Source organism: Ochotona princeps, chromosome 8 (assembly GCF_030435755.1).
Source record: "Ochotona princeps isolate mOchPri1 chromosome 8, mOchPri1.hap1, whole genome shotgun sequence".
In the NCBI taxonomy this organism is placed as follows: domain Eukaryota; kingdom Metazoa; phylum Chordata; class Mammalia; order Lagomorpha; family Ochotonidae; genus Ochotona; species Ochotona princeps.
In genome coordinates, this window is record NC_080839.1 from 82,611,604 (window position 1) to 82,755,782 (window position 144,179).

Here is a 144,179-nt window from a genome sequence, read left to right on the forward strand (position 1 = left end):
GTTGACACACAGACCTTTCCCGCCTTCAGCAGAAGAAACTTCTGGTGACACTGGACCACACGCAGGCTCAGCACCCTGCCTCATGACTCAGTCTGTGCCAGCCTCCACCTCAGAAGCAGTGAGGCCTGCAGACAAAAGCTGCCAATCCCCTTCAGTCTTGCGGATTTCATTTTCATTGTGCTGAATGATTCCGTTTCGAGAGGGCAATTCTTCCAGAAGTTGCAGTGCGTGGAAGGACACATGAGGCTCAGGGCCACGACAAGCAGGGAAGGGCTCAAGAGCACCAGGCTGGCTCTCCACTCAGGAGGGTGCAGCGTCTGCAGACTGAAAAGCCAGTGCTTGCAAGTCATTCCTGGCTTGCCCAACAGGCCTCAAAGTCTGCTCAGACTCGGGGAGGCTGTCAGCTGACAATCGCCTTAGTGGGGAGCAATTGCACTTAGCAGGAAATGATCATTCCAGTGGAAATGTGAGCCCTGAAGTTCAGACTGCATTCACAACGCTTTTCAAACCAGTCAGCACTCACCGATGTGCCCCACTGGAGTCGGGTGCCAGGATTCAGCTTTCACAAAAACAGGACCAGAAAGGGCAGAGGAATCAAAGCTGCAGCGAACCTGCCCACGCTCTGCAGGCACGCAGCGCCCTGCGAGGCTGGGGTCCAGGCCAGTTTTGACTCCCTTTGGGATAAAGTCGGCTTCAGGGGAACCCTGAAGCTGAATAAGGACAGAAGAGGACTCACACTTCCTGGGCCTTGGCTGGGCTGCGTGCTGACACCGTGGCCACTGGCTGCCCCACCCTACCTAGCAGCAGCCTGGGAGCTGACACAGGTCCCACCTATGGCCATGGGCTGCGTGATGACAAAGGGTCCTCCCCAACACCATGGCCAAGGGCTGTGCACTGACTCAGGGTCCCCTGCACCCTCCTCCTCAAGGCAGGGCTACGAACTGACTGACTCAGGGTTCCCCAGCACGGTTGCAGCCCCAGTCCAGCCCAGCCCTCTGCTCCCAGCAGCTGTGGCGCGGGTGCGTGTGGAATCAAACAAGGGCAAGTTCTTCCTGCTACACTGTTTGCAAATCCTCGGAGCAGCCAGGACCAGGGGCGAGCATCCACTGCAGGATGCAGCCTTCCCTGGAAGATGCCACATACCTGGCTGGCACCCCGTGACCCTGGGACAAAAGCCTGGGCTCTGCTGTTCCCGGCTCTGCTGTTCCTCCCATGCTTGGTCGGTGCCCCAGCTGTCACACCCACCAGCCCACTGAGCAGGCTCCTGCTGCGACTCAGGCGGGGCCTGGGAGGCCCTAGCAGCGGGGCCCCTATCCTCCCAGGACCAAGAAGGACTCTGGCCAGGAAACCTCTTGGAGGACTCGCCTGGCACGAGCCTCTCTCCCTTTGCATTCCTTAAAAATTCCAGAATTAAGGGGGGCCAATCAAGCAAGTGATCCGTATTTGTCTGAACTTCTCATCTAGATTCCATTTACAAATCAAAACACAAGCAGACAATGCAGTTCTGTTTGTGCTGAATTAATATGCGTCTCATTATTCCTTATCCCCAAAAACCATGCCAGGTAGATATGTTAACCCTTGCTTTACAAGGGTAGGAGCTCAGAGTTTGCAAGAGAACAAAAGGGAAACAGGACACAGAAACTGGAGCTGCACTGAACCCTCCGGCCTCCTGGGGGAGCAGCATGGAGACCACTGACCCCTTGGGCCTCCCTGGGGCCTCCTGGGGGAGCAGCATGGAGACCCTGTGTATGCTTCAGCCTGTACATGCAAACTTCTCCAAGACGACAGGGAAGCAGGTGGAGACAGGGGCTGGGATGACAGGATCCCATATGGTTCCGGTTCCTGTCCTGGCTGCTACACTTCCCTTCCAGCTCTTGCCTGTGGCCTGGGAAAGCAGTAGAGGCCCAAAGCCTTGGGATCCTGTATCCGCATAGGAGATCCAAAAAAAAGCTCTTGGCTCCTGGCTTCAGATCAGCTCAGCTCCAGCTGTTGGAGCCACTTAAGGAGTGAACCAGAGAATGTCAGAAGATCTTTCTCTCTGTATCTCCTTCACTCTATAAATCTGCCCTTCCAATAAAAATAAATAAATCTTTTTTTTTTTTTTAAGATTTTATTGTTATTGGAAAGCCGGACATACAGAGAGGAGGAGAGACAGAGAGGAAGATCTTCCATCCGATGTTTCACTCCCCAAGTGAGCCGCAACGGGCCGGTGCGCACCGATCCAATGCCGGGAACCAGGAACCTCTTCCAGGTCTCCCACGAGGGTGCAGGGTCCCAAAGCTTTGGGCCGTCCTCGTCTGCTTTCCCAGGCCACAAGCAGGGAGCTGGATGGGAAGTGGAGCTGCTGGGATTAGAACCGGGGCCCATATGGGATCCCGGGGCGTTCAAGGCGAGGACTTTAGCCGCTAGGCCACGCCGCCGGGCCCAAATAAATCTTTTTTAAAAGATCATACTCAGAGCTGACCCGAGGTGGATGCTGGACATGCACCATAGCAGCTAACTAGAGTCCAGGTGTCACTGCAGTGCCCACCTTTTGCTCAGTGACCTCTGCAAGGGGCATGCTGAGCTCCTGTCACACTGGTACTGATGCCTGGCCCTGAGTGTTGGCCAACAGCCTCTGCCTTTTGGCTGGACAGCTCCTCATTGTATCCACCATTCAGACACAGCTCCATTTCTTGCCTTGCCTGTGGAATTTCATCCACATGATCACCAGCAGTGACGTGTAGCATCTCCCTGTGGTTTTTGTGGTGTCAGAGCTTGATTGCCAACCACTGGTCCGTGCCAAGCCAGTCCTTGTGTACAAAAGGAGCCAAGGCCATACAGAGGACCAGCAAGGTGGCTTGCCCCATCCCCCTCAGCCCACTTGCCCCTGCCAGATGCCGTGAGGTGCATTGCCTCCCTGAGATCAGCTGCATCCCACGATACAGGCAAGACCCCAGTCCAAGCCTGCTGCGGGCACAGAGTGTGCTCCACTACATTTCTTGGACATGGAAAAGGCAGTGACAAAACTGGGGTGTGGGTGGCTGCAGCAAAGGCCAGGGACACGTGTGGCTGAGACCAGGAAGGCATCCAGCTCTTCTGCTCTGGCCATCTGTCCCATAACAAGGCCACCTGTCGCGGTGGACAGTGACCACCCAAATGTCAGTAGGCAGCCAAGCTGAGGACCCTCTCTGTGACTCCTGCACTGATATCTCCAGACGGTCGACATGAGCAAGGTCATGGACAGCATTGCCCAGGAACCAATTGCAAGACCAGTAGTGCTTTACAAGAGATGTCAGCAATGGGATGACATAGGGTACTTCTAACATTACTCTCCCCATAAAGGATCCCACCCCTCCCAGAACCAGCCACACAAGAGCACCTGAGCAAAACCCATAGAGGCTGTGGAGAAGGCCCAGCACTGTGGGGGGTGTGTGTGGGGGGGTCAGGGCCAGGCACTGTGGGGTGTAGGGGGGTCAGGACCCGGCACTGTGAGGTGTGTGTGGGGGGGTGGTCAGGGCCCAGCACTGTGGGGTATGTTCTGGGTCAGGAATTGGCTCCCTGGGGTTGTGTGGAGTAAGGGCCTGGGTTCCTGGGATGTTTGTTGGGTCAGGGACCAGCTGTCTGGGGTGTATGCGGGGTGAGGACCTGGCTCTCTGGGGTGATACGGGGTGAGGGCCTGGCTCCCTCCCATGAATAGCATCAGGATACACTCCAAACACATCAGAACATATGCAACCAGAGGCGTGTGTCTACTGTCTTTTTCAACCACATCAACATAAGATTAAAAATCAGTAATAGGAGGAAGACTTGAAAATCCACAAATATGTGAACGAACCACATCCCTACGCAACCAATGGGTCAAGAAATCAAAACAGAAATTAGAGAATGCTTCAAGGGAAACAAAATGGAGACAGTATGCCAAAATGTGCAGAATATGTGAAAGCTATTCCAATGGGGCATTGGTGATAGGCATCTCTCTGAAGAAAACTCATGACCAAATAATCTAACCCCACACCTCAAGAAAAAAGAGCGACAACAAACCCAAAGTTAACGAAAGGAATGGAACAGCAAAATTCAGGAAGAAATCAATGAAAGGGACACCAGGAGAAAAAGCAAAAATGTCAGCTGGGCAGGGTTTGGGGAAGATAAACAAAGTCCACCAACTTTCTGAAAAAAAGAAACATGGAAAAGAGACAACTGCACACAACAAAATGTGGGGTTTTTTTCCCTGTTTCAAAATATACACCTGACATTGCCTCTGGTATCATAAAGCATAAAGTGTCTTGAATAGAGTGTGAAGAACAATTGCAATCGAGTAAGCTAGGGCACCTGCAGAAACACACAGCCCAGATGTTGAGTCACAAAGGGATAGAACAGCTGGACTGACCAAGGACAAGCAGCAGTCAGCTCATTCATGAAAAACATCCCATCCAAGCGAGGACCTGAGAGCTCTGCAGGGGACTCTACAGACACAACAGGGGAACTGTGCGGCTCCTCTAAGAGTAAGGCAGAGCTTAAGACTTTCAGGGCATAGACTGACCTGATCCCAAGGCCAGATCAGGACACTTCCAGGTAGATGATGGCAAGCCAGTGTCTGAGCAGATCTCAGGGAATGGCCCCAGCAGAAGGTAGGAGGTGGACAACTGGAGTGTCTCTTCTCACAGAGCCGAAGAATCAAGTGTCAGAGGTTGCAACCATCCCAAATGACCAGCAGCTGTCCCAGGCTCAGACACACCAAACTCTTCTAAGTAGCCTGTGGAGCACACCAGGGGAGAATGGGACGAGGGTTACACAGAGAAGGTGTAGACAGGAGGAGAAAGTGTAGACAGCAAAAGAAAAGCTGTAGACAAGGAGAAAGTGTAGACAGAGCAGGAGGTGTAGACAGAGGAGGAGATGTAGACAAGGAGGAGGTGTAGACAGGAGGAGATGTAGACAAGGATGAGGAGGTGTACACAGAGGAGAAGGAGGTGTAGACAGAGGAGGAGATGTAGACAAGGAGGAGGTGTAGACAGAGGAGAAAGTGTAGCCAAGGAGGAGGAAGTATGGACAGGAGCAGGAGGTATGGACGGGAGCAGGGAGTGTAGACTGTGGGTTAGCAGGCAAGGAGGAAGAAGTGTAGACTGTAGATTAATAGGCATGGATAGAGGAGGAGGATGTGTAGACAAAGGATGAAGTGCAGATGGAGGAGACAGAGTTATAGATAGAGGAGGTACAGATAAGTGGCAGGAGGTAAAGACAGGAGGTATTGACAAGGTGGAGGTGTTGACAGATGAACACTTGCAGATAAGGAAGGCAGTGTGGACAGAGCATGAGGTGTAGACAGAGGAGGTGTTTTTAATGATAGACATTTTTCTGTAAGCTTTGCGTGTAGACACATGCGTGTACACACACCAAAACATATAGCAGGTATACATCAAGTGTGCATGCCTGTATATGCATATACACATAGCATATGTGTTCACACTACATGCTCACAGGTGTGCATGCCTGTGTATGCGTACACACAAAGCATGTGTGTCCACAGTACGTGTGCACAGGTGTGCATGCCTGTGTGTGTACATGCACAGCATGTGTGTTCACAGTATGTGCTCACAGGTGTGCATGCCTGTGTGTGTACATGCACAGCCTGTGTGTTCACAGCACATGTGCACAGGTGTGCATGCCTGTGTGTGTGTACATGCATAGCCTGTGTGTCCACAGTACATGTGCATAGGTGTGCATGCCTGTGTGTGTACATGCACAGCCTGTGTGTTCACAGCACATGTGCACAGGTGTGCATGTCTGTGTGTGTACATGCATAGCCTGTATGTTCACAGTACATGTGCACAGGTGTGCATGCCTGTGTGTGTACATGCACAGCATGTGTGTTCACAGCACATGTGCACAGGTGTGCATGCCTGTGCATGCATATACACAGTGGGCACGTACATTTGCATATACCAGTGTACACACAGTGCATAGATGAATATAAATGCAGCAAGTGCAAGCATGTGCATATGTCTATATATGGGTATGCTTGTATATGCATGTACATGTATACATGCATAGCAGGTGAGCTCATGTGTATGTAAACAAATTCATACAGTGGTATAGATGTATATAGACATGGATGTACACTATGTATATGTCTGTTCATCCACATATATGCATATACAACAGAAAGATCTTTATACACACATGTGCACACAGTGCATGAACTATATACACATAAGCATTCTCTGGTTAATGATCTGTTCATGGAGAAACAGGATGTAAAATTCCAACAGAGTACACCCTGGAGTCAAAGCTGTTGTGAGCCTGGATACCAAGCTACTGACCAACAAACCGATGTCCGTGTGTACACAATTCAGCCAGCCTGCAGTATGAAGTCCCACTACGGGGGTTAGGATTTAATGGACGCATACTAGGAGGGGTGCATTGAAGTCCACTGGTCGGGTTACATAGAAGCCACAGACAGGCAGGGCCACACCTGCTGAAGAGCTGGGCAGTATGAAATCCACTGCTGGGGGTTAGCGCTAATGGATACATACAAGGAGGGCTGTGCCTGCTGGGGAAGCTGCCAACCTGCACAAAGCAACCCTTTGCACTGAGAACCAGGCAACTGCACCCCAGCGCCTGTCTGCTGACCCCAGCTGTGCTTCCAGTAGAATCACGCAGACTGTGTGTAGACCAAACACCCCACAGTGACTGATGGCCTGTGGCAATGGGGCAGCCGACAACCCAAACCAGGCGTGTGAGCTGCAGCTGTGCATTGTGCTGGATTTACACCTGAGACGTGTGCACAGCTGTGGTCCATGTGACAAGATGCAAACCAGGATCCAAAGGGAGGAGACAGGCTTGATGAAGTTTTCATAAAAACATGAATTCAGCATTGGGGAACACACTGGCACAAACACAGTAAGACACACATGTGGCTGCCCTTCAGGAGCTGGGAAAGTGGCCCAGGGTAGGGGGCATGAACAGGGGATGCATGTCCTTCACAGGAAACAACCAGGGTGCTGTGACTGGCAGGTGCGCAGTGTCTGAGACATTTGGGCGGATTGAGGCAAGGGGCTTTAAGGCCCTCGTGGTGATGGCTTGGGGAAGGTGCAGGAGTGGGACAGATGCCCCTAGGCCTGGGTCCCACCCCCAGCTGTAGGAGGTAGGGGTCTGAGCCACACTGGGCCTGAACCCTTGCCAGATGAGAAGCTCCGAAGCAATCCAGCTGCAATGGCAACAGCCCAACCTCTGCAAATGGATTTCTCACGAATGGGACTGAGTGGTGTGGGAGGAGAGAGCTGGGGGCCGAGACCCCAGTACAGAGTCCCACAGCAGCAGGAATGTGGTCCTGGAGGCAGATGAGAAGATGGGGCCAGAAATCAGAAATGGCAGTGGAAACCCCTGGCCAGCTACTAAGCAGCTAGGAACATGGAGTACAAGTGCTGGTGTGGGAGGGTTGAGAGGGGCACCTGAGCATGAGTGAGGCACCAGCTACCCAAGAGGCAGCAGGAGGTGGCTGCCACACAGGAGCATTCATGTGGCCAGAGTAAGGGACATGTGGCCCAGGGTCGGGCTTGGATGGATATGTCCAGAGGCCTTGGGGGTCTGACAGAGGCAGCCCCTCAGACGTGCCCCAACTCCCTGTAGTGGATGGGTGTTGTGGAAATTTAGGAAATGAACCAGAAGATGGAGCTCACTCATTCTCTCTCTGTCTCTCTCACTCTCTCTCTTTCTGTCTCCCCCTCTTTCTCTCTTTCTCTTTCTCCCCCTCTTTCTCTTTCTCCCCTCCCCCTTTGTGTGTGTCTCCTGCTGCTGTACCTTCCTCATGGATGAAGAAGCACATGGCTGTGGGCTGCTTGCCCTGACCCCCATCTCTGCATCACAGGGAGACCCCCCCAACAATTGTCCACTGGTGTCTCTCGACCCCCATGGCCATCAGAGTCACTGCCATCTTTGCCCCTTTTCCTCAGAATAGGAGGTCAGGGACCTGGGTTTTCCCTGGTGTTGAAGGTCACATATTCCCTTAGGGACTGCATGTGCCTGCCCTGCCCTGCCCTGCCCTGCCGTTGCAGTGCCCTGGTCTGGCCATTCAGGGGCAGCACAGAACATGTGGGTGTCCAGGCCGCCATTGTGCCCTCCCCATGCTGGCCCAGAATTTGGGTTGGTGGCTCTGTGGCAGAATCTCATGCGGGCAAGTCCCAGTAGGCCGCTGTCATCTCATGCAGGCGTTGTCCCATGCACGCACAGCCCATGTTCCCTACAGATGGCTTCGGTGCTGCTTTGCAGCTGGCAAAGGGGACCCCAGGTGCTGCAGGCTGCCGCAAACTACATCAAATCATGTCAGAAACAACAAACGGAGACAAGCACACTCCGGGGAAGTAGGCTTGAGTGAGCTGGCTCTGCAGTACATCCTGGGCCGGGGAGACAAGATTGTAAGTATGGAGCCACGAGACAAAGAAAGAGACCTGAGTGCCTGCCTTTAACAGCCACGCATGTGCGTGCATCTGCACACACATGTACATTTTCTCTGCCGAAACATTTGGTTCCAGGAAGGCAGCCTGGAAGGCTCTGTGCTTCCATGGGTGGGAAGAGCCGGTCTGAGATGACATGGGCTAGGCTTCTGGACAGGGCAGAGGACGGCCCAGGTGGAGAGCCAGGACAAAGAGATCCAAGCCCAGCCCAGACCTTCTGGGCCCTGACGCCAAGGGCTGGGCAGTTCAGAAACCTCTGGAGCCGTTGGGACAATCTCAGGGAACTCAGGACTGGGTTATGGCTGCTCGGCTGAGCCTGGAGCATTTCCCAGCCCTGGAGCAGCAGCTTCAGCCAGCTCAGGAACCAGCTACTCCACCTGGGGAGTCAAGGCTTTGTGAGGCAGGACCCCAGGGTGCTGCAGTCCCCACAGGGGCACACTCAGGGTTCCCTGCTGGTACCCACCCTTCAAGGGGCCCAACAGTCAGGGTGGGCTCTGGCCCCACTTGATCAGCCCTTAGAGTTCCTGCTGCTAACCACCAGAGACCCCACAGCCCCTTTATTGCAGTACAGGGAAAGTTTCATTTGTTCTTGAAACACACACGTGAGCTGTCTGTGGGTCCGGAGGCAGGAAATGCCCTTAGGGATGAGGTGGACATGCACACATGTACATACATACACACACGTACAGATGTATATATGTGTGTAACACATGCACACACAACTTCAGGTACATGCACTGGCAAAAACATGCACACCCACCCCCTGACACATGCACAGGTGCCCAACCCCAACCCAAGTGTGGGTGCTCTTCCAGAGACACACACACACCCAGGAGTGAGCAAAGTTCCCCCTCTCCTCCCCTTGCTCCCCCCTCCCACCCACCCCCCATTCTCGGCAGGTGTGTGGATCTCCCTGGAGCTCTGGTCCTAGGGGATTTGGCCCCAGAGTGGCAGAGCTGCAGGCCTGGCTAGTGGTGGGAAAGCAGAGCTGCAGAAATGCTTCCTGGAGCTACCATTAGCTCTGCAATTACCTCCACTCAGAGCCAGCACTTCCCTGCGTCCTGGAACTGCTGCCGGATCCCGGTGTAGGCGTTTTCCACCGAGCCCCAAGGTGGCCCACGCTCTGCCCGTGGGACCCCTATCTCTTCCTTCCCACCCAGTGGGGGAGGGTATCTCACTCCAGCACCCCTGAAACCTGTGTGGTGCTGGGCTGCCTTGTGAGATCTCTTGAGAGGTGAGACTCACCCCATGGGCAGCCAGCCACCTTGGGGCAGAACTGGACACTCTGGGTGCTGGCTGCTGGGAGCAGCAGGGATCCTGCACCTCTGAGAAGCAGCCATGGCTCGCTGGGGTGACTCCCCGGAGCCCGTGGCTCCTCCAGGTCTCTGACCAGCAACCCTGTCACAGCGATAAACCTCTGTGTCCACCAGAGCTGGCAGGAAAATTCTCCAGGTTCCTCAGTGACATGACTACAGCAGGCATCTTAGAAGCCTGAGAACCAGAGCACCCATGACTGTGGCCGTGCTGCATGAACACTCGGGCATGAGCGTGTCACCTGTGCTGTAGACCGCTCTGCCTGGATATCACAAGCAGGCTGGGCTGAGGGATCACCCTGCCACCACTGTGCTCACCTGCTTCACAGCGCTTGGGAGCACAGCTCAGTCCAGCCCCACAACCTGCGCAGACCCTGTGTCTGCTGGGGAGGGCCTACCACCCTCACCCCCAGGGCTAAGTGACAGCGCCTCAGTTGACTGCAAGAAACAGGTCAGTGGTATCAACAGATGCTTGCCAACAGGCTGAGTCAAGGAGACTCAGGCAGAGCCAGGCAGCATCAGGGGACAGCTTAGGAGATAGTGCCTCACTCTGGCAGTGACAGAGACTGAACTCCTAGGCTGTCGAGGTGAACCCCTAGGCCCGAGGTATGAGCTCCCATGCCCCAGGGGCGTGCTGTGCTCAAGGGTTTTCACTCACTCACTTCAAAAGGCTGTTTTCCTTCACAGTTACACAGGCCTGAGACGTGACCACCTGGAAGAACAGTCAGTATCCAAGGCTCTTGCGACTCCCATCTCACCACTCGCTGTCTCACAGCCTGACATTTTTCCCTCCCGTGCAGGCGCTTCAGAATGCTCATGGTCGAAATAGGTTTGGGAGGGGTGAACTTCTGGACAAACATTCTGAAGCACATGTCTTTGAGCCATTTGTATATTTACTTATTTATGGAGCGTCAGCTCTATTTTGTTGTTGTTGTTTTGGATTTTGTTTTTGTTTTTTTTACAATTGTATTGTGACTTCATTAACAGAGTCAATGTGGTCACCTGACAAGGGTGCAGGTAGTGATGTGATTCCCACAGCCTGGTCCTTTCCCACAGCTGCACTTCCCACTGTGGACATGCTCTGACACCAAGTGTCCTTCATTACACGGCTGTTTCCAGCACTTACTCCTCCTGAGTATCCAGAACTTTCCATCTCCCACTTCTTGCCCTCAGTCCCTGGAAGCCCATTTTCTACTGTGTGTGGCTGGCGGGCTTTATTAGATGCTACTCCAGGTGGCATTTGCATGTGTGGATCTGGACTGCTTCATCAGGAACCATGTTCACACAGGGCCCACGAGGGCTGCAGTGGCCTGTCTTCATCCCTGAAGTACACGTGATCTTGCTTGCTTCCAGGCTGCAGTGAACGCGGGAGGCAGACATTCCTGGGTCTCCCGCACAGAGCGAGTTTTCACTCCTTTGGGGTCACGGACCCCACAGTCGGTCTACATTCAATCTGGGGACAACCACACCCTGTTTTCCACAATGGTTGTGTCAATTTTTGCTCCAAGCTGCGGCACCCAAGTTTCTGTCTGCTGCTTCCTCATCCATAGCAGCCGTTGTGTGTCCTTTGCGGACAGCCACGCTGGCAGATGTGGGCCACACAACTTTAGTCAGTCACTACCCGAGGGTCAGGGCTGTGGAGTGCGTCCCCAGGCACTGGCTGGCCACCTGCATGTCTTCTGGTGAGAAATGCTGTTTTCAACTTGGATTCCTCACTGTCTTCTGACGGACCTGTCTGGTATCCTGAGGACACATTGTTTGTGCGTGTTGGTGCCTACTCATGGGCTTCCTTCCTGTGGTGGTCAGCCTGGCGCCACTGCTCGGTGCCCAGGCCACCCCCACCAGACAGCGGAGAGCACGCTCTCCTGTCCTCCCCCAGGACCTTTGCTGCCCCAGTCTCAGTCGGCTCTGAGCTGACTTCTAGATCTGGTGGCAGGTTACAGCTCACTTCGCATCTTGCATGTGGACACCCCATTTTGCAGCTATATTGCCTGGAGGAGACTGCGCTCTGTCCAGCGTGTGCTCCCAGCCCTTCACTGAAGGTCCTTCGCCTGTGGACTGCTGGTCCCACTGCCCTGTACCTCTGCTCTAATGGCAGCACCACATTGCTCTCACTGCTTTGGCTTGTAAAGAGTTTGTTGTTGTTCAATTGGAAAGTATGACATCTTAAGTTTTGTTCTTCTTGATTGAGATTTTTGTCTCTGTTGGGGTGTTTGTGTTTATGGTTGTGAGGATTACTTTTCTTACTGTGAAAAATGCTATTGGGATTTAGAATGGGTTGCCCTGAAACTGTGGGTGACTTTGAGTGGTGTGCACATGTTAACGGCGCTAGTTCTATTCCATGAACAAGAGGCATATTTCCATTTGTTTCTGTCACTTTCAGTTTAATTCATTGATGTTTGATAGGGTAGCTAACTGTGAAGTTACAGAAATGCAGGTGGGTCTTATATGTTGTTTTTATGTCCTGTAGCCTTTCTGAACTCATGAATCATTCCTCAGAGTCCTTCTCCAGAGTCTTCAGGATTTTCTTGGCATATGCAGACAATTTTGCCTCCTTTCCAGTTCGGAATTTTTCCTTTCCTGCCACTTTGCTCGGCTCCGGTCTTCCCAGGACCTGCGGAGAAGCAACAAGGGTGGACAGCCTTAGGTGTTCCTGAGCTGAAGGGAGCCTTACCCTCTTCACCACTGAGTGGGTCGATTGTGGAGCCACTGCCTAAAACTGTGTTGTGTTTAGTGTAATTCCCTTAATACTTACATTGTTGAGCTTTAACAATGAAAGAGTGCTTGTCAATGTTGCCAACACTCTTTGGCACCGCTCGAGAGGCCCTGAGGACTGATTCTTTGTTTTGTAGCTGTGCTGCAGCCTGTTTGTGTTAAAGCATCATTGTGTGCTAGGAGAAAGTCCCACCTGCCAGTGGCAGGTGCCTCCTCTGGAGTGCTGTCGACCGGGGTGGTCGTCTCATGCTGAATGTTTTACGTCTGTTCTGCCGGGCTAAACATTTGTCACTCGATTTTCTCACAGTGTCCTTGTCTGACTTCAGTTCAGCATCATGCTCACTCCATAAAAGGAGTTTGGACATTTTCCCTCCGCTTGCGTTTTTGGAAGTGCCGGAGAATAATTGATAGTAATTCCTGTTTAGACGTTTGATAGAATTCCTCAGTGAAGTCAGTAAATTCTGGACTTTGCTTTAACCGAATTTTTTCATTAACTATTCAGTCTATGTACTTGTTCAGACCTGTTCAGATTTCCACTTTCTTTGTTACTCTGGGTCAATTGCACATTTATTAACTTCTTCTAGATTGCTTTATTTATTGGCAAATCATTTTCCCTGTTGCTTACTACCCTTAACATTCCCATGAATTAGTTGAAATGTCTCCTCTTTGATTATTTAGCTTGTTACTCTTCAGTTTTCTTAGTCTAGCCATTTCTAAATTTTGCTTATCTTTTAAAAAAATTTGTAGTCATGGATCATTTCTGCTTGTTTTTCTAGCCTTGCTTCATATATCTTTGCCTCAATCATTATTTCCTTTTTATGCTAATTTTTCACTGCCCTGAGCTTTTTGGGATCACCCTTTCTCTCTTCAGGCAGAAACTGATTGCTTGAAAGTTTCCCTTACATCTTTATTTCTATGTCCCCTAAGTTTGAGTGTGCTGTTTGTTTTTATTTTCATGGGATTTCTTTTGGACTCACTCATTGTTCAGGAGCGTGTGGTTTAATTTCTGCATTCTGGAAAATTCTCCAGTTTTGCTTCTGTCACAGGGTTATAGCCTCACATCACTGCGGCACTCATCTTGGTCCTCTCAGCTTTCCTAGAAGTTGTGTGAACATCCTGAGGGAAGGGCCCACGGAACTGTGTGTGCTGCCTCTGCCTGTTAGGCCCATTTAGTGTAAAGTGAAATTCAAGTCCAAACTTCCCATTGATTTTCTGTCAGGATGATGAATGCATTGTTGAAAGTGGGGCATTGACGTCCCCTAATATTATTGTATTGCTGCTTCTCCTTTTGGTTCTGTTAATATTTGGTTTATATATTTAAGTGCTCTGATGTTAGATGCATAAATATTTGCAATCACCGTGTCTTCTTGATGGATTATCAATATCTAATGGCCTTCTTCGCCACTCATTACAGCTTTTGACTGACATATCGAAACACAGTCCTTTGCTTTCCTTTGGCTCCCACTTCACAGACTGTTTTTTCCACTTCTGTGCATCTTTAAAGCACAAGTCTCTTGCAGACAGCATGTAGTTACATCTTGCTTTTGTATCCATTCTGCCACTCCGAGTCTTTTGCTTGGAGACACAGCTCTTTGGATTTAAAATAATTCCTCATAGATAAAGACTTGCTCTTGCCATGTTGTTCCTTGGTGTCTGGTTGTCTGTTAGTTTGCTGCATTCCTTTGTGAAATGATATGTTCTGGTCATGTGCTTTGCTTTCTCTTGACCATTTGTGTCTAACGCTACTTAGAAGTTGCACTGTATGTGGTATGAAACACAGAGTCATTTCAATGCTCTGTGTTTGTCGGTAACTTTTCCGAATTTGATTATGAGTCTTGGCTCTTAGCGCTTTACTAGTGTTTCTTCGGCCTTCGCAGATCTGGTTGCTTATCCTCCTCTCTGGATTTGGAGTTTTCTGCCATTATTTTTTTAAAGATTTATTTATTTTTATTGGAAAATCAGATATACAGAGAGAGGGAGAGACAGAGAGGAAGATCTTCCACCCACTGATTCAGTCTCTAAGTGGCTGTAGTGGCTGGAGCTGAGCCAATCCAAAACCAGGAGCCAGGAGCCTCTTCTAGGTCTCCCGCACAGGTGCAGGGTCCCAAAGCTTTGGGCCGTCCTCGACTGCTTTCCCAGGACATAAGCAGGGAGCTGGATGGGAAGTAGGGCCACCAGGATTAGAACCGGCACTCATATGGGCTCTCGGTGTGTGCAAGGCAAGGACTTTAGTTACTAGGCTATCACACCAGGCCTTCCTATCTATTTCTTTAACTAGCTTTCTCCTCTCTCTTTCTGGGTCTACTCCCTCTGGAACCATTGTGCCTGCAACAGTTACACTTTGCTTCTGTAGCTTTTACTCTTCTTTCTGTTCTGCTAAGGGTGACCTCCATTCTTATTTTGCTTTGAAGAATCTCATATGGACAGGGACACTGAGCAGGGAAACTTTCTTGAAAGTGAGACACCTCCACTGCAGCCATCAGCAGGCAAAAGGAGTTCCCTGGAGAAGTTTGCCAGCTCTGCCTCTCATACACAAGTGGCTCCCTCGGGTTGGCCTCTTCTGAAAAGTGAGTGCAGGGTTAGTTAGGGAGGGACAGAATAACAACCCATCAGGGAACTGACAGTGTGCACCAGCCAGGGAAGTGCTTCTGGAGTAGCCTGCTGTGCACATGCAGATTCTTTTCATGGCTTCTATCTTTGTTAAATTCTTTTCTGTTAAATTTCATTTTGTCCTTTACATTGAGTGTCCGGGTGTGCTGGACCCCTTGAAGCTGATTATGTTGCAGGTGTTGTATAATTCCCATTTCTTTAGAACTGGCTAGTAGTGCTACATTCTCTTCCTCATGTAGTGACATGGTTCCTTGGGTATTTATTGTCTTTGCGGCCTGTATTGCTGAAGTAAGCTCAGCATCCAATCTCCACAGGTGATGCTGATGGACTGGCTGGAGGGATTTGTGGGTGGGTTTGTCACTTCAAAATGGTAGGTTTTATATTAGGTCATGGATTCCAGAGAGGATCGTGAACCCTTCGAGGTCAGCCTGGCACAGTACCCTGGGACTTGACATGGTGACAGAACCAGCCTTGAGCCTTAAAAATACAAAATCCAGTCTGAGACATGGCAGGAACCTTCAAGGTCCACTTGTGTCACTGTCCCACAGTGATGGACTTGGTGCACGGAGCCAATAATAACGCACATGGACTCTGACTGATGGTCAAAGCCAAAGTTTATTAGTGGCATCAGACTTTATACACTGAGGGTCATATGGGATAAGGGAGGAAGTATTGAGATTATCAACAAAACCCATCAACTATTTCTATACCCTTGTTTGGAACTCCTTTTGTTTTGTATGTTTCACCAAGTGTTCTCATACACATGCTGTCCACTCAACTGTTCTTATACAAATGATATCCAATCAAGTAAGCTAAAGGTAGCCATTCAGTTGTTCTCATGCAAACATTATCCAATCAACTATAATCCTGAGCTCGCTGACCTTCTAGGGTCACAATGTTCTCCTACACACTTGTGTCCACTTGGGTTGACCCTTGGACTATGGGTCCAGCACCTGGGCCCCAGGGGCCGGCCCATGGTCAGAACCCCTCACAGCAGGGTACAAGGGGAGCATCATTTGTCCTGCACTATGCAGAGTGATGCAGGCCAACTGAACCAACCCATCCCATTTCCCACCTCTGGCTACTTGGGCCGCCATGCATTGCCTCTGTATCCCCTGGCTCTTATGAAAGTATGTCACACAGATCATCATCTCAACATGGATTCTTGTCCAAGTTAACTTTTGTGAGGGAAAGAAACCCCTACTCCATGTGTTGCTGAAGCCCCTCTTTCTGTGGCTCTACTTTAAAACCCTGCATTTTCAGAATAATTTAAATTTGTTGAATAATGTACACATATTCATATATAACCAATTTTATAAAATTATATTAGCCTGAATCAAATACTTGCAGTAACATTACTGGTTAGAGTGATTCAGAAAATTTGCATTTGGGGTCAGGCATGTGGAGTGGAACTCTGCTTCATCAGCCAATCTTGGCTGATGAGTGGAGGAAGAAGTCCACCCTCGCCTCCCCCCGGCTGCTTTTTAAGCAGCCAGCACCATCTTTTTTTTTTTTAATATTTTTTTTTTATTACAAAGTCAGATATACAGAGAGGAGGAGAGACAGAGAGGAAGATCTTCCATCCGATGATTCACTCCCCAAGTTAGCACAACGGCTGGTGCTGTGCCAATCCAAAGCCAGAAACCAGGAACCTCTTCTGGGTCTCCCACACTGGTGCAGGGTCCCAAAGCTTTGGGCCATCCTGAACTGCTTTCCCAGGCCACAAGCAGGGAGCTGGATGGGAAGTGGAGCTGCCGGGATTAGAACCGGCACCCATATGGGATTCCGGCATTTTCAAGGCGAGGACTTTAGCTGCTAGGCCATGCCGCTGGGCCCCAGCACCATCTTTATTCCACAGGCATCCGGTGCGTCCATTGGGCACCAGGCTTTGCCCGATGGCCACCTGCCAATGAGCTCTGGGAACTTGGGAGTGACAAAATATTGCCTAGGGACATCCATGGAAATGGACACCATATGTGTAAGTGAGAAATAAATCCTGAGGGATACCTAAGAGCGCCACTGTATTGGCTGGTAAGTGAGGGGACTGAGACCCGGTGGTATGGAGGGGAGAGACTGGAAGATCTGTATAGGTCAGACTGATTCATCAGCCCACATGGGAATGCTGAGATGGGCTTGTTAGTGCAGAGCGTCACTGACCACCACACACCATACCACACAAAAGCTATAGCTGGGGGCCTGTCGAGCAGAGCTAGATCCAAACACCTGATTGAGTGTTGGAACAGGGGACAGGTCACACTAAACAGGGCCATGACACTAAGCAGCAAGCAAGAGAACCAGGCCTGGGGGTAGATTCTGTGGGGGATCAGTGGGCCCAACCCTATGGAAATACAAGTCCCACTGGTTAGCTCAAGAATTGGGGTGGTGACTGGCTAAACTAGGAGTGAACATGAAACCCACCAACACTCATGAGTACTGGAGCTGAGAAAAGGCTGGGCAGGTCCAAGCTGCAGCATCTGCATGTACATCCTAAAACAGGGTGTAGGGCGGGCTGGCCCACAACATCCACCAGCTCATACAAAAACCAAGATGGAGGTGCCACTTTGCTGGGCAAGGGCCTAACACCCATTAGAGCATGTCAGATCAGTGAGCTGAGTGGGGAAACTGAGAGACACCCCTACTGGGCCATAGCTCCCACTGGTGAGCATGTGTTCCAGACCTAGCGGTTAGGAAAGCTGGGCAAGGTAGCCCCACCCATTGGCAAGTATGTAGGTTGGTTTTGGAAGGGGGTGGACCAGGCAGGGCCAAGCAGATCTTAGCCCACTGGCGAGTGCAGAAACCAGGCTGGAGTGCAGGTCATGCCAGCCTAAGGTATCATACCTACTAGTTCACATGAGCCAAAGATGGGAGCAGACTGAACAGGGCCAGGTTGCAGTACCAGCCAGCGAGAGTTAAGACTGGGGCTGGCTAGGTCAGGCCAGCCTACACCATCTGAAGGCAAAGGCTAAGATGGATGGGGGCTATGCCAGGCTGGGTCAGAGCAACCTGTGGAGATCTGTGGAGGGGATCAGGCCTGGCTGGGGAGCAAAGGGGACACCCTAACCAGGTTGTGACCCCCATTGGAGAGTGTGAGGCCAGGGTGAGGGCTGCAGTCTGGTCTGGATATAGATGCAGAATCCCTTGGCATGTGTGTGGGCTGGATATGGGATGTGCCAGACTGGGCTAGAATCCAGCACTCACTGGTACTCGTGAGAACCAAGGTAGGTATAGGATGGGTTGGGCCCGGTCTCTGCCCCTGCTGAGCCATGTGTGAGCTGTGACTGGGTATGGATCAGGCTTGGCTGGGCTGTAACACCCAAGAAGAACCAGAATGGGTGAGGGTCAGTGAGGAAAGGTCACTGTTCCTGCTAGGACAGGATGTGGACTAAGTAGGGCTTGGTCCATGGACCTTCCAGTGTGCGTGAGATCTGGCATTGGGAGAGATCCGGATGGAAGAACCTGGAAGACTCCTCTGTCAGAAGACACTCCCTGCAGGTGAGTACAAGAACCAAGACAGGGAGCAGCCCAGACCAGGCTGCCCACATCATACATTTGGTGCAGATCTGGGGCAGGCCAGGCTGGGTCAGTCCATATCACCAACTGGTGAACCCTAGTGCCAGAATGGAGTGTGGATCAGGCCTGGTCAGTGCACAATGCCAGCCAGTCCACATGATGGCCGGAATTGGGGGTTGGCAGGGCTGGGCTAAGCTGTAGCCCCCACCAACGTGAGTTGGAATTGGGGGTGGGCCTGGCCTGGCCAGGCTACAGTACCCACTGGCAAATACCTAGGTGAGGGGCTGTGCCAGACTGGGCCGCAGCACCCAACCAGCACATGTGAAACAGGGGGGAGGGGTGGGGATGGCCACAGTGAGAGGACTGCGAAGACCCCCCTACTGGGCCACGACTCCCACTGGTGAGCATGAGAGCTGGGATTGGGGCAGACCAGGCTGGGCAGGGCCACGTCCGATGGCCTACATGTGAGCTGGATCAGGGAAAAGCCAGGCTGAGCTGACTATACCTTCTGGTACATGCATAAGCCAGTTTTGGTGTGGATTGATTGGGCTTTGCCACAGCATCAGCTGTCAGATGCCGGCACAGTGGCCAAATTCTGTCAGGAGCAGGCATGGCTTAGACAGATGGTGGCACCTGCTGGCACCAGTGTGGACTAGATAGTAGGACTGGTTGGGATGAACTGGGCTTCAGTACTCATCAACATGTACGAGAGCTGAATGGGATGTGGGACAGACGGGACTAATCTGCTGTACATACTGTCAAGCACAGGAACCAGGGCAAAGGCAGGCCTGGTAGGGGGTTTTGGGGGTGCTCTGACTGCACTGCAGCTCCCACTGGTTTACGTGAAGGCCAAGTATGTGGTGGGCAGGATCGGGCTGGACTCCAACACCCATTGGGTTTTGTAAAACACTAGGCTGGGAAAAAAAAAAAATGACCCAGCAATTGCAACTACCAGAGTGTGCATAGGCTGATTTGGGTGACAGATAGTGCTGGACCCTATATTGGCAAACACACACAAGAATCAGGTCTGGGATGGCCTCAGATGAGGTTTCTTGGGTGATTCCCTACCAACTGAACCGCTGGATTCAGAATCCTAATCATGGAGAGAATTGCAGGTTCCATGGGCTGACCTTGGGAGTGGATGTGCCAGAGCTGGGCCTCCTCAGTGGCTCAGATGGAGCAGAGGACAGCACATCCAAACGTACATGGAGGATACGGCAGTACATCAGAGCCTCCAGAGGACACCTGGTATCATGGCAGAGGATGGAGAACAGAACAATCATTGGCAGTGAATTTCTGGGCTGACGAAGACACTAAGTTGGACTATAGCAGTCAGTGGATTTGGGAGAGATTTCATCGTGATTGGAGTAGCGGGATTGCCAGCAATCCAGGACTGTTGAACTATTAAAACCTCTTGAGAAATTCATGGTGTTGTAAATTTCTATTTTTCTTCCTGTGGCTGATTTTGTATTGTGGCTTTTCATTTAAGAGGGATGTGTGGTAACTGTGTAATGGAGACCATCATGTCCAGATGTGAGGATGCAGTGTAGTGTGCATCTCTATTTTCAGATCAAAGATGGACTACTAATGAAACTATTAGCTGTATCTTGACAATGGGAAGCTGGACTCTCTGCCACTGTCCACGCCCTCAATGATGAACATGTGACTTTGATGAACAGCTATGCTATAGTAATAATATAGGGGAATTCGGAGGACGGGAGGGGATTTGCAGAGGTGGCATGGGAAATAAAAATTAATTCATTTTTTAAAAAGAAAATTTGCATTTATGGTTCCAGTTCAGCTATAACAAAAATCTATTATGTTTTCCATAAGAGTAGAAAAAAATGGGACACAGTAATTATTGTTCAGACTATTTCTTCATGCTTTATACCTTCTGTATATATTTTTATAATAAAAAATTTACAAGTAGAATACTTAAAATCAAATATCAATGGGTATTTCATATCTACATCAGAAATATATCATGTAGAAAAATACATGTCTGAGGATGCGTATTAAGAACAATAACAGATCAAATATTTGACTAAAAATAATTTTTAAGAGCTAAATGACAAGCAGATTGAAGACAATAAGTAATCCCAATTATAAACTTTATTTCTCCAACAGAATCATGCACGTTTGGTTTTTTTTAAAGATTTATTTATTTTTATTGAAAAGTCAGATATACATAGAGGAGGAGAGACAGAGAGGAAGATCTTCCATCCGATGATTCACTCCCCAAGTGAGCGCAATGGCCAGTGCTGTGCCGATCCGAAGCCAGGAGCCAGGAACTTCTTCTAGGTCTCCCATACAGGTGCAGGGTCCCAAGGCTTTGGGCCGTCCTCAACTGCTTTCCCAGGCCAGAAGCAGGGAGCTGGATGGGAAGTGGAGCTGCCAGGATTAGAACCGGCGCCCATATGGGATCCTGGCATGTTCAAGGCGAGGACTTTATTAATTTCATGTTGTACCACTCTACAAGTACATTTCAAGATGGGTTGAAAAACAGTAATGATAATAATTTTAAAACCCAAGTTTTCACTTTATTTTTGGTTGTCTAAACATAGCCTTCTGCCCTCTGGCTGGCCCCAGGAGCTTGAAAACTAGCCAGGCTCTTGAGAAAAAGGCTCTTTTCCTCAGGGAGTTGATGACTCAGGAGATCCGTAACAGGATATGGAGATGCTCTGTGCCTGGCGCTGAAGCCCTGAAGATACTCAAGTTTAAAACCTAAAAGAAACGGGTTGTAAATTGAATGTGAGAAGTCAGTTACGTGTACTTGGAGCCGTAACACTCAACTCAGCTGTTGCCATTTGGCCAGGACTCAGGGATGTATGTGAGTGAGAGAAGAAGGCAACTGCTGAATGTGTGGGATCTGGCCAGCAATGGCGTCCGAGTTGCTCAGCTGTGACTGGTGAGTGCTACATGAAGATGGTTGCTGTGGGCACACATGTGACGCTGAGTCTACAGGAAGACAGGGCACTGTGGGCACCATGTGACAGTGAGTGCTACAGGAAGATAGGTTGCTGTGGGCACATGTATGACTGTCAGTTCCGAGGAAAACAAGTTGCTGTAGGCACATGTGTGACTGTGAGTTCTGCATGAAGACCAGTTGCTGTGGGTACACATGTCACTTCCACAGTCGTAGCTTCATGAGTCTTGCAATGCACAAAGTGACAGCATCAAGGAAGGAGGGGACCATACAGAATTGGGTCGCACAAAGTCCTGAAAGTCAGACCCTTGAATCTTTTTGGAAAATGAGAAACAGGCAAAATCTCAAAGCACCAAATTGGGTCAAATATAAATTCTAGAGATTCCACATAGATTCACATATATGCATATGTAAATATATATATATATATATATATCCTGGTGTGGTTTCCCACACTCCCCAAGCCATATATATATGTGTGTGTGTGTGTGTGTGTGTGTGTATATGAAAACATATGTATAGGAAAAACATGTATATGTATTTTCCGTTTTCTGAGAAAAGCGTAAAACTTCTCCCTGCTGCACTCACCCAGTACGGCCCTCATACATCTGACCTCATTGCTCAAGCTGGGCTCTTGGCAGCAGAACCAGCTCTCTGGCTCAAAGCCATGGTCATGGCCCCTCTCAGCAGCAGTAGTGTGTGGTCCTCCCCAGGGCAACTTGTTGGTCCCTCAATTAAATCAAATCTTGAAGTAAGCCAGACAGAATAGGTAACCGTGTGAACATTTAATTGCTGCTAAGACAGCAAGCGCTGGAGGGGCTGCTTTTTCAAACTATTCGAATCAGCTTACATTGAGTAATCCCATGTTACACACAATGCCCTTAATCTCCCTGTAGCCACTCTGTGTTCCCATTGTGGTTGCTGTCACCAACTACCTCTGACAGCCACCTGTAAGGAATCCGTGAAGCTATCAGCCCTGAGAGAGCGGAGCCAAAATGAGAGCGCTGTCAGATGACCAATCAGAAGAAGGCATGTTGATTCTGCTCCAAGGCTTCCGGCCAAGGCAAATGTCTGCAGGTAACACTAGGTACGTTACAGGTAACAGCTGTTTTCCAGGGAGTGATGGGGCCAGGGGAGAACATTCTACAGAGCTTGGCGTTCTGGTTACACAAGCATGGACATGCACAGCTGGATGCGCCCAGGAGAAAGCAAGAGCCTGCACTGCTGGGGGAGGTGCCACAGGCTATGACTGGGGGAGTATGGGTTACCACACCAGAAATGTGGGGACTGGAAACGCAGCACAAGTCTGTGTCCAGTGAACAGTGTCACTGGAGGGTGACCGTTTGCTTGCCCAGGACATGAGGTTGCTCAGACAAGGCTGTCCCTGGGATGTGATATCATTGGTGTTCCAGCCTACCAGCTTTCTTGTACAAAGTTGTCAGTTCACTCACTTCTGCTCCTCTGAGATTGTTCTGTCATTTATTTGTTTATACAAAGAGAACAGATTCAGACCTAGCACAATAGCCTAGTGGCTAAAATCCTTGTCTTGCATGCACCGAGATTCCATATGGGAACCGGTTTGTAACCCGGTTGCTGCACTTGCCACCCTGCTCCCTGCTTGTGATCTGAGAAAGCAGTAGCAGACAGTCCAAAGCCTTGGGATCCTGCACCTGCATGGGAGATTCGGGACAAGCTTTTGGCCTCAGATCAGCTGAGCTCTGGCTGTTGCGGCCACTTGGGAACTAAATCAGCAGATGGAAGATCTTTCTCTTTGTCTTTCCTCTGTAAATTTGCCTTTCCAATAAAAATAAATAACTTTTCTTTAAAAAAAAGATTCCATGTATTTCTCATATACAATTTTAAGCACATAGTGATACTTCCTACCCTCTTCCTTCCTTCTTTTCTCTTTTTTTCTTTTTGTTTTTGCATTAACATACTTTCAATTTACTTTATAGTCACATACTTAGTTCCACACCAAATACCTAGTTAGTTCAACAAGCAGAAAGATCCCTGTCCCACAAGACTAAAACATGGGCCCAAGGTGTCCTTATTTTTTGTTTTGTTTCGTTCCAGGGTCACGTTTTGCGGCCAATGATAGCATTTCAACATTATGTCCTTTTCTGAGATTACAGAAAAATCAAGCCAGAAGTTTTAAAGCAGATATCATCCGTTGGCTTATTATATCTTTATTCGTCTGATTCTAAATCATTATCTGTGCTTTGCTAGCTACAATTGTCATGCCTCCAAAGTAGCTGATGAAATTTCCACAGTATGGATGTTGAGCAGGTTTGAATTAGTAGCAATGTAATACAAGGGAAGCCCTGTGATTGAATGGATAAGCACTGCATTGTATAAATTAATTTCAACTGCAGCTTCATCTGTTAAATTGGAATCATTTAAATTCTTCATCTGTTTGTTGACTACAAAAACTGTGACTTTTACTGAGAAGTGAAGATACAGTGCAGGATGCATCTCTGCTCCTGAGCAGAAGAGGAAACTGTTAAACACACCTTGACATAGGATGCTGAACTACCGTTGGCTATACCTGCAGTGTCAGGATACACTTAAATGGCAAAATGTGGACTTATGACTGTTGTTGAAGAACTATACTATTGTAATTACATAGGCAAAATAAGTGGGGGAGAGGAGTGTGGGGAGGGTGGAAGGAGAAATCCCTGAGCCTATGTTATTGTATCATGAAAAATTAAAATTAAAAAAGAGAAGATTTAACAATAAAAAATAATGATTTGTCACCAGATGAGTCAATAATGCAAAAATGAATATCACCTGATTGTCAAGATTTTTGACAGTTAGCTTACTTATTACTCAGTTGAGTACTAAAGTACTAAGCGCTAAGCAGGCGTTGTCAGAACAGGTACTTTAGCACCAGCTAGCTGATGGAGAACTCAGGGACAGGAGGTACCTTCAGAGGTGCCTGTTGCCCAGGAATTCACCAAGAAAGACAGATCAAGACATTCATGCAAACTACTCGATTGCCTCAAACCCATCTTAAATGTCAGCTAAGATAAAAATCAGTCCTGATGGTCCTTCAGCTTTCCTTCTCCAGTAAATGTCACTAGTACCTACCCTATTATCCCTAAGAGATTCAGCTCAAGTCATTCTAAAGAAATTGTATTTTCATCAGATTGAGCAGACAGCTGAGGTGCGCTGCACACTGCAGCATCTTGCAGCTCAGAACAGCACATGAGGCTGTGACTCCATGTGTGCACCTCCACAAGGACAGGTGCAGCTCCACTGACATGCCCCAGAGCACTAGAGATGGACATTGCCTGGAAGGAACCCAAATACTTACCCTAAAGAAGCTTATAAGGCTATAGGAGAACATAGATAAGTGACAATTTAATGAAATCAGCAACAATAGAAAAATGAAAACAAGAAGCTCAATAAATACATAAACAACATAGAAAGTAGGGGTATGGTGTGATTGGGATATCTGCATCCTATATGTCTGGGTTGAAGTACCGTCTCTACTTCTGATATGGGTCCCTGTTGCTGCACCTGGGAGGCAGCAGACAATGCCTGGATCCCTGGCACTCAAGTTACCTGTTCCTGCTTTATCCTGGTCCATCCTGGCCATTGTGAACATGTGGAGAGTGAACCAGAAGATAGGAAATTGTGCTCTCTTGCTCACTCACTCTGTCTTTCAAGCAAGTTAATAAATAAAACTTTAAAAAACAATTTTTTAGAGCTGAGCTGGGTATATAAGCTAAAAACTGTAACAGAACGAGCATTTTAATAACAAACTAGCTGAAGTAGGACAAAGAAAAATCAAATTTGAAGATAAGGTCTGTGGAATTATAGTCTGTCATCAATAAAGCTAACAAACACGAGGGCACAGAGAAAAGGGGCAAACTGTCCATTAAAAGAAATCATGGGGAGTATCATTAGCCAGGGTGAAAGAGAGGGCAGATTCCAGGATATAGGAAATGACAGGCCAATGGCATAGGGGTACCTGGAGACCTGTGGACACAGAGAAGCAGCAAAGACAATGGGGCAGTGTTGCAATGACCAGATATCCCAGGAGCAGTCAACAAGCAGTGACCCAAGCTCCACCAGCAGCAGCCAAATGGGAAAGGGAGTTCCCCGGGGCTCAGGAGGTGAACACAGGCAAAGAACTGTCTATCCTGCCAATTAATTTGATGTAACCACTATTAGAGACAGAAAAGCAGACCCCAAGTGGGCAATGCAGGAACAGGCTTTATTTCACAGCCCAGACCAGGTAGCAAACTCATTTCCATCTTGGCTCATTACACTGATCACACAAGGAACTCAGTACCAATGTATCCTACAGGTTCTACCCAAAATAGGTCTGGGTGGCCCCAGACCTAACAGCCAACAGACCCAGAACTCTACCAGTACCACATCATGCACCATTTTGTATACTGTGGCAAAGGCGGTGGGATCAGAGATACAACACTGAGCTGTGCATGCACTAACCTGGGAGTGAACTCACTTCTGGCTCAGTGCAATGCACTGGTCCCACAGGGAATTCAGTATGAATGTGGTATCCTACAGGTTCCACCTGAAAGAAATCTGGGCGGTCCTCAGGCCTAATGGCAAGCAGGTCCCAGCAAGAAGAGCTGGGGCTATGGAGAATATGATGGAAACCTAGCACGAGAGTCCAGGATTGAAACTCGCTTTAGGAAGTGGCACAAGTGATTGCAAACAAAGAGCCAGCTATGAAACACAATCAGTAAAATCCACCCGTAGACCAGTGGGCAGCACAGGTTAGAAACCTGTTCTAAGGAGAAGAATCTGCTAACCGGAAGTGCAAGAACCAAAAGCAAAAAAAAAAAAAAAAAAAAAAAAAGAGGCAGAGGCACAATGAATATTACTGATGCCTCTTCTGGGTTTAAAGATGTATTCATTGAAATAATAAAGGAAAACTCCCCTAATATCTAGAAAGAATTGGAAAACAAAATACAGGAGGGGAACAAAACTCCCAAGAGTTGATCGAAAGTGATCTTTGCCACAACGCTTGATAATCAACTTCTCTTCAGTTGAACATAGAGAAAAGAGTCTCAAAAGTGCACGTGAAACAAACCAATTAACATATACAGGAATGACAATCAGACTCACTGCTGACCTCTCAGAGGAAACTCTACAGGCCAGAAGAAAATGAAGTGACATATTGCAGATTCTTGGTAAAAATGAAAAAATTATCAGTCCAGAATAACTTACACAGTATAGCTTTCCTTTGTCTTTGAAAATGAAAGAAAATTCTTCTACAGTAAAGAAAAGCTCAAAGAATACACCTCTTTCAGACCTGCCCTACAAATGATACTAAGATGTTCTCATGATAGAGAAAAGGACTATCACCTACCAAAATCAGAGACAAATGTAGAGAGCATCCCAGTAAAATAACAACAGAAAACTAATTTTAAAAATGAGCAACCCATTGCTAAATGATAGGATGAAATTACTACCTATCTATAATGACCCTGCATGTAAGTGGATTAAACTCATTAGTCAAACATCAGAGATTAGCAGACTGGATCAAAAAAAACCCCATCTATCTGTTCCCTACAGAAGATGCATCTCACCAACAAAGATATGCAGAAACAGAAAGTAAAAGGTTGAAAAAAGATATTCCAGGTTATTGGAAATGAAAAATGATCTGGCATAGCCATTCTTAAATCAGATAATAGACTTTGATGTGAAAAACACTAAAAGAGATAAAGAAGGACATCACATATTGATTAAAGGATCCATCCAGCAAGAAGAGATCACCATAATAAATATATACACACCAAATGGCAGGGCTCCTAGCTATATGAAACAAATATTAATGGATTTAAAAGGAGAAATAGATGCCAAACAACAGTAGTGGGGGACCTTAATATATCATTAACATCAATGGGCAGATCAACAAGACTGAAACTCAGCAAGGAAACAACAGAGCTCACCCAGACACTAGAGCAAATGCAAATAACTGATACCTACAGAATCTGTCATCCTATAGACAGAGAATACATTTTTTCATCAGCACATGATACTTTCTCCAGGAATGACCATGTTATAAGCCACAAAGCAACCCTCAATGAATTTTAAAAATTTGAAATTATACCATGCATCTTCTGAGACCATCATAGAGTGAAGCTGGACACAAATAAGCCAAAATATCCCCAGAAGATATGCAACTATCTGGACAGTAAATAATATGCTGCTAAATGAACAAAGGGTTAGAGAGGAAATTTTAAAAAAATTTTTTTAATTGTTTGAAACAAATTAAGGTATCAACATAACATATCAAAGTAGCTATATGTGAACAAATCAGAAGACCTAGAAGAAGTGGTTAGCTTTTTGGATACATATGATCTATCAAAATGGAATCATGAGGAAATTAATAATCTAAATAAACCTATTACAAGGACTGAGATAGAATCAATAATTAAATCCCTCCCAACCAAGAAAAACCCGGGACCAGTGGCTCCACTGCTGAATTCTACCAAATGCTTCAAGAAGAACTTATTCCAATTCTCCACAAGGTTTCCAAACAATAGAAAGGGAAGTAATCCTTCCAAACTCTTTCTATTCAGCCAATATCACCTTAATACCAAACCAGATAGAGACACAACAGAAAAAGAGAATTACAGACTGATATCCCTGATAAACATAGATGCAAAGAGCCTCAACAAAATACTAGCCAACAATACCTCAGACAGATCATTCATTTATCCCTAGCATGCAGGGATGGCTGAACATTCACAAATCAATAAATGTGATACACCACATCAACACATTGAAAAATAAGAACCATATGATCATCTCCATAGATACAGAGAAGGCATTTGATAAAACCCAGTACCACTTCATACTAAAAACCTCAAACAAGACAGGCATAGAAAGAACATTCTACAACACAAAGCAATATTTGAAAAATCATTGCAAGCATGATTCTAAATGGGGAAAGACTGGAAGCTTTTCCAATAAGATCTAGAACTAGACTAGGATGTCCACTTTCACCATTGCTATTCAATATGCTATTTGTAGTCCTTGTCAGAGCTATTAGGCAAGAAAAATAAATGAAAAGAATTAAAATCAGAAATGAGGAATTAAAATTATCCCTGTTTACAGATGACATGATTCTCTACATAAGAGAAACATAAGATTTAATCAAGACACTGCTGGAACTCATAAGAGACTTTGGCAGAGTAGCAGAATACAAAATTAATGAACACAAATTGATGGAACTAGTATGCACAAATAATTCCATGGCTGAGGAAGAAATTGTATGTACAGTCCCCTTTAAAATAGTGGAGAAGCCACACCCTGCGGTCACGTGCGTGTTGGGGATGCACTGAGAGTGTGCCTTTAATCCGCTGGGCCTTGGAGGTGGTGCCCTGCGGTCCTGTGCACTGGGGACACAACAAGAGTGCCTTGAACACTCCTGCGCCCCGCTACTCCACACCTGCAGGCTCTGAGGTGATGTGGCACTGGTGGCATGTGTTAGCCCACAATCTCTGCAGGATAGCGCTTGGAAACCCATTAGCGCACTGGCGCCTGGGTTTCGCATCAGGACAGGGCCACGCTGTTCCAGACCTCCAGGCTCCTAAGTTGTACTGACACCTGAAGTCCCCATCAGCATAGGGGACAGGCAGATCATGCCAGGAAACCCCTTGGCAACACCAGCATACACAACGTGTGGGCGTCCAGGGCCCTGGCAATCACAGGGGCTGGGCAGAGTACGCCCTGAAATTGCAACTGTGCTAGCATCAGCAACGAGCAGGCACCCAGGGCCCCAGTGAGCATAGGGGCCAGGAGGAGTGTGCCTTAATCTATCATGACAGTGGGGGCACCAGGGAAAAGAATCGCCAGGAGAGACTGTAGAGAAAAACAGTAGTGGGGGGGGGGGGGTGGAGGTCTTATCAGGTGGTGGTCCCAACACCCATACCTAGAGCCCCTGGCGGCCTGATGCATACTCCTTCACAGGCCTGAGGGGCACTGGGGGTCTCCCAAATCTGCTCAGATGAGAAACATGGAGTCCTGAAGCTACAAAGTGCTGCTACTACTCCCTACCCCTGAAGACGCACACGGGACGACGCCATAGCCAACAGACCTTAGAGAAACCCAGCTACAGAGGGTTATATACATACAGGGGTTAACAAAGTTACCCAACCCCCAACCCTCACCAAACGTCCACAATAGAACTCAGAGGAATTCTCTTCCGCATGCAAACCAAAAAGCAGTAGCAGACTCACAACTACTCCAGACCTTTGCACTGAGACCAGAAACTGTGGATAAACAAATCAGAGAGTAAATCCCCCAAATCAACAAGAAACAATAATGCAATAGCAAGAGATATCAGAAAAAGTAAAAAGGCAACCCACAGAATGGGAGAAGATCTTCGCACACGACATAGGTGATAGAGGGCTAATATCCAGAATATACAAAGAGCTACAAAACAACCAAAATGTCAAAACAAACAACCCACTCAAGAAATGGGCACGGGAAATGGGCAGACACTTCACAAAGGAACAAACCCAAATGGCAAATAAACATATGAAAAAATGCTCAAGTTCCCTGGCAATAAGGGAAATCCAAATTAAAACATCAATGAGGTACCACCTAACGCCAGTAAGACTGGCCCACATGAATAAAAGCACCAACGACACTTGTTGGCGAGGTTGCGGATGTGGGGAAAAGGGAACCCTACTCCACTGCTGGTGGGGCTGCAGGCTGGTACAGCCTCTATGGAAATCAGTATGGAGAATATTCAAACAACTCAAATTCAACATACCGTATGATCCAGCAATAGCACTCCTAGGAATATATCCAGAACACTTGTTCTATGAGAAACCAACATGTACTCCTATGTTCATAGCAGCACAATCAGTAATTGCAAAAACATGGAAACAACCAAAATGCCCATCAAAAGAGGATTGGATAAGAAAGCTATGGTTCATCTACTCCATGGAATACTACTCAGCTATTAAAAAAAACAAAATGCAGTTCTTTGTGGCCAAATGGGCCAAACTGGAAACCATAATGCTAAGGGAAATGAGCCAATCCCAAAAGGTTAAATACCACATGTTTGCCTTAATTTAAGATGATATGATGTTATGTATAACATGTTATGTTTTGAATGTTATATGTTGTGTATAAACTAAAATTGAAGTATAGGTGAGGTGGTCACAGAAGGTGGCTGGGAACCCGCATTAACTTTTAACATATTGGTTACTCATTACTATGTCAATTAATTCCATAATGATGTAAATTTTTGCTGATGGTATGTTGGAGCTTTCAATTGACTGGGATGATACTCTGCTGGCTCTGTCATCAGACCAGAGAGGGTATACCTAAGAAGCCGTTGAACTTGACGGGACAATAAGATGCTGGACTCTAAGTTTGGTATACGCTTGCAATGGGGAAATCTCAACTGAACTTGAGCTGTGGTTATGCAATAAGGTGGAGGAATCCACCATGGTGGGAGGGTTTGGGGAGGGGTGGGGAGAACCCAAGTATCTATGTAACTGTGTCACATAATACAATGTAATTACTGAAGTTAAATAATAAATAATTAAAAAAAATTGCAATAAAAAAAAAAAAAAGTAATGATCCAGACGAAACAGCCAGCACCCCACCAAAAAAAGACCAAAAGCCAATATCTATTTCGAAGATGAGAGATGAAGACATGGAAGTTCTAGCAGTCAAGGAATTTAAAAAATAATGATAAAATTCATCAGAGACAATGAGAAGAACTGGGAAGACTTCAAGGAATTCAAGAACCACATAGTCACAGAAATACAACAAGTCAAAAGCAAAATCCTTGACTTAGAGCACAAAGTTGAAAGTCTAACCAACAGAATAAACAGAGCACAAGAGAGGATCTCTGAAACTGAAGACACACAGAATGAAGGTACCCAGCTCATTAAACAGCTGAAGACAAGTCTGAACAAAGTCAACAAGACCATACACGAAATGAAAGACAACCTCAGAAAATCAAATATCAGGATTATAGGCCTTCCAGAAGCAGTGGAAAGAGTCATGAATGCAAACAGTGCTTGAAGAAAGTATACAGGAAAACTTCCAAAACACTTGGAACATGAACCCAGTCCAAATCCAGGACTGACAAAGAACTCCCAACAGATATGATACAAAAAGATCCTCACATAGACATATGGTGCTCAAGTTCCACTCCAACGAAGACAAAGAAAGAAGCCTGAGACAAGCACAAAGCAGAGAAAAGATCACATATAGGGGAAAACCAATCAGAATCACTGCTGACTTCTCTGTAGAGACCCTACAAGCAAGGAGAGAATGGACAAAGATCTTCCAAATCCTGTAACAGAACAACTGTCAACCAAAAATAATGTACCCAGGAAAGATCTCATTTGTATTTGAGAACGAAATCAGATACTTCCATAGCAAAGAGAAACTAGAAGAATATGCCAGCACAAACCCAGCTCTACAAAATCTCCTTAGAAATGCGCTAAATCCAGAAAAAAAAGAGGCAAACCATAAGCAAAGATGGCATACAGGAAGGTCTCCCCACTAAAGTCCACACAAAGAGGGGCAATTAAACAGATACAAACACACACAAAAACACACACAAACACACACGCATGGCAGGGCAAGATCGCAACCTCTCAATATTATTAACTCTTAACACAAATGGCCTAAACTCACCAATCAAAAGACATAGATTAACAGAATGGATCATCAAAAAGGACCCAATTATCTGTTGCCTGCAAGAGACACACCTAACCAGAAAGACGCTAAGAAACTGAAAGTGAATGGATGGAAAACGATATTTCATGCCAATGGACGAGAAAAAAGGCTGTGGTAGCTGTCCTAATTTCAGACGATATAGACTTCAATGTGACAAACATCAAAAGGGACAGGGAAGGACATTTTATATTGGTGAAAGGAATGATCCATCAGGAAATAATTACCATCATAAACATCTATACACCAAATTCAAACGCACCTAGCTACGTGAAGCGATTACGTACAGACTTAAGGGGAGACATAGACACACATACAATAATTGCGGGTGACCTCAACACCACATTAACACCAATAGACAGATCAACGAAACAAAAACTCAACAAAGAAACAACAGAGCTCACACAAACTATAGAAAAACTGGACTTGGTAGACATTTATAGAACTTTTAACCTAAGGCCACAGAATATACATTTTTTTCAGCAGTGCATGGCACCTTCTCCAGGATCGACCACATGATAGGACACAAAGCAAATCTAAATAACTTCAAAAAGATTGGAATCATACCATGTACCCTCTCAAACCACCATGGAATGGAACTGGAAATCAACAATTCAAAATGCCCCAGGAAATGTAGAAACTCTTGGAGGTTGAACAATATACTATTAAACGAACAATAGATCAGAGAAGAAATTGACGACGAGATCAAAAAATTTATGGAAACCAATGAAAATTCTGATAAAACATTCCAAAACGTATGGGACACTGTCAAAACAGTGCTACAAGGTAAGCTCATTGCAATTGGAGCTCATGTCAAGGCCCAAGCAATGTGCCAAATACAGGAATTAAGCACACACCTCTAGGAATTGTAAAAGCAGCAGCAGAAGGGCCCCACACAATAGGAAACAAGAAATCACCAAAACAAGGGAGGAGATAAACCAAAGAGAAATAAAAAGCTATACACAAAATCAATGAATCAAAAAGCTGATTTCTTGAGAAGATAAACAAAATGGACACCCCACTGGCCCGTTTGACAAAGAAAAAAAAAAGAGAAAGTGAGAATTAACAGCACCAAAGATGAAAAAGGCAACATAACAACAGACACTGCAACCATTAAGAAAATAATTAGAAATCACTACAAAGCACTGTACTCCAACAAGTCAGAAGACCACCAAGTAATGGAAAAGTTCTTAAACTCCCACCACTTACCAAAACTTAGCCCAGAGCCATAAAAGATCTGAACAAACCCATAACCAAAGCAGAGATTCAATCAGTGATTAAATATCTCCCAGCAAAGAAAAGCCCAGGCCCAGACGGTTTCACTACAGAATTCAACAAAACATTCCGAGCAGAACTAACCCCAAACCTCTACAAACTCTTTAAAACAATAGAAAAGGAAGCAATCCTTCCAAACTCATTCTATGAAGCCAACATCACCTTAATCCAAAAACCGGATAGAGAAGGAAAACTACAGACCTATCTCTCTGATGAACATTGATGCTAAGATTCTCAACAAAATCCTAGCCAATAGAATTCAAAAAATCATCCGACAGATCAGTCATCCAGATCAAGTAGGATTCATCCCTGGAATGCAGAGATAGTTCAACATTTGGAAATCCATAAATGTGATACACCACATTCAAAAACTGAAAAACAAGAATTGCATAATAGTATCAATAAACACAGAAAAAGCTTTCCACAAAATCCAACACCACTTCATGCTAAAAACCCTAACCAAGGTAGGCATAGAAGGAACAATCCACAACATAATCAAAGCAATATATGAAAAACCCAACGCCAGCATCATAGTGAATGGAGAAAAACTGGATCCCTTCCCACTGAGATCTGGAACAAGACAAGGATGTCCACTATCTCCACTGCTATTCAGCATAGTCCTAGAGGTACTCGCTGAGGCCATAAGACAAGAAAAAGAACTCAAAGGAATTCAAATGGGAAATGAAGAAGTCAAGCTTTCACTAAACGTAAATGACAAAATCCTTTACATAGACGAACCAAGAGACTCAATACAGAGACTGCTAGAACTTATATGAGAGTTTGGTAGAGTGGCAGGATACAAAATCAATGAACAAAAATCAACAGCCATAGTATATGCAAACAGCCCCAAGATGGAAAAAGATTTAACCAGCAAGATACCATTCAAAATAACAGAGGAAAGTATGAAGTATCTTGGCATAAATCTAACCAAAAATGTAGGAGACCTTTTGGAGAAAACTACAAAATACTTAAAAAAGAAATTGAACAAGACCTCAAAAGATGGAGTAACATCCCATGCTCCTGGATAGGTAAAGTCAATATCATTAAAATGTCTATGCTACCAAAAGCAATATATACATTCAGCACAATCCCAATCAAGTTGCCCAGAACATTCTTCATGGAACTGGAAACAATGATACAAAGGTTCATCTGGAAACACAAAAAAAGCACGAATAGCTAGAACCATCCTGAAGAACAGGAAGTTAACAGGGGGAATCACAGTTCTGGACCTCTGGACATACTATAGGGTGGTGGTTATCAAAACAGCCTGGTACTGGCACAAAGATAGAGAGGAGGATCAATGGAGCAGAATAGAAACACCAGAAGGGAACCCACACAGATACAGCCAAATAATCTTTGACAAAAAGACAAATGACAATCCAAGCAAATCGGAAGTTCTCTTCAATAAATGCTGTTGGGACAACTGGTTGATAGCCTGCAGAAACAAAAAGATAGACCCACATCTCTAACCATACACTAAGATCAAATCTAAATGCATAAAAAACCTAAGCCTATATCCAGAAACCTTCAAACTTTTGGAAGAAAATGTTGGAAATACCCTGCAAGATCTAGGGGTCGGCCCTGACTTCCTAAAAAGGACACCAAAAGCACTAGCAATCAAGACCAAAATAAACAAATAGAACTTTATCAAACTAAGAAGCTTCTGTACAGCAAGGGAAACAATCAACAAAATAAAAAAGCAACCCACAGAATGGAAGAAGATCTTTGCACAATACATAGGTGATAGGGGGCTAATCTCCAGAATATACAAAGAACTCCAAAACAACCAAATTACCAAAACAAACAAACCACTCAAGAAATGAGCATGAGAAATGGGCAAACACTTCACAAAGGAACTAACCCAAATTTGAAAAAGTGCTCAAGTTCCCTGACAATAAGGGAAATCCAAACTAAGACATTAATGAGGAACCACCTAACACCAGTAAGATTGGCTCACATACAAAAAACCACCAGCACTTGCTGGTGAGGATGTGGGGAAAAGGGAACCCTACTCCACTGCTGGTGGGGCTGCAGGTTGGTACAGCCTCTATGGAAATCAGCATGGAGAACACTCAACTCAAAATCTGCATACCATATGATCCAGCAATAGCACTCCTAGGAATATATCCAAAACACCTGTAACACCAGAAACCAACATACACCCCTATGTTCATAGCAACACAATCAGTAACTGCAAAAACATGGAAGCAACCAAAATGCCCATCAGCAGAAGACTGGATAAGAAAGCTATGGTTCATCTACTCCAGGGAATACTACTCAGCTATTAAAAAAAACCAAAATGCAGTTCTTCGTGGTCAAATGGGCCCAACTGGAAACCATAATGCTAAGGGAAATGAGCCAATCCCAAAAGGTTAGATACCACATGTTTGCCTTAATTTAAGCTGAAATGATGTCAATTTGAAAAATAGTACCTATGAATTGTAATATTATCTCAACCTCAAACAGCCTATCTCACATGCAATAAGATATTGTGATGAAACCAATGAACCAACAATCAATGTGAATCAGACTGCTTATGATCTACATCAAAGAACTGTAAAACTTAACATACTTTTAATACCCTATGTTATTCCATAATGGGGCGGGAGAGCAATCTCCCTAGAATGTGTGAGGAAGACATGAAATATAACCTACCAGGATCATAACTGGTAACTCATAGACAACAGACTCGAATCAGCATTAGACAATAGTTAAACTACAAAGACATATAGTGGGAATCAAGAGTGATCCTGACAGTCTCTTAACAGGAGGTCATATGCACGGAGCAGCTGGGGGAACCCCAGAGCGGAGCAGCGGGACAGGAGGAGGCTTGTATCCCAACCCTGAAGACTCCTGGATCCTCTCTAAGGACTATCAGTATGAGCACCAAGGACTACATCCCAACTGCCAAGGAGACCACGGGGAACTGGAGTGCCTTCAGAGGCCTAGAACTCTGAGGTCATCCACTCCCGCTTGGATCTCCCACATGGGATGGAAGAAGTCCAAATCCTTCCTCGCAGGATCCAAGGGCATCAGAACAACAGCCAGGAGCCCTGAGCAGTCTGCAGAAGCAGAAGAACAGTAAACTTCCTTCGGGACTTGGGAGGGGAGCTTTCTCTGGTCCTTGCTTGGTTCCAACTTTGGGTCCCCACCTTCTCTTGCAATGACCATCCGGATCGCTCTGGAAACACCTCAAAACAAACAAACAAACAAAAAATCTAGAACAGACACACAAAGAACAACAAGGAAAGCTTAGAATCAGACAGAAAATGGTCAGCGTGGATTCACTTATACCTTACTAGGTGGGACACAAAGATTAGTTACTCCTCACTAGGGTATTGAAGATTTCTCTGCACACCCCTCCTAAAACTGTTCTCTGCACCTAAACTGTTGACATATGTCTTGTTAGAGTTAAAGCTCGTCTAGACTACCCCCTCCAAAAAAAGCCAGGTTCAGCAAAATTATGCTAAATACTGTAATGAAAATAGACACGAGACAGCTGAATAGTAATCTATAGCCATTTTAAGGTGTATAGAACCCGGTTGTTTTTATAAACTAAAATTGAAATGTCAATGAAGAAGTCACAGGATGTGGTTAAGAACTTGCATTTTTTTTTTAACATATTGGTTACTCAATACTATGTCAATTAACTCCATAACGTTGTAAATTGTTGCTGATGTTACGTTGGGGCTTTTTTTGATTGGGATGATACTCTGCCAGCTCTACCTTCAGACCAGAGATGATCTCCCCAACAAGCCATTGAACTTATCTGGACAATAAGATGCTGGACACTATGCTTGGCATATGCTTGCAATAAAAGAATCTCAACTGAACTTGAACTGTGGTAATGCAACAAGGTAGAGGAATCCACCATGGGGGGAGGGTTTGGGGAGGGGTGGGGGGAATCCCAGTGCCTATAAAATTGTGTCACATAATTCAATGTAATTAATAATAAAAAAGAAAATAAATAAATAAAATAATTGAGAGGAATATTAAATACCTAGGAATTAAACTAAATAAATATGTGAAAAACCTCTATGATGAAGACTATAAAACATTAACAAAAGAAATAGAAGAAGACATTGAAATGGAGAAACCTAACATGTTCCTGGATCAACAGTATCAGCAGCATCAAAATGTCCATACTACAAAAAGTAATACACAGATTCAACACAATCCCAATCAAAATCCCCACAATATTCCCAGAAATAGAAGATACTAAAGTTCATCTAGAAACACAAAAAACCATGAATAGCCAAAGCTATCCTGAAGAATAAAAATTAAGCTGGAAGAATCACAATTCCAGACCTCAAGACATACTACAGAGCAGTGGTCATCAAAACAGTCTGGTACTCATACAGAAACAGAGAAGATCAATGGAACAGAACAGAAACATCAGAAGGGAACCCACACATGTATAGCCAACTAATCTTAGACAACAAAACTGAAAAAATCCAGGCAAAAATCCTGGTTTATTCAACAAATGTTGTTGGGACAATTGGATAGCAACCTACAGATGTAAGAAGCAAGACCCCCGCCTGTCACCTTATGCAAAACTCAGTTCTAAATGGGTCAAGGACCTAAATCTACATCCAGAAACCATCAAACTATTAAAGGAAAACATAGGAAGCACTCTCCAAGATACAGGAACAGGGAAAGACTTCTTAGAAAAGACATCAAAAGTAAAGGCAATCAAAGCCAAAATGAACAAATGGGACATCAAACTAAAAAGCTTCTGTACAGCAAAGGAAACAGTCAACAAAATGAAGAAGCAACCAACAGAATGGGAGAAAATCTTTGCACAAGCCAATAGGGAACTAATATCCAGGATTTACAAAGAGCTTCAGAAACTCAGAGACAGCAAAACAAATAACCCTGTGAAAAAATGGGTGAAGGAAATGAACAGACATTTTTCAAATGAACAAATTCAGATGGCTAATAGACAGATAAAAAAAATACTCAGGCTTCCTAGCTGTCTGGAAAATACAAATGAAAGCCACATTGAGGTTGCACGTAATTCCAGTGAGACTGGCCTACAATCAGAACTCTACTAACAACACCCAGTGGCATGGGTGTGGGAAGGAAAGTACCATCCTTCACTGTTGATGGGAATTTAGGCTAGTACAACTACTATGGAAGTCAGTATGAAGAGTGCTAAGAGAACTAAAAATTGACCTGCCGTTTGACACAGCTATCCCATTTCTGGGAATACATCCAAAGGAAATGAATCTGCATATGAGAAAGGGATCTCTAATCCTACATTTACAACATCATAATCTACATCAAAACAACCCAGATGCCTATCAAAAGAAGAGTAGATAAAGAAACAATAGTACATCTTACTCCATGGAATACTACTCAGTCATTTAAAAAGAATAAAATTCTACCATTTGCAACCAAACGGTCCCAACTAGAGACCATTATGTTCAGTGAAATATGCCAATTCCAAAAGGACAAATACCATACATTCTTTCTGATATAAGGTAACCTTCATACAAAATATAAGAACAATAACCCTTTCAATACTGTTTTTGCTGCAACCCATGGGTTTGATGTTTTTTATTTTATTTTAATTTCTTCAAAACAGTTTTTTTCTCTTATTAAATTCTCCACTGACATAGGTCATACAGTAGCATTATTTTCTTCAAGAAGGTTTTTGATTTTCCTTTTCATTTCTTCAGCAACACATTGGTCATTCAGTAGCAGGCTATTTAACGTCATGGTGTTGTAAATTCTCTATTTTTCTTCCTATTGTTGATTTTGTTTTATGGCTTCTCATTTAAAGGGATGTACAGTAACCACAATTGAGACTATCATACACAGATGTGAAGCTACAATGCAATAAGCATCTCTGCTTCCAAATCAAGGATGGACTCCTAGTGAAACCGTTCAGCATCTTGACAATAGGATGCTGGACTCCCTGTCATTGTCCAAACTCATAATGTCAGGATACACTTAAATAGCAGAATGATGAAATTTATGACCGTTTATGAAGGACTATACCATCGTAATAATATAGGGGAAAGCAGTGAGGGGTAGGATTTGGAGAGTGGGTAAGGGGAAATCCGAGAGCCTATGGAACTGTATCATAAAATAAATAAATAAGTAAATAAATAAATAAATAAATAAATAAATTTTTAAAAGAAATCATGGTTAAAAATCTAAGACACATGAGAATCTCTTACATTAAAGACATGGGAGGATTTTGAAGGAAAAAGTAGCAAAAAGTCTCATCACATGACCCCCATAAGAGTATCAGCAGACTTCACAGAGAAAGCCGCTTTTATGGGCAGAGTGGGAGGATACGTTTGAACGCTAATACATATTTTTAAAAAGCAGCCAACAAATTTGTTTTGAACAGAAAAGCTGCTATTTGTAAATTAAGGAAAAACAGACGTCCCCAAGCAAAATTTGAAGCACTCCATGAGCACTAGCACCTGCCTTACAAGTAACGCTAAGTGAGTCAAGCTGAAACAAGCAGCGATAGGAACATGAAACAAAACTCACTGGTAGCAGTGATGAACACTCAAACTCAAACTACTCTAGCACTGAAATTTTTTCTTGTAAATTATTTATAACTTTAGTGTAAAGTCTAAAGTATAAAATATTGAAAATGAGTATGGTCAAATTGATTTAAATGGTGCACAATATCAAACATGCAACTATAATGATGCAGGTTTGGTGACTAGAAGTGTGTTTGTATGTGAGTCTGTCATCAGCTGAAAATAAACTGGTATAACTACAGGATATTTAAATAAGCATCACTGTAACAAAAAGTGTCTCCAGAAGACACACACAGAAGATAAGATGAAGGGACCCGAAGTGCATCACACGGCAAAGAGGGGAGAAGATCAGTACCTACAGAACAATGAGCAAACATCAGTGGTAAATCTTCACCATGACTATCAATGGATCGAATTTTCCAATCAAAAGTATAGACTGGCCAAATGGATTAAACAAAATAAGACCAAATTACAGGCTCACTACGAAAGATTCATTCCCATGTTAAGAACACAGAGACTGAATGTAAAGGGAATGAAAACGATATTCTGTGCAAACAGAAACCAAAGAAGAGTACAGATAGCCACAGCTACATCATAGCAAATACCAAGTAAAGAGCAAACAAACAAAGAAGTAAAAACTATTGCAGGCAACGGAGTTCAGTGTGCAATGTGACATCGGGTTCACTTTATCAAAAGAGTTTAACAGCTGTAACTGCACGTACACAAACCAGAGCACTTAACCATGAAGGCAACAGCAACAACATGTTTCAGGGGGTTTCAAGCCTTCTCTTTCAACAATAGCTCATCAAGATGGAAAACCAAAAGGAGACGCTAGATTCTGGCCTGAGTGAGCTTCAAGTCATGCATAGCACACAGTGCCCAGCTGCTCAGGACTGTGTTCTTGCCAGGCACACTTGGCGCACCCTCCACAAATGGCCGCAGGTCAGGACACAGAACAAGCCTAGAAACACCGAAGCATTGTAAAGTACCTTTCCCATCACCGTAATCACAACATCAGAAATCACCCACAGTGGGAAAAGTGGGAGTTAAACAACATATTTCTAAACAACCAATGGATCAAAGAAATCAGTAACAAAATTAAAATGTACCTTAAAATGAACAGAACTGTGATAACAATTTACAAAAACTTAGAGGATGCAGCCAGAGGTGTACTTGCCGACCCTGATAATGACAGATGCCTACGTCTAGAGAAAGGTGAGACCTGGCTACCCTAACATTATGCCTCATGGAACTACAAGGGCAAACTCTGGGAGCAAGGAAATAGCAAACAACCGAGTAGAAATGGGTGAGAGAGATTAGAAGAAGCACTGCAAGTCAAAATTGGATCTTGAAAATATTAACAAAATTGGCAAAACTTTCGAAAGTTAAACTAACCAAGGGGAAAAAAATGAACACTCACACAAATGCAATCAAAAAAGAAAGTAAACATTACCATCGACACTACAGCAATGCAAACAGATGCAAACGATCCTTACAACAGTTAAATCACAACAAGCTGAGCAACACAAGACAAGCATGAGTGTCCACAGCAGGGGCTGTGTCAAGCCACCGCTGTATGCCCACCGGAGTCCTGGCTGTACCCCTTCCTAGTCTTCCTATTCCCTTGCCTCTTAATACACCTGGGAAGGCAGCGGAAGATAACCCAGGTCACTGAGGCCCTTTCACCCAAAAGGAAGCGCTAGAAGACGGCATTTCCAGTTCCTGGCTGCTGCCCCAGTCACTACAGCCGTGTGGGGAGTGAACCAGCAAATGGAAGATACTTGTCCCTATTTTTATCATCCCTCTCTGTATCTCTATTTCTACCTCTATAAATCTGCCTTTCAAATAAAAATAAATGTTTTTTAAAATAGTAAAGCATATAGCCTACTAAGACTTAATCATTAAGAAACAAAATCTGAACTGAACATTAATGTGTAAGTAGATGGAATTAGTAATAAAAGTCTTCCAGCAAATAAAATCTCAGGACCAGATGGCTTCATGGTTAAATTCTAACAAACATTCAAAGAATTGTACCAGCCCTTAAACTTTTCCAAAAATAAATCTAGAGGGAACACTTCCAAGCTCGTTTTATGAGCTCAGCACTACCCTGACACCAAAGCCAGACAAAAACAAAGGGAGAGAGGAAACCACCACCGATATCTTCAAGGAATACACATGTACAATTTTCAATAAATTACAACACACCAAACTCCGCAGCACATTAAAAAGATTATACATAATGATTTTCTGAGATTTATCTTTGGGAAGCAAGATTGGCTTGACATATACAAATCAATTTGATACCCTACATTAACAGAATGAAAGATAAAATCTCTTTTCTGATTTCAGTAGATGCAAAAAAAAAAAAAAAAAGCATTTAACAAAGCCCAACATGCTTCCATGATTAAAAACTCCCAACAAATTAGGTTTAAGAAGAAATTTCCTCAGTAGAACCAAGGTCATTTATGAAAATCACCCAGTTAATCCAATCAATGAGAGAAGCTGAAAGTGTTGCTTCTCTCCCTCCCATTCACTCACACAGTGAGGGAGAGCACACAGACCATATTACAAGAAGAAACAATCAGAGGCAAAAGAGCAGGACTGTCCCCACTGCTAATGACACAACCAGCTACAAAAAGAAAGCCTGGATTATTTCACACTCCAAAGAAAAATAGCAAAACTAATAAGTTAGTTCAGTAAGTGTGCAGGATACAAAATCAACATCCAAAAGCCAGATGCTTTCTTAAAGAAAAAATTGATGTACCTGAAAGCAAATTTAAGAGAACAAGCCAATTTTTGATGCTCAAAAGAGTAAAATGCAAAAATATAAATTTAACCAAGGGCATGAAAAACATGCTCATGGAAAAACACCAAACAACAAGATGGAAGAAGACACACAAACAGAACATTTCATATCCGTGGATGGAAAGAATAAACAGTGTTAGACTCTCCAAAGAAATTCACAAATTCAACAGAATCCTTACCAAGATTTTAACATTACTTTTTACAGTTACAGAAAAAGCAATCCTGAAATCTACATGAGCCCATAGGACTGCAAATGACCAGAACAACATAAGAAAGAAAAGTGAGGCCCAAGTGATCGTGAAGAATTACATTTTCTTTTTCACACGACAAACCTCCATGAGAAAAGGGAAAATCAGAATCAGGGACACTGCCATGAAGTAGTGCACACTGCAAGTGCAGAGGGGTTTGAGCTGGGCTATGGTTAAAGCCATGGTCCTGGGACCAGCTCCATCAGCCTTTCAGCACCGCGACACAGAAAGGTCAACCATCCTACCTGGGAGTGTCCAGGGACCACTGAGTCCCACTCAGTCCACTGCCAGTATCCCTATGCGCACCAGGCTCTGAGCCGTACCTGCTACCTCGATGATTTCAAGCCTTGTCCACTGCACAGTCCCTGAGGCAGCAGGTGAGGATGGAGCCTCAAAAGGGAAGCCCAGGAGGACACAGGTTGGCGGGTCTGCAGCTGTGTCCCAGGATGCGCCATGCACGTTCCATTTGCACCTCCCCTATGGAATTCACTCTACGTCCTGTCGGACTTGTCGCGAGCAGTTACTCATGGTTTTGAAGTATTTTAAAAATACATTTTTGGCCTAGAGTCTTCCATTTTTAGCTATGCTGTATTAGTTTTACTGTCTTCTCTGCTTGGACAAGTGGGTGATTTTCCATGCTCTGAACTCTAGAAAAGTTTGTAGCTGTGTGAGCTCACAGCTCTGAGGGCTTCTACCAACTTAGAATGCATGTCTAAAAATGGAATTCCTAGTTCAAAAGGCATAATATTGAAGACGAAGACATGTACTTAGTCACCACCTAAGGCACAGATATCTTTGCATCCCCACTGGCAAAACAGGAGAGCTACTATCTGCATCTTCCAGCACAATCTGTAGTTAACTTCACAAATGCACACAGCAGCCAGAGCTGCTCAAGAAGCCAGGCTCCTGGAACTCCATGTGGGGGCAGGGACCCAAGGACTTGAGTCAACATGGGCTGGAAACTGGATCAGAGGTGGGTACAGAGATCAAGCCAGGCATGCCCTTCCATGGTACAGGTGTCCTAAGCAGCAGCTTGAGCAGGTGCACTGCACCTCTTCAATCATCCCCTATGTAACAGCAGTGGTCACTACGTAGAACCATTGGCTGCACCATGCCACTTCAATCATCCATATAGAAGATAGAGAATCATCACTATGTAGAATCAAGCCCTAAAATACATACTTTCCAAACACTGAAGACTTTGGGTCCTTCTTTCAATTGCTGTAATTTCCAAGACCTTTGCATCTCACATTTAAATCTTCTCTGTCTCATGGCCTGGGAAAACAGAGAAGGATGGCCACCTGCACCCATGTGGGAGACACGGAAGAATTTCCTGGATCCTGGTTCCTGGCTCCTGGCTCCTGCTTTTGGATTGGCTCAGCTTCAGCCATGAACCAGCAGACGGAAGATTCATTCTCTCTCTCTTCAGTAAAAATAAATACTACTGTTTTCAGTGTCAGCTGAATTTTACAGCTCTGGGTCTTAGATTTGGGTCTCTCTTGAGCTCTGAGCTGGTTCCATGTGAGAGTGAGAGGGTGCCAGGCTCCTCCCCAGCCTGTGCCACCTGCTTTCCCAGCATCACTCGCTGAGGACACTGTCTTGTCCACAGGGTGCTCCCGGCACCATTATCAGAAACTGCATAGGGTAGATTTCTACATGTTTCTGTCTTGAAAACATGATAAGAACATGAGATGACAGAAATGTCAGTTACCTGGATTTAACCATTCCACGATATCAAACTGACATCATTTTAAAACACTATGTCATATACTGTAAATATATGTAATTCTTATTTTTCAATTTATTTTGTTGGTTAATTTAAATTTTATACCCAATGGTTAAATAACTAAAATATTGACCAGACCATAAAGGTGGTCTTGTGGTCAGGAAAACAGTCAAAATTACTTACCCTGGTTTTGACATTCTTTAACTGCTACTTCTAGCATCACATGGCTGGTGTATAATTTTGTTAGAAAGGCCAATTTTAAACAAGAGAACACTGGGACTTCAGGTGAGACCGATTTCCAGGGCTGTGTTACAGTTGCTTTTCTCTGAAGCATAATGTGACCCAAAAGCTGGGGTCTGCAGTGCTCCAAGTTCCCAGAGAAGGGCAGAGGCTTAGACTGTGGCTCACAGTGCTTGGATGCCGCGTCTCAGACAGGATCCGGGATGTGCTGGCGGGCACCCTCGGCGCCTCACTCCGTCCCCAGCCGTCAGAAGTCAAATCAAGTACGTTTTTCCCAAGGAATTGCTGTTGTGCTCTTGATTATCAGTTCGCTGCTCAGTCAGGGCTGGATAAGGAAACATTCCTCTAATTTAGATACGAGTTCTGGAGCCTGGATAGTTACAAACACTGCCAAAAACACAGCTCCCATTGTCCAGCATGCATTTTCATAAAAGAATTTAAGTCTGTTTCAAAAGACATGTGGGTGGCGTGGTCTTTACGGCTTTGGTAAATTGCACCTGACAAAATAATGAGGATATTAAGCCTGAGTCCTTGGAGACAGGGATTGGGATGGGGGAAGGAGGCGGTTGGCTGAGTGTGGCCACGGACGTCTCCAGCTCCCAGTCTGACCTCTGGCCTTGGAGGCTTGGCCTTGTCTTCTCTGGTGAATTCTTTGTTCTGAGAACAACTTGAGAAAAATGAGAAATCTCTCCAAGGCACTGAGTTGCTCTTGAAGGTCAAAGGCATATGGCTCAAATTTGCATCAGCCAGGAAGTGTTTTGGTGACTGGGGCAAGCATCCAGGATAAAATCTGCTGCTGCTGCCGCCGTGTGCAGCTCACTCTGGAGAAGCTGTGTAATTGCTGACCTAAACTCTGTTCCAGGGGCTCTCCTCCTCCAAGTGCACACTTGGGTTACTCTGCCACCTTCCACCACCAATCCCACCAGAGCAGCTGTCAAAACAAGAAGAGTGATGGACTGTCAAGCACCCTCATTGTTACAAATTAAGATCATCAAAACTCACTGAGTTCTCTTTTATATCCCTTTCCTCTGTGAGACAATCTGTGGGAAGTGTTAGGGTTAGGGGTCGGGTTCAGGTTAGGGTTCAGTTTAGGGTTAGGGTATTTGTTAAGGTTAGGACTAGGGCTAGGGTTAGAGTGAGGGTTAGGGTTAAGGTTTAGGTTAGGGTTAGGGTTAGGGTTAGGGTTACGGTTAAGGTTAAGATTAGGGCTCGGGTTAAGGTTGGGGCTAGGGTTAGTGCTAGGAGTTAGGGTTAAGTTAGGGCTCAGTTTAGGGTTAGGGTTTGGATTTAGGTTACTGCTAGGGTTATTGTTAGGGTTAAGGTTAAGGCTGGGGCTTGGGTTAGGGTTAGAGTTAGGTTTAGGATTAAGTTTATAACTAGGGCTAGGGTTTGTGTAAGTGTTAATGTTTGGGTTAGGGTTATAGTTAATTTCTTTGTCCAATGTTGCTGTACCTGAGGCTTTAAAACTTAACCCACCTGGCAAACAAATGCCTTAGTATTTCATACATGGTCATTTGGGTCACAGGAAGGTAATTCGATTTATAATTACTACACCTGTCTTTGAAATTTTCTATTCAATCGCTATATACCAAAAATGATGGAAAACAACAGGAGATATTAATGAAACGATGAATAAATCATGACCAAGGGAAGCAGACACAGACAAGAGGAGAAAGAAGTCCAAGAAGGAGGATTGGACAGAAGAGGCCATGAAGCAGGTGGGAAGGAGGGCAGACAGAGACAGGGAGCGAGATGCCCTTTGCAAACCCCTGCATATGTTTAATTATGCAAATAATTTAATAGTAGTTCATACAATGTGACAAATCAACATTTTCAAATAATTGTCTAAAGCGAAAGGAAATTTAAAATCTTCTTTGATTTTTATCTTTTAAGAGATACCCGTTTAAGATATGAAATAAGAGTTGTATCCTTTAATATTGTTAAGAGTTTGTGAGGAGAAAAGAGACATGAATTTAAAAGAAAATGGATATAAATCCACAAGCATGCACCACAATTTTTAAAAGACTGTCTTGGAAAATTTCGTTGTTTCAAGAAAAACACGATTTTTAAGAAAACATCATCTTTTTTTTTTTTTTTAAGATTTTTTATTATTATTGGAAAGCCGGATATACAGAGAGGAAGATCTTCCATCCAATGTTTCACTCCCCATGTGAGCCGCAACGGGCCGGTACGCGCCAATCCGATGCTGGGACCAGGAACCTCTTCCGGGTCTCCCACGCGGGTGCAGGGTCCCAAAGCTTTGGGCCGTCCTTGACTGCTTTCCCAGGCCACAAGCAGGGAGCTGGATGGGAAGTGGAGCTGCCGGGATTAGAACTGGCGCCCATATGGGATCCCGGGGCTTTCAAGGTGAGGACTTTAGCCGCTAGGCCACGCCTCCGGGCCCAGAAAACATCATCTTACAAACAAAGCACCTAGTTGGAGGAAGCCATTGCTGTAATAGGTCAAGCAACAGATTCACAACAAAGAGGAAACTCCATAAGTGCATGTGACTGAGAAAAAGTCAGCGAGCGCCTTGGCCTTAGTGCACAGCAAACAAAACCACGCGAAAATCACACCTTAGAAGTGCTTCACCAGAAAACAACTTGAACCCTAACCTGATTACAGTTATCATCACAGACCCCCAAAGCAGCATCGAGCTCACACTAAGCTGGTGTTTCACATGTGTGTGCAATCTGTGAAGGAGGTTAGGTGGCAATGACAAGTGTTTTTGCTGTCCTTATCTTCTAACAAGCCTACAAACTTGTGGGCATTCGTTACAGCATGTCAGACTTGCAGACTTTCACTTATGAACTGAAAGCACTCAGAAACATACACCCATTTTTTTTTTTTTACCAATGCCTATTTTATTTAGTAGGGTTAATTTCTACTTCCATGGAATCCCAGACAAGCAAGTCTATAACCAGTGCCAACCCAAGCCACTGTAGCTTTGGTTTTTGACCAGGGCTTATTCGATAAAACTCAACCTACGTGATACAACATAAACCATAACATTTTAAAATTCATAGCCCCTCTTAGCACACTGAATCCCACAACACACTGAAAGTTTTATGTAACATGGAAAAATAGACAAAATGAAATTTATCCCAGGCAAGCAAGGATAGTCCAACATAAAACAATGAACCACCATAACATGCCACTCATACATACACAACCATTTCAACAGTCACAGAATTAGCATTTGACAAAATCCTGGCCTATTACAACAAAACACTGAACAAACAGGAATAGAGGGGAACTTCTTGAACATAATGAAGGATAACTGAAAACACACAGCCAAGTGTTTAATGGTGAAAGACTGACTGAAAGCTATTCCCCTAAGATGGGTGTGGAGCCTGTTTTTCTGCCAAAGGCCATTTGATTTTTTTTATAACATCATTCAGAGCCTACACAAAGCTATCAACTTAAAAATTAACCTGCTATGGATTTATTGGATTCTGAGTCCCTCCAGCAGCTGCCTTGGCAAGGCCTAAGCAAATGGCCTGTGAGGAAAAAACAGATGGGGTAGCATAACAGTCTAGTCCTCCACCTGCAGTGCTGGCAACCCTATGGGCACTAAATCAAGTCACACTGTTCCATTTGCAGTTTAGCCCTTATGCTAAGGAGTTTCTTGACTCTCGAGCTTACCTTCAAAAGGCAAATGTTAAGTTGAAGTTGTGCTTTTCTGTGCAGTTCTGCCTAAAGAGAGCCATAACGCCTGTGGTATTTCCTAGCCAATTGACTATTCCTACCTCTTCTCATTCTCTAGGAAATCAACACTGGCAGGAAAACCCCTCCACCATTAGAGGGCAAGAGCAGATCTTGCTGTATCCTGTGAAGTCACTGTAAGAAACCCACCTGTTGCTTGGAAAAGCATAGCCCAAACTACTGTCCAGGTTTCACAGCAACCACACAGTAGTCACGGACATGGGCCATGACAGCATCTGCACCCAGAATACCTGCTGGCAGGACTGGAGAGCACCTGTACAGCAAAAGGGGAAGCCACTGCACTCTGATTGATATCAGGGCTCCAGGAGAGCACAGTGAGGGGCCCAACGACCTGGGAAGCAGAAAGCAGCAGCACACTACCTTCCCTAATATGGTTCCTGCCATTGTTCCTGCCTAACATTTACATCTTTGCATCAAATGTGTCTCCAGAATTCAACCATTTCTTACAAAAGTTATGGTCATGCAGGGATTTCAGCCTTTGGTGGCAAACCTCTAGCTCTTCAAACAGAATTCCCAGATCAGTCACCAAGAGACTGTCATTACCTGGCTAGGCAGGGTGATGTCCTGGCTCAGCACGAAGAAGACATAGAAAGCTGGCCTTCCTGCTGCAAGTGTCCACAAAACTGGGGGATGAAACCTTGTGAAGGAGGAGATGATGTGAGCCGGCAGAAAGTAGCTGCCAGTCCCACACCACATGCTCTTGACCTCCCTCCACACCAGTCCAACAAGTCTGCAGGCTTGGCACATCTACCCTCCACCGTGTACCTGGACCCCACTTCACACTATGCCTGAGACACAATGACCCCTTGCCTGGAGAGACCACATGTATGCTGCAAACCCACAGGGAAACATTACAGCATCCCTGAGATTAAAAAGAAGAAGAAGAAGAAAAGCAGGAGCGGTGGGACACAGAAGCAAACTCCACCTGCGTCTGCATGTTCAGCTAGGGCGCCACTCCCAGGTCCATGAAAGGCTGCCCACACTCACAGCTGAGTGTGCTCCATCCCATCAATGAATCTGCACACAGGATTCACACTTCCACAGCATGCCCTGCTATTGCCACACAGAACTAGAAGTCTCAACAGCAACTGGACAAGAAAAGGAAATGAAAGGTATCACATCGAACTGGAAAAAAAGAAAAATGTATCTAGCAGCAGGTAACATGATTCTATACAGATAAAAGTCCACAGAACACGCACACAAACAAATAGAAATCTACTAGTACAAACAAACTCAACAAATATTCACAGTACAAGGTCAACACTCAAAAATTAGTTGTGCTAGGGCCTGGTGGCGTGGCCTAGTGGCTAAGGTCCTCGCCAGGATCCCATATGGTCACCGGTTCTAATCCCGGCAACTCCACTTCCTCTCTGTCTCTCCTCCTCTCTGTATATCTGACTTTGTAATAAATGTAAAATGAGAATCTATAAAAAATAAATAAATAAATAAAATAAATCTTTAAAAAAAATTAGTTGTGTTATCTATGCCTGCCATAAATCTAAAAATGAAAGTTAAAAAGCAATTCCACCTATAATATCATCTGAGAGCATTGAAATAAAGCGAAAGACATGTGCACTGAAACTGCATGAAGAAATTAAGGAGATAAATAATTGGGAAAATATCCCGTGTTTATGGACTGGAGGGTTTAATCTTGTTAATACTGAAACACTCCCCAAAGGAATTGACAAAGGAACTTCAAAAAGTCTATGGAAAAGTGCAATTAAAAGGTAAGTTTGTTTTTGATGCAAAAAAAAATGTAAAATCCATGCATAGTTTTTCCATAATGTGTATTTCCCATGAAATTTCAAAGACACCCTCAAACATTTTCCAGCACTGTCTCAAATTTTCAAGGCTTTTTTTACAGAAATGGAAAATATGATCCTCAAATTCATATATAACTGCAAGGAGTCCATGACAGCCAGAATAAAGTAAAAGCACTTGTACTTCCCATTTTCAAAGCTAGCTGCCAATCCACAGTGGTCAGAACAGTGTGGTGCCAGCATTGAGAGACACACAGCCCTAAGTGGGTGGCCAAATGCACACATTCAGTGCCAATGAAGACCATGCCACATTACTGCCTCTTCTACCAGTTGTGGAGGACAACTGAACAGCTAAGTCCCCACCTCACTCCACATGCAGAGGCTCACCTAGACAGTGCAAGAACCTGCAGATAATAACTCAAACTGGAACTTCTAAGAGAAAGTGTACAGGGAAAACTTCTTCTTGTATTTTCCTAAGAAATTCTTAGCTTTGACACAAACAGAAGAAACACTAAAAGCAAGATAAATGTGGCTTCATAAAATTTTAACCAAATATCAATTACATCATGAATAAAGTGAAGAGATCTACAGAACAAGTGAACATATTTACAAAATTATTTATTTGATAAAGATTTAATACTCAGAGCAAACAAGGAACTCTTAAACCTCAGCAGCAAAAAAAAAAAAAAAAAAAAAAAAAGAACAAACCAATTTACAATGAGCAAAGGTTCTAACAGACATTCCTCCCAAGAAGATACACCAATGGCAAACAAGCATCACTAAGGAAATGCAAATCAAACCTTGCAAGATGCTGCTTCCTGCCTACTGCGAGACTTTGGTCAAGAAAAATGTTCAGGGGCTGACATTGTGGCTTAAATAGCACATGGACACGGGTTCTTATCTCAGCGGCTCCACTTCCCATCCAGCCCCCTGATAATATTCTGAGAAAATCAGTGGAAGGTGGCCCCTGCCACACACGTGGAGGGGGGGGTTCAGATGAAGCCGTGGCACATGACTTTGGCCTGTCCTAGCCCCGGCCATTACAGCCATCCAGGGAGTGAACCAGTGGATAGAAGACCTCTCCCTAACTCCTTCTCTGTAAGTAACTATGTCAAATAAATACATCTTTATAAGAAAGGGGGAGGGCCTGGCACAATAACATAGTGGTTAAAGTCCTCGCCTTGAATGCATGGGGATCCCATATGGGCGCCAATTCTAACCGCAGTGGCCCCGCTTCCCATCCAGCTTCCTGCTTGTGGTCTGGGAAAGCAGTAAAGGGTGGTCCAAAGCCTTGGGACCCTGCACCCACCTGGGAAACCTGGAAGAAGCTCCTGGCTCCCTGCTTCAGATCAGCTCAGCTCTGGCCGTTGTGGCCGCTTGGGGAGTGAACCATCAGATAGAAGATCTTCCTCTCTGTCTCTCTTCCTCTCTGTATATCTGCATTTCCAATAAAAATAAATAAATCTTTATTAAAAAAAAAGAAAGAGGGAAAATATAAAGGAAGCTGTGGAGAAGTAGGAATCCACACAGCTGAGAATGTTGCATGTGGTTGTAGAGAACATTCTAGAGCACCTCAGAAGCCTCAGCATGAAGCATCATGTGACTCACTAGTGCCTGTCCAGCCACCTGCCCAAGAGCAATGAGAAAATGCATCCATGGGACGTAAGTGTGTCCAGTCGACACACTCAGGGCAGCCAGAAGGCAGAACTGACACCAACATCCACCAAGAGATGGACAGAAAAGAATGAGTTGTAGTGTCAGCTTGCCATGACATTTGTGCAGCCATGAAAAGAGTGACACACTAATGAGTGCTGCACTCGGTGGCCCTGACAGCACAGGGTGCAGGTGCCCTCCTGCCTGGGATGTGTGCCCTCGGAGACAGTGAGTGGGAGTGGAAAGTGGGCAGTGAGTGGGAAGGCTCATCCTCATCTCTTCACCTTTAGCTCTAGCTTCCCAGAGATGCCTTCAGTGTTTTCCAATTCTTTTATGGCGCTTCCACTTTTGTCACATGCTGCTGACTCCAAGAGTTTGCCTCTGTCACCTGCACTTCCTGAGACTTTGCTTCCCTTCATGGTTGGTACCACTTGCAGTTTCCTGCAGAACATTAATAATCTTGCTAGTTTCCTTATGCTTGTGAAGTTTTAAAATTTATATATTTTCAAGTTGTTTACTTCATTCTCTCTTTCCTGCTGGAAAGTTTTCTACTGCATCCAGTGTCCTCTTCGAATTAGAAGAGGGACGAGGCCCCTACAGTCATATACCAGGTAAGCCCCAGCCACTCACACACTCAAGATTGCTGCAACACCACGAGGGTCTGTTTCTTGGGACCTCACACACTGCCAGTGACACCACCCCATGGTCCCAACCTCACCCTGCTACAACCAGTGCCTCAAAGGTGGCACTAGTGAGGGCTCAGTCTGATCAGCCTCCCTGCCCCTCTTGGGCCATCTCCAGGCCAGATGGGGTAAGCACAGCCTGCTCCTCCTCCTTGGAAACTGGTGACCTGCACAGCAGCATCAGCAGACACTCCCTCTCTCCCTAGCCTTGGTCTTGCCCCAACACACCCAACAGGAGCCTAGGATCTCTGTCCCAGGTAGCTGAGCTGCAGCTGACAGTGTCTCCTGCTAAAGGAGAAAATACACATTTAATCTCTCAAAAGTGGTTGGGATGGCAGAGAGCTGGAAGGGTGAACAGCAACGGTGTTCGCTGTGCCAAGTCATTGGCTCAGGGTCAGCCAAGCCCTTCCCATGCTCTCTCTCCAACCCCTTCTAAGAACAATCTGGCAATGTCCAAATCCCAGGCAAGCACCTGCAATGAGAAACAGCATAAGGAAATGTCTAATCGTGTGTAAAACGTAAAATGCATAAAAGTAGCTTTAGAGTCCGGGTGCAACATCCCACAGAAGTAATTCTGTGGGTTCACATCGGTACTCCCACTTCACACAGTGTCCAGTGAAGGCTGGACTGAGGACACGTCACCCTCTGCCCTGTGTTCCCAGTTCCAGTAAATGGGGGAGGGGGCCTCAGCCCCAGTGCAGAGAACGGGTACAGCAGAGCTCCTGAGAGCGACAGATTGTGTATCCAAAGCAATTATATTTTTAAATATGTGCAACGTTATTTTTAACCTTTTATAGTCCTCTTCAATTTTTCCTCTGCACAGGCTATTTTAAATCTTTCCCTTCTTAATGAAATTTGGAGAACCAGGCAAGGAAGTCCATGGCAGATTGTGAATGAGAGTCACGGCCCTGACCAAGCAGGGCAGGTCTGCCTGAACCAGCAGGGTATCTCCTCCAGGCAGACACAGGATCCAGGGAGAAAAAGGAACAAGTCCTCCTAACAAGCCCCATGTCCACCACTGGCCCTCTAAGGCCCTCCAAGGGCCGCTGCGCCCACCTCTCCTGCCAGGGCTCCCACTGTGTGCTGGCCTCGCTATTGTCTGTCCACAGTAAGGGTCCCTGTGACAGGGGCCAACAGGCTGTGCGCCTTGGAGTCCCCAACTCTTCAGGCCCTTTGCAATGTGGATACTTGGCTTCTGAAGGGGCCTCTCAGGCATCCTGTGCCAGGCAAAGCAATGCTGTGTCCCCTTCCTGCGATGACAGCTGTGGACAAGCATCCCCCACACAGACAAGCCTCTTCTACACAGACAGGTATCCCGCACACAGACAACATCCCCCCACATAGACAAGCCTCTCCCACACAGTGCGCTCTATATGGACAGGCCTCTCCAAATAGAGAGGTGTCCCCCTAGCAGACACCTTCCCCAAAAGTCCATGGTCCTCCTGGGTCTCTTGTCCCTCTGCTGTCTTTCCATGTTTGGACCTTGGTTGCTGTCTCAAACCCTCTCCCCTGAAGAAGCCACTTCTTCCAGCTCCTACCAGCCCACTCTGGCACCCATTGCTCTCCACAGCTGAGCGCCAAGGACCTGAATGTCACAGTAGCACAGAACAGCCAGCGGTGAGGCCGCATGGATGCCCAGCTACACAGGCACAGGAGATGTGGAGAGGGCCATGAGTACCCCAAGGGGAACTCCTCTATCCTTGAGACTAAGCACCCCAAGATTTCCCCAGGTCCATGGACCTTGCCAAGACCAGGAACCAAAGAGGCATGGGAGTAGCTGAGTACCCTCGGAAGGGGCGCATCATGGTGCAGGAGCGTGTGCAAGCCAGTGCATGCGTGTAGATGTGTGTGCCAGTGGGCAAGCATGTGCACGTGTGTTCCCTTGTTTGTGTTCACATGTGTATGTGTGTTCCTCTCTGCCCTCGGTGCTGAGCCAGGATCCATTTCCTTTTAGTTCCTGGGTTGTGTGAGTGACTTAAATTTTCACTGTGCCAACCTAAGTGGTATCTGGTATTTTCGCAGTCTACCACTGCACACAACCATCACCCCACACGTCATGGGCTTCTCCACTTAGCGGGATGTCTCCGTGGGCCCGCTCTGCTACTGGGCACTGTCCTACCCAGCCAAGGCCACACAGCCTTTCCTATAGGTGCCGCGGTGTCCCAACCTCTGTCCCTCAGGGCTGGGCTGGTCTGAAGCTAGGAACCTCCTCTGGGTCTCCCATGTAGGTGCAGGGGCCAAGGCACTTAGCCATCCTCCACTGCTTTCCCAGGCCATTAGCAGGGAGCTGGATGGGAAGTGGAACAGCCAGACTCAAACTGGCTCCTGCATGGGGCAACGTAATCGCAGTGGGCAGGTCAGACCAAAGGCCACTCCTGTGGGCTTCCCCTGCATGTGTCCACAATCCTCCATCACTGGGCCCGGGGCAGCTCTGAGACCAATGGGCTCTTCCTGTCTTCATCTTCCCCATTGATTGCATCTGGGTCTTTCCCATTTTCACATAAGTTTTAAAATCATCTTGTAATTGTCTACAACAGCAGCCAGCTGAGGTCTTCGTTAGAACTTGTTCAGAATTCAAACACCCACCAGTGGATACTTGAACTTGGAACAAGCCAAGTCTCCAATAAAATCTCTCCAGTGGCTTTGGTGGTGAACATCACTGTGCAACTAGCTGTTTCTGTGAAAGATGCTCCTAATTGTTTCAGATATTTTGCTATATTATCAAGTTTTAGTTCATTTTGTACTTGATGGATGCTGGTATATAGAAGCACAGTTAATTTGCAATTTACCTTTTTCTCATGGCCTTGCTAGCTCCTGTGGGTCTGTGTGTATTCCTCAGCATTTCCTGCTCTCCCAGTCTCTGCTCCTTCCTTCTCCCATTGCCTCACTGCTCAGGCTCAGTGCCAGGGAGGCACAGCCTGGAGCCCACAGCAGGATCCCTCACCCTCTCCCTGTCCCCAGGGTATGTATTCTATCATCCAGGGATGCCACCCCCAGGAAGAGCTTCTTATCCCCACACTCCTGGAGTATGGTTGGGGACGTCTGACGTGACATTCTCGGGGGCACCAGGCTGCACGGCTTCTCTGCTGGGGTTTGGTAACAGGGCCATGTGTTCCCCAGGACATATTGGACATTTGTGCTGTGCCCCCAAGCACTGTGAGGGTCTGGATTTCTGTGACCTCCCCATCATCATTTTGATCCTTCCCAGCTCACAGCATCGCTGTGGAGAGGTCTTTAAGAAACTTCTACGTCCTTCAGTAAAAGGTCCAAGATCTGAATCAGACACACAATCTCTAAACTGCTTCATTTCTCGAATTTCTCCACTTCCTCTGACTCATCAAATCTGTTGTAGCTTTGTTCCTAATAATCTTCACAATTCTCTAAACTAGGCAGAAATTATTGGTAACCTTTCAGTTCTGATTTTAGCAATTTGTATTCTCTTTTTTATTAATTTGTGGAGGTGCGTATATTTTATTGTCCTTTTTTAAATTACCAAGTTAAAGTACTTTAAATTGTTTTTACCATTTACCATCTTCTGCTTACTTTTTTTTATCTTTTCCTTCATTCTCTTTGAGTTGAATCTACATCAGATGTCCAGTTTCTTAGGTAAAAACAAAACACGTTTGTTCTTCTTTTATGATATCACACAAAGCTACAGGTTTCCCTCCAAACATGCTACTGCTGTCTGCTTTCCTAGAGTTAAAATATTTTCTAATTTTCATGCTGCTTCATTCTTGTAAGTAATATACTGTTTAATTTCCAATGGTTTGGATGTTTTCTACACTTTCTTGGTTCTTCAGTTGTTGAGAAAAGGGTGTTCAAAATCCACTAAGTTTCATAGTTCTCTATTTTCCCTTTCCTTCAGCTCTATCAAAGGTTTTCTTTTTCATTTTTCCTGTGCTCCATATTAAAATTGTTTTCATTGTCAATGATATTGTATCTTTCAGAAACTTTGGTACTTTTCTAAAAAGATTTATTTATTTTTATTGGAAAGGCAGATATACAGAGAGGAGGAGAGACAGAGAGGAAGATTCACTCCCCAGGTGGCCACAACGGCCAGAGCTGCACCCATCCGAAATCAGGAGCCAGGAGCTTCTTCCAGGTCTCCCATGCAGGTGCAGGGTCCCAGGATTTTGGGCCGTCCTTGACTGCTTTCCCAGGCCACCAGAAGGAAGCTGGATAGGAGGTGGGGAAACCGGGATTAGAATCAATGCCCATATGGGATCCTGGTGTGTGCAAGGCGAGGACTTTAGCCACTAGCCTACCACGCTGGGCCCAGACTTTAGTACTTTTATTGTTAAGTTCCCACTCTATCTTTCATAACAACTCTGTCGTTAAAACAGAGTTGTTTGGCAAGAATGCAGTTGTAACCACTTTATCACACTGACTGCCTGGTGCATTTTCCCGTATTTTACTTTCAACTTGTAGGTTTTTTTTTTTTTTTTTTTTTTGGAAGAGTTTCTATAGGTAGCATATAGTTGAACTTTAGTTTATATTCGCCTTGGAATCTCACATCCTTCACACGCCACATGGTCACCATAGGCAAGATTTCCTTCTGGGTAAATCCCAAAGCCTGCATACAGATGATGCCAAGGTATCTTGACAAGTGAAACCGAAAAACCTCAGCTGTCAATCATCTAGACCTGGCCGCCAGTAGACTTCCAACTGCCTATGCGTCCTCTAACCCATAGAAATGCTCCCTAAGCAAAGTGACTATTGTCTTCACTGCAGACCCTTAGTGGAACTTGTTACACAGGCACAATTAGCATATTATCTCACTGACTGTTGCTCTTTTTAAATTTTTAACTGCCCACAATGATCAGGGATAAGCCAGGGCCATGTAGGTCTCCCCAGTGGGTGACTGGAACCTAATGCTTAAGCTATCACTGCGACCTTCCAGGGTCCACACTAACAGAAAGCTAGAGTCAAACCCAGGCAATGTGGGGGTGGTATGTTGCCTCCCATGACTACTGTTGAGTGCATCTATTCCTTTAAGCACACTCCCTCCAAGAGCTCCACTTGCAAGTCAGTCCCAATCCTTCCCCTGAAGCTTTTGCCACCTAGGGGTGTGTTAGCTCTCCAGTAAGGCCGCTTCTCACTAACGACAGCCCTTGCTGAAGGTCCTTTGGTGCATAGCCTTGAAGCCCTCTTGACTTCTAAGGGCTCCATCCATGTTCCAAAGACTGTCCAGAGCCAGTGACATCTTCCTGTTTGCTTTTGGCTCTATTGACTCATTCTTGACCTTTCCATTCTTCCAAAAACACAAAGATCTTCAAATTTCGGTCAATCACAGCATCTTTAGTGGGTAACCAAAACCTTCACCCGTGTCCTCTCTTCACTCCGTGAGTAGAGGCTGGGATGCCTGAAAAGTTACTGGTGCTCAGGTCAGAATATCTGGAACTTGTATTGGTTCTGGACGTACTGCAGGATGAGAACAGTTCCCATGAGAAGCATGGCTGACCAGCAGCCCACAGGTATGTCCTGATTGCAGTCTGTGGACGAACCTCATGGATCCACCATCAGCAGGCTGTGAGTGGCCAGTGGTCAGGGCCCAGGCTTGTGATCCAGTGCCCATGGTGCCAGCAGCAGGCCCCATGACTGTGCTGATTGCATCACAGACAAGACCTGAACAGAAATATCTGCAACGTTTCATGGTAAATATAGCAGTCCAGGACCCTGAGCAGTAAAAACCCTGGAGTCTAGAGTATTAGGTACTGCCATTAGCTGACGGGTATTTGTTTTTGTGCCCTCACATTCTCAAAACACAACGTTTTATTTATGGGAACTCTATATAAAACTTGGAAAATTAAACAAAAACAAACAGAGATGGTTTGCATTTGAGCTGTGAGAGTTGAGAAGTTCCCAGCTCAGCCTTGTGTCTTTGGGATCCCCACAACTCACCTTCAACAACACCAATTAAACCAGAGAACCCTCTGCATCATCACACCTCCTCAGACACATGGTGTTTTCTGTGGACACAGACTAGCGCTTTCCCAGCTCAGCAGGCGTCCCTGGGATGTGGCAGGGAGCTGGCTTCTGATCCTGACGCACAAGCCACGCCGCATGCTGCGTGTGGAAGATGTGAGTCTCGTGTTGCTTCACAAAGCCCTCCACCACCTCCACTCCTAGCAGCTGCCACACCAGGATTGAAGCCCAGGTTGATGACCAGAGAGCTCTGGGCGCCAAAGTGCTCAGCACGTGCTGTTAGAGTATTTCCATCACCCCATAAAGCCTTGAGAGAGTACAAAAAGGACCCAAGGCCACCCACCCACTTCCCCTGGGGGGCTGAGACTGGCTCCAGGGAGTGCAGGAACCATGCTCAGCCACATGGGAACCACACTCAGCCACACAAACACCCACACCTTCTGAAGGAAATGCTGCCAATATGGCAAGCACTGCTGCTCCAGGAGTGACCAGCCCCCAAGGCAAGCGTGTGTTCCCCTCCACACACACACACACACACAAATGCACAAACATATACATGCACAAGAAATGCTCAAACACAAGCTACACAAACATGTATATACAGACGCATGCAAGCACACACAAGCATGCAAATACAAACATACACATGCATGTAAATACACACAGAGATGTGTACATGCATGTACAAGCACATATACCCACAGATGTGTACATACACATACATGCACACATTTACATACATAAACACACACTCAAACACACAAACACATGAACATATGCATATGCCCATGCTCTAAAACCAAGCAGTGAGTGATTTTGGTTGTTTCTGCTCAGCTGTTAATAATGCGTTCTTGCAGATTGTCCTGCCTGGGGACTAGGGCAAAGCACCTGGCTGGGGTCATGAGGTGTGATGGCTCTCTCAGCACACACAGTCAGTGCAGTCTAACGGACACTGTCACTGTCCCACAGATGGTCATGGAAAACGCACAGAGGCCAGAAGGCAGCTGTGGGAAAGGGCAAAATTCTAACTGGAAATTGGGGCCTCAGACTTCAAACACTGGGTCTATGAGGTAAACTGAGTCCCACTAGGGATGGAAAGGATCTCTGCAGCACTGGACTCCAGAGATAACAGCACAGATCCTGCTAGGATGGCGGTCAGGCATGGTCTGCATGGAAGTTTCTAGAAGTTTCTAGATCAGGAGCATACAATGTCCTCTACACTAACACCCAGCACACACCATCCTCCTCAGACACACTCACACCCAGCATACACCATCCTCCTCAGACACAATCACACCAGCACATACCATCCTCCACTCACACACTCACACCAGCACACACCATCCTCCTCAAACACAATCACACCCAGCACACACCATCCTCCTCAGACACACTCACACCAGCACACACCATCCTCCACTCACACACTCACACCAGCACACACCATCCTCCACTCACACACTCACACTAGCACACACCATCCTCCTCAGACACACTCACACCCAGCACACACCATCCTCCTCAGACACACTCACACCCAGCACACACCATCCTCCACTCACACACTCACACTAGCACACACCATCCTCCTCAGACACAATCACACCCAGCACACACCATCCTCCTCAGACACACTCACACCCAGCACACACCATCCTCCACTCACACACTCACACTAGCACACACCATCCTCCTCAGACACAATCACACCCAGCACACACCATCCTCCTCAGACACACTCACACCCAGCACACACCATCCTCCACTCACACACTCACACCAGCACACACCATCCTCCACTCACACACTCACACTAGCACACACCATCCTCCTCAGACACACTCACACCCAGCACACACCATCCTCCTCAGACACACTCACACCAGCACACACCATCCTCCACTCACGCACTCACACCCAGCACACACCATCCTCCTCAAACACAATCACACCCAGCACACACCATCCTCCTCAGACACACTCACACCCAGCACACACCATCCTCCACTCACACACTCACACTAGCACACACCATCCTCCTCAGACACACTCACACCCAGCACACACCATCCTCCTCAGACACACTCACACCAGCACACACCATCCTCCTCAGACACACTCACACCCAGCACACACCATCCTCCACTCACACACTCACACTAGCACACACCATCCTCCTCAGACACAATCACACCAGCACACACCATCCTCCTCAGACACACTCACACCCAGCACACACCATCCTCCTCAGACACACTCACACCCAGCACACACCATCCTCCACTCACACACTCACACTAGCACACACCATCCTCCTCAGACACAATCACACCCAGCACACACCATCCTCCTCAGACACACTCACACCCAGCACACACCATCCTCCTCAGACACAATCACACCAGCACACACCATCCTCCACTCACACACTCACACCCAGCACACACCATCCTCCTCAGACACACTCACACTAGCACACACCATCCTCCACAGACACACATCAAATCACACCACCTTCCATACTCACTCCTCATGGCAGAAAACAGAAAATGGAAGTGACTGATTCTTATTTGCACAGACACTCTGTATCCATGTGGGAGCTGTGCACACTTTTTTCACATTGATAAAAATACCACACGTGTTCAAAGCTGCAGATAACACAGAGAATCTTATGTGTGGAAGCCTAGGTCTTCACACAGCTCAGCTTCTCACACTGCCCCCTCCAAGGACCCATCCTGACCAGGAGAACCATCTGTTCCCTGGGGCTTGCCAAGTTTCCCTGGTTCACTCACACACACAGTGTCACCACGTCCACCTTATGGGCCCTCAACATTCTAGCACATGTCTGCTCTGCCTTTTCCCAGTGTGGTCAGTGGGGTGTGGGGTGCTGGCCAAGCCCAGGCCGGGCTGGCTGCCCTCCAAGTTCCCTGCATGCCTGGCTCCACTGTTTATATCTTGCTGCTTTTCCTGTCACTTCCTAAGCCACCACGGGGAGGATGAAAAATGGTAGCCCTAGTGCTGCCTAAGTCGTTGGCTGGAGGCCAGGCGTGTGGCCAGAGTGTGCAGAGCGCATGGCAGGCATTGCCTTTATTTGGCAGCCGGAGGAAGGCAGGGAGCTCTTAAGAGGGGTCAAGAGGTGTCCTTGGTCATTGGAAGCCAAGTGTAACTAGGTTGGGGTGACTGGGGTTCGTGCTTGTCCATGGGTGCTGGAACATACCTGTGGCTCCTGTTCCCACACAGGGTAGCGAGCCCATTGCTATAACCGGGCTACCGAATCACCATTCCCTGAACAGGGACATATAAGGGAGTCAGCACCAGGCGCTCATACACTTGGCTTGGCCGGGGTCATGCAGGATGAGGGTGTCCCCATTGCCCTGTCGCTGGTCACTCTCAGGGGAAGGGAGCATGCATCATAGTTCTGCTGTTGGGAGCCAGCTGGCTGTGTGGCTAACACCAGTGTCTACAGGCATCTGGTTGTTATTCCATTCTGAAAACAATTTGGAAATTAGGTTTGTTTGTCTTACATTCTCCTCATGTTGCCACAATGGCAACCACAATTTGGATTTTAAGCTCATGCTTTTCTGAACTTCAGGGTCTTTCTCTCGTCAAACAAAGCCAATGCATTGCAAGGCAGCTGGAAATTTGAGTCCTAGAGCATTGTAAGCCAAAAATAAATAAATAAACAAATAATGTGGGTTTGAGTGGTTTTTTTTTTTTTTTTTTTTTTTTTTTTTTTTGGTTTCTTTTGTTTTTGTTTTTGTTTTTTCTTTTCACAAAGATGGGAAAAACTTTCGCCAGAATGAGAGGCAGTCTCCCGGAACTGACAAGGGTTTAGGTGCCAGTCTGATGCAACTTCCTGTCTCTGACTCGTCAACCATTCCGATGAAATTCTCCCATTGGAAAGAAAACACGAGGAGGCAATGCAAAGGTGATGATGAAAAACTGGGGGCTGAGAAACCAGCAGTGGTTGCAGGGGGTGGGCGGTTCTGCCAGGCATCCCAGAAGCTGTGGCCATTGCAAGGTGTCAGTCCAGCCAGCTCCACACAGGCCATTGGCCCCCAGTCAGGCCAGGCCGAGAATGGGACATTGCAGAGATCAGCTCCATTCAGGCTCCCAGCCCTACAACAGCATCTCATGGTTGAGGAACCTGCCCCACACAGCCAGGGCTGACTTCTCTTCCATCCCTACAAGACATTCATTAAACCCTGGGTAGGTGGACAACTCTGACCACACAACCCAAGGAAACACTGCTCCAATGAGTTAGCCCAGCCACCGCATGTGTGTGCAGGAGCTCATGTGCTAAGGCAGGGCCCAGGAGACAAGTGGTTGCCCAAGGTCAGGAGCTGTGGGTGCATAGCTAAAGTGAGGACCCTACTCTGCCCACCTCCCAGCACTCTGCACCCCATGTGGCTCTGAAGTTCTGAACTCACTGGGCTCAATCTTCTTGCTATTTGGTAACTTAAACTAAAGCATCTTTCAGTGATATCAGGCCAACCAACAGCAAGAATTCTACATGGTCCCACTGTGGTGGGCAGGGCACTGAGTCAACCCCTTGAGCAGCCTCTGCCACTTTCTTCTGTTCCCAAGAGGCCAGGGACCTCCGGAGCTGTCAAACAACCTCCAGAACACAGATGGACACTGTGGCCTGCAGTGTTGGGCCTGGTAGAACATTCTGGAACATCAGAGTGTCAGCAGACGTGATGGGGTGCCACTGGGTGTGCAGAAGCAGCTGCACAGCCCGTGCACTTTCTGCCACATGCAGGTGTTGTGTTCCTCAACCAATGGGCTATGAGCAATGGCAAGTTTGTTGCAGCAAGCATCAGGCATGCTCCATGGTGTGTGCACAGAACAAAATGCATTTTCTGTCCACAGTTCAGAGACACCTTTTTCAGTAACCCTGGGGGAGGGGGTGAGGAAGCCAGCAAAATGTTACAGCAGTGTCCCGAGGAGCTGACAGCTCCAGTTCCACACAGCAGCAGCTCCCGTGGTCCATGGTGCAGGTGAGTTGGCCAGAGGGCAGGGGGAAGTAGCAGTCCAGCCATGGATGGCCCTGGCCTAGGAAACAGAGCTGCCCTCAAGCCTGTGAATGCAGAGGCCACCCTACCCACTCAGCAGGAAGATCCTGGACAGCAGCCACTGCTCTGGGCCTCTCTGGGAAGGCCCAGGTGAGCAAGGCAGACCTGGGCAGGAGAGGAGAAAGGAGTGGCCCCCCTGCTTGGCTGCTGCCCCAGGGGACACGGGGCATCTTCATCTTGCCTTCAGAGGCCCCGGAACCTGGAACGGCACCTTGCATTCCTCCTGTTTTCTTTGGCCTCCCTGAAGAGCAGGGTTGCTGTGTGGTTTTGAGCTGCTGCTAAATGCTACTTCTCCCAGTAACAACCCTCCCAGGATTAACAGATGCAGGGAAAGCCAAATGGCTGACAAGCTCCCAAATTAAAACGGACCTGCATGCGTGCTCCCCTCCCCCACTGTCTCTGCTCTTCCCCCTGAATTAAACTCCAGATGTTTACAAGCACAAAGGACCTTCTTGGTGCTCTTGTCGGAAACACTGTGCTGTTTGTGTCAGAGCCCAGATACGAGCCAGACATTTACAGGCTAGCTTGACCCAGACACAGAAATCCAAAAACAGCATCTGCATATGAGGGCCAGGCCAGTACGCCTGAGGTCACTGGGGTTCAGGTGCTTGTTGATGCCTTCTCTTCACTCCTTCCTGGTCTTCTTCATTCGGTGTTTTTAGTCGCCAGATGTCCCAACAGACCTGTAGAACTGAATCTCTATTCTGAGCCTTAGTACTTAGTCCAGCGTGACGACCCATGCAGCCAGTGATCACAGCCTCCATGTGAAACCCACGCCCATGGCTGGCCCCACTGAAGTCTCAGCAACTGGTCTGACTCATGTCACTTTCTGGATTTGCACAAATCCACTGTCCTCCCCACCCTAAACACACTCCAAGGAGAGCTTCTGAAAAGCTTCCTGCACCTGCATCAAGGCAGACCAGCATTTGTTCTCAGTCCTGCAGGGGACTGACATTGCAATGGCCGCCCAACCATGCCACTGTCCGGCTGTGCTCACTGGACACTCTGAAATCATCACAATCATATTAGTGGCTCATGATCTCCAGAGAGTATAGGAAATTTTACCAGAGAAAAATACTTCCAAGTGGACTGGTGTAGGTGACCGTGGCTCACACGCCTTTTCCGGCCACGCACCCTAGTCCTATCTTGCAGTCATTTGACTGCACATGCTCCCTCGGCCAAGTATGCCCCTCTTACTGCCCATACTCAACCAGCCACAGGATACTCTTACTACTTTACCGCACTTACTCTTGTTACTGTGCTTGCTCATGTGGCCATGCATGCATGCCAGTGGAAGGCACCTCGAGCACGCGCTGTGTGTGTGGAGGGCAGCAGGCCAGCCGCTAGGCGCCAGCCCCTGCAGGACATGTGAGGCTTGATTCTGGCTGATATCAGACATTTCTACAGCTCCATACCTTCCCTCAGTTTCTTTTCTGATTACTAAGTGTGCGCAGGAGCCATGAGCACTAGTGTCACCACGTGCTCACAGCGTAGATCTACTTCCGTGTCTAGAATAAGGGGACAGTGTATCTGATCCTGATTTACAAAGTCATGCTGTTGGTTACCTTGCCCAGGTGAGCACTCATGACAGCGCCACACAGGTTTAGTACACAGCTGAAGTGCCCAGAACTCTTGAAGGATGGTAGGTAGGTCCTTCACCGCGGGCGGGCTGAGCCTGAAGAGACATAGGGTATCCTGTCCTCACCCTTATCAGGGCCAGGCACCAAATGTGGACCTTACCTCACTGTTTAGATCACTGGGCTTAACTCCGCTAAGACTGCTGTGCGTGCTTTGATTTTAATTGCTTAATTTCAATTTGATTTGAAAGGCAGAGATGGAGAACTCCTTCAGCCACTACTTCACACCCCAAATTTCCTGCAACAGTAACCTGGGCCAGGTCAAAGTTAGGAGCCCGGATCTCCTCCAAGTCTCCCAGGTGGTTGGCAGGGACCCAAGTACTTGAACCATCACTGCAGCCTCCCAGGGCACACAGAGCAAGCACTTGAAACCAGACACTCGGATGCAGGAGGCAGGCACCCTGAGTGGCAGCTCAGCCATGTGCCAGCACTACCACTCCTCACTCACCCTAAGCTTTCCCTTTCCGGCTTTGCAGGCCTGGGCTACCATGTGTGTGCTGAGAACAGGTACCATCTGTAAGCACAGCATTCTGAAGGATAGCAGGAGGCGAAACCATCCTTGTCCTGGCTGTGGAGCACTGCAGGGTGCCCAGTCCCCACCCCTTGCTCAGACCCACAGAATTCAATGAGCTGGCTCATGGTGAGTCATTAACACATTTCTCATTATTTTGAAGTTTTTATGGAATTGTCTTGGGAGAAATTAGGCCTGTAAAGGAGTGAAATCCTGTGCATCAAAGATGTGTTCCCCAACTGAGTGATGCCTTGCAGCTACCATAGATTTCAAGCCAGCGTCTGAGCCACAGCCTCTAACAGATGTGTATATGCACAAAGTGTGCAGTGGGAACATGGAAAAGAGATGCGTCTCTCTCTCAGAGCCAGGAGCTAGTGCTTGGTAGAATGGGCAGATATAGAGAGAAAGTAGGGAGAGAGAGCTGTGCCCCCCGCCAGATGCATGGCCAGTGCAGACACCATAGGGAACTCCAGGCTATTCACAAAGCCAGTGGGGGAGGGGAACCGGTCCTGATTTATCCTGTGTAAGTACAAATCCAGTGCTCTTCTCCAGAGAAAACACACTCTCTGGACTGTTGGCAATATCCAATGAAGCATGAAAAGCAAGACTACCACAATGAACTCTCTGAGGTATAGCTTAAGCGAAGTTTGACCACTGTCACAGCTGCTGTTACAAAACGGAAAACTGCAAGCAGGGAAAATGGCTACCATTCCCATTGCTACTTTTCCCAGAGGAGGAGTTGACTGAAATTCCCAGATCATGTTCATGGTTAGCAAGCACCGAGATGTGATGCCAGGTAAGCCTGGGTTTAGTGGGAAGGGTGGGCTTACCAAGTGTTACCTTAGCAACACAAGGCACTCCCTTTGTTGCTACACTGAATGCATTGATTTTGATCCATCATTCAGAGTCCTGCCTCTCAAAAGATACTGGGCCACTTGGACCAAGGCACTGTCAAACTATTCAGAAGTGCACATGCGGAGACTAGAACAAGCAGCACCGAGTGAGCATGGGTTGTGTCAAGCAATGGCTTACAAGCTCACCCCCATCACATGAGATGAAAGACGACGAGCCCAGGAATGTCCCAGCTCCTTTCCACCTGCAGCAGCACAGGCTCAGTGGCACACTGAGGCCTTCAGCACTTCTACCTGCTGCTTCCAGAAGCTCTGAGAGCTGCTGTGCAGCCCCCGCACACATTGGACCCAGCTGGATCCTGAGAGCACTGTAACACTCCATGCCCACCTCAGAGTCCTCCTACCATGATGCCATTCACCAGCATGTTTATCTGGGTCCCCAGCCATGTTGGAAGGAGATTGACAGCAGGTGGCATTGGTATAGATCTCTCACAACGTGGCGTTTTAGGTCTGACCAATCACGTCTGCGTTTTGGGAATAATAGTTCGAACTGAGTGAGAACAATCTGGAAGTGGTCTCTGACCCCTAGCAGAGACTTACCAAAGGAATGACGATGCAGAGTGATCAGGTTGTTTAAGACAATGTCTTGTTCTTCTGGAGTAACCTTAGGAGCTGCAGCCCAAGCTCGGGGCTGGCAGAACCCCTGCCTGGCATTACTGAGGTTCAGAACTGTAAAATCCCACAGCAGTAAACACAGCATTCATGTTGCTAGGTAGCCATTAAAACTTACTAACATTCAAATAACTGCAATTAGCTACTGTCAGAGCAGGCGTGGGTGCGGTGGTCAGCACACAGTGTAGGCCGCTCATTTCCCACTGCTCTGATGCTGAGCTTGCATCCCTCCCGGTAGGAGCCCTGGGTTGAGTTCCAGAAACCTGGCTTGGGGCCCAGCCCAGCCCCAGCTATTATAGGCATCTGGGAAGTAAACTGGCAGATGGGCAATCAGTCATTGTCTCTGTCTCTCTCTGCCTTTCAAATAAATAAAAATAAATTTGAAGAGATAAATAGAATAAATTTTTCAAGAACGCAAAGAAATAACTTTAAACATCCACAAATTATTGTCAATCCATTTCTATATAATGATACAAAGAGTTCAAGATTTATAACAAACACCGTAATGAGCAGTTTTCCTTAGGAAGCACTTCCTTCCTTTAAAAATGAATTCACAAGACCTCTCAACAACAAACATCCTTAAGACGAGTAAGATCCAACTCCACCTAAACGTCAACCCTGTTCTTGAGTACGCTACAGGTAGATCTGGGAGTCGGCTCTACAGAGCAGCCCTGTAGGGCACATTGCCTGCCAGCATTTCCATTTTCCAGCGTGTCTGGGTGAAGGGTCCCGGTGCTGCCCGTCTGGAGGGTTCTGACCCTGCTGCTCGCCAAAGTACAGCTGACTTGAACATCACGTGTGGCAGAAGAGCACAAAGGGGCTTGGGTGGATTTCAAGGTGGACACACAGAGGAGAGGGAAGCCCAGAGGCACACCAACTTTTCACCTCTCCACAGCCCAAACTGTGAGTCACCACAGCTGGTTCTGAGTAAGACCGCCACATGGGCTCACGGAGGTGGCCATAGGCATGGCCCGAACTGTGCTTGACCCTGCTACACAGCTGTCACACCAGGCTACAGGGCAGACAGCTGAAGCAAATGCTGCTCCCAGCCAGTCAGATGCCGAAAAGAACGTTCAGGAGTGTGCTGGGGCCAAGTCAACTAAATCATACGCAGTGTGAAAAGGCAGTACCTGCTGCTGCTTCGTTTAGACAAAACATTCATCTCTACTGCTGTACTAATCCCTTGAATAGAGTCGAGACACCAAAAACAGGGGTAGCAGCCCCCTGTTGCCAGGGAGAAGTTACCAGGCAGGACTGAGGGGCAAGTCTGGGCCACCGGGCCACGGCGGAGCAGGGTTGAGACGCCACCACCCAGCTCTACTGGCTACTGAAAGTGCCACCATGCTCTCAGCCCACACACCCAGCTGCCTCCTCTGAGAGTTCCCATACGTTCTGCCATATAAGGTCCAAGAGAAAACCTCTGTGTTTAGCCTAAATTAGAGCATGAATAAAGAAAGCACCTTACACTGAGCTGTGGAATTGGAGGCCAGAGAGGTGACAGGTCTGAACAATCAAGGACCAGGGGGTGAGAACCAGCACCTAGATCTTGTGAGGTGGACAGGAAGAAAGACACAGTTTATCCTACTATAGGTGGCTGTCCCACTGCTGCAGGTGTCCACTGCTGCTTCACACGGGTCCTCGTTCTCTCAGTCTTTAACCTGTTTCTGCAACAGCTCCTACTTGTTCACCACAGATGGCCTCAGGATGAGCCTAGCACCCTGGACGTAGGGCACCCAGTCACCACCTCTCAGCTCCAACAGTGCATCAACTTCGCAAAGCAGACAGGTACCAAGCCATTTTTTTTTATTCTACAAAGCTTTTACTAAATATTGAAAATGTGCAACCTTTCAAGTATCATTCTGGGGATGAAGCAAAAAAGAAAAAATGTTTTCTGAGAAAACACAATGTTTTACACTGTGCATATTAAACCCCCACTCATTTCTCCACTCTCACCTCCACCACATCTCCACTCCACACTCTCACCTCCACCACATCTCCACTCCACACTCTCACCTCCACCACATCTGCACTCCACACTCTCACCTCCACCACATCTCCACTCCACACTCTCACCTCCACCACATCTGCACATTACACTCTCACCTCTACCACATCTCCGCTCTGCACTCTCACCTCCATCACATCTCCACTCCACACTCTCACCTCCACATCTCCACTCTGCACTCTCACCTCCACCACATCTCGACTCCTCACTCTCACCTCCACCACATCTCCACTCCACACTCTCACCTCCACCACATCTGCACATTACACTCTCACCTCTACCACATCTCCGCTCTGCACTCTCACCTCCACCACATCTCCACTCCACACTCTCACCTCCACCACATCTCCACTCCACACTCTCACCTCCACATCTCCACTCTGCACTCTCACCTCCACATCTCCACTCCACACTCTCACCTCCACATCTCGACTCCTCACTCTCACCTCCACATCTCGACTCCACACTCTCACCTCCACCACATCTCCACTCCACACTCTCACCTCCACATCTCGACTCCTCACTCTCACCTCCACATCTCGACTCCACACTCTCACCTCCACCACATCTCCACTCCTCACTCTCACCTCCACATCTCGACTCCACACTCTCACCTCCACCACATCTCCACTCCTCACTCTCACCTCCACATCTCGACTCCTCACTCTCACCTCCACATCTCGACTCCACACTCTCACCTCCACCACATCTCCACTCTGCACTCTCACCTCCACCCACTTTTACACTCTCACCTCCACCCACTTCTACATTCTCTACTCTCACCTCCACCTGTTCCTATACTCACCTCACCCAGTTCTCCACTCCGCATTCTCACCTCCACCCACTTCTCCACTTTTCCTTCTCATCTGCACCTCATTCTGGATTTGCAAAATACATCTCCTGCATTTCTTGAAAGTTGCTCTTTTTAGTCTATTTCTAGAATCATTTTCTCCAAAGACCGCCACCCCTCTTTATAATAAATGTTGACTCATTCCATCTAGTTTTTCCAGGGCTTTTTCTTCCTTCATTTAACTTTGCTCTTTCTGGCATACTTTGTAACATCTGTTTAGTTAAGTATTCTGATATTTTACCTCTTACGCAACTGCACCATCAAAGTAGAGTTTGTCATGTCACAGCCCTGATGGAGCCCATCGCCCATAGTATACTCAACAATTCAATCAGTAACAGTCTGTAATGGCAGGAAAGAACAGACGGATTGATGCATGGAACCTGCAAAGAAAGGTGGATATGTAATATAATGAACATATGCAAAGGTTAGTACACAGATGGGAGGGTCTTGGAGGGTTAGTCTTGAAGAGTGGGTCATATGTGGTTGGTCTTGGAGGGTGGGTCATGGAGGTTTGGTCTTGTAGGGTAGGTCATAGAAGGTTGGTCTTGGAAGGTGGGTCTTGGAGGGTAGGTCATAGAAGGTTGGTCTTGGAGGGTGGTTCATGGAGGGTTGGTCTTGGAGGGTAAATCATGGCAGGTGGGTCATGAATTGTGAGTTCTGGAGGGCGGGTCACACAGGGTGCGTCACATAGAATGGGTCATGGAGGGTGAGTCATGTAGGGTGGGTAATGAAGGTGGTCATGGAGGGTAGGTCTTGGAAGGTGGGTCATGGAGGGTGGATCTTGGAAGGTGGGTCGTGGAGGGTGGATCATAAAGGGTTGATCATGGAGTGAGATCATGGAGTGTGATCAAGGAGGATAGTCAAGGAGGGTGGTCATAGAGGATGAATTATGGAGGGTGGGTTTTGGAGGGTGGGTTTTGGAGGGTAGGTCATGCAGAGTGGGTTATGAAGCGTAGTCATGGAGGATGGGTATGGAGGGTGAGTCATGGGGGTGGGTTCAGGCAGTGTGGGTACCAGAGGGTGCCAATGGAATGTGGGTCATGGAGGGTTGATGTTGGAGGGTGGTAATGGAGGGTGGCCATGAAGAATGAGTCACAGAGGGTGGGTATGGAGGATGGGTCACGGAGGGTAGTCACAGAGGGTGGGTAAGGAGGATGGGTCATGGAGTATGGTTTGAAAGCTACTTAGTCATAGTACTTTGTTCTAGCAGCCCATGTACTATAACATGGCTTCCACATGCTCTTTGCCCAAACCCTGCTGTGACATTGGTGAGCTCCCTGCTTTGTCAGTCAGGGTAGGCAAGCACAAAGCTATTCCCGCTAGTGTGTTCTCCTGGCATATCTGTGGCTCAGACACTCACCTGGGTGACAACTGCCTCCTGATGGCAGCACCATTCTGGTCTGCACACCCTACCTCCCATCAGACTACTGGCTGGACATGTGAACACATGGTGACTCAGGACATTCCAGTGCCCTCTCCAACAACAGGGGTGAACAAGCTCTAGACATTACAGGTTTTGTACAATGTCCTGATGTGACACAAGAAATGAAACACAAGAAGAGACCTTTCACACAAACCAGATTATGCAGGGCTCAGTAACAGTTTGAAATTATTTACCACTTGCTTATTTTAAAAAAACTTTGAAACACCAATCAAAAACTAACCAATCCGACTTATGCTCGCAACTCTCTGAGGTGATGCAAACATTAGAAACAGCTTAAAGATGTTGTACAGGCCAAGAGCAAGGACTAGGGCCTAAGACCCTGCCACCTCTGTGCTCCATGCCCTGCCCTCCTGAAGGCCCTCTCCAGCTGTACCGCACCCTTGTCCAGTCCATAGGCTGCCTTTCCAGCCCCACCCCTGAGGCTCTGTCCTCCATGCCAGGGGTCCTCCTGACACTCCACTGCCCTGTCTGCAGCAGGCTGGCAACTGCCTCGATCAAGGCACCTCAAATGTCACCTTCCCACAAATTCCAGTTGAGCAGCATCCCTGGCAACAAACAGTACATCAGTTGTTGCTTGGGTCACATGCCTTTTGAAGGGGGCTTACAGCAGATCTCAGAATCCTGCAATGTTGAGCACCACAGAGGAGCTGTCCAGTAAATGCTGTTAAAGACTTGTTTATTGTTTTGTTGATGTATTTAAAACGCGAAGTGGCAGACACAGGGAGCTTCAATCCCCAGATTCACTCCCCAAATGGCTGCAGTTGTTGGGACTGAGCCAGGCCAGAACCTGCTGCTGCCTGGGCACATGAGCAGGGAGTGGGTGACACAGAGCAGCATCTCGGCATGTGGCTATGGACTCTGGCAGGCCACAGTGCCCACTCTTCAATGGACAGCTCTGATCTGTGAGAATCTGTAAGTAAAACCCACAGCAACAGCAAGTTTATTCGCCATTTCTTTGCATTTACTCTGGGACTGCAGTTGTGGTACAATCAATGAAGTCACCATCTGTGACACCAACACACCTCAGCAGTTCCAACTGAAGTCCTGACTGCACCTTGACTCACCCAGGTCCCTGCTAACACACCTGGGAAAGCAATGAGAGACACCCTGCACCACATGGGAGCAGAGATACCAGGAAGACCCGCCCAGTCTCCCTGGTCAGGGAGCCGCCACTGGCTTATGCTCCCCTTCACCAGTGGTCCACTGCAGGCCAACGTCCAGGCTCGAGGCCAGCATTTAGGAATGGTTTATTACTGGATTGCTTAAGGGGAAGGAAAACATCCTAACAAGTATTAGTTTTCTGCAGAAAGCTAATTCCTCTAAACCATGCTGGCTTTAACCCTGCCCATCATAAAGATCAGTCTGGAAGGTTTATGCCAGAGAGCACTGGAGCTGAGGGCTGGCCAAGGAAGTGGAGGGGAGAGGACAGCACCTCTCCAGGTGCATCTGTGAGCCCCTCAGGGACACCCAAGGCATGGGGAAGGAAAGGGGCCAAGACCTGAGGGTGGGCACTGCTAGCGGGTACCAGACTCACCCTTCACAAAGGTGACAACAAACACGGTGGGCTTGGTGATAACCCTTCAAACCCCTAGCCTCTGTCACACCATAGCACTTCTGATCCAGGAGCTGGCCTCACAGAAGGCCACATGTGACTGTGGCCATGCCAGAGGAACAGGACCGCCAGCACCAAAGGCAATGCGCTCATTCAAATCTCTTCCACCAGGCCCGGCGGCATGGACTAACAGCTAAAGTCCTCGCCTTGAACGTGCCAGAATCCCATGTGGGCGCCGGTTCTAATCCCGGCAGCTCCACTTCCCATCCAACTCTCTGCTTGTGGCCTGGGAAAGCAGTCGAGGACAGCCCAAAGCTTTGGGACCCTGCACCTGCATGGGAGACCTGGAGGAGGTTCCTGGTTCCCGGCTTCGGATCGGCGCGCACCAGCCCGTTGCAGCTCACTTGGGGAGTGAATCAGTGAATGGAAGATCTTCCTCTCTGTCTCTCCTCCTCTATGTATATCCAGCTTTCCAATAATAATAAATCTTTATTAAAAAAAATCAAATCTCTTCCACCAAAATCCAAACGTCCTAAACAGGAGTCGGAGCAGAGAGCTGAGGTCTATTCCTGCAGAATGTCATGTGGACATTCCCTATAGGCTCTCCCCAAGGACATTCCTTCTTCCCTGGCACCTCGGCACACACATTGTGGAGTCCCCTAACACCCAGCCCCATAGGGAGCACCAAAGGTGTGTGCAGCACCCAGCCCTGTGGGGAGCACTCAGCCCTATGTCATCAGCACACATGTGGAACCCCTGAGCACCCAGACCCGTCGGGAGCACCCAGACTCTGGGGAGGATCCAGCCCTGTAGGGAGCACTCAACCCCGTGTCCTCAGCATTGAGCCCCGTGGGGAGCACCTAGTCTCCTATAATGAGCACCCAGCCCTTATCCTAAACACCCAACCCAGGGAGAGCACCCAGCCCACATCCTGAACACCCAACCCAGGGAGAGCACCCAGCCCACATCCTAAGCACCCAGCCCTGTGAGAAGCAACCAGACCATGGGAAGCACCCAGCCTATGTCCTGAGCACCCAGTCCCATGTCCTGAGAACCCAGCCCTGTGGGAAGCACCCAGGGTATGTGCAGCACCCATCCCTGTGTTCTGAGAATCCAGACCATGGGGAGCACCCATGTCCTGAGCCTCCAGCCTGTGTCCTGAGAACCAAGACCCTATCCTGAGCACCCATCCCTGTAAGGAGTACCCAGCCTCATGTCCTGAGTTCTCAGCCCCATGGGGAGCATCCAGTCCCGTGTCCTGAACACCCAGCCCAGTGTCCTGAGCATCCAGCATCATGTACTGAGTAGCCAATGCCTTGAGGAGCACCTAACCCCATGTCCTAAATACTCCAAGGATTTCCAAGCTGTTCATGTTCATCTAAAATTAACTATCCATCTTTAGGGAAAAGTCAGAAGTAATGGCAGATAACTAGAGCTGGGATGTTTACCAAACTTGGCCCACATATACACTGACAGTGAATAAAAGTAGATCAAACAGGATCTTTCGTGTCTGCTCAGTTCTCTTCCTGGGTAGCTTCCTCAATGAAAAATTACTAAATCCACTCTTGCTGGAGCAATCAGTGCTGGCCAGACATCCTCCAGTGCAGCCTATGTTGGCCATAATGCTTCCGAGATGGGGGACAGGACAGTTACACAGTGGTAACAGAGCATCCCCACTGCCTGAGAGAGAGGGCTGAGTGCAAGTGAAGGGTCCTAGATTTGGTTTTTTGTTTTTGTTTTTTTTTAAAAGATCTATTTATTTTTTATTACAAAGGTCAGATATACATAGAGGAGGAGAGACAGAGAGGAAGATCTTCCATTCACTGATTCACTCCCCAAGTGAGCGCAGCGGCCAGTTCTACACCAATCTGAAGCCAGGAACTAGGAACCTCTTCCAGGTCTCCCATGCAGGTGCAGGGTCCCAAAGCTTTGGGCTGTCCTCAACTGCTTTCCCAGGCCACAAGCAGAGAGCTGGATGGGAAGTGGAGCTGCCGGGATTAGAACCGGCGCCCATATGGGATTCTGGCACGTTCAAGGTGAGGGCTTTAGCCGCTAGTCCATGCCGCCGGGCCCTTGTTTTTGTTTTGAAGATTTTATTTATTTTTACTGGAAAGTCAGATATACATAGAGGAGGAGAGACAGAAAAGAAGATCTTCTGTCTGATGATTCACTCCCCAAGTGACCGCAGTGGCTAGTGCTGTGCTGATCCGAAGCCAGGAGCCAGGAACCTCCTCCAGCTCTCCCACATGGGTGCAGGGTCCCAAGGCTTTGGGCCGTCCTCGACTGCTTTCCCAGGACACGAGCAGGGAGCTGAATGGGAAGTGGAGCTGCTGGGATTAGAACCGGCACCCAGATGGGATCCCAGCGTGTTCAGGGCAAGGATTTTAGCCGCTAGTCCATGCCGCTGGGCCCGGTCCTAGGTTTGTAATGACATACCCTACCGTTGTTACCAGGCTATTGCAGCAACAGCCCCAGGATCTACTTTAGAAGTCGAGAGATACAGCAAACCACCTCATTCTGCACTGAAAGAAAAACAGTGACTCACATGTGTCAGTGTGACCTCACGCATCCATGGACCACTTACCATGTGTCAATGTGAACTCATCAGCACATGGCACCCTCCTGTGTCGCAGGTCAGGTAAAACTTTTACTTCACCAGAGAGACCCTGGGGTTACCTCAGCAGGAGGCCTGTGACTAGACATGTGAGCACGCTTGGGCCTTGCACACCCAGTGGTGTGAGCACCCTGAGGCCTTGCATACCTGGTAAGGGGAGTGGCCTTGCTTGCATACCTAAAAGGGTGAGCACCCTCAGGCCTTGCACACCTGGTAAGGTGAGTGCCCATAGGCCTTGCACACCTGGCTGGGTAAGCACCCATGGACCTTGCTCACCTGGGGTGAGTGTGCTTAGGTCTTGCACACTTGGCTGGGTGAGTGCCCTTGGACTGGACCAGCACCTCCAGTTCAGGCCTTGTTGTTACTTCTCTGTAGGAGCCTGGGGAGCAGTAAGTGTCACTTCTGAGTCCACTGGGAGTCCTTCAAGTGTGGAGAGGGAAGTGGGGACAGGGATGACTGGTGTTTCCTGCAAAGTTTTGTTTTGATTTTGTGAAATATTACCTGATAAGTCACTTTAAACCTTAAAACAATATGTCACTAGACTAAAAAAAGTTTTAGCTGTACCAACATTTTCTCAAGAACTTTTTCAGGCAGAAACAGTACTTGGGAGTGGACACCTAGGCACCTGCGGGCCAGGCACGGGGTTGGGCCGGGGGACCTCGCTAGGCGGCGCTCTGGGTGCCTCAGCAACCCCTCCCTCAGCTCCCACTCCCCACCTCCACACACTTAGAAGAGAAACCTCTCTGGATGCCTGGGATCTGCAGGACATGCATGGAAGCATGCACGTGTCAGTCTCAACTGCACGAGGAAAGCAAAACCAAACTCACTGGGAAACCCAGCCTTTTGCTTCTAAGAGCCGAGATGACAGCACACAGGCGGCAAGGGAGCAGCGGCGGGGACGTTTAGGCCCACGACACTGCCTTGGCCACGGCTGCCTCCGAGGAGGAGGAGGCAAGGGATGAAAAGGGCAACGTTGGAGACGCAAAGGACGAAGTAAGAAGAGATCGTGTAAAGGGCAGAGAGACAGAGACTGGCAGTGCACGGGCACACCTGGGGAGCCCGCCACAGCTGCCCAAGTCCCCGCCCAGCACCCGCACGCTCCCCGCTCTTCGGCGGCCGCGCTCCTGGAGGAGACGGTCAGGTGTGGCTCTCCCTCCGGCTTGGAAGGTGTCCAACTCCTGCCCAGAAAGCCCCGGCAAAATGGGAAAGTGCGCAACTAACGAAAAATGCGATTTACAAGAAGAAATCCTGGAGGCGGACCGCTGCAATTCGCGGCCGAGGGCGCAAACTTTCTCCAGGACGCGGACTGGGGTCTCCCGCGGTTCTTCCGAGACGGCTGGGGTACCCGCCACTGTGTGCGGAGCCAGGGGTCTACATGGGCAGCGCCGGCAAGTTCCTGGTAAAGGCGTTCCGGGCGATCCTGTCACCAGGGACGGTGATGGAGGGGACGCAGGGGGGCCGGGCGCGGGGCGGGGCGGAGAGGAAGGAGCGGGGACCGGGAAGTGGGGGACGGGGCGGGGGCGGGGGTCTGACGAATCTGCACGCCGATGCGGGCGCTCCAGCGGCTTCTAATTAAAGCCGGCCGGGAGCCCTCGGGGACCCGCCTGACGTTGGCGAGCGCGGGGATAAGAAGCGCCCCGACTCGGCTGCGGGAGTCGGCGCGGGCGTACCCAGGGAGGCTGGGCCACCTTGGAGCGGCGACTCCCGCATCCCGCGTGCCTGCGCCCCGCAAGCCGGGCGCGCCGGGCATGGAGTAGCTCTGAACTCAGGCTGGGGCGCACGGACTCGAGGTACACTAGCTCGGGGCGCAGACACAGGCGCCCCAAACATTGCAGCTCCGGGCGCGGGCTCAGGTAACCCAGCTCTGCTCAGGTGCTCAGGTGGTCCCAGAGGGTGGCGTAGGGCAAGGGTTGAGGGTCTTTCCGGGCGACCGAGCGCGGGTTTGGCGCCAGAGTCCGGGCGCGGCTGGGGACCTCGTACCAGGGAAGCTCCGGGCGCACAAAGGCGACTAGAGACCAGGCCCCGCGTTCCGCGCTGCCGTGGCGGAGGTGTAGGTCTCTCGCAGGAGCCTTTCCAAAGGTGACGGAAAGTTGGGCGGTGCTGGCTCCATGGTGTCCCGGTGCACTATGCAATGCGTAGGGAAGCTGGACCAGCGGGCACACCGAGGACCCCAGCAGTCGCCACTGTCACCCGTTCCGGGTGGGATGTGGGGCGGTTCCTTGTGGACAGCGCCTCTGACCCCGACCTGCGTCCCAGGCCATGACTGCGCAGGGCGCCCCTTTGCGGGGGTGCGGGGCTCCGGGAAAGAGGGGGCTCTGGGGTCCAAGGCTGCGGGGCGCCGAGCTGGATCCGGGAATCTGAGCGTGTGGGGCTCAGTGTTGGAAGGGAGGTGCAGGGTCCGGTCCGCTGCGGCCTGACGGGCCCGCCCTCTCCCAACTTGGCTTCTAGCCCGCTGACCGTCCTCCCTGCCCCCGTCCCTTCTCGCAGCCAGCCGAACTCCGAGAGCGCGCGGAATCCGCCTGCCGCGCCCGAGCTGCGATGCGCGGGCCCGGGCGCCCCCTCCTCCTGGGGCTGCTGCTCGTGTTGGGGGCGACGAGGCCCGGGCGAGGGGGCACGGAACCCCGGGAGCCCGCGGACAAGCAGACACTGCTGCGCCTCATGGTGGAGATCGTCCAGGAACTCAGGAAATATCACTCGGGGGACCCCAAGAGGCTGCGGGTCCTCGGTGCGCAGGATGACGCCCTGCGCCTGGGGGAGGCATACTATGGCACAGACCCGGAGGAGCAGAGAGTGGGTGAGGGTCCCGGCAGGGTGTGGACGGGAGCCGGGCGGGTGAGGGTCCCGCGGCGTGAACCCAGAGGAGAGGGAACAGGAGAGAATCTCAAGCCCAGTGTGAACGGGAGCCCTGCAGTGTGGACAGTGCCTCACGGCCTGCGTGTCAGAGAACACTCAGGATTTGTATTTGCTTGGAGGTAGAACTGTCTTTGAGAATTATTATTATTATTATTATTATTATTATTATTATTATTATTATTATTAAGCCTATTTTGATTTCTTGCTTTAGGAAGCAATTTTTGCTTTAGGAGAAACCAAATGGCAGAAACAGGAGGCCCACGCCTAGACCTAGCCGGTCTAGGCTGCCCTTAGGTCCTGTAGCTGCGGTCTGGGTCTGCTGTGTGGCTCACCTCTTGATGCAGAATCCGCTCAGGATGAGCCGGAGACCCCACTGGCCGGGGATGGCAAGGAGTCCTAGTGATGCCCAGGCACGGTGGGGATCCTGAGGAGGGGCTGTGGAAAAGAGAGAGGCGGGGAGCACAGAGGCCATGGATGGAGGGGAGCTGGCTTGGGAAGGACTCTGGCCGAACCCACCTTTTTGGAAGCCAGGGTAATGCTGTCTCCATTCCTTTGAGCCAGTCTTACCAACAGGTGGTTTTAAATGCACTTAATTCTATTTTAGAAAAGGATTTTTTAAAAAAAGAATCAGGTTTGCTTTTCAGAGTTTGAAACACTGTGGAGTTTGAGTCCCAAGTACTTCAAAATCAGTTTCTACAGATAACTTTTTTAAAAAAATAAAAATAAAAGGACAATTCTTAGGTCTTACCCCTGCTGCTTTATGGCCTCTGCCTCCATCCTGGCACTGGGTACATTGCTCATGTTGGGTACCATGGACTGCAGATCCCATGTTGGGTGCTGTGGGCATCAGGGCCTGTGTTGGGAGCTGTGGGTGACAGAATGCATGTTGGGCACAGAGGACAACAGGACCCATGTTTGACATGGTAGATCGACGGGAGGGCCCATGTCAGGCACCGTAGGTGGCAGACCTGTGTCAGGCAGAATGGGCGGCGGGGCCCATGTTGGGCACCGGGGGGTGGCAGGGCTGCGTGTCCTTCAGTCAGGTGTTCAGGCTGCTTCACGAGAATGTCAGGGCTCAGGCAGCCGTCCTCAGTGCTCACTCCAGGCCACATCTGTGAGAACGCTTCCCTCCACATATGATGATGACTCTTTTCCCTCACACAGAAATCGTTCCTAGAGACCTCAGGATGAAAGACAAGTTTCTGAAACACCTCACAGGTAGGTCCCTCCACATCCCTCACATCTCTCACCTGCTCTGGAACCTGCGCAGCCTCCATGCCTTCACCAGCTGTTTTCTTCTTCCTTTCTAGGTCCACTCTACTTTAGTCCGAAGTGCAGCAAACACTTCCACAGACTTTACCACAACACCAGGGACTGCACAGTCCCTGCATGTAAGTGGCAGCACCCCAGATCCACCCCCAGACCTCCCTTTGCCCTCTGAGTCTCCTGTCTACTGTGACGTGACCCTTCCTAACACTGAGTTATAGCTGGGATGACCAGACCACTGGAGATCATTCAGTCCCCCTTGGCTAATGCCAAGCAGAAAATCATGTCTGGAACTCACTGGAATTGATCAGTCCTTGGAATGGCCTGGAAGCCTCCTGGGTTCACACGCCATTCTGATTGTAACTCTCCTCTCTTTGTCACCACTGGGCCATGACCATTCCTGAGGAAGGGCATTGCTACAGGAGCACTGCCCGGGCTGGGTCTGGGTCCCAGGGCCAGCACACCTGGCACACTCTGGGCTCAGCACTGAATCAGAGGCTTGGTCCCTCCCCCCACAGCTGCAACCTCATCCCCCAGGAATGCTGCTGTCTGCCCTGCTGTTCCAAGCTGCCCCGTCTTTCGGGCGCTCAGCTGTGTGGCTTGCTCTCCCATGGCTGTTTCTTTACGTTCTCTTCATACTTCTGGTTGCTTTTCCATAACAAAACATAATTTTCCCCAAAAGAGGATCCTTGCACTCTTCATAAAAGCATTATTTTTTTTAATTGGGACTACAATTTTGATTTCATGTGAAGCTCACAAAAGAACAATTGGGCAGAAACAAGAGGTATCTGCTCCGGACCACGGAAACTGCCCTGAGAGCCGCCTTTCCGGCTGAGGCGGTATGGCAGGAAGAAAGCCAGGCAACCAGCAGGAACAAAGCACCAGGAGAGGAAACACAGAAGGCAATGTGTATAAAAGAGAGGTGTTCTTCCCTTGGCCTAGCCAGCAGTTACTCATTATTAAGAGTAACTTACTATTAAAAATATGTCTGAGGTACATCCCCAGACATTCAACCAGCAAGTCTCAGGCGGCCCTGCAGGTGGCTCCTCAGCAGCTCTGGCCAAAGCCAGGCACAGGATGCTGGCCTTGTGACAAGATCCGCCTGGCCAGCTTCAGTGGCTCCTGCGTGTAGCAGCACCCAGGTCAGTGCACAGGCCTCCCAGGCTGCTGTGGCTGGTTATTTCTAGGCATTGAGTCCAGCCCCTTCCCCTCACTGTGTGCTGCTGCTCTTGACACAGGACAGTCTGAGAAGCACACACCTGGGCCCCAGAGCCAGGGAACATGGCTCAAATGTGTACACATTTTGTGTTAAATATCACCTGAAAATAGCAGGATCTTGGATTCTAACATGGGAAGTGACCTTCAGGTCTATGCCACCAGCCCATACCACGTCTGCCAGGTGTCCTGACTCTGCAGAGGGGGCTGGCAGGTCTGTGTGCCAAGTGCAGCTGGCACCTCTTGGAGAGCTGAAGAGGGCTATTTCCTCAGGCTGTGCCAGCTGTGCAAGAGAAAAATCCCTGAGACCTGAATGTCAGGACCCTAGACCTTGGTATCCTCACACACCTGAGTCACAAAATTAGCACCTTAGTGCCAACCTCCAGGCTCCCATGCCCTACAGGATGCTGAGCCAGACAGGTATGTCCATGTCAGCCTGCCACAGATGTCCAGGGGAATGCCCGGGGAACAGTTCTTGGCGAATGCAGTCGGCTTTTGGAGGCCACATGGCCAGGAACCAGGTAGTGGGCGCCTGCCAGCTGTTAGATAAGCTTTCTCCTTTGAACTTAAACAGACCCACCCTGGATGCCTGCAGGGTTAGCTGTCTCCTGGGCCGTACAGGACAACTGCTATGAATTCAATCTGGTGCACCAGTTTCGTTGAGTGTGAAGCTTATTTTCAAGTGAGACTGGGCCACTCCTGAGAAATTCAAATTAGGAAGCTATGGACTCTGTGGTCACAGCCCCTCCTCAGACAGCAGTGGACAAAGCAGTGCCCTGGTGCTTCCTGTGGATTCACTTTCCTCAGGGCTGTAATGTAGAACCCGGGAGAGCTCCGTCAGCGTAGCACCAAATAACGCAAGTGGAGGGTAGAGCACGGCCACTGTGGCAGCACTGGAGGTCTTCCCGCTGCGCAGGAGAGGACACCGCGGGAAAGCAGCCTGCCAGGGCCCATCCGGCTCCCCTCGCGTGATCTGCTTCCACCTTCCCAAGCTCCAGACCCTTTAGTCACATCACAGCTCAGAGTCCGTGGCGACAGAGGACAGGCCACTTGTTCTCCAGGGAGCCGGGAGGTTGGAGGCTTTGGCCCTGAGCAGCCACAGTGGCGCGGGCTGACCGCGCTGTGCTGCTTTCCTTGCAGACTACAAGCGATGCGCGCGGCTCCTTACCCGGCTGGCCGTCAGCCCCGTGTGCGCCGAGGGATGAGGTAAGCTCCCGGGCTTCCCCGAACCTCCGCGGCCCCGGGACACCCCTGGGCTTACCGCCACCCCGGACATCCCCTGCCGCCCTGGCACAGGTTGGGGCAGCCCCACTTGCAACGAGGTGGGCTCGACCCCAGCATCGGCCATAGATCCGCGGCGCCCCCTGCTGGCCAGCCCACGGAGCCCAGGGGCACAAACTTCCAGCTTGAAACCCTCCTAGGCTCCCTAACTTTGACCTGCTAGGATGACAACAGGCGCGGCGCTCTTAGACCTGCCACGAGATCTCCCATCGCCCCACGCAAACACAGGTGTCCCGAGTAGAGTCATTTCCTGCCCTGACCCAGAGCATCATCGGCAGCGTGATCTGGTGGCCCAGGGAAAGGTGGCTGTCTATAACACGAGGCACTGTTCTACCAAGTCCCTGGGGTTTGCAGCCCAGCAAGCAGCCTCCAGAAGACCTGTTCACCTTCCGTGCTTGTGTCATAACCACTTGTGTAGTGGTCAGTACAAGAGTCCATGACACAGACATTTGGCTTGACCTCTGGGGGCTTACCAGCTATGCAGTTAACACACACAGGACTCAGGATTCAACTCTTGTTGGTGGCAACACAACATTCAATCTCACCAGCTGGCCTGTGGGTGCCTTGTGGGTGGGCACCCCGCACACAAGAGGAGACATACTCCACTTGGGAAACATCAGGAAGAAGCAAACCACCATGTCCTGTTCACACCAGATACAAGTGTTCAGGCAGTAGCAGAAGGCGGGGGCTGAGACCAGCGCTGCAAGCGATCAGGATGGTATATGTATATGGTATATGCCCAACCTCACTGTATATGGTTTATGCCCACGTATATGGCATATGCCCAGCCTCACTCATACCCAGCACACTAGGCCTCCCCATCAGAAGCAAGAGGGACATGCCTGAAGTGGGCAGGTAGCGCAGGGCTCCACAGTCACTGGGGGAAGATGTAGCCCCTCCCCCTCCCCCCATGGCAGAAGTCTTCATTTCACAGTGATAAATAGGTGATGCTGCTGTTGGTCTCCCTAGGAGACGTGCTGGAGGTGGGAATGGCTCCCAATGTTGCCTTAGAGTGAAGCCACCACTGTCCGCAGCGAGGGGCCAGGTACATACCTGCAGAAGTTCCCATTATCTACACACGAGGCCACCAGCTGACCAGGACCATGCTGGCATGTGTCTGCCAGCACCTGACTGGTTGCCTTGCCCGGCTGCTGTGGGCACAGGCCATGCAGCTCAAGAGCAGGTGGAGCTCATGGTCACTGCTGCTCCAGGTCCAAATACATGGCCTCACCCTTCAGTCCTCCAGCCTGGACCTCAGACCAGACTTGATGGGTGACCGAGTGGGGAGCAGCTGTCCCCTCCCTTGGCAGTTGTGCCAAATTTAACTGGGTTCATTTTGGACAAGAACTGGGTAAAGCTTAAAGCACAAATATTCCAGTTTAAGTGTTTCATTTTGTTGACCCCTGTCCAAGGAGAGGGCTAGGACCACAGAGCTACTTCCTGGAATGGTAACAAGTTGTGACCCACCATGGCTGGGCTTCTTGAGGCCCTCACAGGACTGGGCCCTCTCCCCTAGACTTCCATAATTGACATGCTTTTAAAGTCACTGCAAAACTATGTTGTTTTCCCAAATAATTCCATTTTGTGGAATGCAGGGTCATCTGCATGCATGCTGAGCTGCCTTATTCATACACAGCATTGCCCTGTGATCATGGCTTTGCTAGACATGACAAGGGGTGTAGCTGTGACCAAACGCTTTTCTCAGCAGTGAGCAGAGCAGCATGGCAACACCAGGACCACAAGAAGTGCCTTGGACAGCAAGAGAAGCGGCGCTGTCGTTGTGAACAAGAGATTTATTTTTGCAGACCCTCTACACCCCGTATCCCAGGTCAGGTTCGTGTTCCACAGGGCAGCACATTTGCTAGTGCGAGCCCAGCCGTTCCTTACAGAACCAGAGAACACCCATGCTGCTTTGTTGTATGGTAATACCAGACTTCATGTTCCTGATTAGGTGAAACCCCCAAGATTATTTTAGAAATATAGACAGAATCTCAAACTCTATTTTCATATAGCATAAAGTATGATTTGATATTTTCTATTACTTTTTGAATTAAACTCCCAGAGTATTATGTGGTATTGCATGAAAAATTTAAAAACAAGAAAAACTAATTGTGTTTTGGAAACGGTGGAATGTAAATCTGTGAATACATGACAAATTCCTTGTTCTCTGTATAACAGATGTAAAATAGTACTCCAGCTATTATGCAGCATGTAAATACTGTAAATAAAGACATAATAAATGAAGTGTTTGCTATAATGGAGGGTCTCCAGAGTTGGTCTTCCAAGTTTCGATAGACATCTTGTGTGACAAGCTCATCCTTGGGAATTCGTGATTACAAATCCACCAAACGATCATTTGCTAGCAGAATATCACAGAATTTAAAAGGGGCCATGTGGTAGCTCAGCACGCTAATCCTCCACCTTGCAGTGCCAGCATCCCATGTGGGCACCAGTTTGAGTCCTGGTTCCTCTACTTTCAATCCAATCCTGTTAATGGCCTAGGAAAGCTGAAAGTGTTGGCCCAAAGCCTTGGGACCCTGTACCCATGTGGGAGAGCCAGAAGAAGCCCCTGGCTCCTGGCTTTGGATCAGTCCAGCTTGCAGTCATTTGGGGAGTAAAACAGCAGATGGAAGATCTGTCTCTCTCTGTAAATCTGCCTTTCAAATAAAATAAATAGGCTTTTAAAAAAAAGGCATAAGTAAATGAAACTCAAAAGCTGGAAATTCCCATGGGATAATTCAGTTTTCCTCTTAATAGCAGAATCTACTACATACTAGTGACATAACTTCACAAGGCAACGTCTGACTTCATAGCAAGCATTCCAAGGAAGGCAGAATCCACTATTTCCTATAAAACTGTTACAAGGAAAACATTGCATAAGTTTTCTAAGCAGTCCCAGGTTTTCACCAGTAGATTTTAAACATCCCCTGTCTGCATGAAACAAGTCAACCGTGGTGTCTGAGGACCTGCCACGAGGGGGAGCATTTAGGAAATCCACTAGCAGACAGCAGGGTTGAGATCCTGAGCCTAACCTTGAAAATATCCCTGTCTGACCCCTTTCTAACCATCATCGCGCTCCCAGTCCACTAAAACCTGTGGCTGGAACAGCCTCCTGGGGCGCAACATCAGCAGGGGTGCCCGGCTGCCAGGACCTATGGACAAGGCCAGCAGGAGAGGCCCACATCCCAGAAGGCCTGCCAGGGTGTGAAGTCACAGCTGTGCACAAAGGGTCAAGACAGAGGGAGGTGCCAACCCAGCACAGTGACAGGGCTGCTGCCAGGGCCACCCCGCTCCCAAGCCCAACCTTTTGCTCATGTTGCCCTGGAGGACTGATGCATGACTCATGCATGCGAGAGGACTGCATGGAGCTCCTGGCTCCTGGCTGCTCCATAGCCCAGCCTTGGCTATGGCAGACATCTGGGGAGCAAACCAGCAGGAAGACCTTTCTCATAAGATGGAAATTAAAACTCAAAGAAAAGACAGGGAGAGGGCAAACTAGCACCTGCTGAGCTATGCAGAGGACGATGGGAAAGGACAATTCCGGCTGCAGGGACCCGAGTCCTCAATCAGATCCAATTGGTAGCAGTGAGCTGGACACTGAAGGCAAACCTGCACACACATCACAGGCCCGGTGACAAAGGCCATGGCTTTATGCAAGCATCCACGGAAAAGCACGGACACCACATCCACATCTCACTAGTATTTTTGTAACTCCCCAGTTTATTTTGAAAACAATCCTTTCTGGCATTCAACCATGTAAGTTTGGGATTAGTTATCTGAAGGAGAGAAACAACCTACACTTGTTATACATTGATTAAAAGCTAACAAGGAAATACTTATCAGTATACCAATACTTAGCACAGCAACCACATTTTCTTTCAACTTTTTGAATGTTTTCCCACCTAAACCAATTCGCATGTGGCACGCAGACAACAGGCGCACGTCAAAACAGACCACAAATGAGCTGGGATTCAAGATTTCCTCTTCTGGATATAATTACATTTCAGAGACAAAGTGGCTCAAGTGGAGGAAATAAGCTGAGCTCCTCAAGAGATAAAGAGAAATCAGTGCTGACTCAATAAGCCCATTGTGTCTTTCCTGTCCTCCCAGCACACACACATGCACTCAGGTGCGTGAACCAAAATTCTGCTTTCAGGGCAGATCCACGGGTGCTGTGGGGAAGGAGGGAGCAGCTGGGCCAGCAGAGCAGCCTCCCGGACCCACCACCGGCCCTGCGCTGGCTGGGGAGTCACCTTTCACTACCACGCTTGTTCTGGGCTGTGGTGCCTATTGGTAAATGGGGCAAAGGGGAAGGCTTTCGGATTTTTATTTATTCTTCTGCATGTACAATTGTTTTCCATCAACAATTATTCTTAAAAGAAACAATCAACGGAAGACAGACGAAGGCCCCTCGAGGGGCCCTAGCTGGCTTTATCCAGAAAGGCCCTGCAGCACCGCATACACTGCTGGTATACAGTCTCGAAGTCGGCGTCGTTCCCCTGAAATGACAGCCAGAGCAAAGATGACTCTGCACAGTGCGCGCTCCTGGCCCCACCCCCCAGCTCCACTTCAGTCACAGGTGAACTGCACTTACGTAATAGGGATCTTCAATAATGAGTTGTTTTTGCGGATCATAGCTCCCAAGCAGTTCAATTTTAGCCTTGCAGTTTTTAACTTGATTACTTTTTCTATTCAAATCTCTGTAAAATTGAAACATGAACTTAGTTTTCTGATCTGTGGTTTCAAGTTAAACAGGGACATCTGCTCAGGGTTTATGAGACATCCATATCAAAATCCAGCAAAAGTGACCTGATTTGAAATGAAACCAAAGACGCAGCAGATCTGTCTGACCCTTCCCACAGCTGCGTGGCACAGCTCCGGCTCCTGGACAAGACAGCCTGCAACCACAGCGTAATACCACTGCTTTGTCACACAAAATAGCTTCTCTAAGTCAGACAGCAATTATGTATGTTTTCTCCTGTGAAACACATTCTCAGACAATCAAAAAGACATTGTTTGAGAGATGAACAAAGGTGACAGGAAGGAACTTAACAAGCCACGTGCGGGAGCTGCAGCAGGCAGCGTGTCTCTCACACAAAGCTCGCTGTCGGTGGGGCTCTCCTTCCTCAGTTCCTCAGGCTTCGGCCCCTCAGCTCTCACACTCCATGCGCATCTGAGTCATGCTTCCTGGGGACGGCCAGTGCTTGCCTGTGGCAAAGCAACAGCCATGAGTGCTCACGACTGAAAGTGAACACGGTGAACGGCTCAAGAGGCCGGCCAGAGAAGCACAGGCACCTCCCAGCCTAAGGCCCAGAGCGGCCCAGGCTGTCACAGCAGTTTCCACAGACACGGACTTAATCAGGCCCAAGACACAGCGAAGAGCATGGGTGTGCTGTTCCGCCCACATGAGGCTGGTTGTAGGCCTGCACCAGCCACAGGTGAGAGCTACAGTGCAAGCCAAAAAACCCAAAACCCACAACCCAAAACCAGAAACCTATGATTTTAATTGAGGGGCTTAATGAATGAAAAGCGCAAAACCGTTACATTCACATCTGTTCACTTCCACAAAGTTGTTTTTTCTTTTTATCAAAAACACAGAATATTTATGAAGCAGACGTGACACAGTCAGAGAATTCTTGCTGGGGCCTGGGAACCTGGGGAAGGAGCCTAAAACCCACCTCCCCAAAGCCCTCCACAGGTAAAGCCATGGGCAGTGCCCAGAATCCAGAACCAACTGCTGCCTCAGGATGAGTCACTGTTACCCAATGCTTGCTACAGTTTTTAACATCAATTAGAGACTTAGACAGGTCCGCGGGGGCAGGGGTGGGGGTGGGTGGGGAGAGTTATGATGGGGGAGCAAAATGAGAACCAGAACACACATCCTGCCTGTGAATCATCACTGTGGTAAGGCTGTCAGCTGGGCCAGGAGCATCGATGGCCCATCTAGCAACAGTGCACCTGCTGGGAGACGCCCCTGCAGCAACTTGAGATCACACTATTGAGTTTCATGTTAGGCCAAAGGGACATTCCATACACTGTGACCAACCCTGTTAAAAATGTTAAGAGAGGGCCCGGCGGCGTGGCCTAGCGGCTAAAGTCCTCGCCTTGAACGCCCCGGGATCCCATATGGGTGCTGGTTCTAATCCTGGCAGCTCCACTTCCCATCCAGCTCCCTGCTTGTGGCCTGGGAAAGCAGACGAGGACGGCCCAATGCACTGGGACCCTGCACCGACATGGGAGACCCGGAAGAGGTTCCAGGTTCCCGGCTTCGGATCGGCGCGCATCGGCCCGGTGCGGCTCACTTGGGGAGTGAATCATCGGACGGAAGATCTTCCTCTCTGTCTCTCCTCCTCTGTGTATATCTGGCTGTAATAAAATGAATAAATCTTTAAAAAAAAAAATGTTAAGAGAAAAGTCACTTTGACACAAACAACTTGACCTGGCGATGAACTGAGAGCTGAACAAAAACACTCCTCACCAGATTACCTCAGATTGCTCTCGTCCATACACAGGATGTAATCAAATGTGGCAAAGTCCTCTTTGGTAACCTAAAATTGAAAAAGAAGTCAAAATGTAGTGTTTGTCAGTTAAGGTAGCAGACTCAAAAGAGGTTCTAAAACAAAACCAAAAACTCATATTTGTGTCTGTCAACAATATAATGAAATGAACTCAGGATCCTTTCAGGTTGGAGCACAGTTATCTACTTTCCCAAATGTCTAAAGCCATTTCATAGCCTCGAGCGCTGCGAGATCATCACAAACAGCCTGATGCTGCTGAGGTTGCCTGCTAAACACCTGCTTGCCCAGTACCCTCTGCTCAGCACACAGGAGAAGGGCACTCAGCCTGGCCATCCGCAGTGGGGCGTGGGGATACCAAGGGTGGGTGTGGGACCTGACTGCTGGGGCTGGCCCAGGGGTTCATCTGTTCCTGCCCACATACAGTGATGGGCTAATCCATACTTCATCCATTAGAAACAATGAGAGCAGGAAGGAGAAAGCAGACACACGGAAAGGGCTCCTCAGAGGGTACCCCACACCATTACATGGAGACCACAAGCCTGGCCCAGCGAAGGATCCTAGGCTCTGCGCCCCTCCCACCTACGCACAACTCCAGGTCGCCCACAGGACAACTGTGGCTACACACACCACACACACAGACACAAACACCATACACAACACAGTTCCCCAGCAGCACTTCTGTACAGTTTTCATCACTGGGAGAAACTTTATCATGCTAACATTTCCAAAGCATTTACTTCAAATGATATGGAACAATTATAACAACATTATTTCTCTAAATTACATGAACATTATTTCTCTAAATTACATGTGAAAAATGTACAATTCAATATTACAGTGCTCGCTTCGGCAGCACATATACTAAAATTCAGTACTACAGTGTCTAATTTTAGACTGTAATTTATCTTTAAGATTTATTTTAGTTATTTTAAAAAGTTACAGAGAGAGGAAGAGACACACATAGCCATCTTCCATCCATTGGCTCACTCCACTGGTTCACGCTACAACTGTCAGGGTGGGTCCAGGCCAGAACGGTGAGGAGCTTAGAGGGCACAGGACAGAGAAGGGTGGGATCCTTTGCCCAGCAACACCCCCCTCCCCCGGAAAAGAATCAGCCCCAAGCACCTAACTTAAACAACACTTCCAAGTTTGTGTCTTCTGATTTATATTACCAACAGGAAGTCACTCTCACCTGAAACTGGTGGGCTCAGCCTCTACCTTGCTAGACCTCAAACCTGAGTGCAGCATGAAGGACTGGCCCTGTGGGCCATGTCATCGGGCCACTGGGTTTCCAGGGCACTCACGCATGTATGTCACGTGTCTCGTGATTCCAGCAAAGCACTTGTGACAGAAGCAGAACAGCCCCGTGGCTGCGGGTCTAAGCAAATCCCATGCATCATGTCCCATGGGCCCAAGGGCAGGCTGGTGAGGTGGCTGCAAACAGAATGCGCCCAAGGGCAGGCTGGTGGGGTGGCTGCAGATAGAATGGGCCCAAGGGCAGGCTGGTGGGGTGGCTGCAGAGACAGAATGGGCCCAAGGGCAGGCTTGTGGGGTGGCTGCAAACAGAATGGGCCCAAGGGCAGGCTGGTGGGGTGGCTGCAAACAGAATAGGCCCAAGGGCAGGCTGGTGGGGTGGCTGCAGAGGCAGAATGGAACCATGAGCAAGCAGCTGCTGGCCATCCCCCTCCTTAGGTCAAGTCACGTGAAGTAACTTCTACAAGTACATAACAAACTCCAAGATGAAGGCCAAACGAAAGGGCCTGACCATGAGCTTCCAAGTGTGGCCAGGCTTCCCAGGACTGCCCTCGGCACAGAGCCCTAAACATCAGAAATCAAACAAGAGCTCATCTACCTGGCGTGCCCTATGGGCTGTGCTAATGCCATGATTTCCCAGGCAGCTCGTGGCTCTTGGGTCTGGGGACCGGCCTACATTCCAGTTGGAAACCGCAGCGCTGTCAATGCCCCACTGAAACACAAAACACAAATCTCCAAGTCAAGTACGGTACCTGCCGGGCCACATGGCTCATGGGCACGCCGTGCCTCCTCATGCAATTCTGTCCACGGTAGTCAGGGGGGTTTCCTATCTCATAGGTGGACGTGGCCGCACTGTCTATCCTCCACTGCAGCAGAAAAGAGAGAGGTTTTTGTCCAGCAGTTTCTCACCTGGAGGCCTGGGGGATGGGCTCAGGACCCAGAATGGCACCCACCTTGTCAGAAACGTTCTGATCAGTCACAAGCTTCCTGAAAACTGCCTCTGCGATGGGGGACCGGCAAATGTTACCTACAAAGGAGGCACAGGACACGTGAGGCCAAGGGAGGACAGGCTCTGCTCCATGCCCTGGACACACAGCCGCCTGCCCTCAGGCCCAAGGGACAGAACTGGAGAAGCTCAACTCGAATCAAACCTATCACTCACGTTGCTACTCAACACAAGTGAGCTGTGTTACAACAGGTTTGTTTTAACTACGGGCAACTACCACTCATCCTTTCAAATCTATCACACACAATAAGGACAAATACTGCTTCCTGAAACACAGACCCAGGCAAATCCAAAGCCACTACCTCCAAGTGCGAGGGTCACATGCCACGCTCTGCACCTGGAGGACTAGGAAAGACTCAGCCAACCCAAGGACCCCAGGTCAGGTTAGCAAGAGCAGATGATACAGTGCCTGGGGGGGGAGGGGCAGGACACAGAGAGGACAGCAGGAGGGACATGGGGGACAGGATGTAGTGAGGACAGCAGGAGGGACATGGGGGACACGATGTAGTAAGGACAGCAGGAGGGACATGGGGGACAGAACGCAGAGTGAGGACAGCAGGAGGGACATGGGGGACAGAATGCAGAATGAGGACAGCAGGAGGGAAGTGGGGGACAGGATGTAGTGAGGACAGCAGGAGGGACATGGGGGACAGGATGTAGTGAGGACAGCAGGAGGGACATGGGGGACAGAACGCAGAGTGAGGACAGCAGGAAGGAAGTGGGGGACAGGATGTAGTGAGGACAGCAGGAGGGACATGGGGGATGGGACGCATAGTAAGAACAACAGGAAGGGAAGTGAGGGGCAGGATATAGTGAGGACAGCAGGAGGGACATGGGGGCAGGATGTAGTAAGGACAGCAGGAGGGACATGGGGGACAGGATGTAGTGAGGACAGCAGGAGGGACATGGGGGACAGGATGTAGTGAGGACAGCAGGAGGGACATGGGGGACAGAACGCAGAATGAGGACAGCAGGAGGGAAGTGGGGGACAGGATGTAGTGAGGACAGCAGGAGGGACATGGGGGACAGGATGTAGTAAGGACAGCAGGAGGGACATGGGGGACAGGATGTAGTAAGGACAGCAGGAGGGACATGGGGACAAAATGCAGAATGAGGACAGCAGGAGGGAAGTGGGGGACAGGATGTAGTGAGGACAGCAGGAGGGACATGGGGGCAGGACACAGAGTGAGGAAGGATGTTTCAATGCCAAGGCAAATGAGGACTATACCGCAGCCATGGCAGGCCAGGGCAGCTGACCCAGAATGACCATCAGCTCTAAGCCCCCCTACTCCTGAGCATAGGTAGGATCCTCTGCCACGCAGGTCTACAGAAGCCACGAGAGTAACTGTGCACTGTTTTTGTTATTTTGTTTTGCTTTATTGCAAAGACACATATACACAGAGGAAGATCATCCATCCATTGATTCACTCCCCAAGCAGCCACAATGATTGAGCTGCACCGATCCGAAACCAGGAGCAAGGAGTCTCTTCCAGGTCTCCCACATAGCTGCAGGGTCCCAAAGCTCTGGGCTGTCCTTGACTGTTTTCCCAGGCCACAAGCAGGGAGCTAGATGGAAAGCAGGGCCGCAGGGATTAGATGTAGCACCCATATGGGATCCTAGCGTGTTCAAGGCAAGGACTTTGGCTGCTAGGCTACTGCGCTGGGCCCAGTCACTGGTTTGAGTGCAGGGGAGGATGAGCCGCTGTTCAGGCCTGTAACGCGAGCACTGGGAACATACAACACAGTGCTTTGGGGCATCATGTCCTAGACGTCAACACCAGGAACCACCTAACGGTGGCAGGAAACGACAAAGGATGGGACAGAAAAACTTTAGGACAGCTCCAATCCCAGTTGTGTGCCACAGAAGCTTCCAGAAACAAACTGTTAAAACCCACAGCCCACGCTATTAGTACTAGAACCTGCTAGCATGTGCTGGCTCACTCCCCCGTGTACATGAGACTGGGGCCACAAGGCAGTGAGTCCTCTCCAGAATCCACCTAGAAGCCCCCATGCTGCTCTGTGCTGCAAGATTCCCCACCACATCCAAGTGCTTGGTTTTTAAAGCATGTGTATCATCCACACTTCATTTATTTCAATGCAGAGAGACAACAAGAGAGCAATCTCACTCACTGGTCTCTCCCTAAATGTCCTCAACAGCGACAGCCGGGCCAGGCTGAACCCAGGACCCGAGAATGCCAGCCAGGTCTCCCATGTGGCTGGCGAGTCCCAGGGCCTGGATCAGTGAGATCTGGTACTGAAAGGTGGCTGGAGGCCAGCGGCCCGTGGCCTGTGGCTGTTTCCCTGCCCATGCTCTACTCCACACAGAGGCAACGGTCACCTTGAGGGGTCTCTAAAAGCAGCAACAGATGGTTACTACCTCACAACCACCCCACTCCTGTCCCAGCCTTCCTCCACGTTACATTCCCACAACAATACAGAGGTTAAACTATCTGACCCTAGACGCCAAGTTCCCAGAGTGGACACTGTGGCACAGTAAATTCACTTGCACCCTGGGATCCCATCCCCACGACAAGGGGGGATGGGATCCAACCCTGACTTTGCTTCCTGCTAATACATCTGAGAGCAGCTGAGGAGGGTGCAAGTCCACGGGTCCCACTGCCCACGTGGGCGACTTGGGTGGAGTCTCAACTCTTGGCTTAGGCCTGGCCTAGCCCCAGATGGCGCCAGCATTTGGGGAGTGAACCAGTAGACGACGATTCTGTCCATCTGCATTTCACATAAAAATGATGAACAATTTTGAAAAATTTTTAAAAATCACTATGCGAGAGATCTGAAGTCAAATCATATAATCAACAGAAAGGAAATTTAAACAAGAGTAACTTGTGCCTGCAGAGAACTGGGTCATCAGCTAACGCAGAACAAGTCCTGGAGACGTTCCCCATCACACTGCTATCTGCACCAAACAGCTGGCAGGCCTGGCCCTATCTCACAAGAGCAGGCTCAGCCTCCACCCCTGCCTTTCTCTCAGCCTGCGACCTTTGTGCCCCACCTGCAGAGCTCCAGGACTGTTTCCAAGCAGCTCTGTCATCTTGTGAAAAGGGACAAGGCCAGGTTCTGACTCCAATGCCTGCAGGTGAAGTTCGACTGAAACTAAGTCCTGCATAGCCAATAAAGCAGCAGCCTTGCTCTCAGTGGGAAGAGGGAAGGGGCGGAGCAGGGGGGGAGACCCAGCCAAGGCAGGAGCTGCCTCACTGGACTAAGCCGCTGCAGCCTCAGGTGGGAATAAATTTCACTTGGAGCAGGGGTAGGTCCCATGCTGAGCTGCTCAAGCTGAAACCAGAAGGACCTGCAGGTCTAACTCCAACCCCTTCTCTGTCCACGCACAGAAGGCGACACCTAGGGCTGGGGATCCAGGTGACACACAGGTCTGCACACAGAGGTGCACCTGGCTCAGACTTCTCCATCTGAAAGGAAATTGGGCGACACCCCAAGACCACCACAACGGGATGTTTCCTTGAGCCACGGTCTGCTTCTTCCCAGGCGCACAAGCCTCAGCAGGGAGCCGAAGAAGCCGGGACTCCTGTAGGGCGCCAGGGCCCTCTCAGCTCAGCTCATAACCAGGAGACGGAGAAAGGCAGCACCCTGTCCCGTAGCACGGGCCTCAGAGCACCCCAACGGGCTCCCAGCAACCCCCGCAGGTGCAAGGGAAAGGAGCCTGGCTCGCAGAGATGTGGCCGCAGATGCCAACACGGCATGCGTGTGGCAGCCCAGGGACCCCGCTGTGGAGCTGTGCCCATCTCCCTGCAGGCCCAGGGACGAGGGCCGGTCACAAGGACGCTCAGGGGCTCCAGTCCCTTGGGGCGTCCGAGAATCCGAACAGCCTTGAGCTCCCTCCCTGAGCACTGCAAGCGCCCCGGAGGCTCAGTCACCTCGCGCAACTGCAGGGCGCACTCCGCGGCGGGTGTTGAACAGGAATTCCTCCAGCGAGTTTTGGGGTGTTCCATAGCAAAAAGACGGCCTGGGTGCGAGGACCCGGACGGGCATGGGGCCGGGCAGGTGAGCGGTGCCGCCGCCGCATGAGACCGATACGGTTCGCGGCCACCAACAAGAGCCCCCCGCCACTCGCAGGAAGCATCTGAGCAGGGCTCAGTCAGCCCTCTCTTACCCAGACATACAAACAGCACCGACTTGGACGCCGGCTCGGCCATCTTCCCGCGCGCGCACGACGCTCCGCGAACACGTCGGTTCCGGGCCCAGGCTGCGCAAGCGCACGGCGAACCCCACCTCGCGCGCCTGCGCAGTTTAGACGGCAGCGTCAACCAGCGGCGGAATCCTGCGGCTGAACAGAGGTTGCGCTGCGCCCGAGGGAGCGGCCGGGGGTGGAGCCACAAGTCACCTGGAGGACCGGTGGGCGGGGCCTGGAGACGCCCGGGACAGGGCGGGACCGGTGCCGGGCTGCGGGGGCGGGGCCTGGAGGCTCCTGGGGCGGGACGAGGGCGGGGCCGGACCGCGGGGGCGGGACCAGGCTACGGGGGCGGAGTCTGGCGGAGCCCGGGGCGGGGCGGAGGCGTGGCCGGGCTGCGGGCTCGCACACCTGAGCGCCCGGTGGGGAGGGGCTTGGGGTGCCACATCCCACGGGAGCGGCGGAGCGACGACCCCGAGTCCCCGCGACCAGGTGCACGGGCCCGCCCTCCCGCACCCCTGCCGGACCGGTTGCCCGTTTCTAGAAACACCGTGTGGGCTGAGGCCGGGCGTGCGGAGGCGGCCCTGCGGGGCCCGCGCCAGGCACAAGTGGGTGTCGTCTACCTGCTCACCTGGCTCTGGGGAGCTGGGCGGAGCCGAGCGGGGCTCGCGCTTCCTCTTCCTGCTCTGGGCGCGGAGCTTCGGGGCGCGGAGCCGGTGGCGCGGGGCGAGAGTGAGTGAGGGGCGGCGGGGGCGTGGTCGGGAGGCGCGGGGCGCCCGGCCCCTGACGCGTGCGGGGCGCGGAGCTCCGGCTGCACTGCGGGGCGGCGCGGGAGGGCATCTGCCTCTGCGCGGAGCGGAGGAAGAGGAGGGTCCGGGAGGCTGAAACCCGCGGCCAAGGTCGCCGGGGGGCCACCCTCCTCTGCGGGAGACACATCTTGAAGGTCGCCCTCTCAGGGGAGCTTGTTCGGAAGCGGGAGTGAGAATCTGGGTTTGGGGATCAAGGACAGGACTGGGATCACAGGGAGGGCGGTGCTGGCCGAGCTGACCACTGAACGCTGCTTAGGGTCAGGTCCTAGTGCTTCGCGGGCACAGCTGGGCCTCCGAGACTCTAGATGTGGGAGTCTCCTGCTCTTCGTGGGAGGAACCCCGTGTTGACCAAGGTGGGACCAGCATGGCGGGAAGTGATGCTGGGAGCAGGCTCCTGGACAGCAGGTGTGCCTCCAGGATTTCCTGACCCTCCTGCTCATAGCCATCCAACAGTCCCAAGAGAAAGGCCACAGGAGTGCCTTTGGGTGTAAAGTTCTTGTTAGGTTTCCCAGGAAGATTCTTGATCTAACTAGGAAAATGAGGGCTCAGCCTAGTGTTCACGGTGTGGGATCTAACCAAAACCTTGTCATCCTGCTGCCACAATGTGTGAGCTAGTGGACACCTTGTCAGGTGCTGTCACAGTGTGTGAGCTGATGGACACCTGTCATCCTGCTGTCACAGTGTGTGAGCTGATGGACACCTTGTCAGGTGCTGTCACAGTCACAGTGTGTGAGCTGATGGACACCTTGTCAGGTGCTGTCACAATGTGTGAGCTAGTGGACACCTGTCATCCTGCTGTCACAGTGTGTGAGCTGATGGACACCTTGTCAGGTGCTGTCACAGTGTGTGAGCTGATGGACACTTGTCAGGTGCTGTCACAGTGTGTGAGCTGATGGACACCTTGTCAGGTGCTGTCACAGTGTGTGAGCTGATGGACACCTGTCATCCTGCTGTCACAATGTGTGAGCTGATGGACACCTTGTCAGGTGCTGTCACAGTGATATGCACTAATCAGGCAGCTTTGCATATGTACGTTTCTTTTGTTCTGACTGGATCCCAGTGCACTTAGCCCAAGTACTGCGTGTCCTCAGCAGCATCTGGTGAGTTGGCATCTATTTCATATAAATTATGTAAGTTAATGATGTCATTAATGTCCAATGAATGAAAATATGATTGCTTTTCTAAACCTTCCTTTCCTGTTGGTTTTCTATCATACGTTTGAGCAGAGTAGTACAGTGGGTGGTAGTCCTGAGGGGTAGTTTGCGTTCCCTGAGCTTGGGCTAGCTTGGGGAGTTCAGTGGGGAGGGCTTTAGTATGTGCTTTGCTCCTGACCCTTGTTAGAGGGCTACACTGATAACTATTGACTCCAAGTTACTGCTGGCCCCAGTGACCCTAACCCTCATTTGATGCACCTGCAATACGTTGTAAAATCATTTCCAAGTAGTAACAGCTATGGCCATTTCCAAAGGGGGAAAAAAATCTCAATAGTCTGTAAACCTTCAGTTTAAAAAAAAAGCATCCTTAAGAAAGCTATGGTTCATCTACTCCATGGAATACTACTCAGCTATTAAAAAAACAAAATGCAGTTCTTTGTGGCCAAATGGGCCAAACTGGAAACCATAATGCTAAGGGAAATGAGCCAATCCCAAAAGGTTAAATACCACATGTTTGCCTTAATTTAAGATATGATGTTATGTATAACATGTTATGTTATGAATGTTATATGTTGTGTATAAACTAAAATTGAAGTGTAGGTGAGGTGGTCACAGAAGGTGGCTGGGAACTCGCATTTACTTTTAACATATTGGTTACTCATTACTATGTCAATTAATTCCATAATGATGTAAATTTTTGCTAATGGTATGTTGGAGCTTTCAATTGACTGGGATGATACTCTGCTGGCTCTGTCTTCAGACCAGAGAGGGTATACCTAAGAAGCCGTTGAACTTGACTGGACAATAAGATGCTGGACTCTATGTTTGGTATATGCTTGCAATGGGGGAATCTCAACTGAACTTGAGCTGTGGTTATGCAACAAGGTGGAGGAATCCACCATGGTGGGAGGGTTTGGGGAGGGGTGGGGAGAACCCAAGTACCTATGTAACTGTGTCACATAATACAATGTAATTAATGAAGTAAAATAATAAATAATTTTAAAAAAAAGCATCCTTGCGTGCAAATTTTCAAGTATTTTGTTTACTTTTACAGAAAACTTTACATGTAAATGTTTGTCAACTTGAGATTTAGCACTTGGGGAAAAACTCAAATATTTAGAGAATTTGCTCAACTTGGACTCGAGACTTGTCAGGCTTTTATTTAATTTTTTTTAATTTTAAGGATTTTAAAGTTTTCTTTATGTGAAAGGCAGAATCAGAGGGAGACATACAGAGAAGCTTGCCATCTACTTCTTTACTCCCCAGATGGTCGCAAAGGCAAGTCTGGACCAGGCCGAAGCCAGGTGTCCAGGTTTCCACCCAGGTCTCCAACGTGGGTGGCCTGGGCCAAGGGCTTGAGCCGTGAGATGCTGCTTTTCCAGAAACATTAACAGGGGGCTGGTTTGGAAGTAGAGCAGGCAAGACTTGAAATGTCACTCATACGGGATGCTGGTTTAGCAGGTGGTGGCTTAACCTGATGCACCACAATGCTGGGCCCTAATTTTTAACAACTTAGATATTTTCATTTTATTTGAAAGGTACAGTAAAAGAAATCTTCCTTCTGCTGGTTTATCCTCCAGATGCCCGCAGCAGCCAGGTCTGGGTCAGCCCAAAGCCAAGAGCCTAAACTCCATCTGGGTCACCCTCATGGGTTCTTGAGTTCTCACCTAATGCATCCTGAATGTTCAATAGTGGGGATCAGGCTCCAGATAGGAATTGCTAGGACCAGAGCAGGCCCTCCCCTATGGGATGCAAGGAGCTGGCTCTGGACAGGAATCATTGGGACCAGAGCAGGCCCTCCCGTATGGGATGCCAGCAGTCCAGGTGGGAAGGGACCACTGTGTCAGTGTGTACTTTTGACAGGGAAAGTCAGTCTGTGTAACTCTGAGCAGGAATATGACTTATGGAGAATTCATGGGATGAGAAATCTGATAGGCTGACAGTTGTACCAATTACCCACCTAGTCCCAGCCCAGTAGCCTCCTTCCTGTGTTTACAAAGCCAGCTGTGACCTTGCACTAATGCATGATGTTTAAAATAACAACTCTTGACTGTGGCATTCGCTAATTATACCAGATAGATACTGCTTGCTTGAGAGTTCAAAGCAGAAGGTCTTTTGCCAGGACGTGGTTTACACATTATTTACTCAGCTTTCATTGCACATGTGAGAAAATCTGGTCTGAAGTGACTTTAACAGAAAGTCCTGAGCTTGTCCAGGATTCACTCTTCCCTTCTGCCATGTGCTCCCTCGGCTTGGCCCTGGGACTGTGCTTGTGGAGACAAATCCTGTTAGCCACCGGGACCTGCCTTGGACCAGCTGGTTCTGCCAGCTCCCACAGGAGGCTCTGGCTGGGTGCTGGGCTTGAACCAGCCTTGCTGGGAAGCTCTGCTGGGCAGGAGTGCCTGGGCTTGACTGCTGTCCAGATGCACTGACCCTCAGCAGGTGCCTGGGCCACAGACCAGCCCTACTGCTGCTGGAATAAAGTGGCTCCGACACTCAGCAACAGGAAGAACCAGTTTCCACTACAGGTCACCAGTCTAGCTCCCCAGAGCCTGCTGAACCTCTGGGCATTCTGTTCTGACCTGTCAGGATTGAGTGGCTCAGATTGAGGAGGATTGAGAACAGACAGAGAGAGCAAGAAGCAGAAAGAGATGTCAGAGTGCTGCTGGCACCCTCGTGTCCACCCTCACCGCGTGAGCAGTCGCTTTGGGAATGGGAGTTGCAGGGCTTGGGTGTGGTGAAGGAGAGGAACAAAAATGGGGACAAAGAACAGCTGTGTGTGGCCATAGTGCTTACTATGTAGCCAAGCACTGGTACAATGTTGTTTGAGGAAATGGCCATATGTGTTGAAAGCCAGGAACAGGGGTAAAATGGACTTGCATTCTGGTGTTTCAGGAAGGTTTGTTTTCCCATGGGATTGACTGGGTCGGCCTAGGTGCTGAGCTCCAGCTCCTGAAAGCTGGTGGCAGAGAAGCTGCAGAGCAGGTCATGCAGCCTGCAGCCTCAGGGGTGGTGTTTGAGAGGCCTTGGGGAATGCAGAGGCAAAGGAGACGGGGCCTGTGTCTGCGGCTGCAGCCCTGACTGCCCCTACTTGGAGGCAAGTTCCAATGAGCCTCCATCCCCATCAGGGGCCACATTGATTGCAGCAGAAAGTATGCCAAACAGCAAAACAGCAAATGCAAGCAGACAAGAAAAAAAAATGCATCCCTCTTGTTGTCATCTTTCTGATGTGCCTCACCAGCAGTGAATGTGTTACTTTGTTTTTAAGATTTCTGTACATGTTTGAAAGATGAGTTAGAGAGCATCCTTTCATCTGATTCACTCCCTAAATAGCCACAGTGGCCAGGGCTGGGCCAGGCCAAAGGCAGGAACCAGGAGCTTCATTCTGTTCTCCGGCATGGGAGCAGGTTCCAGAACCATTCAGAGCCTCGGAGTTTACCCATTGGAGAGACTAGCCAGCAGCCACATCAAACAAGAACAGCCAAATATGGTAAATCCGCCATCCCTGGTCACAGACAATTATAAAATCACATCTCTTGTCAAGTTTTAAAAACGTATTTGTATAGAGGCACGTTAATTATAGGGAGAAGATAGAATGTGGCAGTTGGGCCAGATTTTGCTTAAAATATTTTACAGTCCTTGGATTTTATGATTTCTGAGGTGTTAAGTCTTTAGAGTTTCCAAACTTCAGAGTAGATTTGGAAAATATCTGTGAAATGGAAGTAACTGAGAACTTTCAAGTTTGTTTCCTCTGCTTTGTAGAATACATTTTTTTAAAGATTTATTTTTATTGGAAAGGCAGATCAAATTTAGGGAGAGAAGGAGAGACAGAGAGAAAGATCTTCCATCTGCTAGTTCACTCCCCAAGGGGTCACAACAGCCAGAGCTGAGCAAATCCAAAGCCAGAAGCCAGGAACTTCCTGCAGGTCTCCCACGCGAGTGCAGGGTCCCAAGGCCTTGGGTCAACCTCCACTGCTTTTCCAGGCTACAAGCAGGCAGCTGGTTGGAAACTGGAGCAGCCAGGACATGAATTGGTGCTCATATGAGATCCTGGTGCTTGTAAGGCAAGGATTTAGCCACTGAGACAATGCATGGAGCCCTTTGTAGAATACAGTTGGTTAGTGTGGGAAATATGTGAGAAAATGAAGTTGCAATAAATTTCTAACTTCTGTTTAGTAGATGTTTCATTAAAATACCTTCTTTTTGTCTTTTAGTGAATAATCCTATACCTTCTGATTTGAAGTCAGAAGCAAAGAAGGCTGCTAAAATACTAAGAGAATTCACAGAAATAACATCCAGAAATGGGCCTGATAAGATTATTCCTGGTAGGTAAATTGCTCAGTATGTTTGGTTGTCTTAAGTCATGCCCTGCCTTCCTTTTTAAAAAAATATTAATTATTATTGTTATTGTTTTTAATAATCTTACTTAGTTGATTAGGGTACCAAGGGTAAAGGGCTACAGGATGAAAATGGATAATACCATTGTTTCCACACTAATACTATCATTTTTTCCCTGTATCTGGGGTCAGGGATGAAACAAAGGGAAAAGCCCCACCCAGCCCTGCCTTCCTTTAGTCTTACTGATGGCTGGCAGCTGAACCAGGGACACCACAGGAGGTATTTACATTCTGTGGCAGATTAAGAAAGAATTATCCAAGAATTCCCAGCACACCTGCAGGTGTTCAGGTTGTTCAGACTCGGCCCTTGAGCCCCTTTCACAGTGAGGATCAGACTCGGCCTGGGGCAGTAAAGCAGGTTTCAGCAGGTTCCTGTTGATGGTGACCCAGGGAGCTGGTCCACACGGCCTGCCAAAGTGTGACCCTGGGAACCACTCCCTGCTCAGTCCCCTGTGTGTGTGTCAGGCTGTGTGTCAGTGTCTGTGTATGGGTCAGGTTGCAAAGCTTGCAGCATAGTAAACAGGGAGGAGTGGAGAGGCCCCGGGCTCCATCTGTTCATGGCTCGTAGCATCTCCCTGACCCTGTGCCCCAACTGATACTGTCGTCCTTAGGCTTGGTTAGCATAAACTCACATTCCTGCCACTCTTTTTATCTGCAGCCCATGTGATTGCCAAGGCCAAAGGCCTTGCCATTCTGTCTGTGGTCAAAGCTGGGTTTCTAGTGACCGCTAGAGGAGGCAGTGGGATTGTGCTGGCACGGCGACCAGATGGAAGTAAGTGCATGTGGGCTCATGGCATGGGCATGCCACAACCCTGATACTGCCTTCTGCCTCTCCCTCAGATACCTTCAAGGGAAGGCTGCAGGACTCCTCCTGCTCACCTACACCCCAGAGGAGAGCCTCCATGTGGGAGTCGGGACATAAGAGGGATGTGGCCTCTCTGGTGCCCTCCCCTCGAACTGGTGGGGAGATCTAACTCCTCTCTGTGTGTGAAGCCCTCTTGCCACAGCTCTGCACTGTGGGGTTGTGTCTGTCCCATGAGCTTGCTCTCGTCCTGTAAATGGCAGTATCACGTCAGGGGCAGGATAACTGGGTATTACTTTCTGGGATAAAACCTTTATGTTTCACAGATGAAATCCCAAGCACCAATACTTACGTTAATGTTTAGAACGTTAGTAGGTGCTGTGACTGGTGGCACCACCTTTTACACATGTAACATTAGCCCTTCTGTCCTATAAGGCAGCACATGATTCTAAAAGCCATTTAGTGGCCTGAGTAACATCCACTTGCAACAGAGGCAGGCATCCGTGGAGCAGCTGGCCGTGTCACTGTTGCCTGTCCAGGCAGTTCCCAGGAACCCTGTGCCTCATAGCCCTCATGTGGCTGCTAGGCAGAAGCCACAGAATTCCCTCATCCTCGGGCAGACTTGTGTCCCCAGGGTCTGTCGGGATCTCCATTGTGCCGCCTGTCTGCAGGTTTCTGAACCTGAATTTGTCCCTCCCTTTTGCAGAAGTTAATTTCAAACCTATCCAGGTCAGGCCCATCAGTCCCAGAATGACCTCAAAAATGGACGTGCACATCCCTGCTGCTGGTAGGACTGGTCACTGTGGCTGGGCCAGTCCCTACCTCAGCCTGAGAGTCAGCCCAGGATGGCCATGCTGGGGTGTGGCAGCCAGCAGAGAAGGGATAAAAAAACTTCACCTGGACTCACAGCTGCCCTGCCACGCTGACTGCTGCAATGGCAGGAGACACTGGTCCCAGCAGTCCCCAGTGCTGTGTGTCAAGGCAGGTGGGGTGGTCATACTCCTTTCCAGTGTCAGGAAACTCATCTTTCTGGAATTCTAATGGGCTTATTAACAGCCCCAATCCTGGGCTGCCATGAGGCATGGAAGGTGTCAAGACAGTTTTATACCCTCAAAAATCTATAGTAGAAACAATTTAGTATCATTACCCTGAGGGTGTGCTTACAAAAACTGTATGTGTAATCTTACTAGTGACTATAGCTACAGCTAAATTATTTTGTAACAATGTCCACAGTGGAAATCATCAAATGTTGTGGGTGTCTCAGTGGTTTGGTTTCCTGCATGTTGGAAGGCAGAGGTTGGAAAACATGGCTTTGTGAATTTGGGAGTCATCTGGTGCCTATCAAACCGGGGCTTCTTAACAAAGGAAAACTGTGTGGTTGTTTTCAAAGTAACTCCATCTATGTCTTACCATGTCATTCCTGTGTGTGATTCCATGTTGGAACAATGTGTGTGTTTCAGCATGGTCTGCACCCTCAGCCATCGGGATAGCTGGGCTCGGTGGAGGATTTGAAATAGGAATAGAGGTAAGTGCCTACTTGATATACAAAGGTCCAAAGTCATGGCCTTCCCACACTGACTTTGCCATGGATGCCTGTGAGAGACTGCCATCATCTGTGTTCCTCCGAAGCTACCCATGGCTCAGTGGCTCCCTGCCTGCCCTCGCGGGAAGGGTCTTTTCATTCAGCCTGCCTTCCTCCACTCACCCTCCTTGCCGTCTTGGGCATGACTTCCTGCGCTGTGTGCTCCACTTTCTATATCTCCATATGCTATCATCACAACAATAAATGATACAATGGTTAGTGGAAGAGAGAGTTGAGAGCAGAAAGTGTTTATTTACAGTTTTGGTTCAGTTCAGTGGATTTGAGTTGCAGAGCCTCACTCAGAGAAAGGCTTCATTCCTCTGTTATGAATGTGACATTGGATATGTTACATTCCTCAGGTATGCACTCAATAACATCATTACATTGTACCAATTATTCACAGTTCATTTTAAAGCTGTTAAGAAAGAAGAAATGTAAACAGAGACTGCTGTTCATGTGCACAGGCCAAGCACTGTACGTGGATGTGTGACGGTCACTGTACCACGGCCAGCCCTGTGGCCTGCACGTCTGTTGCTTATCCTGTGGAAACTCTCAGTCTACCTCCAGCCCATGGAGTCGCATGTTATGCTGCCTGTTGTGAATGGAGCATCCTTTATCATATGCTGTTCCACTTTTAATCTGCAGGGCTGCCTTTGACAGTTAAAATCATGGGGCCCTGTGAGCTGTGAGATTTGGATGAGTTCCAGGCTCCAGGATGCAGCCTGGCTCAGCCTGTCCTTGTTGCCATTTGGGGAGTGAGCCAGTGGTTGGCATCTTGTTTCGTCTCCATCGCTGTGCCTTCAGATCAACAATATTAAATCTTCTCTTGCTGAGTTCCTCACCCAGTGGCACTGCAGCCACCTCAGTCTGGGATTGTGTTCCTGTATTCCACCTGCCCTCCGCACCTAGACCTTCCCAGGAGCATCTGAGATTCCCCCAGCTGCGCATGGCCTCTGAGCTCAGAGAGCTGGTGCCTATCATGGGCCTGACTGCTTAGTGATTGCTCTGGACTGTTCCAGTGAAGTCTGCCCCCATTACCCTAACAGCACTGCAGCTCCTTGGAGGGTCAATCTTGATCTGGCTGTGCCCCAAGCATAGTGGCCCTTATTCATGGCTGGCACCTGTGCCGCTGCCTGGCACGGGTCTGTTCTCCTTGCTGAGCCCCTTAGGTCAGGGGTCTCCTCTTGCTGCTTTTCTGACTTCCTGCCAAGGGTTCAGCCTGTAGCTCATTGATGTGCCAGCCTCCTGTCACTTGTCTCACCGGCCCTCTATATCCACACCACTCTTGTACTTCTCCACTCTGTTCCCTCCAGGAGGGCTTGAGAGACCCTGTTCTCACTCATGCATCCTTCCCCAAGTTGGAGGTGGGTGTAGGGGCCCTGTCCTCCTGAGGCTCCCCTGCCCCCTCCAGGATGGTGAATGAGGCCAACACAGTTGGCATCCCGGGGTTCTTGAGATGAGTAGGCACTCTGGACCTGTCACCTGGAAGCATGCTCCCTCCCACAGCCGGGAGCTTCACCTTCTGGCTAAGAGTGCTTCAGGCTGCCTGGGGTGGGGGTGGGCTGCCCTGGTTCCTTGCCTGGTGCCTGCCTGCACTGCAGCTTCCCTGTGTTGAGTGTCTGTGTGTGTGCACATGTGTGCACATGCAGCATATTACTAATTTAAACTTGACTGTAACTGTTTCTGAACAAGTGTGTTTCCACCTCTTAGGTCTCAGACCTGGTGATAATCCTGAACTATGACCGAGCAGTAGAAGCTTTTGCAAAGGGCGGGAACCTGACGCTGGGAGGGAACCTCACTGTGGCCGTGGGGCCCCTGGGGAGGTGAGTTGTGGCTCAAGTGAAAGGTAAATGGAAATGAAGGCGTCTGTGACTTTCACATGCCCGAGGATCCAGGTTCCTCAGGCAAAAACACAACTGGTGTGTGTCATACGTTCCAACTATTCTTAGAAGCCACAGTAAAATGTTCTGAGGTTCTTGGTGTAGGAAGAATCTGAGGGCTCTGGGTCTCGTGCTGCATCCCCCACATCCCAAGAGTGTCCATCCAGGCTGCGGGGAAAGGGCCGAATGTGGACAGGAGGCCACTGCTCAGTCGCCAACATCCCTGCAGGAACCTGGAGGGAAACGTCGCTCTGCGGAGTCCAGCGGCCGTCTTCACCTACTGCAAGTCCAGAGGGCTCTTTGCTGGCGTCTCTCTGGAAGGCAGCTGTTTGATTGAAAGGAAAGAAACCAATCGAAAGTAAGTTCAAACTACAGTGGAAAGGAAGTGTGAAGGAACAATACCACTGAAAAACTGATGTACTTCTGAGATCCTGTGAGCACACGTGTCTATTAAAACATGCATTTTGTTTCTTTGAAAGACAGTGACAGGGCAGTAGAGTCAGAAAGGTCTTCCATGCACTGGCCCATTCCCCAAGTGGCCAGGCCAAAGCCAGGAACAGGAGTTCCGCCTGGGTGTCCCACCAGGGCCGCAGGGTTCCAGCCCATGGGCCATCTTCTGATGCATTCCCAGCTGCAGCAGCAGGGAGCTGGATCAGAGATGGAACAGCCAGGCTCAAACATGGTTGTTCTGTGTGGTCCAGCATCATAACCCACTGCACTGCAACACCATCCTGCCCCCTGCATCTGTTTAATACAGCAGCATGGAGCCCCAGCGGCACGTATTTAGAATTTGGTTTAGGAGCTGGTGGTAGGTACAGCAGTTACAAGGCTGCTGGTGTCACCTCTGGGCTTAGATCCCAGTTCCATGGTACATTCTAGCCTCCTGCTGGTGTGCACATGGCAGGGCAGTGCGTGGAGCCTCAAGTGGAGGCCCCCAGCTTCAGTCTGGCCTGTCCTGATTAAGGCAGGTATTTCTGTCTTTCAAATAAACAGTGCCTAAATTCATGTAAAAGTAATACATCCTCACAGAAAATAATAGCATTTGAGTCCTCTACGATGAACACGGTTCCCACTTTTCTTTGTTGTCTTCCAATACTTTCGTGAGATAATTTCTTGCCAGACCTGTTCAGTGGTACGTGCTGTCTTGCACATGTAGCATGAGACTGCGAGTGGAGGCTGGAGGTTGTGCTGCATTGTGTCCACAGTGCTAGAGGTTGGGGTGCCCCCATCATAACCTGCACCCCTCACTGCTAAGGCTCTCTTTTACTCTGCCTTTTTCTGCTGTGTCTAAGACAAGTTCTGATGAACAGTACAGTTTGATTTCAAACAAGAGAGTTGGAAATGGCCTAAGACATGAAGTAAAGCTGTGTTTGCTGATGGCAACTGGGTCATTTTTCCCAAAGTCTCAGAAACTGCCGTAAAACGTGGGAAGGCCCAGGGGAGGGCAGGACGGGGCCTGAGAGAATGGAGCACCTGGAGCCAGCAGAACCCCCTGCAGTCTGGCAGGCCCTGGGCCTCGGCTGCTGGAGACACTCAGAGTGCAGGGGTTTGTGCTCTGGTGGTTTGAAATGCAAACCAAGAAACAGAAAGTAGGGGGATGGTGAAGATGAAGGTGAACCCTTCACCTTACAGAATCAAGAGCCGTGTTTGTTTTTATGGCTGGGTTATTAATTTGAGAAACGTAACTTAAGAATGCTTTTAGGGGCTCTCATTCTAGACCTCTGGCAGGCTTTCCCACTAAAGGTCAATTGAACGCTAAATAAACTCAGACAAATACAATGTTAATGAATCGCAGGCCTTCCAAACATGTAAGGAAAATCTTTATTTAATTTTAGTAAAAGTAAACATTTGAAGGAAATTACAAAGCCATATACATAGATACCTTTCTTGTAAAAATGTAAGAAGTAAATGCCATAGAAATTTATGTACTTGTATATAAAACATTGTCCCTGAAAGTGTTACACATGCATTGGGTGCATGCGTAAGGATTGCTCATGTGTGTGTAAGTGTAAGGACTAGTGTGTGTATGTGTAAGTATTGTGTGTGTGCATGTGTGAGGATTGGTATGTGTGTAAGGATTGGGAGGTTGTAAGGGTTGGTTGTGAACATGTGTAAAGTGTGTGTAAAGATTGGTGTGTGTGTGTATAAGAATTGGTGTGTGTGAGGATTGGTATGTGTGAGTAAGGATTGTGTTTGTGTGTGTAAGGACTGTGTATAAGGATTATATGTGTAATAATTGAGGATTGGTGTGTGTAAGGATTGTATTTGCAAGGACTATGCGTGTAAGGATTGTGTGAGGATTGGTGTGTGTGTAAGGATTGGTTGTGAACATGTGTAAAGATTGTGTATAAGGATTGGTATGTGTGTAAGGATTGGTGTGTATGAGGATTGGTGTGTGTGAGTAAGGATTGTGTTTGTGTGAAAGGACTGTGTGTAAGGATTGTGTGAGGATTGGTGTGTGTGTGAGGATTGGGGTGTGTGTAAGGGTTGGTTGTGAACATGTGTAAGGATTGTGTGTGAGGATTGGTGTGTGTGTGTAAAGATTGTTTTTGTGTGTAAGGACTGTGTATAAGGATTGTGTGAGAATTGGTGTGTGTGAGGATCGGTGTGTATGTGTGTAGAAGTATTGGGGTGTGTGCCTATGTGAACATGTGTGTGTATGTTTTAGTATTCATCTGTGGGGAGATATGCTTTTGTATTACTAATGGACAACTCATCAATACTGTTGATGAGTTGCTGTTATTGCCTCTGGGAGTGAACTTGAGGTGGACTTAGGAGTTGAATGTCAGATGTGGCCTTGATTGTTAAGGGTTGCGACAAGGCATGTGTGAAATGCTAAACATGAGTGATTATGCAGGTATGTGTGCTGCTTTTAGCTCCAGAGAAGATCCTTGTGTGTTAAAGAAATATGTGTGTTTCCGGCTAGATTCTATTGCCAGGACATCCGTGCCTACGACATTCTCTTTGGAGAGATGCCGCCGCCAGCCCAGGCGGATGGTCTCTACGAGATCCTCGACTCCTTCACTGAAAAGTATGAGAGTGCCGAACAGCGAGCCAATGCCAGGAGAGCGGCACGGGAGCAGCAGCGGCAGGAGGCCTCGGTGGGCCCACCTTTCCCCTCACTGTCACAGGGTCACCCAAGCACACCTTCCATGTGCTATCTGAACAAGAGCTGTGAGGCAGAACCTGGAATGCTGGCTGATGTACCAGTAGCATCTGCGACCTAGCAGCCATGCTGTCAGGCCACAGCACCCAGCATGGGATGCCTGGAAGCCCATAGCTTAGGCCAATACTGCCATTCTCCTCCCCTTGCCAGCTGCTGTCATGCCCACAGGTCCTCGGGATGGGCACTGGGCACCCTAGCTTAGCCTTTTGGTTCCATCACACTGGACCCAGTGCAGGGTTTGGAAGCCGCTTATTGGAAGCACCCAGCATGTGCCCTGCAGGGGAACATTCCACAGAGACGGCTTGAACCTCATTTGTGTTTGTTCCACTCAGGCTAGAGATGTACCTCCCAAGCCAGCAAGCAGACCCCAACAACCACCCGTGCCAGGCCAGCTGAGCTCCGACTCCAACAGTAAGTTGGAGTAATTGTTGTTAATAACTATGAAAACTTTAAGCTACATTGTTAAACTTGAGACCCCAAAAGAACTCTGTTTAAAAAGAAAATCTAACATGGTCAGGCTCTTCTGAGTATACCAGATTCTCTGCTGTAATTTCTGAAGACATCTCCTTCATAAGTAATTTATCTTTGAAGTTTTTCTCATTCATTTTGTCATTTCTTCTGAAGATTTTGATTGTATTGATTTGAAATGAGAACATGACTGTCGTTCATATGTAGAAATTCATGTTTCTGAGTGCTAATTTTACCACACTGTCCTAGGGCCCAAAGTTGTTTATGGGGTGGTTTTAGCCAGATGGACTTTAGGAAGTGTCAGGCTGTGGTCTTACCCACCTTCCATCTCTCATTTCTGGGTCAATAACTTTTTAATTTCATGTGTGGAGTTTACTGTACATGGGAGCTTATAAAGAAAGCGATCTTACATGACAGCCAGCTCCTGGACACGGGTGCAGCAAGTTCACTGTTGGCCCCTCCACAAGAACTCTGTCCAGGTAGAGGAGGTGCTTCCATAGCGAGTTCTCGGTTGAAGAGCACCCTCTCTGCTACCTGCACGAATCTGTGGTCTGGACTCACCAAGAGCTGGTCCTGCCACTCTCGGCCACCTACCCTGTCCCTGGCCCTGCCCTCACGGCTGGGCCGAGGGTGAATCTGCTCAGGTTCCGGTGAGGAACCCCTAGTTCCTCCACACAGCACTGCTCAGAGTGTAAGCCAGAGCCAGGCTGAAGTACAGGGCCAGGGAGAGGCTGGTGAGCCCCAAACCTTCCCACGGGTGAGGGACTGTGCAACCTGACAATAGGCAGTTCAGAATTCCCAGCAGTCCTGGGGCAGAAGGCAGACTTTTGTGCACCTGTATGCTGGGTTCTTCACCTGCCACACGCTTGGAGGGACTTCTGATGGGGGACACCCCCGTGAGTCTGGAGGTGGTGACACTCCCCATGGATCCTGATAGGTGACGCCCCCATGGGTCCTAATGACACCCCCATGGATCTTGACAGGTAACACTCCTCATGGGTGTTGATAGGTGATGTTTCCCTGGTCTGACGGGTGACACTTCCCTGGACACTGATGGGTGATGTCCCCCTGACATTCCCATCCATCCCTGGGATCTAACACCTTTGCATTTCCAGGACAGGACTTAGCATCATTGTCTGTTTTGTGTATGCTAGAACCTTCCCTCATCTTTTGCTTCTTTGCAGGTAGCACGAACAGACGCAGGCTCTACCCTGAGCTCCCCAGCTGTCAGGACAAAGCAGGTAAGTGGACTCGGTCCAGTGCCTCTGACAGCCACACACACTCTCAGCGATGGACAAGGGTGCAGCCTCCAAGGGAACCCTGTCATTTCCTCTGTTGGTTTTCCAACCTGCTGGGAGTGGCTGCTGCCCAGGACACCTGCCCCAAGGGCCTGCCCAAAGGAAGGAACTGTTGGGACCCTGTCATCCCACAGCTCTGAGAGTCAGGCCAAGCCTGTTTGTTTTGACACAACTGAATCCAAGTTGCATTCCCTCTAGGCTTGGTCCCCAGCAGTTTCCTGAATTCCAAGAATTAATATTTTCATGTTCAAATGCTTTGCTATTATCACTTCTTAAAATGCCATGATTTCTGCTGGTAAAACAAATGGTCCTTCAACTTGTGTCATGAAGATACTTTTTACAAATTGTTCTGGGAAGAAGTAAACAGCTATTTGCCAGTGGAGGAAGTAGGCATTAATGCTTTTGTCCCTTTGTGACATCACCCCACACGACTGGAGGAGGGGGCCTATGTCCATGGACTGATAACTGGCACTGGTTCTCCTCAGTGATTGGTATGCATGTCCATTGTGCGTCAGTGTTTCAGGCACTGTGAGACTTGGGGCCATCCCCCTCCTCCTCAAACGCAGGACATGAGCCTGCCATGTGTGCCCAAGGCCCAATCCACCCGGCAGAGCTGTGCTGTGGTTCTGGGTGTGGGGTGGCACTGGGAGCTAACAGCAGGCCTCCCTTCTGGGGGCTCACAGCCGAGACCACCAGAGCTTGGGCCAACAGGAGCACGAGGTGTTCATTCTCATATAAGCAGTTTCAGCCTGCAGATTTGGGTTCCAGTTTTCAGAGGGGTCCCTGAACTTGACCTGCTGGCAGAGTGCAGAGACTGAGGTCTGGGTCAGGCAGGAGGCAGGTGACAGTGGACTGTTCTGTTGGAAGTGACGAGACTCCAGCTCTGCATGGGTCCTGGAGAGGCCAGCATTGTCAGTCCCTGTGAGACTCCAGGCACCTGCTGCGGCTGTTGGACTGTTAGCTTTCACTGGTTTGTGTTTGTGTGTCAGGGCAGAACAACTTAAGTCATATTCTCATTACAACCCAGGTCGAAGTTCATCTCTAAAATTGCCCCACAGCCGCTCCCCATGTGCCCCTCCCATGCTGGTGAGGGTAGCTGAGCCAGTCCACAGCCATCTCTGCAACTTGCTCCAAGGACGGAACTGCGGCTGGTGTTGGGGCCCCAGCCTGGTCCCTCATCTTGCCCACTTAGCAGTGCCACTGCCTGCAGGCGCTGCCCACCTCAGCTGCAGAGCTGCGAATACTGACCCTCTGTGTGGCTATGCATGCTGTCCCTGGGCCAAGGGAAATGTGAGTAACTTTGGTCTTTCTTGTTTTAGGCCGTTTGAGTCAACCAGTAGAAGTGACAGCACTGTATTCCTTTGAAGGACAACAGCCAGGGGATCTGCACTTTCAAGCTGGAGACAGAATCACAGTTTTATCCAAAACAGATTCCAATTTTGACTGGTGGGAAGGAAAGCTCCGGGGCCAGACTGGCATTTTCCCGGCCAACTATGTCACCATGAACTGAGTTGGCTGAGTTCTTTTCTAAGAATCACAATTGTTTTCCTCACTGACACATGATCTAATCAAGCAGTATCTGATGTTAGCTTAAAAGTACTTCGACATACTTTTAATCCAGTATGTAATAATTTTTCTGAATACTACTAATGAACTTTCTGCCCATCTTTAAATACTTCATGCTAATTTTAACATGCTGTTTAATAGCTAATACCCAGTGATCTATATGGGCGTAGTGGTTTGGCGTTCGTTTTTAAATACTAAACATTGGATCTGGATATGTATATTGTGACTGATTAATGTCAGTTTATTTCTATTTACACAGTAGACAGAGAAAAATCGCTCTGACCAGGGCCCTCAGACTAGCATCAGGCATGAACACTTAAACTCAAGCCTTCAGACACCGCAGTGTCCTGAGGCAGGCTTCTGCAGGCCCCTGTGGAACCCACGTGTGCTGCGTGTTGTCCCAGAACAGAACGAGCACTCGGATATCCAGTCAATACAGTTGCTCTCATTTTGTTTGGTGGTGGACAGAGTGGCTGTCTGTCCCTCATCTGCCATCACAGACCCTCCCTGGACACAGCTGGACTCTGGGTGTTCTCTGTTGTAAGGCTGCCCCACTCCAGGCTCCCCCCAGATGGCCACCAGGTGACACCTGCCTTCCTACCCTCTCCCACTTCCCTCTGTCTTCCTCTCTCTCTTCTTATCTCCCTTTCTCTCCATTTCTCTCCCCCTCTGGCCCCCTCTACCTCTCTCTCATCTCCCTCTCTGTACCCATTTCTCTCAGACTCTCTTTTCTCTCCGTCTCTGTCTCCTTTCTTCTTTCTCCGTGTCTCTCCATCTCTCTTTTTCCCACACCAGTCTCCCATGGTGTCTCCTGCCATCCGTGGACTCCCCTTGGCTCTGACTTGCTTCCCAGGACACCCTCAGTAGCCTAGCCTCATGCACAGTCCTCGCAGCCCCACACTGTGAGCACATACCCACACTCTGGTTACAGGATCCTTCAACAGGAGACTGAAGACCTGCATGACAATCACCAGCAACAAGGAGACCATGATGTGTCCACAGATCCTGCAGTTTTCTCCTCCCCTGACTCAAGGACCCTGCCTGAGCTTCCTGATCCCGCAGTGACCTTCCCAAGCCCACTGAGTGGATGTCATGCTCAGAATGGGACCCCGTGAGGGCCAGGCCAGGAGCTGCATTCTGGGGTTGTATGTGAAGCACACGAGCTGAGGTACAGGAAATCTGGATGGATGTCAGTCTGCAGGTCTCCCTACCCAGGCTCCCCTGGCTGAGGCTGCGCTCCTATCCCAGCATCTCCATAGCCAGCTGACGCACCTGCCTGGGCAGGGCTTTATCCAGGCCTCCAAACCACGGGAAACATCCTGCTTGTGTCGTGCCTTGCTAGGCACAGACCCCACCCAAAAAACATCAGACCTCATGCCACCAGTGAAGTAGTGAGGCCCTGAGGGGCAGGGACAGCAGCACAGCTGAGTGAAGGAGTGAAGGTAAGAGGTAGGGGTAGAGCAGCTGAGTGAAGGGTGAGGGCCTGAGGGGTTGGGGTGCAGCAGCTGAGTGAAGGGATGAGGGCACTAGCTTAAAATTCTGTGAGACCGGGCTCGGCAGCGTGGCCTAGTGGCTAAGGTCCTTGCCTTGATCCCATATGGCTGCTGGTTCTAATCCCGGCAGCTCCACTTCCTCTCTATCTCTCCCCCTCTCAGTATATCTGACTTTGTAATAAAAATAAAATAAATCTTTAAAAAAAAAAAAAATTCTGTGAGACCAGCTGGGCCACTGCTGTGCTGGGCTGTGTGCTAGCACACATACTATGTGGGCTCAGGATTGTGATTTCATTATCAGCGGCAACGACAAAACTACCTCCACACTTGAGACCCGTGGAGTTCTTCGGCAGAGTAGCAGAAGTAGGAGCTGCTACCTGAGGCACCTGTGGTCTTTGGCATGCTGCGGGGACCCCCCACCCAGACTGTGACGCTGGTTCAGAACACACCATCTGGGCCTTGAACACTGGCTCTGGATCCAGGCTGGCCCTCACCAGCATGGATCCAGCAGCAACAGTGGTCTGGTTGCCACACGAGAATCTAGACTTCCTCTAGTTCTGGTGAATTCTGTACTGCCTAGTGGATCCTGAATGTTCCTGCTGATGGAGTAAACCAGTGTGGTTTGTGTCGCTGAGAACAATGTGATTATGTGGTCAAAAGCAACAATAACACATGTTTAATTTCACATAATTACATTTGTTAAAAACTGGCAAATGATTTTTTTTCCCTTTAACTTATAGAACACTCATCCTCTCATTTAAATGAACAAAACTCAAATCTGTGCTTCTGCTCTTGACCTGTCAGTTCTTTCCAAACCTCCCATCATGTAGAGACCCCAGGGCTGATCGCTGCTGTACCCCAGCCCCTCAGGCCCTCACCCCTTCACTCAGCTGCTGTACCCCAGCCCCTCAGGCCCTCACCCCTTCACTCAGCTGCTGTACCCCAGCCCCTCAGGCCCTCACCCCTTCACTCAGCTGCTGTACCCCAGCCCCTCAGGCCCTCACCCCTTCACTCCACTACTATACCCCAACCCCTCAGGCCTCACCCCTTCACTCAACTGCTATACCCCAACCTCTTACCCTCAACCCTTCACTCAGCTACTGTACCCTAACCTCTCAGGCCCTTACCCTTCACTCAGCTGCTGTACCCCAGCCCCTCAGGCCCTCACCCCTTCACTCAGCTACTGTACCCCCACCTCTTGCCATCACCCCTTCACTCAGCTGCTGTACCCCGACCCCTCAGGCCATCACCCCTTCACTCAGGCAGGTGTACATGAACCATGGGCTGGATGGTGGATTTGTGTAGCCAGGGGCTGAACAGTGGATCTGCGAGGCCTGTGAGGCCATGAGGTAGACAGTGGGTCTGAGTGGCCCATGAGGATGGCCAGGAGCGGACATTCCAAAGGACTGAACTCTCGAGGAGAATGCTGGTGTTTCACACAGTTAGGCTTCATTTCTGAGTTAAAGTGTTAGCCAATGATTTGAAGCCCACATACAGAGTTAGTTTGTAAAACAACTAGCTCAGTATTATTTTAATTGTACTTGACAGGAGTGCTGTACTCTAAATACCAAACTAAACATCTTTTTCTAGGTCACTTACAAATATTCCTAAAAAAACAAACCTTCCCTGCAATTGCTCTTGAATTTTGGCATGAACACTTACTCCTTAAAAATGACACCAGGACCTGGCACAGTATCCTAGTGGCTAAAGTCCTTGCTTTGAACATGCTGGGATCCCATATGGGTGCCGGTTCTAATCCTGGCAGCTCCACTTCCCATCCAGCTCCCTGCTTGTGGACTGGGAAAGCAGTCGAGGACAGCCCAAAGCCTTCGGACCCTGCACCCTCGTGGGAGACCTGGAAGAAGATCTGGGCTCCTGGCTTTGGATTGGCAGAGTTCCGGCCGTTGCAGTCACTTGGGGAGTGAATCATCGGACGGAAGATCTTCCTCTCTGTCTCTCCTATCTATATATCTGCCTTTCCAATAAAAATAAATAAATCTTAAAAAAAAAAAGACACCAAAACCCTTGATTGATTTCCCCTTGCTGCCTACCATAGCAAGAGAAACCCATGGTTCCACAGTTATCTAAGAAAGCTGGTGCATCCCCGCCATGGCACTAATGATTAGAGAAAACATCAAAGCCAACCTCCTTTCCCCAGTTAGATAACAGATTGTGTTTGTTACTGTGTAATTTCAGCAAACACACAACTATGATACTTTCACAGGCCAGGCAGAACACTTGGGAGCAGGAGGAAGCCGTTGTGTTAACTGCTTCCTTGAATTAAAAGATGGCTGAGATGATACCGTCCAATCTGGCCCTTACTTATTCAAGGGGGGAGAGAGAGAACTTGCCCAGGCTTGGGGTCACTCCCCAAATGGCCACAGCTGGACTAGGCAGAAGTCAGAGCTGGGAGCTCCATGTGAATGCCCCACGAGGGTGACAAGGACCCAAGCACTTGTCCTGTCATCCACAGCTTACCCAGGCACAGCATCAGGCAGCTGGATTGGAAGAGAAGCAGCCAGGATCCTAACTGGCTTAGCTCATTATGCCACAACACAAGCCACATCAGTTTTTAGTTTTAAAATGAACATGAACATGTTGTGGAGTGTGGCATGTGAATCCCACATGTTGAGTAACTTCTCACTTTGTACACATTATTTCCAGCCTTACTGCTGTCTGACACTGCATGAGCACATACATTCTGTGGCCGCTGTGACCACACCCTGCTCTCCTGAAAACACTGCAAATACTCAAGAGAGGTCTGCATGTCACCACGTCGCTCCCAGCAGACAAGATATGCAGGTACCACCCAGAGGCTGCTTTGGAGCTTCAGTCACCCCAAGACCTCCAAGATCTGAATATCTTTGGGGTTGGTGTGGGACACACCACCATACATAGAGTGGATACCCACCAAGATGTGAGGTCCTTTCAAAAACCTAGATTAGGGTAGGAGCTTCAAATCACCTGTACAACTGTATATCACCATACCTGTGTATCATTGTACACACACCTATAACCTTACACCCACATATCACTCTACACTTGTGCATTTCTGTTTACCTGAGTACCAGTGTTGCTGGACCAGGTTTAAACGTCAGTGACTCTGCTTCTGTGGTCTGCATGGGTGTGACACTCCGAGTTCCCAGGGGTTTCCTGGCACTGGGAGGCAGAAGTGATATGCCCTGACTCCCGCGCCTCCATTGCGCTAGGGCTAGTCCGCGCAGGGCTACTCCCACTGATGTGCAGATCGAATCCCCACAGGATCTTTTCTACTCCTTAACTACTTCCTTCCCACCAACGCCATCCTGGGGCTGGGCCAGACGTTGTTGAGAACCACAAACTCTCGCGAAGCAAGGCGTGGACAGACACGTCAACATGCATGTGCTGAAATAAGTTTATCTTCTTTCTCCGCTTCCATAGACGCTGTGAGGACTCCCTACCCAGCAGGTGTCCCAGCCCCCTGAAGACTACTGTGCCCAACCAGTGGGGGATCCTCGCTCAGTACTGCTGAGCCTCAGCTCTGAGCAAGCGGAGGCCTCCCTGACGGTTTGGGGGAGCCCCCTGGTGGCCGTACGCCCGAGGGGTGCGTTGAGGCGGGTGTGTAGCTCTTAGGCAACCCAAGATCTTGAGGATAGACCAGCGCTTTCCCCAAATCTGCCCGGTCCGCGGTCTGGCAGGGACACAGCCCTGCTTGTCCAGCTCACACTCCAGCTGGGGGGCGTGGGGCGCCGCAGTGGTGACTCCGTCTGCAGCTCGGGTCCTTAATATCCGTGCCGTCTACATCAGCGTGAAAGCTGACGCCTGCGGCCTCACCTTAGAACAAGTTTGCCGATTTCCTCAGTGGTGAAGAGAGTAGCTACATCCTCATCTTGGACCCAACTAGCACAGAATCTGACAAATGTCTCAAAAAAAAAAAAAAAAAAAAAAAAAAAAAGGCAGCTACTATTGTCACTGAGTAAATTAATTCCAGTAAATTGACTTTAAGAGAGTATTTTGTAGACACACTTGAAATCTAAGCATCCTGATAACATTCAAATTTTTAAGGATTTTGTTGCAGGATTGTGTTTGCATGTGGGAAGTCTCACACACACACACACACACACACGAGATGCAAAGAACTTGTGATGCATTAAGAAACCTTCAAACTTCTGGAAGAAAATATTGGAAACACTCTGCAAGATTTAGGTGTAGGCCCTGACTTCCTAAAAAAAAAAAAAAAAAAAGCAAAAAAAGCAATATCAATTAAGACCAAAATAAACAAATGGTAGTACATCAAACTAACAAGCTTCTGTACAGCAAAGGAAACAATCAACAAAGTAAAAAAGCAACCCACAGAATGGAAGAAGATCTTTGTACACTACATAGGTGATAGGGGGCTAATCTCGAGAATATTCAAAGATCTCCAGAACAACCAAAACACCAAAACAAACAAACCACTCAAGAAATGGACACAGGAAATGGGCAGACACTTCACAAAGGAACTAACCCAAATGGCAAACAAACATGAAAAAATTCTCAAGCTCTCTGGCAATAAGGGAAATCCAAATTAAGACATCAATGAGGAACCACCTAATACCAGTAAGAATGGCTCACATACAAAAAACCACCACTACTTGCTGGTGAGGATGTGGGGAAAAGGGAATCCTCCTCCACTGCTGGTGGGGCTACAGATTGATACAGACTCTGTGGAAATCAGCATGGAGAACACTGAACTCAAAATCTGCATACCATATGATCTAGCAATAGCTCTTCTAGGAATATATCCAAAACACCTGTAACACCAGAAACCAACATACACCCCTATGTTCATAGCAACACAATCAATAATTGCAAAACTTGGAAGCAACCGAAATGCCCATCAGCAGAAGACTGAATATGAAAGCTCTGGTTCATCTACTCCATGGAATACTACTCAGCTATTAACGAAATGCAGTTCTTTGTGGTCAAATGGGCCCAACTGGAAACCATTATGCTAAGGGAAAGGAGCCAATCCCAAAAGGTTAGATACCACATGTTTGCCTTAATTTAAGCTGAAATGATGTCAATATGAAAAATAGTACCTGTAAATTGTAATATTATCTCAACCTCAAACAGCCTATCTCACATGCAATAAGATACTGTGACGTAAACAATGAACCAACAATCAATGCAAGTCAGACTGCTGATGATCTACATCAAAGAACTGTAAAACCTAATATGCTTTTAATACCCTATGTTATTCTGTAATGGGGCAGGAGAGCAGAGAGATCCTCCACCTTCTTGGAATGTGTGAGGAAGATGTTGAGTATAACTTATCAAGAATATAATAGGCAACTTATAGATAGCAGGTTCGAATTGGCATTAGACATTAGCAAAACTATAAAGACATACAGTGGGAATCAAAAGTGATCCTGACAGCCTCTTAACAGGAGGTCATATGCACAGAACAGGGGTGGACCCCAGAGTGGAGCAGGTGGACAGGAGGAGGGTTGTATTCCAACCCTGGAGACTCCTGAATCCTTACCTAGGACTATCAGTATGAGCACCAAGCGCTATATCCCAACAGCCAAGGAAACCACGGGGAATTGGAGTGCCCTCATAGGCCTAGAACTCTGAGGTCATCCACTCCCTTCCAGATCTCCCACATGGGATGCAAGAAGCCCAGATCTTTCCTCACAGAATCCAATGTCATCGGAAGAACAGCCGGGACCCCTGAGTGGTCCTCAGAAGCAGAACAATAAACCACCTTCAGGTCCCAGGAGAGGAGCTTTCTCTGGTCGTTACTTACTTCCAACTTTGGATCCCCACCCTCTCTTGAAATGTCCATCAGGGTCTCTCCGGAATCCCCCCTCTACTGCCCCGAAAAAAATTAGATTAGATAGACAGAGACCGATAAGGAAAGCTTAGAACAGACAAGAAATGGTCAGCTTGGCCTCACATATACCTAACTAGGTAGGACACAAAGATTAGTTACTCCTCACTAAGGTATTGAAGATTTCTCTGCACACCCCTCCTAAAACTGTTCTGCGCCTCAATTGTCAACATATGCCTTATTAGAATTATAAATTTGTTTGGACTATCCTAAAATTCACCAATTTCAGTTAAATCATGCTTCAACACTATAAGCTGCTAAATATAAAAATGAAAACAGACACGAGACAGCTGAATAGTACCCTATAAACATTTTAAGGAGTATAGCAGCCAGATGTGTATAAACTAAAACTGAAATGTCAATGAAGTAGTCACAGGATGTGGTTAAGAACTTGCATTTTCTAACATATTGGTCACTCAATACCATGTCAATGAACTCCATAATGTTGTAAACTGTTGTTGAGGTTATGTTGTGGCTTTTCATTGGAGGGAATGATAGTCTGCCTGCTCTGCTTTCAGACCAGGGATGGTCTCCCAAGGAAACTGCTGAAATTATCTGGACAGTAAGAGGCTGGACTCCATGCATGGTTCATGCTCGCAATGAAGGAACCATGACTGGATATGAACTGTACTACTGCAACAATGTGGAGAATCCAACATGGGGGGAGAGCATGGGAAAGGGTTGGGGGAAATCCCAGAGCCTATGTGTCACAAAAGAGAAACCGTGTCATAAAACGAAATTTTTAAAAATTTTTAAAAAAAGAATTTCCAGCATTTCATATAGGTTACATTATTTCTTAGGATTTTCCTTTCAGTATTTTAGTCTATTACAGGTAAAAACAGAATAGCAGTGTTTTAGCAATACCACAAAATGTTGCCACAATCTGACTTTGGTAAAATGCTTTTGTCATTAAGAAGGATTTATCTGCAGATGGCAAGGGACAAGGGACAAGGGCCATGGAGCCAAAATACAAAGTATGATTGATCTGTGGAACATACAGAAAAACCACAAGGACAAGGACAGATCAAGAGCACACAGACCCTGAGCCAGAAGGTTACAGAATACTGAAGGAGAAGACACAGGGTCCCTGAGCCAGAAAGAAAGAGAACGTTGATGAGGAGACACAGGGACCGTGAGCGGAAAGAAGGAGGACACTGAGGGAGGAGACACACAGACCCTGAGCACAAGGGTTAGCAGAAGGTTAGCAGAAGGCCCCAGTCATTGCCTGACTGGAGCCAGTCATGTGAGATGCAGTCTCATTTGCCTCTGGTCATAGACTGTACACAGCATCCCAGCTCAATGCTTTGTTCTGAAGCAATATTTAAGGGCCTGTGTGGGAACACAGGAAGTTAGGCCACCCCATGCGATGCAGGCACCCGTAGCGGACTGTACATTGAAATCCTAGCTGATCTGCTTCCAATCAGCAACCTGATGATGCTCCTGGGAAAGCAGCAGAAGATGGCCCAAGTGTTTGGGTTCCTGCACCCACGTAAGAGGCCTGATGGAGTCCAGGCTTCTGGTTCAGTCTGACCCAGCCTTGGTTGTTGTGGTCATTTAGAGAGTGAACCAGTCCATTGGGTGCAAGATCTCTCTCCCCCGCCCTCTCTCCCTCACTTTCTCTAACATACCCCCTTTCAAATACACTTTCAAAAAAAAACAAAGCTGACTAGGCTGCCACATGCAACACTGGCATCCCACTTGGACACCAGTTCCAGTCCTGGCTGCTCCACCTCCTTGTTAAAGACCAAGGAAAACAGAAAATGAACCAAGTTCCTAGGCCCCTATACCCAAAGGGGAGATCCAGAAGAAACTCCTGGCTCCTGACTTTGGCCCGGCCTAGTCGCAGCCATTGCAGCCATCTGGGAAGTAAACTAGTTAGATGAAAAACCTCCTTTTCTCTCTTTAACTCTGCCCTAAAAATAAACAGAACAGTTTTTTAGAATAACCCCAAGTGGATTATATATAGCCCTAAAAATAAAAGGCAAATTCATAAACTTCCAGCATGTAACACAGAAGAAACCTAAGTGATTCAAGTGATCGGTATTAGTAAAGTCAAAAACATGACACGTGAAAATGATTATTGATATTTCAACAAAATCTGAAACTTTGAAATCACTTTCAAAATTAAAAATACAAGTTTGCCTTTTGTTTCTGTTTTTCTTCCAGTTCCCATGGCTCTTTACTTTATGGCTACACCATAACCAAATCTATCCCAACCAAAAATAATGCCAGACTTCACTCAAGTAGTCCATTGATGCAGAAGGGACATTTGCAAATGTAAGTAAAGAATGAGGTGTGTGATTGGATGTGGGGATTTGGAGCAAGGGAAGGGACAAGAGAAGTCAGGGCATCATGGGATGTGGTGAGAGAGAGAGTGCCGGGATGGGTCTCAGCCTACCCAGTCTGTGTGAGGGACAGCAGGAATACGGCTTCGTCACATGCCTAGACTCGAGATCCCTTTGGTCTCGGCACATGCCTAGAGATCCTCATGGCGTTGGTGCCTAGAGACCCTTACAGACCTGTGCAGTTGGCAGGGAGTCAGGGCCCTTGGGGCATCTCCCTCCTCCTCTACCTCTTCTGGTCATTTGGGCACTTCCTAGTAACTGGATCTCCTCCCTCCATTCAAGCCTAACTTGTGATGGTCTTGTGGGTGGGTTGCTTGATGCTGACAAGTGATGCACATTCTTGTTACACTGATTGGCTGAGCTTGTGATATGTAATAGAGGCTTGTACCCTATAGAAATACCGTTACTACCCTGAGGCATGTTTTCCCTTGTGCCACCCTATATAAACTTGTTCTTGGTTGTTAATAAATGAACAAGTTCACCATAACTGTCCCCAGTGCTTCTCCGTTTTGAATGCGGCTGCTGCACCACATTGCCTGGGTGGGTGGTCCATGCCGAGACACCGCCCCCTCCCCCACCCCTCTGCCACAGTGGGACTAATTTGTCTTATTTCAGCATAAAGGCACCGCACTATTTCCCTCATGGTTGGGATCCGGTGAATTCCTTCACTTGTGTTTGCAGGTTTGTTATCTTTAAGTTTTTAAGTAAAGGCAATAAATCACAAATTATGCTTAACTCTAGACACACCCCGGCATGGCAGAAATGAAGCTTCACCTTCGGAAAGGAATACAGTTGTTTTGCTTCCTTTGTTGTGCTTTGAGGAGAGGCTTCTTTTTAAACTTAGTTTATTTATCTAAAGTGAACAAATCTTACATATTTCACAGATTTAGGAGCATAGTGATTCTACCCACCCTCTCCCTCCTGCCTGTATTCCCCACCCACCCTCCTCCGCTAACTTTCTTTCTTTTTTTTAATATAGTTTTCACAATGGCATATCTTCATTTCACTTCGCAATCACAGAGTTAGACTCCATTGGCCAAGATTTCAACAAACAGCAAGTCGACACAAACCTACTCAAGAGAAAAGGGCTGTAAACAACGATCAGATCTCAGAATATCAATTATGTTCATATAGATGACATTTTTGTTCTCTGGATGTTAGTTACCACAGATCGGAGAAATGTGGCATATTCTATGGGAGTAACTTATTTCACCAGCATAATGATTTCCAGTTGCATCCATTTTATGGCAAAAGGTTGAGCAGTGCTCATAGTGTATATATTCCACATCTGGTCCATCTAGTCACCTACTGATAGGCCCAGGTGTCCATCAAGGGAATCGGCTTTTAAGTATGTAGCAGTTAAAAGGAGAAAAAGCCAGCTGAAGTATCAGTGCCTTAGCTAAGGCTGCTACAACAAAATGGCGTAAACTGGAAAACCTACAGTAACAGGAATTTGTTTCCCATGATCCTGGGAACTGCGAAGCTCAGAACAAGGCAGATGTGGTGGAGGCGGGCAAGCCCCCGGGAGCCTGTCAGTAAGGTTGTGACAGCTGCTCACAGTGGTCTGTCCCCAAGACTCATCACCTCGGCAGTGCCAGGCTTATGTCTAGGTCTCTGATCACTCCTGAGTCAACTTTCACACGTGGCTTTGGGGAAGGATCCCGGTTTACTCTTTTGAGTGAAGTGACTTTCCTTCCTCCATGGAATGGCCTTAGCACAATTTTCAAAATTCATGTGACCATTATTTCTGAACTCATGTTCTGTCCTGTCTGTGTGTCTGTCAGGTCATGGTGTTTTGATTGCTATAAATGCCACACAAGCTTTGGGTCAGGATGCCTGAGTTCTTCAGCCTGTTCTTCAAGACGTTTTTGACCTTTTTTTTGAGGGGGGGTGGTCCCTAAGCACCCGTGTGCTTAAGGAGGCCCTAATCCATGTGCATTGGGGTGGGCCTTTCCACCTCCAAGTTTAGAGCTGGAGAAGTGTCGGCCTCCTCTTATCATCTTCCATTCCGCTGTTGCAGCCCTAGAAAAGAAAGCAGACCCCCATGGTGACCCCGTTACTTCCCACTTTTCCCTACATGCTGACTCACTTTCTGGGCAAATCACAGACCCTGTACTTTGAGAAAACAGCATCCACAGAGTATCCCAGACATGAGTGCACTGGGTCTTCCCATTCATCTCCACTGAATCCCTAATCCATGTGAAAGGGGAAATGCCTGAAGATCTCCAGGCCACAGAATGGCTCCAAAGTAGGTGCGATGTGGGGCAAACAGGCGAGAGAGTGCAGGGCAGTGAGAACTCTCCACACCCAGCAGCCTGAGTGTTGCACTGCAGACTGATGTGCTGTCTTCCGTCTCATCAAGGGCCAGGGCCGTGCTAACACCCCACCCTATTTGCAGATATGATTGAGAAGCCGCACTGGACCTCAAAAAAGAGGCTGAAGACGGGAGAGAGGGTCCTTTTTGACACAGACCCAGCTGGGAATTACTGCTCACATCAGCTGATTCACTGCCCATGAATGTTGGGGTTTTCTCTGTGGGGGAGGCATGTGCTGAGGATGAATGTATGTTTTCTGTCCCACTGTGAGATGAACCTTAAGCCTGCTCATATACACTGCTGTGTCTCCACTTGGAATTCTTATCTCTGCAAGATGGTGTAGAATTTAAGACCAGGGAAGAAGACTGTTGAATGTTGCCCTGGGGTAGGCGTGGTTTGGAACTGAAAGTGCATTTGCGAATTCTGCAGGTCAGCCATCCTGAAGCACCACATCCATTTTCAGTTACTTCACTTGGCTGCTTGATAAGGAAATGATAAATGGACCTGACTCTGGTGTCTCCTGGCCACAAGCAGGCACGGCCAAGGCATGGGCAGACACAGAGCAGGCTGGAGCAGAACACAGAATCCAATGGGCAGGCCCCTATCAGCTCCGGGGTAACTCCTCACGTATTCTTCCCTGAGCTGCAGCTCTCCTGATTTCCCAGTCATGTAGAATCCAAGGTCTGCTGTGATGACACAAGATTTGAAGCATTATGGTAAACTAACTGAAAAATTTAAACTACTCAATGAGCCAAATAAAACGTCTTCACAAGCTGGATTAGGGTGCTTCTGGTTTACGAGTCTGCACTCTTATCTGAGAAGTGGTCTTGGCTGTGGAGAAGAGCAACAGGATTTGTACTTATTATCACTCCATGAGGCTTTACAGTGGCAGGATGTCAAATCCATGGTTTTCTTGGAGACAAAGAAATCATCATTAATAATGCAGGCTGATTTCCGACTGACCCAGAGACTCTCCCACAGCACTTAAAGTTTTATTTGGTTCTACAGAGAAGTTTGTGGGGAAGCCGAATGGCAAACAGGCCTTAACACTGCCCCAGCTTGAGGCCACTCACGCCTCAGGGAAGGTGTGTAACAGAGTGCATGGCAAGCATCAGCAGAAAGTTGTCGTTTGGGTCAGTCAGTCTGAAGAGCAACAGGAGAGTTCATCAGAATAATTTTTTCTGTGCCCGGCGCTGTGTCCTAGCACCTAAAGTCCTTGCCTGGGACACGCTGGGATCCCATATGGGTGCCTGTTCTAATTCCAGAAGCCCTGTTTCCTATCCAGCTCCCTGCTTGTGGCCTGAGAAAGCGGTTGAGGATAGCCCAAGGCCTTGGAACCCTGCACCTATGTGGGAGACCAGGAGGAGCTCCTGGCTCCTGGCTTCAGATCAGTGCAATACCAGCCTTTGCAGTCACTTGGGGAGTGAATGATCGGACAGAGGATATTTCTTCCTCTCCTCCTCTCTCTCTCTCTATATTTATGAGTTTCCAATAAAAATTAATCTTTAAAAAATAACTTCTTCTATAAGACAGAGAATTCTGTCTCAGAATCAACATATTACATGATGATGAGCATAAGGAGGAGCCTTGGAAAATGGCTGCCAGGAGAGACACACAGTGTTACCAAAAGCCTATTCACACAGAGAGGAGGAGAACCCAGCAGTGTCTCCGTTAGACCCCGTGGGCCCGACAGCTGCTCAATTAGACCCCGTGGGCCCAGCAGCGTCTCCGTTAGACCCCGTGGGCCCAGCAGCGTCTCCGTTAGACCCCGTGGGCCCAGCAGCGTCTCCGTTAGACCCCGTGGGCCCGACAGCTGCTCAATTAGACCCCGTGGGCCCAGCAGCGTCTCCGTTAGACCCCGTGGGCCCGACAGCTGCTCAATTAGACCCCGTGGGCCCAGCAGCGTCTCCGTTAGACCCCGTGGGCCCGACAGCTGCTCAATTAGACCCCGTGGGCCCAGCAGCGTCTCCGTTAGACCCCGTGGGCCCGACAGCTGCTCAATTAGACCCCGTGGGCCCAGCAGTGACTTGTTAAATTTCCTGATCACTCCTCCCACTGGTCAGATCCAAAAACATGCTGTATTTGAGAAAAACTAGAAAAGAGGGTCAGAGAGACTTTGGTCTGTTCAGAGTACCAAACATAATGTTTGCAATAGGGCAGATCATTTCTGAGTTTCTTGATGATAAATCCAAGGTTCATCTCCTCTTGGAAGTTCACACACATTAGAATCGGCTATGACCAATTAAAGGCATCAGACCAGCAGCCAGGCTAAAATCTACTCCACCCAGCATCAAGAGTTAGGATAGGCCCCTGTCACCCACACAGCAGCCATCTTCATTTCTTAAATTAAACCCATAATTTCTTTTTTTTTTTTTAAAGATTTATTTATTTATTTTTAATTTATTTTTTTAAGATAAAGCAAACATTTATTAAACAATAATAAAAACATTCCATCAAATTACAAAACCTGAGCAAGAAAAACAAACGGCACATGCTTAACTGTAGTTGACATTCAAATAAAATTTGCATTCCCAAAATATTATACAGTAATTAGAAAATACCAGCCAAAGTAATATTAGGATACTTTTACGTGCGATCTCAACAAATTTGAACAGAAGCAAATTTTAACAAAGGTAAATTTTACAGTGAAACATAGCAGTAGATTAAGGATCTTAACATGTTTATTTTACTGCTATTTGACACTATGATACAAAAATAAGAGGATTTACTTGACATTTTTAATAAATATCTCATGGTCTGTTGAGTGCCTTACTGGTGAAAAGATTTAACTGGCTAATCTCATCAATCCATTTTGTACATTTAGTAAGCATCATCTCTGCCCTACATAACTCTTAATGCAATTCACAGCACACAAATGGTTATCATATTAAATACATAATCAACTCGGACTTCTCAACAACGAGGAAATTAGTAAACCATCAAATGGACTGCTTACCATACACTTTCCTCATAACTAAATAACACAAAAAAAATCAAAATAATATTTGTCATCACTCTAAACTATTGGGAGCAACTGACGGAAACTGCCAATTTGCCATATTCATGTTCACAACATGCTCAATATACTCTGCTGTTACTTCATCCATGAAATGCCAACATGCCTAGAACAGAGAATTTTCACCATCTCTTGCAGTGGGACCTGACTTGCAGCAATCTATATTTAGATCCGAACTCCATGGGCACTTGATGAACTCTACCTTTCCATGTTGGCTTTCTTATATGAGAGAGAATATATGGTATTTATTCTTTTGTGATTGACTCATTTCGCTGAGCATAATAGTTTCTAGTTGGGACCACCTGGTTTTGAATAGAATAATATCGTTCTTCTTGACAGCTGAATAATATTCCATTGAATAGATGTACCACAGTTTTTTTAACCATTCTTCCTTAGACGCACATCTGGTTTGTTTCCATGACATTGCTATTGTGGATTGTGCTGCTGTGAATATAGGATTACAGATCCCCTTCTCGTATGCAGATTTCACTTCTGTTGGGTATATTCCTAAGAGCGGGATTGCTGGGTCATATGGCAGGTTTATTTGCAATTTTCCAAGCACTCTCCATATGGATTTCCACAATGATTGTACTAGCCTACACTCCCACCAGCAGTGAAGGAGGGTACCTTTTTCCCCACATCCACGCCAGCATGTGTTGTTTTTCGAATTTTGAATGTAGGCCAGTCTCACAGGAGTTAGGTGGTACCTCAAGGTGGTTTTCATTTGTATCTCTCTGATGGCTAGAGAGCCTGAGCATCTTTTCATATGTTTATTAGCTATTTGTATCTGTTCTTTTCAGAAACGTCTGTTCGTTTCCTTTGCCCATTTTGCTACAGGGTTTATTTTTTCACTATCCTTGGGTTTCTGAAGCTCTTTGTAGATCCTAGATATTAGTCCCCTGTCACTTGTATAGAATGCAAAATTTTTTTCCCATTCTGTAGGTTGTTTCTTCACTTTTTTAATTGTTTCTTTTGCTGTACAGAAACTTTTTAGTTTGATATAGTCCCATTTGTTCATTTTGGATTTGATCGCCGTTGCTTTAGGCGTCTTTTCTAAAAAGTCTTTCCCTGTTCCTGTATCTTGGAGTGTGCTTCCTATGTTTTCCTTTAGTAGTTTAATGGTTTCTGGGTGTAGATTTAAATCCTTGAGCCAATTAGAGCTGATTTTTCTATAGTGCGACAGGTACAGGTCCTGCTTCTTTATTCTGCAAGCTGCTATCCAGTTGTCCCAACAGCTTTTATTGAATAGACCAGGTTTTTTACCTGGATTGTTTTCTGTTTTCTTGTCTAAGATTAGTTGACTATACATGTGTGGATCCCCTTCTGATGTTTCTGTTCTGTTCCACTGATCTTCTTCTCTGTTTCTGTACCAGTACCAGACTGTTTTGATAACCACTGCTCTATAGTATGTCTTGAGGTCTGGAATTGTGATTCCTCCGGTTTGATTTCTATTTTTCAAGACAGCTTTAGCTATTCGTGGTCTTTTGTGGTTCCAGATGAACTTCTGTATCATCTTTTCTATTTCTGAGAAGAATATTGCTGAGATTTTGATTGGGATTGCGTTGAATCTATATATTGCTTTCGGTAATATGGCCATTTTGATGATGTAACCCATAATTTCTTAAATTCATATTCGTTTCTATGCATTCTCTCTATGCATTCATGTAAAACTTGAAGGATTCTCCCAGAAGCAATGTAAACCACTGCTTGAAGACTCGTAGGAATTTTCCTGTGCCAAGATAAGTGGACGAAACTAGCAACTAAAGGAGGTTGGCACACACAAACACTAGAATGAAACCGGGTGTCTGGATAGCACAGGCCTGTTGTGGAGACCAAGAAATCACGCTGGCCACAAGCATAGGGTGTTAGGAGGAGTCTATATTGGCCAAGCCTGGCAACAGCAGCTCCTGCTACACTCCAGGAGCCACTGTGCTTGGCAGCCTAAGGTTTTTAAGCTCTCATCCTCCAATCACCTTGGGAAGTACCCAGTACAAACACAGTTTCTATGGAAAGTGCAAACATTCAAATTAACTAAGTGGCAGGAGGCAGGTATGGAGCTGCCAGAGCCCAGAGTTTCCTTATACTTAATTAACCTAAGTCATGGGGTAGGAGACAGGAGGAGCCAGGTGCAAGGACCCTCCAGAGCCATTTCTGTGCTGAAAATTAACTTGAATTGGGGTAGAAAGGGCAGGGCACCTATGGTGTTTCAGCACTGTCAATAAACCTGGCAAGCCTGCCTACTGCTATGGGGTACTAGCTATTAGTCAGCTGCACCCCATCACAGGTTCATGTGAGTGCAGTGGGACTACAGCTACACCTAAACCAGGAGGCCACAGAGACCTCTGCATGAGGTTCTGTGGGGAGGTAGGCTCCCAGAACTGACCTGCTGTTACAACATGCATCTGATAAGACTCACAAGACCAACCCCTAGAGAAAGCATGTGTTCAGCTATATCTGAAGTTCATTGTGCTGTTGCTGCTGCTACTGCTGTTCTTTTAAAAAGGATTTACTTATCTATTTTGAAATTGAGAGTTACAGAAAGAGGGAGAGGTACAGAGAGAGGGAGAAATCTCCCATTAGCTGGTTCAGTCTGTAACTGTCTACAGAGGCCAAGACAGGGCCTGGTCATGAGCAAGCGGCTGGATCAGAAGTAGAGCAGCTGGGGACACCAATCAGCACCCTTATGAGATGCTGGCATCTGAAGCAGTGATTTAAACCCCTGTTCCTCTGCACCAGCCCCTAAAGTTTGTGTATGGTTGACCTTCCCAAGATGTTAATATTGAGGAGTTTTACACATAACAGGACATCATGGTGACATCATTTTGTTTGCCTAAAATCACACACACAAACAATCAAGTTTGAGTCCCATCACCTCTACATATCCCACCGGCACCTCCCTTCTCACTCTGCAGCCTCCACCCTGCCACTGTTCTCCACATGGACGCACCCAAGGCACTTACTGCTCCTCCAGACTGATTTCTTAAGATCACATTAAAATCAAAGGAATTGAAGTTGGAAATGAGGAATTGAAATCATCTCTATTTGCAGATGACATGATTCTCTACATAGGAGAACCAAAAGACTCAGTCAAGAGACTATTGGAACTCATAAGAGACTTTGGCAGGGAAGCAGGATGCAAAATTAATGAACACAAATTGAGTGAGCTAGTGTCCACAAATAATTCCATGGTTGAGAAAGGAATTGTAAATACAGTCCCTTTTAAAATAGTAAAGAGGAATCTTAAATACCTAGGAATTAAACTAAATAAATATGCGAAAGACCTCTATGATGAAGTCTATGAAAAATTAAAAAAAAAAGAAATAGAAGAAGACATTGAAAAATGGAGAAACCATGTTCCTGGATTGGTGGGATCAACATCATCAAACTGTTCCTATTACCAAAAGTAATACACAGATTCAATGCGATCCCAATCAAAATCCCCACAATATTCTTCTCAGAAATAGAAGATACTAAAGTTCATCTAGAAACACAAAAAACCATGAATAGCCAAAGCTATCCTGAAGAATAAAAATCAAGCTGGAAGAATCACAATTCCAGACCTCAAGACATACTACAGAGCAGTGGTCATCAAAACAGTCTGGTACTGGTACAGAAACAGAGAAGATCAATGGAACAGAACAGAAACATCAGAAGGGAACCCACACATGTATAGCCAACTAATCTTAGACATGAAAACTGAAAACAATCCAGGGGAAAAGCATGGTCTCTTCAACAAATGTTGTTGGGACAATTGGATAGCAATCTACAGAAGTAAGAAGCAAGACCCCCACCTGTAATCTTACACACACACACACAAAAACAGCTCTAAACAGATCAATGACCTTAACTTACATCCAGAAACCATCTATGGAAATCAGAATGGAGAATGCTTAGACAATTGCAAATAAACATGCCATATGACCCAGCTATCCACTCCTGGGAATATATCCAAAGGAAATGAAAACTGCATATGAGAAGGGGATCTGTAATCCTATATTTACAGCAGCACAATCTACAATAGCAAAGACATGGAAACAATCCAGATGCCCATCCAAAGAGAAGTGGTTAAAGAAACTGCGATACATCCACTCCATGGAATATTACTCAGCCATTAAAAAGAATGAAATTATACCATTTGCAACTAGCTGGTCCCAAGTAGAGACCATTCTATTCAGTGAAATAAGTCAATACCAAAAGGACAGATACCACACGTTCTCTCTAAGGAAACCACCATGCAAATTGGAATGTATAGTGATGGAGTAATGGAGACTACCATATCCAGATGTGGGGGCACAGTGTGACATGCATCCCTACTTCCAAGTTGGGGATGGACTCCCATTGAAACTGTTGAACATGTGTAGACAATGGGATGATGGACTGTCTGACATTGTACCAGCAATGTCGGGGCACACTTAAATAACAGACTGATGAAATTATAACGCCTAATGAAGGACTATGCTATTGTGATGATATGAGAAAAATCAGTCGGGGGTGGGGAGCAATGGGGGGTGGGAATCCAAGACTCTACAGAATTGTACCATAAAATTCAAAATTTAAAATGAAAATGTTTTAAAAAGTAACAAAGAAGTGACTAATTTCAGGTCTGAAGTGGAGAAAAAAGCAAAATGAAGCTCAGATATTTTATTGTGCCAGAAAATATTCAAAGAATCAAGGATGTGTCAAAAGTATGATGTAGTCTCCTACTAGCCAAACCTGAGATACTTTGAGCATGAAAACTAATGATAGTTAAGGGATGCAATTTCCATAATATTAGAATAAATTCATTTACCATTTTTCTGGGGAAAAAAAGAAAAGTAATGATAGTAACCTATTGATGCATAGTGAATAGAATGGGAAACCATGAACTCATGCTTATACAAAGAATAAATTGCAAGCTTGATGAGTAATATTTGGGTAGAATTACAAAATACTGAGTATCCTTAAAGAAAAACATAGATCCAAATTAGGGAGTTTCTATAAAACAGCTGAACCTGTAAACTTGGAAACCATCATTGTTGTAAAATGCAAGTACAGGCTAAGGATCCTGCATTTGAGAACAAAATCGACTTCTCTCTCACATACACAAACATTTTCCTAACAAGCTGGAGGTTTGCGGCACTTTATTTTAGAACAGCTTCAAATATATGAGTGTTCAGTGTTAAGATCTTAGACACATTTTAAATTCTTCCTTTTTACACATCTGCAGGTGTGTGACTAAGCCGTGTTTTACATGCATCTGCAGAAATCATCACCCTCCTGCTCTGAATTAACAAAAATTGAAAAATAAATCACTTAACCTTTTCACTCCCTCAGATGGCTACAAAGGCCAGGGTTGGGCTAAGCCAAAGCCAAAAGCCTGGAACTCCATCCAGGTCTACCACTCAGATGTAGCAGCCCAAGGACTTGGACCATCCTGCACAGCTTTCCCAAGGGTATTAGCAGGGAGCTGGATTGTAAGTGGAGCAGCCAGGACTGGAGTTTGTGCACATATGGGGTGCTGATATCACAGGTGGTGGCCTAGCCAGCTAGGCCACAATGCTAGCCCTGACCGTTTTGCTTGGGAGATAGTCAGGGACAGTCACAGATTACTATGTCAGCTCAAGCTGATCCTATTCATGAACTTAGCCATCAGCTTTGACAGTGCTCTCCACTTGGCTACCCTGCCTCCGTCCTGGAACAGCTAAGTTGAGCAGACCATATGGGATCCTTTGAACATCATTTTCTGCCCTCTCACTGAGCAATATTTTTTGTTCCAAGTAAAAACTCTGCTTTGGTTAATCATCACTTAAAATACCTCCTGCCATGGCAATTAGTGACTCTTGGTGTTTGCCGAGCATTATATTTTATAATATGTGTTCACGTGCCTTGAGAGATAGGAATGCAGGTTCACCATGTCTCAAAGATAGTAGGACCCCAATTCTAGGAAGTCAAGAGACTTTCTCAGAGAAATACAGCTAGTAACAGGCAGGGTAAGGATCAGAATCTTACTTGTTTGCAAGATTCATTTATTTATTTTGAAAGTCAGAGTTACACACACAGAGAGAGAGAGAGAGAAAGAGAGAGAGAGAAGGTCTTCGATCTGCTCATTCACTTCCCAGACAGCCACAATGGCCAGGATTGGCCAGGCCAAAGCCAGGAACTTCCTCCAGGTCCCCCAGATGGGTCCCAGAACTTGGTCCACCTTGCACTGATTTTTTTCCAGGTCATAGAAGTGGAGCATTCCTTAAGAGAAGGAGGAAGACATGGGCCTATGCCCACATGGGCTGCCTGCATTTAAGGCAGCGATTAAGGCAGCCATAGCAGGGGCTCCTCTGAGGGGTGGTCTGCGTCACCCACAGCAACATTAACATTTAAAACTTCACTTCCTGAATAAAGTTTTTGCTGATGTTGGTGACATAAAAATAAATGAAAAGTCAAAGAGCCTCAATCACAAAAGCTTGTTGTCCTTTACAATGGTCAGCAGAGGAGACACTAAAATGATGATTAAAAATATATATTTTTAAGAAAAATATATGTTAGACAATACATCTGTACAAATATAAACAAACATGTAAATGTTTATTTAGAAGAAACGTCTTTGGAGAGTTAGACCCTGGCCCAACCTCATAGGTGAGCACAGGGCCAGCCACAGTCCATTCTGGCCTTGATGTTCCCTGGTCCTGTGAGAGGCCAGGCCTAGTGCACCACAAGGCTTGTCAGGCGCAGAGGAAGCTGAGCCTCTCATCTGCTGAGAATCACAGACAGACCAATAAGAGTGCTTCATGCTCAGGGGCGAACCTACTTGTCTATCATTGGCCACTGAAATGGCCACCCATTGCTCTCCACCTCATTGAGATAAAAAATGCTGGCATGGAGTGGAGGACAGGCCAGGCAGAGGCAGACATTTAAAGTCATAAAAAACGATTATATATGTCATAAGGTTGGGATTCTGTATGTAAAACAAAATTTTTTCCACCTTAAAATAATTTTTAAAATTGAGAAAATGAAACAATCACTTATGTTGACCTTGGGGAGAATTCTTCAATTTGTGTGGCAGATCAAAGCCTCTAGTCTACACTATCTAGTCAAAAGCCCCAGTGCCTTCCTCCCCTCAGCTCCAGAAAGTTCTTCCAAATGGCACAGGAGAAGGGGCCTGAGACAGAATGCAATTCCTGGGCCCTGGGAACTGCCCTGGGCTGGACACTGCAGTTCAGCGGACCTTAGGATTGGACCATGGCAGTCCAAGACCCATTAGGAGTCACTGCCGAACCTGGATGCAGTGTGAGCATTGGCCAATCTATGGGACACCACATGTCCTGTCCTCAGCCATGACAGGGGAAACTATAGGTTTACAATCCCGAGCAGTGTCTCAGCTTCCCTGAGAAGATCTGCTAAGATGCCAACATGGACCTACTCCCACTTCTCAAAAGGGTCCCTCCCACACATGCAGCCTGGCTTCTCTCACCTCCCTCAGCTGAATACAGGTGAACTGTGAACTTCTCCTGCTAGGCAGCTCACGGTCTCCATGGGGTATCACTTTTGCAGTAAGCAGGCAGCCCCAATGTGCCCTACTGATGCATGGCCGGGGTGGGCCAAATAGGCAACACATTTCACTTCAGTTCTTGAGTGGGTAGAGATTACATTAGTGTAATCAGTGGAGTTTTTTGTAAGATTTATTTATTTTTATTGTAAAGGCAGCTTTACAGAGAGAAGGAGAGACAGAAAGATCTTCCATCTTCTGGTTCACTCCCCAAATGGTCACAATGGCTGGAGATGCGTCAATCCAAATCCAGGAGCTTCTTCCAGATCTCCTACATGGGTTTAGGGTTCCAAGGCTTTGGATCATCTTCCACTGCATTCCCAGACCATAAGCAAAAAGCCTGATGGGAAGTGGAGCAGCCAGGTTTATGAATCTATATCCATATGGGATCCCAGTGCTTGCCAGAGGAGGATTAGCCAATCAAGCCATCATGCCAGGTCTTGAAATTGTTGTTAAGACATGAAATTAGGGCCCGGCGTGATAGCGTAGCAGTTAAAGTCCTCGCCTGGAATGTGCCAGGATCCCATATGGGCATCAGTTCTAGACCCAGCAGCTCCACTTCCCATCCAGCTCCCTGCTTGTGGACTGGGAAAGCAGTCGAGGATGGCCCAAAGCTTTGGGACCCTGATTGCCAGTGTTGGAGTCTGGATAGAGCAGATCATTTACTTCCAGTTCAAGGGAGTGTGGACAGAGAGAAGAGCATTAACTTCCAGAGTGGCATAAAAAAAAACCCACACAGGACAACAGACAGCTCAAGTATTGCAAAGGTGTTCCTTGCAGTTTTCTTTAAAATCAAACATGTTGGAACGAGTGAATTATTGGCTGGTCACTAGAGTTGCCATCCCGCTCCTAGAATTATTCTGGTTTATAAGGAAGGTAATGGTGAGGTAGTGAGTGTGAGGACTTTGCTGTCAACTACTTTATTTTCTAGGAAAACCAGGTATGTGTATAAGGAGGCTGGAGTGGATGTTGTGGACTGTGAGGACACATGTGTGTGAGGAGGCTGGCATGACTATCAGGGACTGAGGGGACACACATGTGTGAGGAGGCTGGCATGACTGTCAATGACTAAGAGGACACATGCATGTGAGGAGGCTGGCATGACTGTCCGGGACTGAGGGGACACACATGTGTGAGGAGGCTGGCATGACTGTCAATGACTAAGAGGACACACGTGTGTGAGGAGGCTGGCATGACTGTCAATGACTAAGAGGACACACGTGTGTGAGGAGGCTGGCATGACTGTCAGGGACTGAGGGGACACACGTGTGTGAGGAGGCTAGTGTGACTGTCGGGGACTGAGAGGACATGCATATGTGACTGTCGACGACTAAGAGGACACATGTGGTGCGGACGCAGGTGTAACTGTCGGGGGCTGAGAGAACACATGTGTGTGAGGAGGCTGGTGTGACTGTCGATGACTAAGAAGACACGTGTGTCACGAGGCAGATGTGGCAATCAGGGACTGAGAGGACACACGTGTGTGGGTATGCTGGTGTGGCCACCTAGGACGAAGAGGACCCTTGTAAGAATGTTGACATCGCTTTTAGGGGCTCAGAGGACCCATGTGAGTCCTCCTCCACCATGTGTTCTTCACAAGAGAGGCAAGCTTGTTCCACAGGGTCAGATGCACCTCTCAGAACTCCCTGTACCATGGGAGACAGCATCCTTGGTCTCTCCCTGAGAGAAGGGAGACTGCTGGTGTGACGCTGAAAGAAGGGACTAGGACACACAGGTCAGCGTGCAGATGAAGGAATCCCCCAGCTGCTGGAAGACCTCTTATATCATGCAGAAGGGATGAGCCCAGAACCTTCACAAACTATGGTTTCTAGCGCTATGGGCTGAGTTGGTGAACCTTTGTTCTGCCAAGGGCCATTGGAACATTTATAACATCACATGCAGGCCATACAAAATCAACTTAAAAATTAACCTGCTGCGAATTCGCTGAATTTCAACTCCCACTTTCACTTGGCTTGGCACTGGTGAACTGAATGATTTTGTGGCCTTATTCCCTGCCCTGCAAGTAGGAGAGCACATTCATGCTCAGGAACATCCCAGCAACAGAGACAGAGGGCACAACATATGCGCCCTAGGTTCTGAGGATCATGCTGTGACCTGGCTTCAGGGAGATCTGCAGGAGCCAGGGTCCCTGAGGTGGCACAGTGAGTGCCTGAGGTGGCCCAACATGTCTCTGAAGTGGCCAGGCGTGTGCCTAAGGTGACCCATGGTGTCCCTGAGGTGCCCCAGGGTGTACCTGAGGTGACCCATGGTGTCCCTGAGGTGCCCCAGGGTGTACCTGAGGTGACCCATGGTGTCCCTGAGGTGCCCCAGGGTGTACCTGAGGTGGCCCAACATGTCTCTGAGGTGGCCAGACATGTGCCTAAGGTGACACATGGTGTCCCTGAGGTGCCCCAGGGTGTACCTGAGGTGGTCCAACATGTGCAGATGTGTTCTTTTTGTCCATGACAGCCACGTCAGCCTCCCTACATGTGTCCTGTATTAATCCATCAGAACCTGCTGTGTGACATCAGGAGTTGTATTAACTATGCCTATGTGGTTATATCTGCTGACCTGCAAGAAAATTTACTCTTATAATCAATAAACTTCCTTTGAAAGACAAAATAAATTATTAAGCTTTGAAGCTGTCTCTGAAATAAACATGCATAAGTGAAATATTGGATGGCTTCCTGTTTAATAAGCACTTCTGAGTCATTCATATTGGAAATGTGTTAGTCACTTCGACTGGGAAGAGGTACAACCCGTCTCAGGTACCACAGGCAGCCTCACTTGGTCACTGGGAGTCTCTTCACTCAGCCACCACCACCCTTCTGGGAAGCCCCTGCAATGCTGGCATAGCTACTATAGCTTCCTCCCAGCAAGACCAGACAAGTCACTTGTGAGCTGCCCACCATGTAGGATAATAGTGCTTTGAGGTTGTTGACCCAAACACGGCACTAAAGCCTCACAGCAAGAATCACAGTTGTGTGACCGCAGTTAGAAGCAGCGTTCCCCAGCCTGGCGTGGTGGCCTAGCGGCTAAAGTCCTCGCCTTGAATGCATCAGGATCCTATATAGGTGCTGGTTCTAATCCCGGCAGCCCCGCTTCCCATCCAGCTTCCTACTTGTGGTTGGGAAAGCAGTCGAGGACGGCCCAAAGCCTCGGGACCTTGCACCCATGTGGGAGACCTGGAGGACGTTCCTGGCTCCTGGCTTCGGATCGGCTCAGCACTGGCCATTGCGATCACTTGGGGAGGGAATCATCGGACGGAAGATCTTCCGCTGTCTCTCTTCCTCTATATATATCTGTCTTTGCAATAAAAATAAATAAATCTTGCCCGGTGCGTCAAGTCCCAATCCATATTTATGCCAAGGGACTACAACTGTGACCCGACCAGAACTCAGCCCCCTTCCAGTTCCTGCGTTCCTTAGTGGTAGACTCCACCCAGCCAAGGCCTCCCCCAAATTCCCCAACCAGGCCTGTTCCCAGCCAGTATGAAGTATGCCAGTGGTTGCTCTGCATCAGTTCAGCGTGCCCCATAGACTGTCATACCTCCTGCATTGTCTCCACCAGCCCTCTTAAACCATCCAGTGGGGTCAGAATTTCCACGGGGATTGGCCCACACAGCCCAACACATTCTAACCCAGGGTATGGTTCTCGAATGCCAGCCAATGCCATGGTCTTGCCTACTGTGACCCCTCTGCTAATTCATCATCCTATTAGGCAATAGGGACATCCTGCTGGACAAGCCCGTAATTTTGCCTTTAAATGAACTGGTGATTGGCAATCTGCACTGTAAAGTGAGTACAGGATCGTCAGAGGAAGATTTATTGCCATTGAGAATCTATAGGATTTGATACACGTCCCCAGAGCACTGTGGGTTCAGCCTGGAGCCATTCATGCAGTATATCAAAGAACCCAAATTCCAGAACTCCCTGGCCGGATGGCCAGCAGGCACAGCCTGGCACCAGATGGCGCACTGGCCGCCCAGGAGTCGCTCAGCCCATGTACCTGGGTGTGCCATGCTGGAGATGGGGTGAACCCAAGCCCCCGAGCAGCATGGCTGCCTGGGGGTTGAGGCGCTCGGATCTCAGCCCCACCCCACCCCGGCTCCTCCTCCAGCTGCCGCTGCGTGGCTCGCTGGGGACATCCAAATCCGCTTCTCAGGACCTTAGGACCCACCCTCCCAGCCCAAAAGAGGGCAGTCAACCAAGAATCCCGGCAGCACAGTTTGGTGCTCTGGAGGAGCAGGGTAGACGTGGGACGGACTCTGCTAGGTTTCAACCCCCAACTGAGCCATATAAGAGCTATATGTGGGTATGAACGAGCCGTGGCTGGGCTGAAACTTCCAACAGCAGGAACCAGAATGGGTTGAAGAGTGGAGCTGGCCCAAGGAACTGCTGGTATGCGTGAAGCCTGACACCAGGAAGGGGTCTGATGGAGGAACCTGAACAGTTCCTCTGACAGGACACTGACCCTACAAATAAACGCTGGAAGCAAGGAGGTAAACAACCCAGAAGAGGCGTTGGAAAGTAACCCACTTGCATACATTGGCTCAGGTTGGGGGCAGACCAGGCTGAGTTAGCTCGCGTTATCCACTGGCAAGTCTGTGCGCTGGAGCTGTGCGGGGTCTGGCCAGGTTCGGTTGCGATAATAAAAAAAAAAAGTATACAATACAAAATGCCAAGGCAAGGCTGTCTGTGCCGGTTAGGAATGCAGCACCCAACCAGCACACCTCCCACTGGTTTAAGTGAAGGATGAGTGTGTGATGGCCAGAACCAGGATGGGCTGCAGTACTCATTGGTTCCAGTGGAGGTCAGGGCTGAGAATAGAACCAACCCAGCAGTTGCAACCACCAGCTGATGGGGTGATGGATTGTGGCGGGCACTGTGCTTACTAGTACATGTAGGAACCTGGTCTGGGAACACCTCAAAGTTTCTTTGGGAACTCCCTTAATCATAATGGAGGAAACAGAACATTAACCAAGAAAAGACGGAAGATGGAATAGATCAATCAACCACCTCAGCTATATGTTGGCAGCGAAATACTGGACAAGGGGAGATGCTATGATGGTCTATATCAGTCAGTGGACTCTGCACCAGCCTCATCATACTGGATTGTTTCTGATGATATGTTGGAGCTTCTAGTTGATCGGGATGACACTCTGCTGGCTCTGCCTTCGGACCTGAGAGGGCCTCCCTAAGAGGTCGTTGAATTTGGACAATGGGATGCTGGACTGTATGTATGGTATATGCTTGCAATGAGGGAATCCCAGCGGAACTTGAGCTGTGGCTATGCATCAGGCTGGAGGAATCCACCGGGGGGGGGAGGGTTTGGGGTGAAGGGGGGAGAATCCCAGTACCTATGAAATTGTGTCGCGTAATACATTGTAATTAATGGGAAAAAATAATAAAATTAAATAAATAAATAAATCTTAAAAAAAAAGAAGAAGAAGCGTTCCCCTCACTCAGCTCAAACTCTCCCTATTTCAAGGGTCCAGACTGAGCCTCCTGGGCTCTTGTTAAGCCAGGGTCATGGAGTGAGGACCAAGATTCCGGTCTGCATCACTCTGCATTCCTGCTGCCGGAGCCCCTTCCCTACACCCCCCCAGTGTGAGAAGCCACTTCTGGGAGAACCTGCACCCCCAGACCTGCCCCCAGGATACAGCCATTCCCCCATCTCCCACGCCTACAGCCTGGGCACGATGACTCAGCAACTTCTTCCGCACCAGGAAGTTCCATTCTCCTTTGACTCATTTTCCTCTGAATTTCAAAGCTGAGTGGAAAAGTAATGAGAGTTCACACAAGGGTGACTGGAGACCTTCCAAGTGACTGGTAAATAGAGACAATGTTGGAGTTATGCGAAGGAATCATTACTGGAATGTTTTATAAGGAGATAGAACAGTTTTCCCCAAGTTAGTGAAAATCAGCAAGAGGAAAAAGGCTTAACCTGGAGATATTTTAGGAGGTAAGAATTTTGATCTTTACATAATGAGTGTGAATTACAGTTATTTCTCTGTTGCTAGAAGTGAGATAATGAGCAAAAAATGTAGTCCTGACATTAAATATCTCCCAAGAATTTTTATCTTGTTGCAACTTTTTAACTGCCAAAGGTGTTTCTGCTGGCATGTTCGACATGGACAAGCACAGCCTTTGCTCCCTGGTGAGGAACAAACAAAATTGGACTGATTTCTTTACTGAGGAAGTTCTCAATCTTCAAAATCCTAGTGAGTTTATTCATGAAGTGGACAGTAAAAGAGGAAGCTTCCAAGCTCCCGAGACAGTAGGGTCTGCTTCCTGGTGTTCCTATGAACACCTCCTTCAACAGCTTCGGGAACCATGGGAAACCAATCTAAATAAGGCTTTTGTGTAGGACCCAAGATCATTCCCTCCTATATGACTTAGGGTCCACTTGTCCTGCTGCTTCCCCTAATTAAGTGCGGTGGCTGAACCCTGTTTCCCACCACTCTGAGTCTCAGCCTCACTTGACCTCTGAACTTGCCTTGCTGCCTGCCCAGTGCCTCTGTCCACTGTGTTGGACTCTCTTTGCAAGGAGCACTGGTTCCCCCAGCCAGCAGAACACCTGGAAAGCACATTTTAGAGCACACAGCATGGGAACCAGTCTGTGTAGAGGGCTACATCATGAAAAAATGTTAAAGCCAAGTTCAAGAACTCTCTAGAACTGAGAGTAAAATTCTGAGATGAGAGGCAGGCCTTGCCGCAGAGACTGCATGGGACACAACCAGAGGATTTTCTGTCTGGAGGGCAGAGCGTCCACACCAGACCACTATCCCTCATCACTGATGGAGAACACAGCAGAAGGGGCTGCTATCTGCCCGGGATCTCTGCCTGTGTTGCTCTCATGCAGGTGCCTCAAGGTGCTTCCAGCAACATTCTTTACCCTCATCACAGAGCCCCAAGCTACGCAAGAGGCATTGGTCATAGCACCCTGCCACAGGCTGTTGGCCACAGTGAAATGTCTGATCAAAAACTAACAGTAGGCTGTCAGAGAGCTCTTGTCATAGAATTACAATACTGGACTTGCTGGCATCAGTTACATTTCTGTTGTCATTGAGGGGGTCACACGGTGCAGGTTCAAAGCTCAGGCTCTGATGATCTAGGTGAGGTAAGAAAACTACAAAGTGCTCCAAGGGAACAATTCCCTACTGTCCTTTTCAAAATACTGAGACCAGCTCATGGATCCTGGTGGGATCCAGGGCTGAGAACAGGCTGTGGATCCTGGTGGGAACGAACAATGAGACCAGCTCATGGATCCCATTGGGACTAAGGCTGAAAACAACTTATGGATCCTGGTGGGATCTAGCACTAAGAACAGATCATGGATCCTGGCAGGATCTAGGGCTAAAATGGCTCATGGATCCTGATTTGATCTAGGGTTGAGATAGCTCATGGGTCCATGGCAGGATCTAGGGCTAAGAACAGGCTGTAGATCCTGATGGGATCTAGAACTGAGAACAGTTCAAGGGTCCGTGGTGGGACCTGAGGACCTCAAACAGATGGGAAGCCTGGCTGGAGTCTTCTTTCAGCAGATGCGTGCTCACAACCGCCCACCCAGGGCAGTCTGCCTCTCTTCCAGGAGTGACACCATCTACCATCGTTCCTGCCCTGCTTTTGTTGGTGGTTCATGTTGCCCCTTCCTGCTCTTCCCCCATTGCCCTCCTTTTGCCCAGCCTGCTTCCACAGAGAGGTGAAGTCTATTTAACTTAAAGATATGTGTAGGACCAAGCTGTCATTCTTGACAAGCCTCTACAGGAAGAGATGAATCACAGAGGCTTAGCAAACACTAGGACTCCAAAGTCTGGCAGAGGGCAGCACTTGCATGTCATCGTAAGGATGTCTTTCTGTGAGTTTCTTTAACAGTGAAGTTTGTTTTCCCAACAGTAGAAAGGCATAGAGAAACGCTACCCTTTCGACCTGCCAACACTTTCTCCACAGGCCATATCAATAGGACCAAGAGACCTAAGATAGCTCACAGGACAAACTGTTTCACGAGTGAGGAACTGAGCTCAGAAAAAGTTAAACCTATACAAAGTCACACAGTTGGTTAGAACTGGCAACACAGCAAGGGCAACTATGTGAAGGTAAAAAGTAACTAAAATACAGATATGTCAATAACTGACCAAGAAAATGGAGATACACACCAGCAAACTCCTGTTGGCGATTTACTGCATGTCAGCTATCCTGCTGAGTATCACGGATTCACATTCTGAAAAGTGAAGGTTCCAGCCTCGTATGTGGTATCACTGGACACAATATTGCATGAAGATCTAAAACCATACACCCCACAGTGTCAGGCAGGCTGCCGCTTCCTGTGGGTGGAGCTGCCAGATGTCTTTCAGTCAGAGAGAGAGGGTGGGCCTAGGGATGGGCTGAGGGGTGGTCACCAAGGTGGGCAGGGTGAGACCATGGGGGATTGTTAGCACCAGCACAACCCCAGCATGAAGGGTTTTAAGTTATGTGAGGGCATGGTAGCAGAAGCCAGGTCCTTGTCTCCCTGCCCTGTCACTGCATGTATTGCAGATATCATGGGTTGCTTTTTCTTGTTAATATTATCATGAGGAAAAAAACCCAAACTAAAGAGTAAGGATCATTCTTCCACAGTAAAGAAAAGCTCGAAGAATATGCCTCTTCCAGACCTGCCCTACAAATGATACTTAAAGATGTTCTTTTGGGCCCAGTGTGGTAGCCTAGTGGCTAAAGTCCTCATTTTAAACGTGCTGGGATCCCACATGGGCACCGGTTCTAATCCCGAGAGCTCCACATCCCACCCAGCTCCCTGCTTGTGGCCTGGGAAAGCAGCAGAGGTCGACCCAAAGCCTTGTGACCCTGCACCCACGTGGGAGACCTGGAGGAGGTTCCTGGCTCCCAGCTTCAAATGAACCTGGCTCAGGCTGCTGTAGCCATTTGGGGAGTGAACCAGCAGACAGAAGGTCTTTCCCTCTCTTTCTCCAGCCTCCTCTCTATAATACTGACTTTACAAGTAAAATAAATCTTAAACAAGGAAGGAGGAGGAG

At 48.1% G+C, this 144,179-nt stretch overlaps 3 protein-coding genes across 10 annotated transcripts; 2 read left to right on the forward strand and 1 right to left on the reverse strand.

The window, feature by feature from the left end:
* Positions 1 to 77,138: 77,138 nt before the first annotated feature.
* ALKAL2 (ALK and LTK ligand 2) lies at positions 77,139 to 84,372 on the forward strand. Of its 4 annotated transcripts, none has more exons than XM_058667440.1 (6): positions 77,139 to 77,349; positions 78,438 to 78,744; positions 79,968 to 80,021; positions 80,114 to 80,194; positions 82,425 to 82,490; positions 84,271 to 84,372. In XM_058667440.1, exons 1-5 carry the CDS (start codon positions 77,326 to 77,328, stop codon positions 82,487 to 82,489), a joined length of 531 nt encoding a protein of 176 aa, XP_058523423.1. In that variant the 5' UTR covers positions 77,139 to 77,325; the 3' UTR covers position 82,490; positions 84,271 to 84,372. The 4 variants fall into 4 exon arrangements, with proteins under 4 accessions (XP_058523423.1, XP_058523424.1, XP_058523426.1 ...); XM_058667441.1 differs by having other exon boundaries at positions 84,274 to 84,372; XM_058667443.1 differs by lacking the exon at positions 84,271 to 84,372 and adding an exon at positions 82,706 to 82,846.
* Positions 84,373 to 86,264: 1,892 nt separating this feature from the next.
* Positions 86,265 to 95,623, reverse strand: ACP1 (acid phosphatase 1). Of its 5 annotated transcripts, none has more exons than XM_004582819.3 (6): positions 95,470 to 95,623; positions 91,291 to 91,364; positions 91,090 to 91,203; positions 89,052 to 89,113; positions 87,160 to 87,265; positions 86,265 to 87,064 (listed from the first exon to the last, which is right to left on the reverse strand). In XM_004582819.3, exons 1-6 carry the CDS (start codon positions 95,510 to 95,512, stop codon positions 86,987 to 86,989), a joined length of 477 nt encoding a protein of 158 aa, XP_004582876.1. In that variant the 5' UTR covers positions 95,513 to 95,623; the 3' UTR covers positions 86,265 to 86,986. The 5 variants fall into 5 exon arrangements, with proteins under 5 accessions (XP_004582876.1, XP_012781703.1, XP_058524310.1 ...); XM_012926249.2 differs by lacking the exon at positions 91,090 to 91,203 and adding an exon at positions 90,936 to 91,049 and having other exon boundaries at positions 95,470 to 95,613; XM_058668327.1 differs by lacking the exons at positions 91,090 to 91,203; positions 95,470 to 95,623 and adding exons at positions 90,936 to 91,049; positions 95,234 to 95,363.
* A 299-nt stretch (positions 95,624 to 95,922) lies between these two features.
* SH3YL1 (SH3 and SYLF domain containing 1) lies at positions 95,923 to 112,827 on the forward strand. Its single transcript, XM_058668329.1, has 10 exons — positions 95,923 to 96,219; positions 101,665 to 101,775; positions 102,506 to 102,619; positions 104,110 to 104,174; positions 105,942 to 106,054; positions 106,341 to 106,469; positions 109,038 to 109,212; positions 109,610 to 109,692; positions 110,934 to 110,986; positions 112,363 to 112,827. Coding segments are annotated over exons 1-10 (1,035 nt in total). The 5' UTR covers positions 95,923 to 96,218; the 3' UTR covers positions 112,554 to 112,827.
* Positions 112,828 to 144,179: the final 31,352 nt, after the last annotated feature.

Excerpts from the sequence above, each read along its gene's own strand:
- ACP1 (XM_058668327.1), bottom strand. The coding sequence starts at position 95,348 with ATGCCCGTCCGGGTCCTCGCACCCAGGCCGTCTTTTTGCTATGGAACA. Across the intron at positions 91,365-95,233 it reads GCGCCCTGCAGTTGCGCGAG|GTAACATTTGCCGGTCCCCC; the intron begins GTGACTGAGCCT and ends CCTCCTTTGTAG. Across the intron at positions 89,114-90,935 it reads CAGCCCATAGGGCACGCCAG|GTTACCAAAGAGGACTTTGC; the intron begins GTAGATGAGCTC and ends TTTCAATTTTAG.
- ALKAL2 (XM_058667440.1), top strand. The coding sequence starts at position 77,326 with ATGGGCAGCGCCGGCAAGTTCCTG. Across the intron at positions 77,350-78,437 it reads GCAGCGCCGGCAAGTTCCTG|CCAGCCGAACTCCGAGAGCG; the intron begins GTAAAGGCGTTC and ends CCCTTCTCGCAG. Across the intron at positions 78,745-79,967 it reads CCCGGAGGAGCAGAGAGTGG|AAATCGTTCCTAGAGACCTC; the intron begins GTGAGGGTCCCG and ends TCCCTCACACAG.
- SH3YL1 (XM_058668329.1), top strand. Across the intron at positions 109,693-110,933 it reads AGCTCCGACTCCAACAGTAA|CACGAACAGACGCAGGCTCT; the intron begins GTTGGAGTAATT and ends CTTTGCAGGTAG. Across the intron at positions 110,987-112,362 it reads CAGCTGTCAGGACAAAGCAG|GCCGTTTGAGTCAACCAGTA; the intron begins GTAAGTGGACTC and ends TTCTTGTTTTAG.